The sequence below is a fragment of the Rhinopithecus roxellana genome, chromosome 2, assembly GCF_007565055.1.
Source record: "Rhinopithecus roxellana isolate Shanxi Qingling chromosome 2, ASM756505v1, whole genome shotgun sequence".
Lineage (NCBI taxonomy): Eukaryota > Metazoa > Chordata > Mammalia > Primates > Cercopithecidae > Rhinopithecus > Rhinopithecus roxellana.
This window is the reverse complement of record NC_044550.1, coordinates 41,066,422-41,210,600: the sequence shown is the minus strand read 5'-3', so window position 1 is coordinate 41,210,600 and position 144,179 is coordinate 41,066,422.

Sequence of the window (144,179 nt, the reverse complement as noted above, 5' to 3'; positions counted from 1 at the left end):
GACGCTTACCCCCACCTCCACATCTAAACTTGCATTTGGTGGCGCTCCAATGTGTTCCCATAGCTTCCTGCCCTACTTGTCACAGGTACATTTGTACTCAAATTAATATTAGTTTAAAATTAAGATTTACTTGCCTGACATCCTATATCAGTAAGGTAGTACTAGCTGCAGAGACAAACCAGTCCCAAATTTCAGTATTTTAACACAATTAAAGGATTATTTATCACTCATATAACAATCTTGTCAAAGACAAAACTAAGTCTCGGCTAAACCTAACAAAGCCTGTTTATTCATAAACTTGAGCAAAAGAACCCATTTACTATCACTCTCACTTCAGCTGGGCTTCAAAGGTGTCAGAAAGGAAAGTAAGCTTTAAACAGTATAAAGAAGGAACTTAGAGACCATTTTTGATTGGAAAGAAAGCCAATCTTTGGCTTTCACAGCCAATCACAGCATTAGCTGGGTAACAACCTCCTGGTGACTCATTTTCACTAAACCAGGGGGAACATCAGTTTGGGTGAACAGTTTGTAAACACCATCTCTGCCACACATTCCCACCAGTATTTTATTATTTTGGAAATACAGAAGGCTCACTGGTTTCCAGATACATTTGGTAACCCTTGAATGGTTGCAGGAGAAGAGACAAACAAGCAGTTTGTGGACATTTTAAAAAGGGATTTTTCATTGTTAGTTTAGGAGGGTTTTTTGTTTGGTTGGTTGGTTTTTTGTTTGTGTGTGTGTGTGTATGTGAGTGTGTGTGTCTGGCCATTTATTATAACAAATAGAAGTGCATGGGGTGCTTTTTTGTGGTTAAATTGTCATCATGGTCCTTAAGTTGTAGTTGCCGTGACAGGGAGTTTCTCTGTCCAAGAACAGTTTCTCTAGTGGTTGAATGGCTTTCTTTCCTGTGAGGATGTTGACATGTAAGCTCCTTCTTTGTATGACCCCACTATATGCTTCTAGCATATGAGGAAAGAAATGGTAACCTACCACTTACAAACACCAAACAGGGACTAATAAGCATTACTTTTATTCACATTCTATAGGTAAAATCTGATCCTATGGATATAACTAGATACAAAGGGTGCCAGGAAACACAGCATTAGCTGGGTAACAACCTCCTGGTGACTCATTTTCACTAAGCCAGGAGGAACATCAGATTTGGGTGAACAGTTTGTAAACACCATCTCTGCCACACATTCCCATCAGACTTTTAGGTTTATGAAAGGAAATACTGTATATTTCCATTGACTGGCAAAGGGACAATGCCACGTGTTAGTTGCTCAAAAAATAATGCTTGGATGATTAAATCAATAAATGTTCGAATGGCTCTATCATCTGAAAACTCAGAATCACTAAGATTGCCTCTTTCTATTCTTAAAGGTTTACTCAAGCAAATTATGCTTAATGGTAAAATAAAAGCATACAATTTATAGATATAAAGCATCATTCTGAGAGCTAATACTGAATATCCTTCTATTTGCACAAAACAAAAATGAATCTAAGAATAAATATAATAGATAATAAGTATCAAATAAACTAATAGCATATTTTGAACAACAAAAATCAATATTATACAATAAATTAGAAGAAAAGTTCCTCTAATAAGTGTATTTTCGTTACATACCTGCCAAAGCAATCTTCCTAACATTTTGAAAAGGCTATTCATAAGAGTCATAGATTTAATATTAATAACCAACTAGAGACAGATTTTTCTTGAATTTTGAGCTAATTTTTCAAGGAGGAAGATCATTCTTAATCATTTCTATTTGTCACTTGAAGATATTTCTAAAATAAAATTGTCAAAACTAAAGCATGAAATAAATATCAGCACATCACCTAGTGAAAAATATAATAAACAACTTTCCAATTAGTTTTAGAGGTATTCAGGAATGAATTATCCTCTGCTTTCAGGTTTCATGAATAATTCAAATTCCAGTGTCAGTCGACCTAATTAGTAATTATCCAAACTATTTCTGAATTATCTGGTTTGAAGCTACCTGTGTTACAGTTAAGTTTATTTCTGATATAATTATTAACCCCATCTGTGTTGGTCTTGTCTCTTTTTCTGTTTCTGGTAATGGAACAGGCATCTCCAGAATGCAGAAAAGCCTGCAGATTCAGTTTATTAATGTACCATTACAAATTAGCCCCTCTAGTGCCAAGAACTGACAGCATACACCATACAAGGAGATATTTTAAGCACTTAGAAATATCTGTCTTACATTCTACTGATTTAACTCTACAACCACAGAAAGAGAAAGCTGGCCTTAAAGGGAAAGATGAAACACTGGAGTAGATATGGCAGAAGGATAGTGAAGCAAAAGGACTTACTTAAGGATGGATTGAAACATATTCAGGTGATTGTAGAGGCCCCACATGCTTGGACACTCTTCTCCATGTGAACCACGAAAGCAACTGAACATATTCAGAGCCAATATGGTAGAAAGGACATCCATTATGCTCAAATTTAATTCTGGATTATAATACTCAGAATTATGTTTTCTTTGTATTTTAAATTGCAGTATATCTCAAATTGTATATTTCTTAACAATACTATTTGAACTTACAAATACCTCCTACCTCAAGAAAACAAGGTTTACAAAATATATTGTAACATCCCTACCCCCAACAAAATCTAAAACCTCAAAATTCTTAACAAGCCTTGAGATAAAACAAAACAAAATTATAATTGTGATGCAAAACCTACTTCATTGATGGTTCCAACTGCATCATAAATTCTGGGGTGAAAATTGCAATTAATCATGTGCCTATTCTCCGATTTCATTCTACTTGTTCCTAAAAAGGGGAATTAGCTGAAATTGCATTACCTTTCTCCTCTTAAGTGTTATTTTTTCTACTGGAAGCTTTTAGTGATTATAACACTCTATGCCATTCTTTCAAAACTGTCAGAAGCATTTACTTTTAACGTGCAGGAGCACATCATAAAATTTTATTTCACATTTGCTATTTTCCTACAATAATGGCTTTGCCTATTACTGTCATTAATAGTGTCCCCCATTCCCATACACATTCAACAACAACAACAAAAGAACTCTACTTTTTCTGTTTGTTCTTTTTCCAGATTTTACTGACAACAGGGAAGAATAAAAGATGTGATAGGCTTGTGGTCATTCCTTGAGTCAGCCTGCTCACCATTTTCACTTTACAGTGTTTTTCTCCCCGTTTTGTTCTTTCTCTTGGATATATTTATAGAAACTTTTCTTATTTCCTTTGAGTCCCTTAGCAACATTATTTCATTTTGCTTTCTTGCCTCTCTTATTGTGTGCCTGCACTCCTTGATGACTAGCTTATATCTATTGCTTTCAATCTCCCCTCTTTTCCATTTCCTATACAATTCTATTTTGTATTTCAGCTCTTACAGAGACCCACCCTCAACCACAGATATTTTTTAATCTTCTCTATATTTTTAACCTGTAGTGGAATAGATGTTGAGCTTCCCATGCTGAGCTCCTCTCAAAACTCATTCCTTCCCCTTTCTACCTGCCCCTAGCAAGCCAGCCACTGACATCATTTTAACTGGTTATTTTGCTCAATACATTAATAAAAAAAACTCTTCAAGTTTAGTCACTACTCATTGCATCAAGGACATGGAACAGGTATTTAACAATTAGTAGGGACTTATTGATCTAAAACTAAAGCAGGAATTTTATGCACAATCCTATAGTGTCTAACAAATAAGTGAATGGGTGACGATACAGTATCATTGCATACTAAGACCTACTGAGTCATTGGGATAGGACTGACTTCCCTGAGCTGGGAAAACAGAAAGTCCAGATAATCTCATCATAGATAATTATTTTTGGTCAGCTGATCCAACTAATTGACAAAATTGGGACAGCTGGCACCATTGCTAAGGCCAACCCCAGGTTCACTTAACTTGGAACTACTCTGTATCCAACTGCTCCTGGGACTCAGAAGCCCTTAGTAAATTTGTTAAAGTAACCTTGATAAAGTATGGCTCTGAACCCTCAAATTGTAGATAGTATAAATATAGCCATAGACTCGCAAAAGATGATGCAATAAAAACAGCTTAGCCTAAAAATCCAAGTTTCAAGTAAAAATCTTTTAGTTAAACCTGTAGACACATTTTCAGGTAAAAATCTACCAAATATCTGACTCGTTTTGAAAATCTATACATGACCTGGGAGCCTAGAGAGTTTTGTTAACCAAAATTTACCTGAATACCTCAGACATCATGTTCCAGCCCAGATATTTAATGATGTCTTCCCAGTAGGCCATTGTGCGCTCTTAACTGAAAGAGCTAAACCCACAGAAATTAAACTAACAGCCTTACCCCTCCCAAACCAAAAGAAATGTTGAAAATATATAAAAGACACTCTAGCTACAGATTGCTCTGAATCACTGGGTGTCACGTGGAGGAGCAAGGGCAAATATTATTCAAGTTACCTCATTTCATTTCACTGGCACCACTTGAAAAAGAAAAAATTAAATATTAGTTTCAGGGTGCCTATTTACAAACCTTATATCTATTTGAATCAGTTGACAATTTAGTATCTGTCTTTCAGTTAATATCAGCTCCTCTACATCTGAACATTTTAAACACAGCTGAAGGTTCATTAGTAACTGATGGTTTTATCCAATTATTCTGAATTTTTTTTGACATTGTGGAACCTGTCATATAAAGATCAAAATGAACTTAGGCCCTTCCTTTAAAATGCTTCCAAATTAGTCACAATCTGGATAAAAATATCTGTTTTAGCACTTGCCTTCACACACCATTCTAAATTATGTGTGCGCGCACACACACACACACACACACACACAGCAATAGTATGTAGACTTAATATTCTTTTACACAGATGGCCACAATCATTTGGATGGCTAAAAAGCAAATAATCAAGCATAAATTCAAGCAAGATTTTACAGGAGGTAGAGAAAGAAAAATCAACTTTCAGAACCTAGAAAGAAGACTGCCTGCTAAAGGATCGCCCACCTCAACCCCCACCTGGTGGAAAGCAGGGCATGCTTCATATGCGTTTCTAAATAAATGACATATAAATTTGGTCATGAATAAGAGAAAAAGGACAACTTTTTTGTAACATGAAGAAAGGGTGAAGGTAAAATACCATCAATATTAAGTGGATTTTTCCCTTTTTTATGGATTTTACATTTTAAGCACATATGTCATGACATTTTAATGTAGCAGTTCTGAAATGGAGAAAAATAATATTGATTTTGTGCCCCAGAGAAAAATAAACAATAGCACTTTCCAAAAAGGCTTTGGCCTGAGCTTCCCTTGAACGATATAAAGGACATTAATCCTCAAACTGAATGATGTTGGTAGTGACTGCACTTTCTTGACCACTCTTACCACTGAAATATTCTGATTTAATCCTATAAATGAGGTCATCATGATGTTCAGGATGTAATATGAAGTGCTGATGAAATATTACCATGAATTCAGATTTATTCCATGTCAGAATACCACAAAATTCAGAATAAACTGCATAAATATAAGATTAGTAAAAATGATTGAATGATATCCTTCATGTATTTAGCTATAAAGTTAGCAATTGTTCAAGAAATTTTTATGGAGACTTTAAAATTTAAAGTGTATATTCAACTAGCATATGTTTTAAATACTTTTCCTACTTAAAATTATTTTCCATTCTGTTTTTAGTTTTGATATAGACAAACTGTGTGATGATTTTTTTAGTAGTCCTAAAATGAAATGAAAGAAAATACATTTAATAGGATTAAACTAACTGCTAAAAAGATTTTTAAAAATGCATATTCTACTTTTGATGCAGGTAAAACCTATTAAATGATGATATGAGTTATATTTAACAACAGAGGAATTCTTTAACTTCTAGTTTTAAACATGTCATCTGAAGATTCTTGTTGATATGTGTGTTGTCTGAAGTCTATTGGGAAAAAAAACTATTTCAGTAGACTTCAGATATCTACTTTCAAAGAAAATAAAATAATATGTGTATACTTTCCTGGATATAAAAAGTCTAACTCCACCAAAAATTATATATTGGAATCCTATTAAAATACCCTAATTAGGATCTATGACACAAGACTATTGTTTAGATGAAATGATATTATACTGACATTCTTCTGAAAATTCTTCTTGTAAATCTTCAATGGCTTCCATTGTAGGAGGCCAGATTTACAGAATAGAGTAAAATATAGACCTATAGCATATAAAAATGAATTGATTTATGTAGGAAAATTATTAACTCAGCCATCACTTTGATGACGGGAAACTACCATTTACCATTTAAAAAAATTACAAATTAATAAATTCTTCTTTTCTCATTTCTATATTGTTCTCTGCAATCATACTAAAAACTCTATGTGTCGACAACCTTAAAGAATCTCAAGATAGCATAGCCTTTTCACTTACTCTGCATGGCCAGTTCCTTCCTGAGAGATGGAGAAGAGCCAAATTGAGGGAAGAGAACTCCCTTCAAAGATATGGGGAAGGTGTTTTCTTTCCTCCACATCCAAGCTTTGAATTATTTTGCAAGTGAGAGTTCCAGTGGTATTTATGTGCAGTGTTTTAAAAGATGGAAGAAAGTTTGGTTGGCCTGCCTACAATTACCAGTGTCATCATCTGCTCTGGACTCTACCCATTTTTACTGAGCATGTCTCTATACTAGCAGTCATTTCCTACAGAGTACTTATTATCTGTAATCTGGTGCCACAGAGGCCTCCAGAAACACTGTGTCTTTATTTCCATTTTCAATAAGATGACTTAGGAAAGCTCAAATGTTGATTTGGAATATCTTTTTATAGGATGTTTCATAGTTTAAGAACTGAGACAATGACAACTTAATTTAGCTAGCATTATAGCCATCCAAAATTATTTTTAATCCATAGACTTTTTGCAAACAAGTGAGTTGGCTTAAATATATTTGTCTCACACCCCTGTTGAGGCTCATTTTATATTTCACATTCAAGAATCTGAGCATCTCATAAATGTCGGTATAAATCTTGCATCCTGTCTAGTCAAATTCGTGTTCAGTAGAGTCAAGCCTTCTCAAAAGACAAAGTAATTTAGTATAAATACTTTACCTTTCAAATTGAGAAAATCTAAACTTTGGCATATTTTAGTAAAATATTTGTTTACTTTATTAAAATAGCTTGATACTGTTTTTTTCATGACTCAGATAGTCAAAATGTAAAAACCAGTTGCAAATTAATTTTATTTGTCAACACTTTGTCAGTAGTAAATATTCTATTGGAACTGAACTTATGAAGTTTTCCAGATAAAAACTGAAGGAGAATTGTGGTAAATATTGTATTTTTAAGTGTATGCATTACTCTCTGCTCCCTACTAAAAGCCCACTAAAACGACATTAAAAAAAGAAAAGAAAGGAAGGAACAACACAGGAGGATGAAGGAACAGAAGCAGGTATATGATAGCCAAATTAAGTCAACAAATTTTTGGAAGAGGAAAGCCTGGTGGATGACAGCTTGTAATTATTAAAACAGCAGAAAACTAAAACCCAGAAATGGAAAAACTGAAACCTCCACAGGTGAGGATGTACAAAGCAGACAGCAATATCACAGAAAGACTCAAGAATCAAGTATTTTGAGACTACATATTTCAGAATGCGGGAATCACAGTAAGACTGACAAATAGGAGTATTTTGAAAGTTAACTTAAAGATTAAACCTTACAATTTTTTTCCCAACCCTAACCATCCACAGACTTACTCTTTTTCCACTTTGGTTTAATGTTTCTGGAAGAACTAAACAACTTAGAATCTTAAAACAAGGATATAGATGTCAGGAATAGCTAACAATAGGACCAATTTAGTGGTAAAATCAAAGAACCTTTTACACATTAGAACTTATGCTTTCTACTTTACAGTCAAGCCAGGTTATACTGCCTAGGCCTGTTACTGGAGAATGATTCTTGGAGAAACAGTCCAGCTCAAAACAAAAGATACACAGATAGTAACATTTGGACATCCCCAACAAAACAGCTAAGTCCTGCCTAATTACCCTGCAAGGAAGCCTAAGAGTCAACAAATTCTGCCCAAACACAAGGGTCCCCAGGTCTTAGTGCTTCAATCTAATCATAAATCCAATCATTAATGGGAATAGACAGTCAAGAATTACTAAACATTTGAGGAAAGCCTTCAACATGAATGTTAGAAAATGAAAACACAAAACAGCAATTAATGCAAAGAAATAGATGCAACACAGGAAAGGAGTCAGCTTCAAAATGTGTTTACATAATTAATATTCTCAGAGAGACAGAGGAAGATATTGATCTGTGAAAAAGTACAGATTACCATAAAAAGGACAATTACAGAAAATAAAGAGGCTTTCTGAATACAAATATGATAGTTAAACATTCTCTTGAAGTTTCAGAAGAGTTGAGAAATCTTTTAAACAAGTAGTATAAAAGAAAAAACTTAAAGAAAAACAATTAGACAGTTATTTTATGAAGTTCAACTCCTGACCAACAGATGTTCCAGAAAAAGATACAAAGAAAATGTAGAGGAAAAATATATTTAAATAAAATAAAATGAAATTTCTCTAAAGATGAAATGTCTAATGTCTCTGAAAGACATGTATTCCCAGATTTGTTATCACCATAACCAATTAAAAAATAACCCCTACCAAGGCAGATCTCCACAAAGTTTCAGAGCTTGGGAGGTAAAGATATTACCCTAAGCTCCAGGGATGGTGATGATGTTGATAAATAAGTTTTCAAACAATTACAAAGGAGTAAAGTGGAACAGCTGAGGTCTGCAGGTCCCAGCAAGACCAGTGCAGAAGGCGGGTTTCTGCATTTCCAATTGAAGTAACCGGTTCATTGCATTGGGACTGATAGACAGTGGGTGCAGCCCACAAATGGCAAGCAGAAACAGGGTGAGGCATCACCTCACCCGGGAAATGCAAGAGGTCGGGGAACTCTTTCCCCTAGCCAAGGGAAGCCATGAGGGTCCTTGCGGTGAGGGACAGTGCTATCTGGCCCAGATACTATACTTTTCCCACGGTCTTCCCAACCCACAGACCAGGGGATTCCCTCGGGTGCCTACACCACAAGAGCCCTGGGTTTCAAGCACAAAACTGGGAGGCTGTTTGGGCAGACACTGAGCTAGCTGCAGGAATGTTTTTTTGTACCCCAATGGTGCCTGGAATGCCAGCAAGACAGAACCATTCACTCCCCTGGAAAGGGAACTGAAGCCATGGAGCCTAGTGGTCTAGCTCAGTGGATCTCACTCCAATGGAGCCCAGCATGTTAAGATCCATGATGGATTGAAATTCTTGCTGCCAGCACAGCAGTCTGAAGTCGAACTGGGACACTGAAGCTTGGTGGGGAGAGGGGCATCAGTCATTACTGAGGCTTGAATAGGCAGTTTTCCCTCCATGTAAACAAAACCAACAGGAAGTTCCAACTAGATGGACCTGGCCTCAGTTTGACAAAGCCTCTATGACCAGACTCCCCCTCCAGATTCCTCCTCTCTGGGCAGGGCATCTCTGAAAGAAAGGCAGCAGCCCCAGTTGGGGCTTATAGATAAAAATCCCATTACCATGGGACAGAGTACCTGGGGGAAGGGGCAGCTGTAGGCACAGCTTCAGCAGACTTAAATGTTCCTGCCTGCAGGCTCTGAAGAGAGCAGCAGATCTCCCAGCACAGTGCTCGAGCTCTTCTAAGGGACAGAGTGCCTCCTCAAGTGGGTCCCAGAACCCCATGCCTCCTGACTGGGAGATACCTCATATAGAAGAGCACTCGCTGGTGTCTGGCGGGTCCCCCTCTGGGACAAAGCTTCCAGAGGAAGGGGCAGGCAGCAATCACTGCTGTTCTGCAGCCTCCACTGATGACACCCAGGCAAACAGGGTCTGGAGTGGACCCCCAGCAAACCCCAGCAGACCTGCAACAGAGAGGCCTAACTGTTAGAAGAAAAACAAACAAACAGAAAGGAACAGCATCAACATCAAAAAACGAAACAAAACAAACAAACAAAAAAAAAAAAAACATGCAAAAACTCCCTCCAAAGTTCACCAACAGCAAAGACCAAAGGTCACATGCAGATGAGGAAAAAACAGCACAAAAATGCTGAAAATTCCAAAAACCAGAATGCCTCTTCTCCTCTAAAGGATCACAACTCCTTGCCAGCAAGGGAACAAAACTGAACGAACAATGAGTTTGACAAATTAATAGAAGTAGGCTTCAGAAGGTGGGTAATAACAAACTCCTCCAAGCTAAGGGAGCATGTTCTAACCCAATGCAAGGAAGCTAAGAAGCTTGGTAAAAGGTTACAGGAGCTGCTAACTAGAATAACTGACTTAGAGAAGAACATAAATGACCTGATGGAGCTGAAAAACACAGCACAACAACTTCGTGAAGTATACACAAGTGTCAATAGCCAAATTGATCAAGCAAAATAAAGGATATCAGAGGCTAAAGATCAACTTGATGAAATAAAGCATGAAGACAAGACGAGAGAAAAAAGAATGAAAAGGAACAAAGTCTCCAATAAATAAGGGCCTATGTGAAAAGAACAAACCTACGTTTGATTGCTATATCTGAAAGTGATAGGGAGAATGGAAACAAGTTGGAAAACACACGTCAGGATATTATCCAAAAGAAATTCCCCAACCTAGCAAGACAAACATTCAAATTCAGGAAATACAGAGGACATCACAAATATACTCCTTGAGAAGAGCAACCCCAAGACACATAATCGTCAAATTCACCAAGGTTGAAATGAAGGAAAAAATGTTAAGGGCAGCCAGAGAGAAAGTTCAGGTTATCCACAAAGGGAAGCCCATCAGACTAACAGTGGATCTCTCTGCAGAAACCCTACAAGCCAGAATAGAGTCAGGGCTACTCTTCAACATTCTTAAAGAAAATAATTTTCAACCCAGAATTTCATGTCTAGCCAAACTAAGCTTCATAATCAAAGGAGAAATAAAATCTTTAACAGACAAGCAAATGCTGAGGATTTTGTCACCACCAGGCCTGCCTTACAAGAGCTCCTGAAGGGAGCACTAAATATGGAAAGGAAAAACCTGTATACCAGCCACTGCAGAAACAAACCAAAATATAAAGACCATCGATACTATGAAGAAATTTCATGAACCAGTGGGCAAAATAACCAGTTATCATCATAATGACAGGATCAAATTCACATATAACAATATTAACCTTAAATGTAAACAGGCAAAATGCCCCAATTAAAAGACACAGACTGGCAAATTGGATAACAAGTCAAGACCCATCAGTGTGCTATATTCAGGAGAACATCGATGCAAAAATGCTCAATAAAATACTGGCAAATCAAATCATGTTTCTTTGTTGTATCTCTGCCATGTTTTGGTATCAGGATGATGCTGACCTCACAAAATGAGTTAGAGAAGAATCCCTCCTTTTCAATTGTTTGGAATTGTTTCAGAAGAAATGGTACCAGCCCCCTTTGTACCTCTGGTAGAATTCAGCTATAAATCTACCTGGACCTGGGCTTTTTTTTTTTTTTTTTTGGTTGGTAGGCTATTTATTACCACTTTAATTTCAGAACGTGTTATTGTTCTATTCAGGGATTCAGCTTCTTCCTGGTTCAGTCTTGGGAGGGTGTGTGTGTCTAGGAATTTACCATTTCTTCTAGATTTTCTAGTTTATTTGCATAGAGGTGTTTATAGTATTCTCTGATGGTTGTTTGCATTTCTGTGGAGTCAGTGGTTGTATCCCCTTTATCATTTCTGATTGTGTTTATTTGAATCTTTCCTCTTTTTTTCTTTATTAGAGGTTGATTATATTGATTTTTTTTTCAATAGAACAGCTCCTGGATTTGTTGATTTTTTTGAGTCTTTATCTCCTTCAGTTTCTTTCTGAGCTTGGTCATTTCTATTCTTTTGCTAATGCTGGGATTTATTTGCTCTTGGCTCACTAGTTCTTTTAGTTGTGATGTTATTGTGTTGATTTGAGATCTTTCTAGATATTTGATGTGGCATTTAGTGCTATAAATTTTTCTGTTAACACTGCTTTAGCTGCATCCCAGAGATTCTGATACATTGTCTCTTTATTCTCATTGGTTTCAAAAAACTTCTTTATTTCTACCTTAATTTTATTATTTACCCAGGAGTCATTCAGGAGTAGGCTGTTCAATTTCTATGTAGTTGTGTGGTTTTGAGTGGGCTTTTTAATCTTGAGGGTTTTTTTTTTTTTTTTTTTTTTTTTTTTTGGAGGCAGAGTCTCGCTCTTTTGTCCAGGAGGAACTGCAGTGGCATGATCTCAACTCACTGCAACCTCTGCCTCCCAGGTTCAAGTGATTCTCCTGCCTCAGCCTCCTGAGTAGCTGGGACTAAAGGCATGAGCCACCACACCTGGCTAATTTTTGTATTTTTTTAGTAGAGATGGATTTCACCATGTTGGCCAGGCTGGTCTCGAACTCCTGACCTTAATTGATCCACCTGCCTCGGCCTCCCAATAATCTTGAGCTCTAATTTGATTGCACTGTTGTCTCAGAGACTGTTATGATTTCAGTTCTTTTGCATTTGCTGAGGAGTGCTTTATTTTCAATTGTGTAGTCAATTTTAGAGTAAGTTCTATGTGGCACCAAAAATAAAGTATATTCTGTTGTTTTTGGATAGAGAGTTCTACAGATATTTATCAGATCCACTTTGTCTAGAGCTGAGTTTAAGTCCTGAATATCTTTATTAATCTTCTGTCTCAATGACCTAATACTGACAGTGGGGTATCAAAATCTCCCACTATTACTCTGTGGGGGTCTAAGTCTCTTTGTAGGTATCTAAGAACTTGTTTTATAAATCTGGGTGCTCCTGAATTGGGTGCATACATATGGAGAGTTAGCTCTTCTTGTTGAATTGAACCCTTTAACATTATGGATTGCCCTTCTTTGTCTTTTTTGATCTTTGTTGGTTTAAAGTCTATTTTGTCAGAAACTAGGATTGCAAACTCTGCTTTTTTCTGCTTTCCATTTACTTGATAAATTTTCCTCCATCCCTTTACTTTGAGTCTATGTGTGTTTTTGCACATGAGATGTGTCTCTTGAATACAGCACACCAATGAGATTTGTCTTTGTATCCAGTTTGCCTTTCTGTGTCTTTTAATTGGGATATTTAGCCCATTTACATTTAAGGTTAATATTGTTATGTGTGAATTTGATCCTGTCATCATGATGCTGGCTGGTTAATTTTTCAGACGTGTTAATGTAGTTGCTTCATAGTGTCATTGGTCTGTGTATTTCAGTGTGTTTTTGTGGTGGCTGGTAATGGTTTGTCTATTCCACATTTAGTGCTTCTTTCAGGATCTCTTGCAAGGCAGGCCTGGTGGTGACAAAATTCCTCAGCATTTGCTTGTCTGAAAAAGATTTTATTTCTCTTTCACCTATAAAGCTTAGTTTGGCCAGATATAAAATTCTGGGTTGGAATTTCTTTTTTTTTAAGAATGCTGAATATTAGTCCCTATCTCTTCTGGCTTATAAGGTTTCCACTGAGAGGTCCACTGTTAGTCTGATGGGCTTCCCTTTGTAGGTGACCTAGCATTTTTCTCTGGGTGCCCTTAACATTTCTTCCTTCATTTCAACCCTGGAGAATCTGATGATCATAAGTCTTGGGTAGATGTTTTTATGGAGTATCTTATTGGGGTACTCTGGATTTCCTGAATTTGAATATTGGCCTGTCTTGCTAGGTTAGGGAAGATCTCCTGGATGACATCTGCAGTATGCTTTCCACCTGGTTCCATTCTCCCCATCTCTTTCAGGTACTCCAATTAGTCATAGTTTCAGTATTTTTACACAGTCCCATAGTTCCTGGAGGTTTTGTGTGTTCCTTTTTATTCTTTTTTCTCTAATCTTGTCTGCTTGCCTTATTTCAGCAAGATAGTCTTTAAGCTCTGATATTCTCTCTTCCGCTTGGTCGATTCAGCTATTGATACTTGTATTTCCATGATGAAGTTCTTGTGCTGTGTTTTTCAGCTCCATCAGGTAATTTATGTTCCTCTCTAAACTGGTTATTCTAGTTAACAGCTCCTATAATCTTTTATCATGGTTCTTAGCTTCTTTGCATTGGGTTAGAACATAATCCTTTAGCTCAGCAAAATTCATTATACTCACTTTCTAAAGCCTACTTCTGCCAGTTCATTCATCTCAGCTTTAGCCCCATTCTGTGCCCTTGCTGGAGAAGTGTTGCGATCATTTGGAAGAGAAGAGGCATTCTGGCTTTTGGAATTTTGAGAATTTTTGCGTTGGTTTTTCCTTATCTTCATGGATTTATCTACCTTTAATATTTGAGGCTGATGACCTTTGGATGGGGTTTGTTGGTGGGGGGGTGCCTTTTTTTTGTTGTTATTGTTTTTGTTGCTTTCTGTTTGTTACTTTTTCTTCTAACAGTCAGGTCCCTCTTCTACAGGTCTGCTGCAGTTTGCTTGGGGCCCACTCCAGACCTTCTTTGCCTGGTATCATCAGTGAAGTCTGCAGAACAGCGAAGAGTGCTGCCTGCTTCTTCCTCCAAAAACTTCATCCCAGAGGGGCACCTGCCTGATGCCAGCCAGAGCTGTTTTGTATGAGGTGTCTGTTGACACTTGTTGGGAGATCTTACCTAAACAGGAGGCATGGGGTCAGGAACCCACTTGAGGAGGCAGCCTGTCCCTTAGCAGAGCTGGTGTGCTGTACTGGGAAAATTTCCCTTGTCAGGATCAGCTGCAAAGCTGGTATGCTGTGCTGGCAGAATACCCCTTGTCAGGATCAACCTCTATCTTTGTAGGCGGCAGGGAAGAAAGATTAAGTCTGCTGAACCTGAGACTATAGCCACCCCTACTCCCAGGTGCTCTGTCCCAGGGAGATAAGAGCTCTGTCCGTAAGCCCCTGACTGGAGCTGGTTGATTTCCTTCAGAGATGCCCTGCCTGATGAGGAGTGATCTAGGGAAGCAGTCTGGCCACAGCCACTTTGCTGTGCTGTGGTGAATTCTGTTCAGTCCAAACCTCCCAGTCTCCTTAGCACTGTTAGGGGAAAAGCATGTACTAAAGTCACAGTAATGGTGGTCCCCTCTCTCCCAACCCCAAACTCAGTTGTCCCAAGCAGACTCGACTGCTGTACTGGCAGTGGGAATTTCAAGCCAGTGGTTCTTAGCTTGCTGGGCTCCATGGGAGTGGCACCCGCTGAGCAAGACCACTTGGCTCCCTGGTGTTAGCCCTCTTTCCACAGCAGTGGATGGTTCTCACTGGAGTTCCAGGTGCCACTGGAGTATATAAAAGCTCCTGAAGCTCAGTGCCTGCCCAAAGAGGTGCTCAGATTTGTCCCTGAAAAGGCTCACAAGGGAATCTCCTGATCTGCAGATTGCAACAATCCATGGGAAAAGCCTAGTACCCTTGGCAGGTAGCACAGTCCCTCACCATTTCTCCTGGCTGGGGGAGTAAGCTTCCCCCAATTTGTGCACTTCTCAGGTGAAGGGACACTCCACCCTGCTTCTGCTAGCTCCCCGTAGGTCATGTCCACCACCTAGCCAGTCCCAATTACTGCCTTCTGTATTGGTCTCACTGGGAGCTGAAGACCAGAGCTGTTTCTATTTGGCCATCTTGGCCCAAGACCTGTCCAAAATACTTAAAATCCTGTCCAGAAAATAATTAGTAATCAATACATTGTTATTATTTGTATTTTTATCCCTCTATATTGCTATTATTTAATTCATTACTCCCACTGTTTTCTTAAAGCCACAGAATTAGCATAAATCTTAAATGCAGAGAAGCAAAGGTGCAGTAGGGTACTTAGATTATCCATTATTTAGGCCACAGAAAGATTAAAGAGCAGGTGAGACCCAGATCTTCTAATTGTTGCCTTTATCCACTCTAATCCATACAGCAAGTCACTTGCCCAAATACAGCAGATTCAGAAACACAAATACATGGCAGCTTAAACCTTAAATGAGAGTATACACTGATAAAATCAGAAGTTATTAAAGAACTAGACTCCTTTAAAGAAGTTTTTTAAAAAATAATAATAGCAAGATCTATTTGTCATAATTCAGCTTAGCCAAGCCCAAGGATTTTCTCTTTCCTGTGGCCTACCAATGTTCTGCTTTATCTAAAACCTGAGTATTTAACATTTTACTTTAACTATGGGGAAGGGAAACATACTTTTTAGGAAATGATCATTTTTAGTACTTGACCTGGAACCTTCCCTGTATAGGAAACACATAACTTGACAAACATTTCTTTCCAGACAGCTGAAGTCAGTTAATCTATCAAGTAAATCATTAGCATTAACAATATCTCCAACTGGTTAGATATCAAACTTGTCTTCTAGGGAATCATGATAAAACAAATGTCTTCTGTTAAGAATCAAAGCATTTGTCTCCTTAAACAGCCTTGCACATTGTAATCTCGACATTGAAGCATGATGGATAATGGTTAAGACTCACTTTTGAGTTAAGCTCTGTTTCTGACCTTGAGATGTTGAGTAACCCAATGTACTTCAGCTGCATGTTGCATAGATATAATAAGATTTTTTGATTGTTTGTTTTTGAGATAGAGTCTCGTTCTGTCACCCAGGCAGAGTACAGAGGTGCGATATCGGCTCACTGCTACCTGGGCCTCCTGGGTTCAAGCAATTCTGAGTAGCTGGGACTACAGACGTGCACCACTATGCCCGGCTATTTTTTTTTTTTTTTTTTTTTTTTTTTTTTTTGCATTTTCAGTAGAGATGAGGTTTCACCATGCTGGCCAGGCTGGTCTCAAACTCCTGACCTCATGATCTACCTGCCAAAGTGCTGGAATTACAGGCATCAGCCACCATGCCCAGTCATAAGACGATTTAAAAAATACAACAACAACAAAAAACTTAAGATAGGACCTGCCATAAAGTAAGTGTTCGATAGATTATTGCTTTTATCATTATCATCATCTGTATGATGTCATATACCTACAATAAAGTAATATGTACTTATCTTCCCCATTCTAAAGGTAAAGTATTAAGGCTATTTTGCCCAAAAGCACATAGTTAATAAAAAATACATTAATAAATTATTACATTACATTTTACATTTGTTTGTCTAAGCCTCAAACTGTTGTTTTTCCAACTGACAAAAATTTAAGTGGTAGAACTTTATTTGATTCCAACAATTCCAATTCTTCTCATTCTGTAAAACTTCTAAGTCATAAATTGCTGAAGGATTATTTACTAAGACATAAAGTTCTCCCTTCCTTCCTTATTTCTTTCCTTCATTCCCCAGTTCCCTTTGCCTTGGTTGTCAATAAATAGCACTTACAGAGAAAGGAGGAAAAAGAATAATGTTTATTCAGTTCCACAAACGGTTCAAACATCCAACACAGGCCCACATGAAAAGATTCTTTTTTTCAGTGACTAAAAAGAAAACCACAATAGGAACCTGTGACTGGCTCTAGGGCAACAATATTTTACAATCTGCCAATTGATTGAAGCCCAACAGTTGCCTCAAATTTAAATAGTGAAAAGAGAAATAAAAGAGAATGTCATGACAGGTCAAGAAGAACAGGTTCATGTAGTGGCCTGAAGCTAGGCCGAGGGCATATCCCACAACAGAGTAAAAAAATATCCTAACAATCTCAAAAATGCTGGAATTTATGTAGTTTCAGTTATTTTATACTATACACAATATATGTTACAAAAGGCAAGGGGTCTTTTTATAAGAATCCATGTAAGTGTTTCTTAACATACTAGTTTTTAGAATAGAGGCTGTTGGCATATTAAATTAAAATCTGCACAAAATTAATAGGCTTTCAGAACCAGAAGATATCCACAGTTTTCTAAATTGATTGTTTCAGAGAATTATTTACTGATGAATTTCTCCTGAAGGAGAGATTCCATGACTGACCAAATATGCTTAGGATTCATTTGGTTAAATAAACTTCAGCAACCCATTTTTTCTTTTCTTCTCCTTACTTTTTTAACTCCAGTACTTTTTGTAGCCTTTAATATGCTAAAGTATGCTGTGAATTTCCAAGAGAAAGATACAGACTCCCTTATTTTTCATGCTGTTGTGGAAAGATAATTTTTTTTTCTACTAGTGTACTTATCGAGTGGTTCTGTTAAATAATGATTAGAAAAAATGCTAATGTAATTTAGGAGATTATAGTGTCCTAAATATATATACACTAAGATAGACACTATGTTATATTCATACATTCTGCTAGAATAGCCCAATGTTTAAATATATAATGTATGTATTATATATATAGGATCTTATGTTAATATATTCTGCTAGAACAGCCCAATGTATAAATATATAATATATATACCATCTTATATTTATATATTTATAAATATATATTTATATACAAATAATGTAAATCTATAATATATATTATGAATTCGTAGGTAAAATTCTCTGGTAGAATAACATGACTTCCAGTCTTAGGGCAAGTTTTGATGTATTTACCATAGAAATGTGAAAGGGGACATTGTAGAGATGACCAACTGGAAAAACATTCATAGATAATTCATTCTATTATTTCTTAGAAGGATAATCTTTCCATCAATTCCTTTGTTTATTTAACAAATATCAATCAGGTACTTGGATGTGCCAGAAATTATTTTACCTCTAGGGTATACACTGGTAAACAAAACAAGAAAGGCTCTTGTTTTCATGAAGTTTACATTCAAATGAGTAAAATGAACAATAAGCAAGCAAAAAATAGATCATTGCAACCAAGCACTTTAAAGACAATAAAATGATAATGACATAAAGAAGGGAAGGAAGGGAGACTTTTCCCAGATGAGGAGAAAAAACACTTAGACAGAATGAGCAGAGAAGACTTATCCAAGGAAACAACATGTGCACTGACACCCAAATGACAGAAAAATAACTAGATAACTGTATGAGTTCATTTTCAAGCCACTATAAATACCTGAGATGGGGTAACTTACAAAGAAAAGAGGTTTAACTGACTCAGAGTTTCACCTGGCTGGGGATGCCTCAGGAAACTTGCAATCATGGTGAAAGGGGAAGCAGGTACCTTCTTCACATGGAGGCAGGAGAGAGGAGAGAGTGTGAAGGAGGAACTGTCAAACACTTCTGAAATCATGAGAACTCACTCATTATCATTAAAACAGCATGGGGAAAATTGTCCCTATGATCCAATCACCTCCCTCCCTCAACAATCCAAAAGACAATTCGAGATGAGATTTGTATGGGGACACAGACCCAAACCATATCAATAGCCATGTGAAAATCTGAAGGAAAGAACTATTGCTCAATGTGAGGCATCGTGTCCTAAAGGAATCATAAGAAGAAAATTTAAAACTCTAAAGAGGAGAATAAAGAACATTGCTATGGTTTAAATATGTTCCCTAAAATTTCATGTGTTGGTAACTTGATCCCCAATATAGCAGTGCTGAGAGGTGGGACCTCTAGAAGATGACTGGGTCATGAAGGCTCTATCCTAATGAATTGATTAATAGATTGATAGATGAATGGGCTATTGGGGAAGTGGATTAGTTATCAGGAGGGTGGTTCTGTTATAAAAGTCATTTTGGTCATGTCTCATGAGCCCCCTCTCACCCTGTGATGCCTTCTGACATGTTATGACATAGCATGAGGCCCTCACCAGAAGCTGAGCAGATTCAGCCCCTAGACTTTGAACTTCCAGCCTTCAGAACTCTAAGAAATAAATTTATTTTCTTTATAAATTACCTAGTCCCTGGTATTCTGTTATAGCAATAGAAAACAGATAAAAACAAACGGTCTCAAACAAAACAAGAATGATGCAGGAATATAAAAGTATGATGATCAAAGAGATTCTAATACTAACAGTCAGCAAAATGGTAAGCCTGGCCAAGATGACAGCAATGGTGAGAATCTGTGCTTTTACGAAAACAAGTTGTCTCCCCAAAAGAAGGACCCCTGAGATCTTTCTTTAAAGTACAGTTAAGAGAAGATAACTAAAATATTGAAAAGCAGGTTAAAAAAAGAGCAGCACACAAAACATGGAATGCCAGTCAGTTAGTTCAGCCTAGCTGCTAGAGTGTTGCAGGAAAACAAAGCCCAGGAAGAACAAACACAATCTTCTAAATTTAAAGAACAGCAGCTGTAGGTAGATAAAAATATCTTCTGCTTAGCATCGTGATGCAATGATAAAAGATTGAAATGGATGAAAGAAGATATTTATCTTAGTCTGCTCAGGCTATCATAACAAAATACCATAGACTGCATGGCTTAAATAACAAATTTATTTTCACACAGTTCTGGAAGCTGAAAGTCTGATATCGAGATGCCAGCATGGTCATTTTCTAGGGAGGGTTCTCTTCCTGATTTGCAGACAGCAGGCTTCTCTCTGTGTTCTCATCTGGCAAAGAGAGAAAGTTTTAGTGTCTCTTCTTATAAGGGCACTAATCCTGTCATTAGGGCCCCACCCTTATAACCTCACCTGAACCTAATTATCTTCCATAGGCTTCATTTCCAAATACCATCACACTGGGGTTAGGACTTCAACATATGAATGATGGAAGAGGGGACACAAGTCAGTCCACAGCAACATTAAAGTTCTATCAGTTAAATTTAGAAATTAATGGAAATATTTTCTAAACTGGATTTAGGATTACAACAAAAGAGTCTGAGGCATTTAAGAAATCAGAATGCTGCTGTAGACATTTGGTCAAAGTATTACCTAAAGAAAGAAATATAAGAACCCAAAGAGATGACAATCCAAGAGGCAGGATCCAGGCAAAGACTGAAGTTTTGTCTCTTACCTCTAGTGAAGAACCAGTTCAACTCATGTCTTATATAAGAATGGTGTCCTAAATTAAACTCACATTTAATATGTGCACTTCAGTGAATTATGTATCTTTTTATTCATCTTTTGCCATGGTTGATCTCGAGTTTATATTTAGCACAGTAACCTAAGTTTGTTATAAAATTGGTGCCAAATAAATATTGGCATATTTTTACTGTAGTGTGAAGTGCAAGGACTTCAGAATCTTGTGGATCTGGTACCTCAGTCTCTTAAGCCTATAATAAAGGGATGCTGGTTTCTCTAAAGAAAAAAATTTGAAATAAAATGTATTTCCTACTTTTTACTCACTCATCCCTTTACTCTTTCCTAAGCATACATCAAAATCTAGGAAGAAAGATAGCTTTCTTTCTTTGAATTACACTATAGCTATGGAAGTGGGGAGAGAAAGTTAATGTTTTAAATTAATTTAATCTATTATTGTATATACAACTTTTTACCACATTTAAATGTTGAGACCCAAGACTCTGGTAGACTTTGAGGTAGAAATAGACAAAGCAAGATTGCTTTCTTTCTTTCAAGTTTGAGGACACTGTTCATGCCAAATTTACCAGGGGTAGACATTTTTCAGAAGAGTGTATTAGTTGGCTTGGTCTGCCATAGAAAAATACCATAGAATGAGTGGCAAAACAACATAATTCATTTTCTCACAGTTCTAGAGGGTAGAAGTGTAAAACCAGATGCAGTCAGGGATGGTTTCTGGTAAAGCCTCTCTTCCTGGTGTGTAGATGGCTGCTTTCTCTCTATATTGTCACATGGTCTCTTCTCTGTGTTCATAGAAAGAGGGAATTCTGTGGTGTCTCTTCCTCTTACAAAGACACTACTCCTATCAGATTAGGATCCTACCCTTATGACTTCATTTAACTCCCTAAAGGCCTTATCTCCAAATGCAATCACATTGGAGATGAGGGTTTTAACAAATGATTTTTTGGGGAGACACAATTCAGTCCATAACAAAAAGTTTAAAAGGAGGAATGGGGTACTAGGTAAATAGTTTCTCTACAACTTATATTTTCCTTTGCTTCTTAAGAGTATATGTATACATTAGCTACTGCCACAAAATTGCTCTATTGCAAACCTTCTCTAAATAAAGTGGCTAAAATTTATTCTCACAAATCTGTAAGTAGGCTGATGCTGATGCTGGCTGGGCTCAGAGGTCCTGCTAATTTCACCTGGGTTAACTTTCACACCTGGGGGTGTCCTGTATGATGCTCTAGACTGGGCCATGATGGGTCAGCTCTGTTCCATGGAATCCACCTCCTGGGACCAGCAGGTAAGGCCTGGATTGTTCTTCTCACAGCAAGAAGTTCAAGAGAGTATGTCTAATTATATTCAGGGGCTATGCTTGTGTCAAATCTGCCAACACCCCATTGGCCAAACAAGTTATTTGGCTATACTCAGAATCAAGGTAGGTGAATTACACTATAGCCATGGAAGTAGGGAGATAAAGTGAATAATGTTTTAAATTAATTTAATCTATTATTGTATATACAACTTTTTTACCACATTTAAATGTTGAGACCCAAGATTCTGGTAGACTTTGAGGTAGAAATAGACAGAACCGAAGGTTAAGTATACCAATAAATTTGGTTCTAGAGTTCAGAATGAGATCTCAATAAATTAGGGCTTAACTGATTAAAATTCTACTTTGAGATCTGGTGGTCCCAGCAAGTGCTAACTCATCTTGCTTAATTAATTGTGCATATGTTCCCTCCTAACCTCCCCCAAATCTGTTTTAATCTTTCTTTAAGATGGTCTTATGAAATGGGGAGTTGGCATTCAAAGGGTATAAAGTTTCAGTTATGCAAAATGTATACATTCTAGAGATCTGCTGTTCAACTTTGTGCCTATATTAACAGTACTGTACTATACACTAAAAATGTGTTGAGGGTAGATCTCATTTTAAGTGTTTCTACCACAATAAAATAACACAAAATGATTATTTCTGAGGGAAAAAAAGGATGTAGTGAAATACGTAATGGCGTCAAGCACAATGTCTGGCACAGAGTAGGTGCTCATCAAAGTTTTCTTCTGCCCTTTATACAAATCTAATTCAAATTGGCTCAGGCACAGAATTGTTTCTTGTTCTTCAGGCCTTAATTTCTGACATTTAAAGTTGGAAAACTCCTTTCATATTTCTTTAAAGAGCTACATAAGTATAGTTGAACTGAGTTAACAATCTGATCTTCATTTTTAGTATTTGGGGAGAAAAATAATTCTGAGTTTGCTACAGCACTGGTTTTCCAGAACCTTTTTATAAAACTAGTGCCCTTTGAGATCATCCCCAATATGGGGAACCCAAATCATAGACTGTTTAATCTAACAAATGCCACAGACTTATAACATTCACAAGGGATATGTAAAAAGACCTTTTGCAAATTCCCATATGTGTAAATGTCACTGCATCATATAAGTTTTCACATAAGTCTGTTGAATGTAATGATGCATTTAAATAACCCCCTCAGACCTCTAATAAGAATTTCTGCACACCTGGTAAGAAGTTTAAAAAAAAGAAAAAAGAAAAAAAAAAAAAAAAAACAGAACCACAGTGATACTGAGACATGGACTGATTGAAGAGGCTCACTCAAAGCCTCACATGTTTTTCCCTCTCACACTGGCCTCAAGGACATGTGATTCAAACATAAGACTCAACACACAAGTACTGCAAATTGTGCACTTTTTAGATTTCCTATGAGTTGTCAAAATCACAAATGTTAACTCTGTGAATGGCAAGGCTCCACTCAGCCATGAGATGGAATTCAGTGGAATAGCAGGAGGTGAAAGATACGCATTAGAATAGAAAATGAATTACGCATTCAGGCCTCCTGCAGTAGCATAAATGAGAGATTGCATATGTTCAACTCAGTCTTTATATGATCAGGTAAGATGTGCAACAACTTAGTATAAACAGGAGCTAATAATCTGAGTAACAAGCTCTGCTAAGAAATAAATATCCCCATGCTCCCATTACACAATGGACATTCATTAGCATATAACCTTCCACTTACGAGTACACGTGGGAAACCTGCCAATAGGACACTATACGCCAAAGATGATTAAATCAGCATTACAGAGAGAAAATCATAAAAACAGACTTTCTAAATAATTTAACTAGAAGCACTACATTTGCTGGAAGCCCGAATTTGAAATCTCTTGCTGCCAGTTATTCATAAAATGAAATTTCAGACTAGTATGAGAAAGACATTACCAGATACTCTTTATTGTTAACCAACTTTACTATTCTATTACAAATGCCTTCCCACTTTAATGTTAGGGCACTCATGTAAGTACTAAATTTCATTAAGTAGCATGGATGATGAGGATGACCATAATGACAATGACTATTATAGTGGGTTATGTCTATTGCATGCTTTCTACCTACTAAGCTCTGTCCTATGTGCTGAAACAACCTTTATCTATCATAACAATCCTGTAAGATAAGACTTATTGTATTCCCATTTTATAGCAGAAGAAAAAGATGTACAGAGTGAGAAGAGATAACAGTAGAGACTGAAATCAAAAGGACAGGGTTTGGTTCTAGAGTCTGAGCCCTTTACCAATTTGCTGTAGTGCTAAAGAATAGTTAAAATAATTCAGATATCTCTTTGCCTCACATGTCTGTGAAACTGAGCAACTGACATAACCACTCTAAATGTAAATTTTTCCATCTGTAGAATGTATATGGATAAATATACCTAACTTCTATTTAAACGTATTGTAAGACTTAAGTGAGACTGAGAATGGAAGTCATATTACACAGTATGTGGGAGAAAAATTTCAAAAATATTATCTCTTATTAAGAGCTGTATTAGCTCTTATTTTATTAAAAGGAAATTACTTATCATGTGGCACTCTTGCCTTAAAAATTTATCCATTGATTTTAAAATTTAGCTTAATTAAAATACATCATAAAATGTATCCTCATATAAAAATATAAATTACATATTTATAAAATAATTCTTATCAGAAAATATTATTCTTTGTAACAGAAAAACTTGAAATATTATATGTAGGACAATAGCAGTTATATGGAATATTACCAGACTTTCTATACGCAAACCTAATCCACATTTCAACATTTCTTTTTCATAGAACTTATTTAAAAAATTGAAATTCTAGGTGAACTCACCTAGAGCCTTATAAAATAACAAGGACTTTGGAGAAAAACATTCACTAAGTTTAAGAATTGCCTTTAAGAAAACATAAAAGTATCTCGAGAATTATGACATTATTATATCAATTAGCTATTGATACAAAAAAAAAGCAAGGAAACAATATCAGTGGCATGCCAAAATATGCATTGATTTTCATAGATTTACAGGTTGATCAGCCAAGGTGGCCCTGCTTCAGGCTTTGACAGCTGAGTAAGCTCTTCTTCCTCATACAGGTCTGAAGTCGGCTGGGCGATTCTGTGCCATATATATTCCCTCTGGGGTTCAGTGTAAATGGGCAACACTACCCAGAGGAAGCTCTTCTCATAATCATGGCAAAGCAAGCAGAACACGCAAGGCCTCTTAAAATTTAGACTTGGTACTAATAACATGTTACTTCTGATTGTTCTATTGGCCAAAAAGACAATTGTCTTTTTCATTTGGAAAAAGACAAGCTGTCTTACTTTATTTGTGTTACTATAAAGAAATACCTGAGACTGGGTAACTTATAAGGAAAGAAGGTTTGTTTGGTTCATAATTCTGATATCTAAAAAAGTTCAAGACTGAGAATCTGGTGAAAGTCTCAGGCTATTTCCACTCATGTCAGAAGGTGAAGGGGAGCCAGTATGTGCAGAGATTACATGGTGAGAGAGAAAGCAAGAGAGAGATGGAGGAGGTACCAGGCTCCTAACAAACAGCTCTCACAGGAACTATGTAGAGCAAGTCATGCAGCTTCACACTCAGTGAAAGCATTAATCTATTCATGAGGGATTCACTCCCATGACCCCAACAAACACCTTCCATTAGGCCTGACCTTCAACACGATGGATCATCAACATGAGATGTGAAAGGGACAAACACCCAAACTATAGCATTTCACTTCTGGAACCCCAAATCTCATGTTTTTCTCACATTTCAAAATAAAATCCCTTCCTAAAAGTCCCCAAAAATCTTAACTTGTTTTAGCATCAACTCAAAAGTTCAAAGTTTAAAGTTTCATCTGAGACTCAAAGCAAGTTTCTGCCAGCTATGAGCCTGTAAAATCAAAAACAAGTGATTTACTTCCAAGATACAATGGTTGTACCATTCCAAAGTAAACATTCCCATTCCAAAAGGGAGAAATCAATCAAAAAAGGGGCAGCAGACTCTATGCAAGTCTGAAACCCAGCAAAGCGGACACTAAATGTTTTTTTTTTACTTGTTTTTTATTATTATTTATTAACTTTTATTCCCATAAGTTTTGGGGGAACAGGTGGTATTTGGTTATGTAAGTTCTTTAGTGGTGATTTGTGAGATTTTGGTGACCCCATTTCCCAAGCAGTATATACTGAACCTAGTATGTTGTCTTTAATCCCTCATCCCCTTCCCAACCTTTCCTCCTGAGTCCCCAAAGTCCATTGCATCATTCTTATGCCTTTTCATCCTCATAGCTTAGCTCCTACTTATGAGTGAGAACATACGATGTTTGGTTTTCCATTCCTGAGTTACTTCACTTAGAATAATAGACTCCAATCCCATCCAGGTTGCTGTGAATGCCATTACTTCATTTTTTATGGCTGAGTAGTATTTAATCATATATATATATACCACAGTGTCTTTATCCACTCATTGATTTATGGGCATTTGGGCTGATTCCACATTTTTGCAATTGCGAATTGGCTGCCATAAACATGAGTGTGCAAGTATCTTTTTCGTGTAATGACTTCTTTTCCTCTGGGTAGATACACAGTAGTGGAATTCCTCAATCAAATAGTAGTTCTACTTTTAGTTCTTTAAGGAATTTCCACACTGTTTTCCATAGGTTGTACTTGTTTGCATTCCCACCTTCAGTGTAGAAGTGTTCCCTTTTCACTACATCCACACCAACATCTATTATTTTTTTGATTTTTTGATTATGGCCATTCTTGCAGGAGTAAGGTGGCATTGCTTTGTGGTTATGATTTGCATTTCACTGATCATTATTGATGGTGAGTATTTTTTGGCCATTTGTATATCTTCTTTTGAGAATTGTCTATTCTTGTTCTTAGCCTACTTTTTGATAGGATTATTTATTTTTTTCTTGTTAATTTGTTTGAGTTTGTTAGAGATTCTAGATATTAGTCCTTTCTCAGATGTATAGATTATGAAGATTTTCTCCCACTCTTTGGGTTGTCTGTTTGCTCTGCTGACTGTTCCTTTTGCCATGTGAAAGCATTTTAGTTTAATAAAGTCCTAACTATTTATCTTTGTTTTTATTGAATTTTGTTGGGTTCTTGGACATGAAATCCTTGCCTAAGCCAAAGACTAGAAGGTTTTTTGCTGGTGTTATCTTCTAGAATTTTTATAGTTTCAGGTTATAGATTTAAGTCCTTGATCTGTCTTGAGGTGAATTTTGTATAAGATGAGAGATGAGGATCCAGTTTTATTCTCCTTCATGTGGCTTTCAAATTATCCAAGCAGCATTTGTTGAATAGGGTGTCCTTTCCCCACTTTATGTTTTTGTTTCTTTGTCGAAGATCAGTGGCTGTAAGTATTTGGGTTTATTTCTGGGTTAACTCTTCTGTTCCATTGGTCTATGTACCTAGTTTTATACCAATACCATGCTGATTTGGTGACTCTGGCCTTATAGTATAGTTTGAAGTCAGGTCAAATGATGCCTCCAGATTTGTTCCTTTAGCTTAGTCTTGCTGTGGCTATGCAGGCTCTTTTTTGGTTCCATATGAATTTAAGGATTGTTTTTTCCTAGTTCTGTGAAGAATGGTGGTGGCATTTTGAAGTGACTAGCAGTGAATTTATAGATTGCTTTTGGCACTATGGTCACTTTCACAATATTGATTCTACTCATCTATGAGCATGGGGATGTGTTTCCATTTTTTCGTGTCACCTACAATTTCTTTCAGCAGTGTTTTGTAGTTTTCTTTGTAGAGGTCTTTTACCTCCTTGGTTAGATATGTTCCTAAGTTTTTTTGTTTGTTTGTTTGTCTTTTTGTTTGTTTGTTTGTTTTTGTTTTTTGTTTTTGTTTTTGTTTTTAGCTATTGTAAAAGGAGTTGAGTTCTTGATTTGATTCTCAGCTTGGTTGCTTTTGGTGTGTAGGAGAGCTACTGATTTGTGTACATTAATTTTGTATCCTGAAACATTGCTGAATTATTTGAGCAGTTCTAGGAGCTTTTCTGAGGAGTCTTTAGGGTTTTCTAGGTATAAAATCATATCATCAGCAAACAGTGACAGTTTGACTTCCTCTTTACCAATTTAGATGCCCTTTATTTCTTTCTCTTGTCTGATTGCTCTGGCTAGGACTTCCAGTACTATGCTGAATAGAAGTGGTGAGAGTGGGCATCCTTGTCTTCTTCTGGTTCTTAGAGGAAACACTTTCAACTTTTCCTCATTCAGTTTTACATTGGCTGTGGGTTTGCCATTGATAGCTTTTATTTGATTGAGGTATCTCCCTTGTATGCCAGTTTTGTTGAGAGGTTAATCATAAAGGGATGCTGGATTTTGTTGATTACTTTCTCTGCATCTGTTGAGATAATCATGTGATTTTTGTTTTTAATTCTGTTTATGTGGCATATCACATTTATTGACTTGCATATGTTAAACCATCCCTGTATCCCTTGTATGAAACCCGCTTGATTATGGTAGATTATCTTTTTGATATTTGGTTGAATTTAGTAAGCTAGTATTTTATTAATGATTTTTGCATCTGTGTTAATCAGGGATATTGGTCTGTAGTTTTCTTTTCGGTTATGCCCTTTCCTGGTTTTGGTATTATGGTGATACTGGCTTCATAGAATGATTTAGAAAGGATTCCCTCTATATCTTGTGGAATAGTGTCAATAGAATTGGTACCAATTCTTTGAATGTCTAGTAAATTCAACAGTGAATCTCTCTGGTCCTGGACTTTGTTTTTGTTGCTAACTTTTATTTTAATTACCATTTCAATCTTGCTACTTGTTATTGATCTATTCAGGGTATCTAATTCTTCCTGATTTAAGCTAGGAAGGTTGTATCTTTCCAGGAATTTACCCATCTCCTCTAGGTTTTCTAGTTTATGTGCATAAAGGTGTTCATAGTAGCCTTGAATGATCTCTTGAATTTCTGTGGTGTCAGTAGTAATATCTCCCATTTTGTTTCTAATTGAGCTTATTTGGATTTTTGTCCTTTTTCTCTTGGTTAATCTTGCTAATGGTCTATCCATTTTATTTATCTTTTCAAAGAACCAGCTTTTTGTTTCATTTATCTTTTTTATGTTTTTTTTTTTTTTCCTTTATTTCAGCTTCATTTAATGCAGACACTAAGTCTTAAGTTCCAGAATAATCCCCCATTTACTCCATGTTTCACATCCTGGGCACACTGATGTGAGGCGTGGGCTTTCAAAGCATTGGGCAGCCTTGCCACCATGGCTTAATTAGATGCAGCCCATATATCTGCTCTTACTTGTTGGAGTCCGCTGCCTGTAGCTATTCCCGGTTTTTCCAGGTTTAGTTGGTATACTCCTGTTGGATCTATAACTCTGGGGCTTCTGCAGCAGCTATATTCCCACAGACCCACCAGGAACTACCCTAGTAGATGCTTTCTGTGGAAGCTCTCATCAGTGAAAGATATTTGTTTGGAACCCAGGCCTTCTAATACATCCTTTAAAATCTAGGTGGAAGCTGCCAAGCCTCTGCTGCTCATACATTCTGAGCACCTAGAGATTTATCAACACATGGAAGCTTCCAAGGCTTATAGCTTGCACCCTTTGGAGTGGCAGCTTAAGCAGTACCTGGGACCCTTTGAGTCAAGCCTGGAGTCAGAAAAGCTGGGATGTGGGAAGCATCCCAAGGCAGTGCAGGGGCAGGGTAGTGGTGTTCCAGGCCTGTCCTCCAAGGTATCTGGGGCTGTGATGAGAGAGGCAGCCTTGAAGATTTTTGGAATGCCTTGGGGCCTTTTTCCAATTGTTTTTACTATCAGCACCTGGCTCCCTTTTAGTCACATTAAAAATCTTGGGTTTCTCTCTTGAAAATGCTCTTCCCTTTTCTACCACACGACCATGCTACAACTTTTCCAAAGTTGTATTTCTTTTCTCTATTTCTTTTTAAATTATAAATTCCACTTTTATATCATTCATTTCCTGCCATATCTGAACATAAGCTGTTAAGTGTAGTCATGCCACTTCTTGAATGCTTTGCTTGTTAGAAATTTATTCTACGGGACACTCTAGGTCATCACTCTTAAGTTCATCCTTTCACAGAGCCTTAAGGCATGAACATAATGCAACCAAATTATTTGCTATGGCATAACTAGAGTGACCTTTGCTCCATTTCAATTCAAATTTCAACATGAGATTTGGAGGGGACAAACTTTCAAATTATAGTGTAAGCTGATAAGTGGTGACTTTCTGAGCAACACAATCTTTCTAACAACCTTGTCCTTGGTTCCTTGATTTCCTCACCTCTAGTCATCTTTGTCTTCATATTACCTCAGCCATCAACTGCTATCTTCACATCTTTTATTTCAGGCAACTTTCTTTCAAACTGTGACTTCCTAACCTTCTAACTCATCTCCTCAGGAAAAATTCTGTTATTAATAAAATGTTACCAAATACTTGATATTATAAATAAATAATAAATTACTTATGTATTGAGTAGTTACTATGTGTCAGACATTGAATTCAGCGCTGTACATAAATATTAATTTATGTAACGCTTTTAAGGCAATAAAACAGTAACTATCTTTATCCTGTTAACTATTTTATTCCATTATTTCATATCACAGAAGTGTTAAATTAACTTTTCCAGCACATGCGCATAAGAAGCAGTCTCAATTCAAACCAAGGCAATCTGATTCCAGTACCTGTTCTCAACCACTACAGATAGTATCTTTCCATTTCTACATTTGACAAATTTAGATGACCCCCTACAAATATAGATTCTACTTCTTTTTCAAAGCAATTATCTACCCATGTCCTCTTTATTTCCTAATCCTACTGATATTACGTGGGTCATCATCATAATCATTCCTCTGAAAATCCCCTTAACTAGTGCTCCCTTTCCTCTCTCCACAATATTAATCTTGCATAGCCCCAATCCAAAGGAAGTCCCGCTAACCTCCTAATTTCTGCACTTGCATTTGAATATCTTCATGTTTCCAGAGAAAGATAAACATCATCATTAGGTAATCTCACATTAAATTTAGGACCTCAAATCACAACTGACACACTACACTCCCTGACAGTTCAAAAATATTATTCTAGTACTTTTACTTTCCCACTATCAAAACAATTATTTAAGGTGAAATACTGTCATATTTTGTCAATTTTAGGGCTTAAATTTTTGAAAAATACCTGAAATTTTGCAGTTGCAATCAGCCATATGGTAAATTATGTCGTTCTGTTTCTATACCTGAACCAAAAAATTATTGCTATTAAAATTTGCAAAATGGACTTCAGTATCTTGGAATAAAAGACTATAATCAATAGTAAATCTTTTTTTAACTTCTATAAATCAAACAGTTGTGGAACAGGGTGAGACAAGTGATGAATCAGAGATTATTAACAACTTTCCCAAAATACTAGACAAAAGTAGGCTAACTCGACAAAACATCAAAGTCAATTTAAGAGTGTAGGTTTTAGCTATTCTACTGTTGTACTGTTGTTTGTTTAATTGGTTTTACTTTTGTTCATTTTTTCAATGCTATGTCACCAACACTGTAGACTGCACAGATGACAATATTGTGAGGAAAAAAACACAAATATTAACAATAATGGGTTAGAAGTGATTTAGAATAGAGAGATTCTGAATGCAAAGTTTTAAGAATATCTTAACCTATTTATCTTATTTAATTCTAAAAAGTTTTACTGGAGCAATATATGATTAAAATATATGTCTAAATCTAAAATAAACTTTTGATACATATACAATAAAATATAAAAAGTTATATCACAATTTAATTAGCAGTACTTTTCTGTTCTGTGGTACTATAAATGATGATGTATCCTGCATGTGAACTTTAGAGAGGCAAAAGCTTCAGTAATGAATAAATTCTCATATCTTTCAATAAATTGTTATTGCACAACAAGTATGTGGTAGAAAAACTAATGGCCTCTGATTATGGCTATATCCTAATCTCTTGAATCTGTGAATATATTACCTCACATAGCAAAAGAAACTTTGCAGATATGGTTAAGTTAGGGCATTTGAGATGGCAAGAAATTTATTGTGGATTATTTGGTTATTCCCAGATGTTAAACTGCTGACTTTGAAGATAGAGGAAGAGTCTGGGAAGGATGGAATGCAGGAAGCCTCTAGAAACTAGAAAAAGACAAATAAATAGATTGTTCCCTACAACTGCTGGAATGAATGCAGCCCTGCCCACACCTTGATTTTAGGACTTTTGATCTCCCAAACTGTAAGAAAGTAGATTTGTACTGTCTTAATTCACTAAATTAGTGGCAGTTTGTTATAGCAGCAATAGGAAACTCATACAAAATGTATGTGATCTAAGATAGTTACCAAACTAGTTTAGATGTAGAGGTTTTTTTCACAGTGCCTCATGATATAATGTTTTGAAGAATGACCTCTGGAAAATGCTGTTTTTGCACGTCCCAAATGAAGCAAGGCTAGTGGTTAAGAGCCAGATCAGCTGGCTTCAAAACCTGGCCCTGCCACTTCCTAGCCAATTTCTAACTTACACACTTAGCCTCTCCAGGATGCTTTGGATTCTTGTCTGTAAAATAAGAATGATGATAGTACCTACCTCAACGAATTGTTACAGGATTGAAATATGTATTAAGAGCCTAGAATAATACTTGCTACCTTGTAAAGAGTATGGAAGTGTTTGTTTACCAAAAAATAATGACACCAAGAGAAGTTAAGAGATTAGGTGAAAAGTAAATTACATCTAGCTTTACTCTTAATATTAGATTAGTATATAAGTCAAAGATGGGTTTTGAGAGAATAATAGACTCAGATAGTGGGAGAGTTTTCCATGTAAGCAGTTACATAGTAGATAAAGGAAACAAAAAATGATTTTTAAGACCTTAATCTGAACAAAATTATATACTGACTTTATCAAATTCCCATTGCCCACAGCCCCTAAAAGCAAACTCTCGTTTTAAGAAACCGCTCTTCCTTTGCCTACTGACATTATCAGTTTAAATGTAAACTTAATGTAACTACCTTTTCCCCTGGTCATTTCAATTAATTAGAAATTGCTCTCCGCCAGTCAAAATATCATCACTTTATCTGCTCTGTTATGTTTTCATAATAAGTCATTTTCATATAATGGCAACATATTCATTCAAATTCAATACATATTTAAAAGTTTAATGGACATCAAGCATACAGCTACATACTTGAGATAAAAAATGAATATGTCTGGTCTTTGGCCTCTTTTAGAGATTAAACTAGATTACAAAGTCTTTAGTAAAAAAATAATTAAGAAATATTTGTATTAAATTAACAAATGACTCTAAAAATTAAAAAATATTTTATTTATTAAATATCAGGGACTTAAATCTAGAAAAACTACTCTAAAATAATGATACACTGACTTTAATATATATAGGCTAATTTCTCTTCTCTTTAAATATAAATATGTGTTTATATCTTAAATATATATGTATATCATGAATATGCCTTAAGTAGACACACAAACATTTATATACACACAACACATATATAAATAGCTCTACTAACTTGATAACTCATTTTCAACAAAAATTATGGCTTTAAAAAATAGTATCTACTAGATAGTAGAATTCGAATGCTTTAATATTTCTATTGGAATTGAGATAACTATTTCTAAACCTACAAATAAACTCTACTTGTTTGATTTGAGAATTGCTGGTTACAAAAGAGCAGAAAAAAATCAATAGTTATTTAGTAAGAGGTAAAACACACACACACACACACACATATACACAATTCTGCTGTAAAAATTGAATTTGATGGCAAAGATCAGATTCTTCCCAAATTCTAAAAATAGAACATATACCTACCAGAAAGCCAAGCATTATATCAACCTGATCTATGAAGGTTATAGTTATGAAGGCAACTATAAAATAAGTACACACTGTTTCCACTTTTTCTTTTAAAAGAAGTTATATCTAGCCACAGAGTATGTTCAGCTATAATGGAATACATGGGTAGTCCAGTGTTAGGTCACTGGACAATGGCTATTTACTATCTTCTAGCTATATTTATCCATTCATTACATATTTTACTTCTCAACTCAACATATTTTACTTCTCAGCTTCTCATATGCCAAACACTTTGATAGGCATTAGGACAGTAAATATGAATAAAATGTGCTCCTACTATGAAGGAGCCCACATGCCAACGAGTAAGATAAAGCAATGATAAAGTGTTACAGGCAGAAATTTGTGCTGAAATTGTAGAAACCCAAGGAATAAGAAACCCAGTGGCAAATAGATATACTAGGGGTCAGAAGCACCATGTTAGACAGGTCTTTAAGGATATAACAATTTTATAAATTTACTAAAGTTACCCCTTACTTCCCCCTAGCTTAATGGATGAGACTATGCCTTCCTGTTCATAGGTAATTGGGTGAAAAAGAATATCTGATTCAAGATAGGAAGATTATCTTCTCTCTGCTATTTCTCAATAAGTTAAACTGAGAGATATGAAAGCAATGTTAGCAGCTGAATCAACTAAATAGTGAAGGATGGGAATAAATTTTGAGGAAAACTTGTCCCTGAAATCCACTATTCGTTGCCCTTTTCAAAGTTTTCCTTGTCAATCACGTCAGATTTTTCCTTTATTCCATGAGATCTAAACTCAGAAAATTAACTTTCTTTACTGGAGGGTTTTGATTCTTGCAATGAAATAGAAGGGAAATGGTAATTCAAGCAGCAAGAATTACATATTCTAAAATATAGAGGAGATGAATGAGAAAGAAAAATAAAAGTAAAATTCAAATATTTTAAAATGCAAAATAAGATGTTTTCAGGTATACAGTTGGTTCTAAGACACTTCTCTCTTCCAAACACAAGAATATCCAGGGTCTTGAATTTATTTCCCATTTCCTAGCCTTAAGGGTTCTACAAAATGTGACTATAAAACATGAAAAAATATGAATACATATTTCTCATGAGAGAAGTATATTTCTCCATGATCCCAGCTGCAGAATTTGGATTTTTAATTTGGGTGACCATAGAACGATCATACCAAATTTTTTATTCATAACGTTATGTATACTGGGTGTTTAACATATTTTTCAAAATGTCTCTTATAAAATTAATCTTTAATAACCAAGTCCAGTATATGAAACTTCAGACAGAAAATAGTATAAAGGGTGAAAGGCAAAAATGATAATACAACAGTACCTTGAGTTAGAGAATTACATGAATAAGGTGTTCCACAAGGCATTATTCTAGATTCAGTCATTATTTACAATCACCATTAATAAATTGTGAATAATCTGGTAGTAAAAACATTATATCTATGTAAATATATGCATTATATATTACATCTATAGATTTTAAAACATTATATAATATATATACATTTGTGTGTGTGTATATGTAAGTATATATACTTATATGTAAGTGTGTGTGTGTGTGTGTATATATATGAAAAATATGTAAAACACAATTCCCAGCATTATGGAGTAAATATGAAACAAAATATTTCTGCAATGTAAAGCCAGCTCTACAGTTCCATTTTTTTCTCTTTTTCTCTCTCACTTTCTTGCTCTTCCTTTTCTTTTTTACTTTACTTCTTGGGAAATAAATGCTGTTGAGCTATTCAGCATATCTTTTAAGTACCAATAGTAAATTCAATACTCTGAATTTAAAAAACTTGTGTTTTCTTTATTGATCATATTTATTTTTCATAATACAAACATGTAATAAAACTATTGTCAATATTTCCTAAACATTTTTACAATTTTTGATGGTCATGATACTCAAATTAATTTTTAAAAGATTATTTATTGAAAGTGGGCTTATTAAGTGAAAAGAGAAACAGGAAGTAATCCAGGGTATAGCTATGAGTATAGTTGTAAAGAAAAAGGGTGGGTGGAGACGGGAAAAGCAATGCTAATTTTATGATTTTTTTTTTTTTTTTTTTTTTTTTTTTGAGCCGGTGGCTCGCTCCTGCCTCAGCCTCCTGAGTAGCTAGGACTACAGGCGCCCGCCACCACGCCCGGCTAATTTTTTGTATTCTTAGTAGAGACAGGGTTTCACCGTGTTAGCCAGGATGGTATGGATCTCCTGACCTCGTGATCCGCCCGTCTCAGCCTCCCAGAGTGTTGGGATTACAGGTGTGAGCCGCCGCGCCTGGCTAATTTTGTGATTTTTAAAAATCTGTCTTTATAAGCCATAATAATAGAAGTAAAAAAAAATAAATTTGTTTATTCAAAAGTCTGTTGAGCACTCACAGTTATGAAAATTAGTAGGAGGGATATAATAACAAATTATAACGTGGCAATCTTTTCTATTATACTTTAAGTTCTAGGGTACATGTTCACAACACGCAGGTTTGTTACATAGGTATACAAGTGCCATGTTGGTTTGCTGCACCCATCAACTCTTCATTTTCATTAGTATTTCTCCTAATGCTATCCCTCCCCCAGGCCCCCACACCCTGACAGGTCCTGGTGTGTGATGTTGTTCCCCACCCTGTATCCATGTGTCCTCATTGTTCAACCCCCACTGATGAGTGAGAACATGTGGTGTCTAGTTTTCTGTCCTTGTGATAGCTTGATTAGAATAATGGTTTCCAGCTTCATCCATGTCCCTGCAAAGGACATGAATTCATCATTTTTTATGGTTGCATAGTATTCCATGGTGTATATGTGAATGTGGCAATTTTTAAAAACGTACTATTTAGTAGAGGGAAATATCAGGCATGCTGAGTCTTTTATTAGCTACTTTTAATACAAAGTTAAAAATTATGAGTCATACTAGCTTAAGGACAGACATACAGGCCAACGAAACAGAATACAGAGGCTGATAATAAACCCAGGTATATATAGTCAAATGATCTATGACAAGAGTGTCAAGATTATACAATGGAGAAGGTGCAAAAACTACACAATGGGAAAGTACAGTCTCTACAATAAATGGTTTTGGGAAAGCTGGATATCTACATGCAAAATAATGAAATTGGACGGTATCTAGCACATGCACAATGAGGAACTCAAAATGAATTAGAATCAAATGTAAGACCTGAAATTATAAAACTCCTAGAAAACAAACATGAAAAAGAGCTTCATCATATTAACCTTGGCAAGAATTTCTTAGATATGACACTAAAAGCAAGGAAAGCAAAAGCAAAAATAGACAAGTGGGACTATATCAAATTAAAAAGGTTCTACATAGCATGAGAAATAAACAATATCGTGAAAAGGCAACCTATAGAATGGAAGAAAATTACAAGCTATATATCTATTAAAGAATTAATATCTAATATATAAGGAACTCCCATAACTCAGTAGCCAAAAAAGATCTGATTTTTAAAAATGAGCAAAGGACTTGAATAGACATTTCCCTAAAGAAGACATAGACATGGTTAACAGCCATATGAAAAGATGATCAACATTACTAATCATCAGAGAAAAATAAATCAAAATCACAATGAAATACTTCACACCTGTAAGGATGGTCATTATCCAAAAAACAGAAAATAACAAGGGTCAGCAAGGATGTGGAGAAAAGAAAACAATTGTATACCATTGGTGGGAATAGAAAATGCATCAGCCACTGTGGAAGAGAGTATAAAGTTTCCTCAGTAAACTAAAGATAGAACTATCATTTGATCCAGCAATCCCATATCTAAGTATTTATCCAGAGAAATTAAAATCAGAATCTGGAAGAGATATTTGTACTCCTGTGTTCACTGAAGCAATTTTCACAATAGCCAAAGATAGAAACAATATAAATGTCCATTGGCAGATGAATGAGTAAAGGAAATATGGGATATACATTCAATGGAATATTACTTAGCCTTAAAAATGAAGGAAATCCTGTTATATGCTACAATGTGGATGAACCTCGAGGACATCATGCTAAGTGAAATAACAGTCACAGGAAGACAAATACTGTACAATTCCACTTATGTAAGGTATCTAAAGTAGTCAAACTCAAAGAAGCAGAAAGTAGAATGATGGCTGCCAGAATTTGAAAGGAGAAGGAAATAGGGAGTTGCTACTCAAATGAATATAGAATACCAGTCATGAAAGGTAAAAAAGTTCTAGAGTTGTGCTTTAAAACAATGTGAATATACTTAACAATATGGTACTTCACATTTAAAATTTTGTTGAGGATAAACTTTTGTCCTCAACAAAATTTCATGTGGTTTCATGTTGTGTTTTTTTACCACTACACACATACATATGTGTATATGTGTATATATGCACACACACACTATATATGTACTATATACACAATGTATGTATACTGCATATATAGTATATATAAAGATATATATATACACACACATAAAGTGAAATGACAGAGAAGTAATATCAGAACTCAGAAAAAGGAAAGATTACTATGCGTCAAGGTTATCAGAGAAAGCTTCAAGAAAGAGACTGAATAAGTCACAGGCCTTAAAAGATACATGAAATATGAACATTTAGAGATTATTTGCAGTACTCTTTCAGGCTAATGAAATAGCATGAACAATAGCATAGAGGAAGGAATCTTAGAGCACTCAGGAAATAGTAGTTCATATGAACCTGAGTGAGGTATATAAAAGGAGAAATAGAAAGTAGGAATCGAATGACCAGGCTACGGTTAAAGAATGCCAACCAGGTGCGGTGGCTCACACCTGTAATCCCAGCACTTTGGGAGGCTGAGGCAGGCTGATCACCTGAGGTCAGGAGTTCGAGACCAGCCTGGCTAACATGATGAAACCCTATCTCTACTAAAAATACAAAAATTAGCTGGGTGTGTTGGCATGCTTGTGTAATCCCAGCTACCCAGGAGGCTGAGGCAGGAGAATCGCTGGAACCCGGAAGACAGAGGCTGCAGTGGGCAAAGATTGTGCTACTGCACTCTAGCCTGGGTGACAGAGGAAGACTTCATCTCAAAAAAATAAAAATAATTTAAAAAAAGAATGCCTTGGAAGGTAAACTAAGCAGTACAGATTTTATGTTTCTACATAATACGAAGAATTGAACTTTTGAGGACTTCAATGAATATAAAATGACAAGAATACAATTTAAAACTCGCAGGATAGTATATTTGAAGTTCACAGGCACATTGTCAATAGCTGGCTTATATAAAGCACAAAAATTACATCTATTCACATTTTTAATTTTTCTTACCTTTATAGATTCATTAAAAATAGTAATTACACAGTACTTACGGGTGTGATAAACATTAGAAAAATATGAAGGAGTATAAAATATTGCTTTTCCTTAAAAAATCTCTTTAGTTAAAACAAATCTAAATTATGCAAAGCAATTAGAATATAACCAAGTAATTCATATACTGGTCAAATTAATATGTAGCTTCAACGAAGGGAAAAATTGGGGAGGGCTGGCTTAATCAAGAAAGGTTAGTCAGAGTCAGTGTAGATTAGTGTTTAAGAAAACAGGCTCTGGAATTAGAATGAATTATGTTTAAATCCCTGCTGTGTAATTAAATGTGTGATCTTGGGTAAGTAACTTAACTGCTTGGGATGTTTCTTACTCTATATAATTGGGAGGATTCTATGAAAATTTATGCAGACATAGAATTATACTGCACAGCAGAAACTTAACATAGAATAGTTCTTCTCTCTTCTCTCTTACTATGCCTAAGGATGAATCAGAAAAATCAGAGAAAATATCAGAATATATACTATATATTTTTGGCTAAAAATAATACATGTACTTTTGTGAATTTTTGAAAAGAAGACAAAAAAGGAGATAATGGAAAAAATCATCTGTAATTCTATTCCATGAAATAAATATACTTAAGATTTTATTTCTTCTTTTCTCAGAGGAAGAGAGAGAGAGACAGAGCACTCCTACCTTATCCTTTGATAATATGAGTCTTCTTTTTCAAGATATCAACCATTTTAGGATTGCATTATCTTTAATGACTGACCAGTTGTCCATAATAAAGATTGGACCTGCATTTATTTATCAAGTATTTACTGCACATTTCCTATGTGTTGGTTACTGTTCTAGTACTGAAAGCAGAGCAGTTGACAAAGACAAAATCCTTGATTAATGGTTTTCAACTATTTGAAATCATGATTTCTTCTAATGTTTCACTATCACAAACCACATATCAACAAATGTCTTTGTATATAATTTTGCAAATATCTCTGTTTATTTCCTGTTTTCTCAGAAATAGTTCTTGTAAGGTCCTCTGAGTTGGCTGCACCATGGTCAAGCCATGGTGACATTACCCTGACCTTATGCCAATATACTTTGTAATATTACCCATCCTTGTGAATGTAGTTTGTAACATTCCTCCATGCCCTTGTGACAATACACCCTCCCTGCTCCTGCAAATGTACTTTGTAACATTCCTCTCTGCCCTAGTGACAATACACCCTCCTTACCCTTGTGAATGAACTTTGTAACATCCATCCCCTGCCCCCAAAAAATTGCTCCTAACTCCACCGCCTATCCCAAACCTGTAAGAACCAATGATAATCCCACCACCCTTCGCTGACTTCTTTCTCGGACTCAGCCCACTTGCACCCAAGTGAATAGACAGCCGTGTTGCTCACACTAAACCTGCTCAGGTGGTCTCTTATACGGATACACTTAACAGTTCTGGAAATAGAAATAAAGATATAAATTTAGGAAAGACTCATAAAACATATAACAAATATGAGTTCTAGATGAGCTGAGCCAATTTTACTTTTGTGGACAATACAGGCATACCTCAGAGACATTATGGGTTTGATTTCAGACCACTAAATAAAGTGAATATCTCAGTAAAGCAAACCATACAGTTTTTTTTCTTTCCTAATGCATATATAAAAGTTACATTTACACTATACTGTAGTATATTAAGTGCGCAATAGAATGATGTCTAAAAAGATGTAGTCTATTAAGTGTGCAATAGGATGATGTCTGAATTTAAAAATACTTCGTTGCTTTAAAATGCTAATGACTATCTGAGCCTTCAGTGAGTCACAATCTTTTTGCTGATGCAGGGTCTTGCCTTGATATTGATGGCTGCTGACTGATGAGCATTGTTGTGGCTGACAGTTAGCTGTGGCAATTTCTTAAAAACAGACAACAATATAGTGTACTGGATCAATTGATTGTCTTTTCATGAATGATTTCTCTATAGCATGCAATGTTGATGGCATTTTCCTGGCAGTAGAACTTCTTTTCAAATTGGAGTCAGTTCTCTCAAACCCTACTGCTATTTTATCAAGTAAGTTTATGTAATATTATAAACCCTTTGTTGTCATTTCAACAATGTTCATAACATCTTCACCAAAAGTAGACTCAATCTCAAGAAACCACTTTCTCTGTTAGCCATAAGAAGCGACACTTCATCCTTTCAAGTTTTTTTATGCAATAGCTGAAAATTAGTTGTATCTTCAGGCCCCACTTATAATTCCAGCTATCTTTCTATTTCTACCACATCTGCAGTTATTATTTTTTTATATATACTTTAAGTTCTAGGGTACATGTGCATAATGTGCAGGTTTGTTACATATGTATACTTGTGCCATGTTGGTGTGCTGCACCCATCAACTCGTCAGCACCCATCAATTCATCATTTATATCAGGTATAACTCCCCAATGCAATCCCTCCCCCCTCCTCCCTCCCCATGATAGGCCCCAGTGTGTGATGTTCCCCTTCCCGAGTCCAAGTGATCTCATTGTTCAGTTCCCACCTATGAGTGAGAACATGCGGTGTTTGGTTTTCTCTTCTTGTGATAGTTTGCTAAGAATGATGGTTTCCAGCTGCATCCATGTCCCTACAAAGGATGCAAACTCATCCTTTTTTATGGCTGCATAGTATTCCATGGTGTATCTGTGCCACATTTTCTTAATCCGGTCTGTCACAGATGGGCATTTGGGTTGATTCCAAGTCTTTGCTATTGTGAATAGTGCCGCAATAAACATACGTGTGCATGTGTCTTTGTAGTAGAATAATTTATAATCCTTTGGGTATATACCCAGTAGTGGGATGGCTGGGTCATATGGTACATCTAGTTCTAGATCCTTGAGGAATCGCCATACTGTTTTCCACAATGGTTGAACTAGTTTACAATCCCACCAACAGTGTAAAAGTGTTCCTATTTCTCCACATCCTCTCCAACATCTGTTGTTTCCTGACTTTTTAATGATTGCTGTTCTAACTGGTGTGAGATGGTATCTCATTGTGGTTTTGATTTGCATTATCTGCAGTTATTTCATCCACTGAAGTTTCAAACCTCTCAAAGTCATTCATTAGGGTCGGAATCAACTTCTTCTAAACTCCTGTTAATATTGATATTTTGACCTGCCATGAATCATGAATGTTCTTAATGGCATCTAAAATGATCAGTCTTTTCAGAATATTTTCAATTTACTTTGCTCCGATTAATCAGAGGAATCACCCATCTATGGCAGCTAAATATATCTCTTAGTAAAACTTGAAATTTTTCATTACTCTTTGGTCCATGGGTTGCACAATGGGTATTGTGTTAGCAGACATAAAAACATTAATCTCCTCATACATCTTCATCAGAGCTCTTGGATGACCTGGTGCATTGCCCTTAAGCAGTAATATTTTGAGCAGTAGGTTTCAACAGAAGTCTTAAAATATTCAGTAAAACATGCTGTAAACAGATGTGTTGTCATTCAGGCTTTAATGTTTTATCTGAACCTATAGAAAGAGTAGATAATGCTTAAGGGCCTTAGGATTTTCAGAATGGTAAATGAGCATTGGCTTCAACTTAAAGTCACCAGCCACATAGGTCCCAGCAGAAGTCAGCCTGTCCTTTGAAGCTTTGAAGCCAAGCAATGACTATTCCTTTCTAGTTATGAAAGTCATACATGGTGTCTTCTTCCAATATAATGCTGTTTTGTCTACATTGAAAATCTGTTGGTTAGTGTAGCCATTTTCATCAACCATATTAACCAGATCTTCTCGATAGCTTACTGCCACTCCACATCAGCTCTTGCTGCTTCACCTTGCACTGGTGACAGCTTCTTTGCTTAAGCCTCATGAATCAATCAATCTCTGCTAGCTTCAAACTATTCTTTTGCAGCTTCTTCATATCTCTCAACCTTCATGAAACTGAAGAAAGTTAAAGTCTAACTTTGAATTATACTTTGACTTCAGGGAATGTTGAGGCTGGTTTGATCTATCCAGACCACTAGAACTTTCTCCATACCAGCAATAAGGCTGTTTCACTTTTTATCATTTGTATGTTCACTGGAGTAGCATTTTAAATTTCCTTCAAGAACTTTTCCTTTGCATTCACAACTTGGCCAACCATTTGACACAAGAGGGCTAGATTTCAGCCTATTTCTGCTTTGGACACTGTCTTCTTCACTTAGCTTAATCATTTCTAAGTTATGATTTAAAGTGAGACATGTTCAACTCTTCCTTTTACTTGAAGACTTAGAGGCCACTGTGAGGTTATTAACTGGCCTGATTTTAATATTGTTGTGTCTCAGGGAATAGAGGCCTGAGGAGAGGGAGAGAAATGAGAAACGGCTGGTTGATAGAGCAGTCAGAACATATGTAACATTTATTGATTAAGTTCCCTGTCTTATATAAGTGCAGTTTATGGTGTCCCAAAACAATTATAATAGTAGCATCAAAGATCACTAATTGCAGGTCACCATAACAGATACACTAATAATGAAAAAGGTTGAAATATTGTAAGAATTACCAAAATGTGACACAGAGACAGGTAGTGAACACATACTGTTCGAAAAACAATACCAACAGACTTGCTTAAAGCAGGGTTGTCACAAACTTTCAATCTGTAAAAAATATGTCTGCAAAGCACAATAAAATGAGGTATGTCTGTATATAAGAATACCCAATTAATCACACTTCTGCTAAAGTATTTTTCATCAGTTTAGTAATATATAGCTGTATAGATTCCATCATCATCATTATTCAACAAAAAATTCTAGACTTATAAAATTATACTAAATGTGTCAATCATGTTGTCACCTAGTCAAGCCCTGATATTTAAGGCCATTGTCAACCACCAGGTGACCCAACATTATATCCCAGAAGATATGACCTGGCATGGACATCTTATGGACAAGCTGAGCAGATCAGTGAGGTGATGTAGCATAAAAGAATTTAGTCCAAAGGTTGGTCAATTATTTAGAATCTGAAATTGAAAATATAGAGATAACTAATATTTCTATGATTGTAATTAAAGAAATATATAGAAAAGAGACTACGAGGCTATGAAAAGGTCATGTAGAAAACAAACCTATTTAGGAGATAAACCTTTTAGTTAGCAGAAGCTATTAAGTAGAAAAATAGGTACAAAAGGTATCTGTACAAAGCAAGAATTGTATATGAGAAGGAAATTAAACAGACTTGCTAAGTAAACTAGTGAAAGAATAGGAGTATCAAATGACAGCATCCAAGAGCATAGTCTTTATAGTCATTATACTGATGGCAGGGCTATATAGGGAATTCTCCTCTCTCTAGTCACTGGCCCTAGTTACCAGGTAGTGATAACTAGAGTCCCAGTCATGGACGTAATAGAATCCACAAAAGAAGCATGAGCATGTGACGGTGCTAGAAACACTGTGAAATGCAGAGATAAAGGCTATGTAGACACAGACTGACAAAAAAGGCTTAGCTTAGCCCTGGAGCAGAACTGCAGTTATGCTCTTTCCATAAAACCATTCTTTGAAGTTACCTGCACAGCCTTACTCCTTGTAACCAAAGTGAACTAAAATAATAATTCTTTGTCATTTAAAAAATATTTTATTCTACAATGTCTCATCTGAATTCCCAGAGTCCATATAAATGTTCAGAGCAATTATTACTCTTGCTTTTATCTTTATTTTGTTTTATAGGTGGGCCTGGGAGAGATGAAATAATTCATTCCATCAGGTCTTTTGATTCTAAATCATCTCCATTCAGAAAAAAATGTATTAAGAAATTATAAAGAAGCAGAAATCATACTAGTCAATGAAATGACATACATACATACAAAATACAGAGATACAATTCCTTCCATAAACAAGCTTACAATATAATAGGAGAGGCAAAAAAGGGAATCATGAGTTATGACGCAGTTAATTGCAAAGATACATGTGTGCACAAGATGTTAATTGTAGAGGAGAGAACTGGAACCCAAATTTCAGTGAATAGCAGTGAATATCCAGGACTATTCAGTGGATAGCCCAAAACAATGGGGAGGAAAGCCAAGGGAAAACAGAGCAATTAAACAGGTAAGGCTTTATGGAGGAGAGCAAGAGAATAGTATATGGCACATCGAAGGTGGTCAATCAATTTTGACTGAATAAAGGAATAAGCTAATTATGATCTTACAATTTACTATTGAAGCATGATTGGGTGTTTGAGTAGACAAAGAGGCAGAAGATTATTTTTAAAGAGATACAGAGATTATAGAATAATTGGGGAAGTTTCAGTTATTTGACATGGTTGGAGGGGTGAGAGTATGTATTGGAATTTGAATATTAAGAGGTAGTCAGGTGCCAAATTACACAGGGCTTTCTATGTCATTTTAAGACATCTGATACTTATCTTGAGGTCCCTGAGGAATAAAAAGAGTGCTTATATTATCACATTTGCATTTTAGGAATATAAGTCTGATAGCCATGTGAAGAGTAGATTAGAGAAAGATAAAAATAGAGCAGATAGATAAAAAAGAAGGGTTTCATAGAGGCTGAGGAATAAGGCTTGTGCAGTTAATATAAGTCAGGGAGAGTCAAACTGAATAGGAGGGAACAAATCACAAAGGAATTCAACAATTTACTAGCACAGGACTTAATCACCAATTGGATGTATAGAATGATAGATAAAAAGAGTGATAAATTGACTTTCAGGTCATTTTTGGCACTTTTAGGTGCCATTAGCTAAATACTAAATACAAAAATTGAGCAGATTAAAAAGAAGCAGAGGAATAAAAGGAAAACCAAGAGATAGTAGTGTCAGGGCCTGAGATAATTTAAAGAAGAAAGGAATGACCACAATGTCAAATGGCAAAGTAATGTCAAATAAAGTAAAAACCAACTTATGTGTGAGAGTTGGCAATTAGAGCGTTGGTGGCCTGTACAACAGCTGTTTCAGAGAATAGTGGAGACAGATGGCAGAGAGCAGCTGGTAGAAAGAGTGAGAATGGGAATCAAGGACAGGAAACAAAAAGCCCAAAGACTTCTTCCTTTTACCTTGTTAGTGGTATCTTACAAAAGTTAAGCATATTGGGAAAATATTAGGGAATTCAAGATTCAGCTCAGCTAACCATATAAGTATTATTTAGTTAGAATTACAGTGAAATATGCAGCACATACTTAGAATCCTTCACTAGATAAAGTGCATTACATTTTCAACATGAATCATCCCTGCTAGACGATAAATTCCAAAACGTCAGGAATTCTTCCTGTCTTCTTTCCCATTGTACTAGTACCTGGAAGTCATTAAATATGTGGTAGATAATAATTTCCTTATCTCTTTTTATTTTTCTCATGCCAGTAGAAATTCCATTCATTCATTCAGGTTTAGAGGAGGAAATACCACTCCCTCCACAAAATCTTTTTCAATATCCCCTGGGTCTCTCTCTCCCTCTCTCTCTCTTCCTCCTTCTCTCTCTCTTTGTTCTGTTATTTCAATATGATAGAATATGTTTTATATATATATATATATATATATATATATATTCATACCATCTTATAGTTACTTTTATACACATGTATATTTTTGACTTGAATATTTATTAGTTTTGTTTTATCAGAGTAGCAGAACCTGTATGGGTAATATAAGGGCTTATTTAGAGGTTTATTTACTTCAAGCCCATCTGTTATCCCTGTCTGTAGTGCTGGCCCTGAAACAAACCGGACCAGCAGTCAGGAAGGGAAGATAAATATAAATAAGGGGAAGGCATGAACAACCTGAAGTCCATGAGGACAGACTTAAGTCTACAAGGATAAACAAACCTTCATCTGTCTTTCACCAGAACCTTCCCTGATCTCATATCTCCTCCAAGCCTCTGGCCTCCAACCTCAGTGCTGCAGTTTTCCAGTTTTCCGCAGATCTATGGTGCTTCAACATGATGCCAGTAACAAATGTTTCCCAGGGTTTGAAGAAGATTAAAAAAAAAAAAAAAAGATCCAGCAAAACTTGGAGGTGAACCTGCAGATCTACAACAATGTACAAATAGTAAAATGGTGCCTGATGCTACACCAACCTGCTGAGTGTGAACATGGCTGCTGCTTCTCTTCTACTTCCCAAATCCCATACATATTTCTCTTGTAATCAACCCCAACCCAGGGTAGAGAATTCTGGAAAAGTAGCTCCAGATTAGCTAAGTGAACATACTATAAAATTACCACAGTCCTTCCTTTATTAATTTATCATCATATATATCCCTTTTCGTCATACTTAATTTCCACACAAAAACAATATCAAAATCATGTATTCACTATCCTTTGTACAACCAAAAATATGCTAACCTTCTCCCCAAAAAGGATGCAGTCATACTTTTTGAATAATATTATTTACCATCTAGGACAGTCATGTCCCTCTTTGACGTCCTGTAAGTTAAATGCTAATGTTTGAGGTTAGCTATTATTGTTACTTGCTATGTTTGATCATAGGAGAGTGGTAGAAGGAAAAAATCATTAAAATAGACACAAATATTTCCATCTCAAATCAATAAGGAAAAAAACTTGTGATTATTGTAGTACTCATTTCTGAAAACTGGATGCATAACAGCTAATATTCATAATTTCTTTCTTTCACTGCCAATGTCACATATACTTTGCCCACACCATGCACCTTGGCATGTAAAGTGACCCAAAGTTTCATTTCTCAAGGGTCAGGCCATTAGTCATTTTGTGTGTATGGAATTGTAGTTTATTCATTGACTTTAACTGCAGGAATTGAAACTACTATGAAGTTTCCCAGAAGATTTCCTGCATTCCCATACAGACTCCTCTTTAACCTACTGTGCAGTAGAAAATCAATTTCCTCATGTTAGTTAGGGTTAATCACCATTAGCCAGTACAGTAACCTTATTTGCCTGTTTATCCACATGTGTAAGAACCTGCCAAAGGTTGAGGGGATCTCAACTTGCAGTTAAATAGAACCATTCCTATGTCCCTGGTGGAATAATTTACCTCTTGGTAATGAAGACCTCTCAACCAGCAGAACCTAAAGTTAGGGAGAAAGGAGCAAAAATGTCACTATCAGATCACTAAAAGTAACAGTGAGAGAATTCACTTTCATTTCTACACCTTAATTCCTATATTTATGCATCTTGACTATGGGAAAAACACCGCTGTATATTGAAGGCTAATTTAGAGCATATACCATATTCTGATGGCCCTTACCCCAGCTTCCAAAGTGTCGCCCATACTGGAACCAAAACTGAGTCTTCAGAATGTCACTTCACATATTTATCAAAACCAGATACCTCAGGTTGATGGAAAATGTGGTAAAACCAGTGAATTCCACAACCGTAAGCCTACTGTCACACTTTATCTTATGTAAAATGGGTCACTTCGTCAGAAGAAATGTTTGGGGATTGCCATTACAGTGACTAAGTCATTGGTTAGTCCATGTTTGCTGGTTTTGAAAGAACAATTGAAGAAAGGGAGGTAAATCCATATTCAGAGTCAATGAGAAACAATTCCAGCTCTTTCCATGAGGGAAGCAATCTAATGTAACAGTCTGTCACAGTTGGCTGCTGGCCACAATGAATGGTGTCATATTGGGACCCACATATTGATCTCTGTTCTTGACAGATCAGGCATTCAGCACTACCTGTAGCTAGTCATTGGTGATGATTTCAAATCCATTTGCTGAATCCATGCATAACCTGCATTCCCATTACAGTGGACAATTTGTGAGCTCACTGGGCAAGGAAAAGAATGGCTGAAGTTAGAATGTGTCATTTTGTCCATATTATTATGAAGCTCCTTGACACGGTTAGGCTTTGTGTCCCCACCCAAATCTCATCTTGAATTATAATCCCCATTATCCCCACATGCTGAGGGAGAAACATGGTAGGAGATGATTGGAACATGGGGGCAGTGTCCACCATGCTGTTCTCGTAATAGTGAGTGAGTTGTCATGAAATCTGATGGTTTTATAAGTCTCTGACAGTTCCTCCAAACACTCTTCTTTCTTGTCTGCCACCACATAAAATGTGGCTTTGCTTCTCCTTCACCTTCCACCATGATTCTAAGTTTCCTGAGGCCTCCCTAGCCATGCAAAACTGTGAGTCAATTAAACCTCTTTCCTGACTATCCAATCTAACCAAGAGTCACTGACTAACCAATCTAACCAAGAGTCACTGACTATGAAACAGTATAAAGCTATACCTCTGGCTTTTTCTCCTTTCAGATTTGAAGTTCTGTTCACTGAGGGTATTGTTTGGAGTCATCCATAGATCAGATCCAATTTTTTTCAAAAATTTTTAAGGCAGGTACCACATCATTAAACACGGCATCCTGTATGTGGAAGCTACTCAAATATCTATTAACATGAACTTAAAATACTTCATTTTAACTAGCAATTTTGATTTCCTTTTTGGGAGGAAAAACAGACCAACTAGGGGAGACTAGTGGAACAGAAAATTCTTCCCTTTTGTGCATTTAGATTTAGAATCATTTAAATATATTGCTTATTTTCAATTACTTTAAATTTAGAGTAATAAACTTAGCAACTGCAGTTTTTTAAAAAAGAATTCTATTCTTCACTGTTAAAAAAATTTATACGTATTTATTTGTATTTCCACTGTCTTGTACTAGAAATTTTAAATTCAGTGTTGATAGAATAGAGGCTGACTTTCTCTTTTATTTCTTGGAGAAAATTTGCACAGCTTTAAAGTAAGCCGTGCTTACAAAATACATGCATTAACCTTTTGTAAAAATGTCATTATGCATACATGTTCACATAGTGCCAGTGAATATCGGATGTTACTCAAATCCACTCTACCATTCCTAATCAAGTCAAACAAACTTCTTCCGGCTTCTTTCACTCAACAATTAATTGTTTAAAAGAAACTTTCAATAAGGCTGCGGAGTAGAGCTACATTGTAAGAGTTTGAAATAGTAGTTGTCTTTATTTTTACTGAAGAAAATTCCAGAAAATGTGCTGGTCAATTCTCCCATATATTGTAGGGGTTGGCATTATCTCTACTTATGTTACTTGTTGCCTCATATTTATCTGATGGTGCAGGAACATGCGTCTATTCTGAGATTAATTAGGAGATTCCCATTTATTTCCTGTGCCTTACATTTGGGTTTTTTTTTTTTCCATATTATATTCAGAGTTCCCATACCAGTGCTTCTCAAGTTTCTCAAGGTACTCCTGGAATCAATGAATGGTGAGGTTTTGTTTTAAAATTATGACCAAGTCTGTGTTCTCATAATGACTTGTTATTAGCATATGAAATACTTGATCATTTCCTTCTTTGAACATTTCTTTCTCTTGGTTCTTTTGGTGCTCTATCTACATGACTGCTTACTTCCTCCCAGGCTCTTTGTTGAATTTTCTTAATCTCCATAACCTTTAAATGTTGTAGTCACCAAGGGTTGATTTTTCCTTCCTTATCTACTCTTATTTCTAAATGATCTCTTGCCTCATGGTTTGAAAGACCATGCTATGCTAGTTGTCAAATTTATACTGTCTCAGAACTCTATGCTAAATTTCAGACTCATATTTAATTACTAACTCCATATTTTCATTTGGATATCTGATAGATACCTTAAACTACATGTTGAAACTCAACTCCTGATTCTCCACACTCCTCCAAAACTCATTGATTCCCACTGCCTTTCAGTTTTTAAAGTGACTACTCTATCCATCTGTTTGATCTGACCAAAATCCTTGTCACCATTTATCTTTTTTCATACCCACAGCATTTATTCTTTAGCAAATCCTATCAACAACTTTTCTCCCACTTTTCCCACAACAATTCTGATTTAAATCAACACACATCTTACCTGGATTCTTATAAGATCTGGTCTTTTGTCTTACATCTTAACCTACACACAGCTTCCAGGGTTATCCTTTATAATCATATCACATCCTGTTACTCAGTCCTCAAAACCAACCAGTGGGATTAATTTTATTGTTGTCTATATTATTAGTAATATGACAAGATTCTTGGCCTTCAGGAATTTATAATGCAGCATAAAGTGGGAAATGAGAGAGAGTAAATAAATTAAAAATTACTGTTGTGGTTAAAGAAGGAAAAGAATGATTCTAGGCAGGAGGAAGAGGGAGAGAAGATGTTATAGAAAGATGATACTTACTCTAGGTCTTGACAGTGGATAATAGAAGCCTCATGAAGCATATCTAAAAGGGAAATAGTGTGTGCAGTGGAATGATCATAAGAGGAAAGATAACTTATTTGAAAAACTGAGAGATGTTTATTAGGTTTGGGTCTCTGGGCTCATAATAGAGGAGTAGCAAAGAGAAGACAAAATAAATAAGTGGATATCATAAAATCATATACTTTGTGTGTCACAAAGGTGGCTGGATTATAGCCTGAAAGTTATATAAAGCCACTGAAATATTTTAAACATGGTCATATTAGCAATCAAAAAATAATTCTGGGTAGATGGATTAGGAAATGGGAGTTAGAAAGCTACTGAAATAATGTATGTAAATTTATAAGAAATTTGCACAAGAAAATAAATGAAAAGGGGCAATACAGAGGTAAGAGATGGGAAATAGTTTAAACCAATGCAATATTAAGGTCACTTTAAAACAAGGGAAAACAGGTAAAAAAGTAGAAATATTTTGATAGCTTGTAAACTAGAAGAGGAATAAGTTGAAAATGAAATTGAATGCAAAATTTACATTCTGAACATATTGTGTTTAAGATAAATACATAGAACATAAGACTTAAGCCACTTAAGAAGGCTGTGGAACATCCCAGGGGAACATTCAATAAGAAGAGGCCATTTGGAAGAGATCTGAGCTGCAGGTAGAAATTTGGAGATCATAAGTATATGTGTTTCCATTAAAACCATACATGTAAATGACTTTATAAAATTTGGAGATCTTAAATATATAAGTCCGTAAAAGCATATTGCCCAAGGAGAGTACATAGCACAAGAAATGAATAGCACTAAGACCCAAGCTCTGCAAAACACCCACATTTAAGGGTCACATGGAGGAAGAGCACTCTGAGAAAAAGACTTGAAAACATAGATAGGGATTCAGGAGGAGAATTCTGAAGTCCTAAAGGGTAAGAAAAGAGAGTTAAAAAGTAACTAATCAACAATGTCACTCCCTGTGGAAAAACAGTAAGGTTGAAAACATATGGCAGCTGATAATTTGGTGACTAGCACAGAACTGCTTTATGCAGCCTATTTGTTAGGAATTGATCTTTGTTATATACCAATAGGAAACCAATTTTCTTTTCATTTATTCAATATACTTTTCCATGTCTGTGTAGTTTGTGGCTAATATGGTCTCTTAAAATTAAATAGAAAATTAAATAGATGCTCCAAAACAAAGCCCTTTTCTTTCGTCATTGAAAGTCCTTGTTCCCTAAAACATAGGATCACCTGAATTTGGGCCATTTCCCTTTATCAAAATAGTCATCCTGTAACTCTATAAACATATAAAATTCTCAAACATTAATTTTAATAATTCTTAATTTGATATATATTTATTATCCTTAAAACATTCTTTTATCTCTTCCATAGAAATGGTAGCACCTTTGTGTTTTACTTTGCAACCCTCATCAAAAGTGTTGGACTTCATAGAAGCCTCCATTGGCCACTGTCTGAGATGTGGCCTTTACCCCTCCTTGTTTGCAGCTTACTCATTTTATAAGTCAAATAAATAAATAAATAAATAAAAGGTATAAGATTAAAGTGAGCAAGATAAAAGAGGATAATAAAAGAAGTGAGGCTGAAAAAAGGTAGCTTCCAGAACTCCTTGAACAATAACAGGTTCTCATTCATAATAAGGGGACACTTTGCTGGAAGCCTTCTTTCAAGAATGTAGTACAGTGCATAACCTTGGACAGATAAGGTGAAGTCAAACTGCTACAGGGAACAGTTATTCTCCTCCAATCCCAGTATATAAGACTTAAACTTTTCTTACATTCTTCCAATACTCACTGGAGAAGTGACAACATCTGTTCTGAACCAACGCAAAGTTTGCATCAAAGAAATAGGAAGGGATGCAAGTTGAATAAAAAGAAGTAAACCAAGCAAGAACCATGATCATGAACAAGGTTTATATTAGCAGCATACTCAACTGCTTTCAAAAAGGTAAGAATAACGCAACAGCTTTCAATTACACCTAAACCACATTGTCCTCACACAGAACATCTGGTAATGTTCAGTTGCAAATTCCCAAAGGATTTTACACTTATTAAATTCGTATTAAAATTAATAGCAGGCCTTCAAGGCATGGCAATATTGTAACAGCCCTTTATCAGGAAAGTATTATCATCTGAAATAATAAAGCTGTCTTCAACTATAAGAAAATTAAGTCCAAATATTATATACAGGAAACTAGTTAAATTTATTCGTGAGGAATGTTATTCCTTTCCATACCGTATTGACACACTGATTATTTATTCATAATACAATGTCATGAACTTTAGAGATGAATATCTCTGTATGATGACAATAGATATTCCCACAAGTTCAAAATTCTAGTTATTCCCATTCTTATATTCCTTTATGCTATAATTAAATGGTTTTAGTGACTGGAATATCATTTTACATACTGTGTCATTGTCACAGTCTGATAAATGCCACTGTTTAAAAAGTCACCCTTTATATGGCCTAAATCTCTTCTTGAGACATATCAACACTGCCTAATTAAGAAATTTATGAATAAATTGAAGTTGTTGTTTGCCTACTTTTCTGAATAGCCTTTTGCACCTTGACTTCAACTTTGATGGCCATGCATTCTCTGCCTCTCTTTCTGTTTTTCTGTATATCTGTCTATGAGTGTGTCTCTCTCTGATTCTGTTTGTATCTCTCTGTATACATCTGTGTGGATAAATTTTATTTTTCTTCATGTGTGCTGTGTGTAGCTACTGTACTTATATCTTGCCATGAGGTGTGTGGGTATGGGTGTCTCTTTTTTTATTGGGATAAAATTGATGTGACATAAAATTCACTGCATTAATCAGTTTAAACTGTACAATTTAGTGTTTTTTTCAGTATATTCACAAGGATATGCAACCATCACTTCTAAGTCCAGAATATTTTGATCACCCTAAATAGAAAGATAGTACTCATTAAGCAGTCATTCCCCATTTCTTCCTCTCATCAGCCCCTAGCAACCACTAATCTTTCTGTCTCTATAGATTTGCCTGTTCCAGGCATTTGATATAAATGGAACCATACAGTAAGTGACCTTTTGTGCCTAGCTTCTTTCATTTAGTATAATATTTTCAAGGTTCATCCGTACTGTAGCATGTATCAGTACTTCATTCCTTTTTACTTTTAAATAAGTGCTAGTCTAGGTTCTTTGTATCTTCAAGAGTGAGCATGTGTGTGTCTCTCTGTAGATGTCTTTGTATGCATATTTCTTACTCCCTTTCTCTGCTTCTGGTAATGTATTTTTATTAGAAAAATACTGGCTGTGCTCTTCATCTCTGAGTGTATTTGTGTACCTGTGTATACAGACAGACAGACATAAGTAAACACTACAAGAGACTTAGACAATCGATGTTGTGAGCTTGTTTACAGAAAGACTGTATTTAATGATTATTGGTTCTTTTTCTTAGAATCTTGATGGGCTATCAAAGGTAACTGGAGATCCTCCATAGAGGGCAGTTTTGAAATAAGAGGAATCACACCTTACATACAGACTTTTTCTGGCACCAGCAGTCCCACATAACTAGACATAAAGGGTCTGTTCCATAACAAGTGCATAGTCACTTGGGCAAAGACCTGAAAAATTAAAACAAGAGCTCATGTCAGAAAAGGTGGCATTAAAAAGGCACATCTGCAAATGTCCAAATCAAATTACCTTCTATCTATTATATTAAGGCTCCTTTTCAAGCCGTGTTCCACACTCTCCAAAATCACAATTGTTACAATCACAATTCATAAGTGACAGGACACACTATGTTGTTACCTTCATAATCTCATTTTGTTCCCAACTGACTACAAAAAAATAATTACAAACTCTTTATTATGGCTTTCCAGCAGATCCACAACCTATCCACAGTTCATAGCTTTAAGATTATCGACTGCTTTCTTCCGCTTCACTCCAACAGCTCGTCACTCACCTGGAACACAGCGTGCTTCTTCCTAGTGCTAGTTCCTCACCTTGAGGTATCTGGGTATCTTTCCTTTTCTGGTCTACATGACCTCTTTCAAGTATCAGATCAAATGTATTTACAATTCTCTGGTTTCTCCCTATCTTCTCACTACCCAATTAATCTTGCTCACTTATACGCTCACATTTTAAAAACAATGCTATCGTGGCACTGATCCTAATTTTATTACAGCTATATATTTACTTTTCTAAATTACTTCTAACATATCAGATTCTGGAGTATTTTATTTAGTTGTTCATACTCAATGCTTAACAAAATGCCTGGCACACACTAGATTCTGAATAAATTTTGGTGGAATTGGACAATTTTAAAACTTCATTTAGGTAGTGTGAAATTCACATGGCTTTTTGAATGATGAAACTGAGAAGAAGAAAAAGAGAGGGAAGTGAGCGGAATCTAAATAAGAACATGATTTCTAAGCCCAATCTATAAGGAAGAGTGCCCGGACACTGTCTCCATCGTCTTTGTGGCTGGCGAGCCAGGTGAAGAGTTCCTGTGTGCAGTCGGCGAACAATGTCACATTAGTGATGACAGTTGCCAGGCACTTGGGGAAACTTGCTGAGTACCATGGCCCACTGAAGCAGCAATTTTTCTCAAATCAGTTTCAGTTTCTCAAATGCTGAGTATGCAGTGATATTTCAAAGTAATCTCCGGAGATGCACTCAAGCACCAGCAGGAGTTCCAAGCTATTGTTCCATTATATCAGGTGTTATTTTTATGCTTTTTTTAAAAAAAGAGAAAAAGACACAAAAACTTCAGAGAGAACATAATTCAGTGCTTTTTGGTCAAGTACAATCCCCACTAGTTCCTTTCTAGCGCCCTAGAGGTTATCACCCCGATATTCAAATCTAAGTCTGCAACCAAATTGACCTATTGAATGAGCCTATTTATGAGACATTTTAGAGTTAGTATCCTCATTCTTTCTGTGCATATGGATTAAGTATCTCTAGGTTTCTTTTAAATGAGCAAAAATATCCCTTTTCTCCCAGCTGAGATGAAAGAATCTGATACTAGAAAATAATTTTATATTTTGAGTTATATTTTTATTCTTTTCTAATATCAGAGAACTCAGATATTTGTCTAAGTCGGAGAAAGAGAAACCATGTTTCATGCAGTGAATCAAAACTAAAGATATGCAAACTTCATAAGGAGGCAAAGAGAAGAGAGACTAAAGTAGAAAAGGGGAAATAAGAGGAGTATGAGGAGGAGATAAGTTGAGCCCAGTGAGGAAAACACTTTCCTGAGAGCTAGACAAAGGGAACCCACACTGAAGATACTGTGTCTGATACAGTAGCCACCTTCTGAGCGCTTGAAATGTAGCTAGTCCAAACTAAGATATTCTATAAATGTAAAATTGCACACTGGAATTCAAAATGTAGTATGAGAAAAGGAATATAAAATAGTTAATTAATAATTTTCATATTGACATGTTCAAATAATATTTTGAAAATAGCGGGTTAAATAAATTAAAATTACCCTCACCTGTTTTTATATGACTTTTTCATGTGACTACTAGAAAATTTTAAACTGCATATTTAGCTCACCTTACATTTCTATTGGACATGTCAAATGTTTTTAAATTCAGATTTGAGTAAGTAAACAATTATTTGAAATAAATATTGTAATAAGAGGAAAGGGACTATTGCAATAGAGAATGCTCTAACCACAAGATCTGCAAAAACCTCTAAGTTAGGCAGAAAGGAATATATATATGTAATATATATACATATTATATATGTAATATTATATATATTATTATATATAATATATAAAGGATATTTGTCTCAGATATTTGTCTAAGTTGGAGTAATATTATATATTATATATAATATTACATATATAATATGTATATATACACATATATAATATGTATATATATTACACATATATTCCTTTATATATAATATATATTATATATTATATGTATTAAATATATAATATACATTCCTACATGTTTATATTATATATATTATATATAGATATATATATTATGGATTTCTAGCAGATCCACAACCTATCCACAGTTCATAGCTGTTTGTAACTGAACATATCACAATTCACATATATATAAATATATATATCACACTTCATATATATAAATATATATGTCACAGTTCATATATATAAATCACAGTTCATATGTAATATATAAATATATATTATATGCTATATATAATATATATATATTAATCAGAGGGGCAAACAAGACTAGAAAGAAATGAATGTGGAGAAGTGGGTGGCACGTCTGGATAATTGTTCAAGGAATGTATTTCCTTGCAGTCAGCTGATTCACAAGACGTACAGCTAAGAGAACAAGACACAAGGGTTTGTTTGCTGTATCAGGCTAGGAAGTATTAAAGTTCAGGGACTTAGGGAAGGAGAGAAGTTTAACTAAATTTGTCAACTTAATTAACAGCACATTGTTCCGATTGATCAATGGGGCAAACAAATCAGCTAATATTTTATGGGGCAAAGAAATGGGAATGTGGAGGGTCTGTGTCTGGCCTTAGCATAAGTAAGCAAGGGCGGTGTCCATGAGCCTTATCTGAGTCATATGGAGAAAGGTGGTTCTTCATGATAAGCTATTTTCCTGGGACAGAAAGGGTGAGGAATTTCTTAATTGTCCTTGTTTTCCAGGATCATAGGTTGCAGTAAAATTCAGCATTGTCAGACAGTGTATTTCTAGAATCTAAGTTTAGCACTATTTCCAGAGTGGTGGTTAAAATAAGATGTAGAGTAAGAAAAACTAATTTCAGATCTCAGGCCTGCCATTACCAGCTCTGTGAACTTGGATAGTTTACGTAAGTTCTGTTTGCCTCAGTTTTTTCATTTCTCAAAAGTGTTTACTTCACAGGGCTCTTATGTTTGTGGAAATAAACAAAGAGCACCAAAATGAAAACAGTAAGGCTATTTTTCAGAACTTGCTGTAGCAAGGGAGACAGCCACTATCCCTTACATTTGGCAGAGACTCAACGGTAGACAGGGGAGTAAAAAATGTTTATAGTGGCAAAAAGGGAAGACGTTGGATATGTTCCGATTGCAGATTGTTGGCATAGTGAAGCTGGAAACAGGCTAACTAGAAGCAGAACATCTATCTCATATCATTGGTTTGGAGAACATATTTGGCTTTCTTTGGTTGGTCTGGAGTTGGAAGCAAGGGTGGGGGCAGTGGAATAATGAAGCTCCCTGTTATTGACCAAGTCCTGGCTTTCTGGGTTGATTACTGCAGAGGCTGACATTTAGTTTCCCTGGCTGCTGCAGAGGATATGGGACAAAGTTCTACTGGTTATTTAAGTTCTGGTCACAACAGTTTGCACATTTAGTCTCTCATGACGATAAAGTGAGATAGTACATGTAAAGCGCTTAATAAATGATTTGACCTACAGTGAGAATCAGCTTTAATTTGACACCATCTTCTTTTCTTAGTAGGTAATACATAGCTCCTTACTCTTACTTGGGCCAGTTTTGTTAAGTATAATAGGAAACAATCTATCATATGTCAAAAGCTGGCTCTCCAAACATTAACACAATTTGGGATAAGACAAAGCTGAGTTATTGCTTTTTAAAGACAATGGAGAATATCATCTTTCAAAGCTTTTACAGTATTTCAGAGGGGGAAAATGAGGTTGGAAGTTATTAAAAATTGGAAATTGGATTAAGGCAAGGTTTTCAATGCAGGGACTTCATTAGGGTAGGAATCATGATAAAACCATTCCAGGTTTGGTAGAAATAGTAAGATGATGATTTTGAAGGATTCCAAGAATCTTAGGGCATGAACTCTCTGTTGATATTGTCTGTTAAAGAGTTGGTGAGTCTTTTCAGAAGTTCCTGTAGTCAACAATCACACGACTTGCTGGAGGAAGATGGTCCTGGGAGAATAAAGACATGTTAATTAATATGAAAGTAATATTAATATAGACAGTAAGGTATGATTTCAGTTGTCGGTGCCTAAACTGAATGGGGGAAGAAGAGTTTGGTTCTTACATAGATTACACCTATTTATGTCTATGAATTTTAATTAGGTATTCAGTTACAAAGAGCTTGATCTAATTTAGAAAATTTGTATCTGCCATGATGGTTCTTTTTCTCAATGTTTCCAAAAAGTATTCTCCAAAGAGGCACACTTCCTCGAGATACAAAAGGTAATTGCTGAAAAATGTGCTATGGTTGAATAAGATTGGCAAGTTTTTCTAGATCTTCCTCTTGTTGATATATAGTATACTATAATATAATAAAACGTCTGAGAAGTGGAGCATTCCAGACTCCTCTTTAACTTGTTTAACTCAAAGGCTTTGAGTGTAAGTCATTTATTTGGGAAGTTAGGAGTTGATCCTTGGAAGCACCATTAGAATGGTGGGAAATGAAACAAAGGAAGGAAAGCAACCTAGTATGGGATGTGTTAATGAGCAGACTGCCAGTGCACACACCAGGGGCTCAGTGCTGCTGGGAACATGGGGAGGCAGTGTGAAAGGAACTTCAGAGTTATTCCACCTAAGTTGTTTGTAATCTACAGATTATTTATGCTCAAACTCTCATCATTGGTTGAGTGTTGTTCTTACGGGCGTTAACTTCTCCAGCACTTCTGACTTGCGTTGGGCAAAGGCTAAGAGAGAGCTCTGAGACAGAGAGCCACAGGATTTTAAAAGTCAATAATACGTACCCATACTACAACAGTGAATGCTATTGCAACAATCAATGTTGAAGGGGATAAGCTTTTGGCTCCAGTGGCATCTGCTACAGTCTGCCACTTGCAATTCTCAAATTCACTCATTTCCCAAGATAAATTCAATTTGCCCTATCACTGCTTCTTCAAGTTGATGGTCCATAACAATTTCTAAAAACAAATAAGACTTACAACAAGAAGAATATTGGGAATTTATAACAGAAAATGGGGTAAGCTACAGTCCTCACTATTGCAGTTGATATTGAGGTTAAAATTGACATTGTACATCTCCTGCTATCATTCATTCTATTTCCTTTAAGTACCTTAAGCAGTACTTCAGCTTGTCTCTGAGAAGTATAAGCCCTGCCTATTGTATCTTTATGTTGGCTTTAAGAGCCCACTGGTAGTTACCATCACACATTAAAGCTTCAGGAACTCCAGGAACATAGGGTGAATATGGTAAGCAATAATGTATTTTCTCAAACAGCTAGAAGTGAGACTTTTGCATGTTACTAACACAAAAAAAAAGATAATGTTTTGAGGTGATGGATATGCTAATTACCCTGATTTGATCATTACACATTGTATACATTTATCAAAATATCATGTACCACACAAATATGTACAATTATATGTCAATTAATATGAATAAATAAAAATAAATTTTAAAAGAGAATTCCAGAAAACTTGTGGATTTCAGATGTACTCTTTCCTATCTTCATTACATAGCAGCAACTTCATCTTCTTGTTATAATGCTGGTTAATTACTTATCGGTATAGTAACTTCATGGAAATGGTTATTAGTGGGAACACTACTGTATTAGAGTTCTCTAAAGGGACAGAATTAATAGGATAAATGAATATATTAAGGTGAGTTTATTAGGAGAATTGATTCACATGATCACAAGGTGAAGTCCCACAACAGGCCATCTGCCAGCTGAGGAGCCAGGAAGCCAGTCAAAGATTCCAAACCTCAAAAGTAGGAAAGCCGTCTGGGCGCATTGGCTCATGCCTGTAATCCCTGCACTTTGGGAGGCCAAGGCAGGCAGATCAGGAGGTAAAGAAATCGAGATCATCCTGGCCAACATGGTAAAATCCCATCTCTACTAAAAATACAAAAATTAGCCAGGTGTGGTGGCATGTGCCTGTAGTCCCAGCTACTTGGGAGGCTGAGGGAAGAGAATTGCTTGCACCCAGGAGGTGGAGGTTGCAGTGAGCCAAGACTGCACCACTGCATTCCAGCATGGCAACAGAGCAAGACTCCAACTCAAAAAAAAAAAAAAAAAAAAAAAAAAAAAAAAAAGGTAGGGAAGCTGATAGTGAAGCCTTCAGTCTATGGCCAAAGGCTTGAGAGCCCCTGGCAAACCACTGATGTAAGTCCAAGAGTCCACAAACTAACGAACGTGGAATCTAATGTTTGAGGACAGGAAGTATCCAGCACAGGAGAAAGATGGAAGCCAGAAGACTTAACTACTCTGGTCCTTCCACATTTCTTTGCCTACTTTTATCCTAGCTGCACTGGCTGCTGATTAGATGGTGCCCACCCAGTCCACTGAGTCAAATATTAATTTCTTTTGCTTTGACAACATCCTCACAGACACACCCAGGAACAATACTTTGCATCCTTCAACACAATCAAATTGACACTCAATATTAACCACCACAACTACTGACTCCCCTGATAGAAATGCTCAGTTTCCCTCCTAGGAAATGAGACATTTAATCCAGAACAGGGCATAGAAAGCAAAGTTTCTTAGGTATGTCATTGGAAACAGTGAAAGGGGCTTCCCTGAATTCTACCCCTGTACCTGGACCTATATATTCTGAGTATCATCATATATTGACCACTGGTTCAAAGTTATATCATATCTTGAAGAACAGTATCCCAACTCTGCAGGGCTATGCCTAGCAATACTTTTCAAATGCTACCCTGCTTGAAATTAAGCCAACCATTTCAAGGTTAACAGATGGTAGGATGAGTGAATCTCATGATTATGTGCCTCCTTTGCAAAAAAAGAAAAAAAAAAGAAAAAGAAAAAGGAAAAAAGTGGTTCTTATGTTCTAAGGCAGGATGTGGGATATGATATCTGTGAGTTCTCAGATAATGATGCCAATTAAGAGAATGTGGGAAGTGGAAGAAAACCCACACTCAGAAACATATAAATACCAGTGATGATAAACCACTGTCCCCTTCAGCCTTCAGTGCCACCTGTGTTGTTTGTTTCTTTCAAATTCAATCTTAACATCCCTCTCTGGAGAGTGGCCATAAACTCTAGCCCATCCTTGACAGGGCTCCAGGAGATTTGATCATAGATGCTTACAGTGTGTCTTTCACAGGAAACTTCTTTATCCTGGCAATCAGCCTAAGTGTCTGACTCATGATCAGTTGTCTCTCTCCCAGGAAATTCGTTTATACTGGCAGACACCCTTGTGGCTCTTGTCTGATCTGTGACTAGTTTACTTCTGCAAAGATAACCACTCTCTAGAGAGAACTTGACCCAGAGATAGGTTAGGTTCTGGTGTGTCAGTCAGGTGAGACCCAGAGAACCCACACAACAAAAACACATGATATAAAAGAAGTTTATTACTCATAGGTCCATGAAAGAGAGGGATACTGATGAGGAACAGCAAGAGGGTCACAAAAGCAATGCACTCAACCAGCAGATATGGAGCCAGAGAAAGATAAACCTATAGGCCACAGCCTTTTTGGGGTTCAGGGTGTTAACTCACACAGGCTTCCTGAGGTAAGTTCTAATTGGTGGGGTTAGGGCACGCACATGTTCCATACAGTCACACTGTGACTGAGAGCTAGTCACTGCAGCATATTTGTGCAGTCCATGTGTGTTGTGTGGAGGTCAGTGGGACAAGTCAAATACGTTGTATCTATCTGTCTCAGAGAGAGGTGGCCATCAGGAAATGCTTGTAGAAGATAAAGATCTGAGCCAGACATGCTGGCTCATGTCTGTAACCTCAACACTTTAAGATGCCAAGGCAGGAGAATTGCCTTGAGACTAATAGCTCAAGATCTGCCTGGGCAACATGGTGAGACCCTGTCTCTACAGAAAATATAAAAACTAGCTGGGCATAGTGGCATGAACCTGTGGTCCCAGCTCCTCAAGGGGCTGAGTCAGGAGGATCCCTCGAGTTCAGGAGGTCAGGGCTGCCGTTAAGCATGGTAGCACTACTGCACTCCAGCCTGGGCAACAGACTGAGACCCTATCTCAAAAAAAAAAAAAAGACAAATATCTGGATTTACCACACAAAGGAATTGGAAGGAGACAAATTATTGGAAATTGTCAAAGGCAACTAAAACCTCTTTCTGCTGTGAAAAAGTTAAAACCTGTATTCAAAATGGGTGCCAAAACAACATAAAATTATAGAAATTTGCTATAGCCTGGATTTTACATTACTTGTTTATTTGGGTGACCCCAAGAAGACTGGAAAGGAAGAGTTGATATGACACAAGAAACCAATAAAGGGTGTGTTAAGGAGCAAGATATCACCGTGGACAACAGGAGCTCAATCCTGCTAATGATCTCAGAGACAGCATAGAACATGTCTGAGAGTTGCCCATCCAAAGAACAAAAACACTGGAGTATTCACACTCCAGCTTCCATTCACTATTAACTAGAAGTTTTTCCTGGTGGCATTAATTCTCCTGGTCTGTCTTATGCAAAATCTGAGAGTAAGCACTTAGGCAGAGAGCCCATAGGACACCTGTTCATTTAATGAAATACTGAGTGCTAGGGGAGAGGACACAGGCAGGGCAACTGCAATGTCTCTTACACTCAGCATTTGAGAAGATCATCCTAGAGCAGAATTAATATTCAGCTAGTTTTCTCTGCCTAGCTCTTTCAGTTATTTACAGCTGGTGTCTGTTTTGATTGGTCAATAGCCGTGCTCTGTTGGTTAAAGATTAAAAATATCACCCTCCTTAAGGGTATGGGATTGCTCCCTAATTATTAGCAGGGGAAAGACTCAAAGTATGGAATGAGCTATAGTTCAAAACCCAGAGGTATGAAGAAGAGCTCCAGACACTTGACAACAAAGACAGAGAGTTGTCAACCATCTGACCACTTTGCAAACACCTTCCCACTATATGGTAACCTGGTCTCTATGAGAAAAACTCATTATTTAATGATAATGGCAAGCAGAAAGCTTGAGTTTTTACAAATAGGAAGAGACCTAATTTGGATCTATGCCCTTGAAACAGAGATATTTCTTACACTCTCTGTAATGAGACATCCCTTACAATCTAAACTTGTTTGAAGTCCAACGAAGTAAAGTGAGCTTGTTAGCAATCACTATCTCAGGGTCATATGTTTTATCAATATTGTGTAGAGGAGAGCTCTAGAATGAACAACTATAAAAAGACCAAGTTAGTTCTATCTTCCAGTGAGTAAAATTCTTAAAATGTAAGTAGCATGCCAAATTGTACAATAAACATATAAATAAAACCCATCTCTTTGATTTTAGTCCAGAGTTCTACCCAATAGACCACACCGCCCCTTAAAACTTCTCAATGGTAAGGAATTATTATTAAATCATGTTCCAAAGGGCAAAACTAGCATGAAACTCAAGCCAATACTATACGGAACAGAGAATAAAATGAATTAGCATATTATTAATTGCATACCATTAATTTTCAAGGACAACTGCAAATTAGAACAACTCATTCATTTCTAAAATGTAGCTTATGTATAGGGAATATCTTCATGTCTCAGACAGGTTATTCATTTATTAAGTTTAAAATATTTTCTTTCAATCTTAGTTCCCTGAAGGGTGCCCATAAAAGGGGGACAGATGTTAAATGGGAAAAGTGAGAGTTTGTGAGCCATAAGCCTATCACTATAAATCAAGGAGAAAAATAGCAAGCAATAGAGAAAACTGAGGAAGCTCTTTCTGCTATAGCTCAAGCACCGAGTCCAGACACATGCAGAAAAGGAAAAACAACTTTAATAGTATCACTCAAGAAAAACCATGAACATTATAACAAGAATCTATTTTAGTCCCTTTTCAATTGCCTTCATTATTCAGTTGATGTCAGTAAGGCAAGACTCGCCAAGTTTTACTGCTGAATTGTTTGCAACACACTGACACTGTGCTTAGCTCTGTATTGACTTAGAAGATGACTTGGTCTTTGCCTGGGGCTCTTACAATCTGGTTGAAGTAGTCAAAGCAATTTAAACATAAAAATGCCAACTGAGAAGGGGATTAAATCCCAAGAGGTATAAAGGTGCATGTAACATTATTAGCCATAACACCACATATATGGTAATTAAGCAGAAAGTACTTCTATTTTGCTACCTTCAGCAGCCCATATCAAAAGGCCTCTATTTAAATTAAGTCAACCTGTGACCTTGATGTGACTTATGATTTGCCAAATGTGTAACACTGTAATCAGTAATTCAAATTACTGTGACAGAATTGTAGCAGGCAAAGAGAGTGGTAAAGGAAGGTAAATGCCCAGATTTCTAATTTCTTCTGCCCTCTGATTTCCTGTATGTGCTTCCCATTGACTGAAACCAATCAAAAGACAAGAAAACCAAGATGATGCAAACTATAGTGTCAGTTTCTTGGGGCACAAGCAGGGTAAAAGACAGTAAAGAATGCACAACACAATGATCAGATAGGTATGGTTTGGTATTCTGTTTTGCATATTAATAGTAAATGTTTGTATATTAAACATACAGTCTGTGCCTGCATGTAATAAAACTATGAAGTAGTTTTGAATGGTTTGCATCCCCCAGAAAATTATGTTGAAATTTGATTTCCAACATGGCAGTGTTGGGAGGTGGCGCTTAGTGTTAGGTGTTTGGATCATGAGACTACTAGCTTCATGATTAGAATAATGCCATCTTTGGGGACTGGGTGAGCTGTCAATCTCCTGGAAATGGGTGAGGGTGTGTTGTAATGAAGTTAGCACAGCCTTTTATGTATCTCTCTTTGCACATGCCCACTCACTTTCCTGCTTCTCCACCATGTTGTAATGCAGCATATGATCCTTAACGGAAGCTGAGCTGATGCTGGTGCCATGCTTCTTGGACTTACCAGCCTCCAGAGTCATGAGCCAAATAATTTTCTTTATAAATAATGCAGTCTTAAGTATGCTGTTATAGCAACACAAAATGGACTAAGACATCCACTACTTATTGTTTATATAAGATTTCTGTTTACTCAGTTCTATTAATCACATGTCATTTACAATCCAAGAACCTCTACTCAAGATGACATGGTTGAAATGAATAGTTTAATTCTTATAAGTTAATACCTCCATTATATAACATTGAATGTATGATCCAATATGTGCGTTTTTCCAGAAAATATATTCTCAAATGAAAAATTATCATAATTTAAAATGGAATGTCACCGATGCCAGAAAATAAATAATGATATATTTGCTTAAGCAAAATAATCCAAGCAGGATAATGAGTATGGAGAGAGTGAGTGAGCCCAGTCTGAGGTATATAGATTAATAAGAGGGAAGATAGATAAAGGAAATTGTAGACAGAGAAGAAGGGGCAAATTCTAGATCTTAGAGGTGGGTCTGCCTTATAATGACCAGGTTCATACTGGTGCTGTGTGGACATGGACTAGAAATGAAGGTTAGTGACTCAAGGAAAGAGAAGAACTATTCAATTAAGAGATTTAATGAACCATCAACAAGAATAAAAGTGGGAGTGAGTTATAGAGGGAAAGCATAATACCTGCTTGTAACCTCCTCTGCTATTTTTTTTCGGAACCAATTAATGTTGAAATCTTGACCTCACATATTTATTAGGATACATTTTTCCCTATTTTCAATGTATGCCTCTCAAATATATGTAGGTATATTAATTAGTCCCCTTACGTAACTTTACCAAACAGTAGTTGGATGCAAGTTTTTCTATTTGACCAACTGATCCATCCCAAACACTTAAAAATTATATTCTTTAAAATTATAAAAAATTTAAGTCTACTTAAGAAAGCACAATAAGTATTATTCTGCACAACTGGAAATAAGTAATTCCTACTCTGCATTTCAACATTTTAAAAATAAAATTGGACTCTAACATCTATTCTATTTCTATTATACCATGGTATCTTTCTTTATGAAGGTAAGTCCTATTTCCCAAACTAAATTACCAGCTGCTAGACTTGTAATTCCTGGCAGCATATAGTTCACAGTGCAGAGAGAATTGTTGAAACTTAAGAAATTTTTGTTTAATTAAATATGATTCATTTTCTATTAATCAATTTTCACAACTGAAAGTCTTGTGGCTTTTATTTTTCCTCTAACTTTATAACCTAAAGAAGAGTGGATTCTAAATTCATGCTGACTATTCACTTTTTCATACAATTTCTAGAAGTCAGTCCATTCAAATCTAAGTTGATTTCATCCATCTATAAGCATCTACACAAAGTATAAAGATAAACAGAAATAACCATGAAAATAAAACCTAACAAATGATATCCATACTGTTGTGAATTATTTTAATCACCGTTCTTTGGGTTTTTAAGGGTTTTAACCTTTTAACTACTTTTAAAAGTCATAATTTTGGCCGGGCACGGTGGCTCGCGCCTGTAATCCCAATATTTTGGGAGGCCGAGGCGGGTGGATCACGAGGTCAGGAGACAGAGACCATCCTGACTAACACGGTGAAACTCTGTCTCTACTAAAAATACAAAAAAATTAGCTGGGCATGATGGTGGGCACCTGTAGTCCCACTTTTCGGGAGGCTGAGGCAGGAGAATGGCATGAACTGGAGAGGCGGAGGTTGCAGTGAGCGAGATCGCGCCACTGCACTCCAGCCTGGAAGATAGAGACTCCGTCTCAAAACAAAAACAAAAACAAAAACAAAAGCACAAAAGTCATAATTTTATTTTGTGCAATTTAGAATATAATACAGATTTATCGTCGTTTTTGTTTCTTCACATAAAACATCAATATGATTTTAATCATGCCACAGCTATTCATCATATGCACATTGATCTATAATAAAACATTATCTTATAAGAAACTAAAGATGATAACCTTCTTTACTATAGTTCTAAAAGCTTTTCCCGAACTTAAAATACAAATTTCCTTGATAAGGGTTATATTCTTAAAAATATAGCACAAATTCAAAGAATCAAATTTTAGGACCAGGTAGGACACTAAGAGACTCTCAAAAATGTATTCATTGCTGCTATGCTACTCTCCTGTTCATTTCTGCTATGCTACATAAAATCCTCATCTCTTATCTGTATTTTATTTCTTATCTCTTAGTATTTTAAAATTCTGTCATCTAAGAGATGAGGATTTTATGTTCACAGGTTCCTTGACTTACAATGGCATTATGTCCTGATAAACCCATCATAATTTGAAAATATCATGAGTTGAAAGTGCATTTAATAACCTAACCTACCAGAACATCATAGCTTAGCCTAGCCTACCTTAAATGTGCTCAAACATCTATTTTGAACTATATTTGGGTAAAATCATCTAACACAAAGTGTATTTTATAATAAAGTGTTAAATATCTTATGTAATTTATAGAATAGTGTACTAAAAGTGAAAAACAGAATGGTTGTATGGACATTCAAAATACAGTTTCTACTGAATGCTTCTGTACCATCCCAAAGGTGAAGAATCGTTGACTCCAACCATCTTAAGTTAGGAACTGTCTGTACTTTAAGTTTTCTAGAGAAATAGATTCTACAACCTTATAACATACCATTAGCACTGTTGCTATTATATCTTTATTTATTAAAAATCCATGCTACATTTTCTATATATCTTATATGTTCTATATCTCAGCCCAGAGATATAGACTCTGTAATTCAGACTCCAGAGAAGAGGCTTTCATACAGTGTTAGACTCTAATTCCAATTCTCTGAACTTGGACTAGTAAGAAGTTGTCTACTCATCTAGATAAACCGTCTCCCAAAGTTGAATCTCTTCCAAAACACCCTTGGTGTGTTTGCCCTTCCTTTGCTTGAATACCCCCAGTGACAGGAAGCTTAGTACCATGTGAAGATACTTCTGCAGAGATCTCTTTTCTGCACTGGGTTAACACCTGCTTCCTTCTATTATTTCAGTATCAGCTTTTCAAATAGTTGAAGGCAGTTGAGCTTTTCTTGGGATATTCTTCTCCAAGACAAACATTTAATTTTCTTGTCACCACAATTGGTCCCAATCATCTCTCTCCTCCAGTATTCATTCTAAATTTTCTTTATCATTAGCTATCACTGCTAATGATCACAGTGGCTTACCCAGGGGTATGACCTAAACTCTTTTCTGAGAGATATGAGCACCAATAACTATACCTTTCTTATATAAGGCTTGCTGAACTGTCTATTTATAACTGCAATTAAACAAGGAAGTGACAATATGTACCCAAGTAGGTATGGAGTTCCAGTTATATTATATCTTGCCCCCATAACACAATATCCCTGTGTCCTCTTAGTGATCAGGTAAATTATCCCTGCCAATGTCCTGACTCCTCTTTTTGACTGCTGGTTCCTGGAAATAATGAGTACAGTGTGCTCAGGTGGCAACTATAGCTTATAGTTCAAAAAGACACTTATTGCGTCTCCCAACAAGAGCAGGGTCCCTTTGAGGACCAACACCTTCAACTTGCAAAGCCCAGAGTTATAGGAACAGCAGAAACAACACCCCCCTGCCCCCACCTTAATGATCAGGTCACTGGGAATGATGGTAAGTGGAGGCAGACTTGCTTCTGCCCCTTGGTTTCTGGACCAATTAATTATTTCTGTTGAGTTCACAGCACTATATTGATTCAGTGGGTATACTGCATTCTGGAGCATAGTCCCTCATCCTCACAGGTATTATCTCCAGCCTCTGCTGCAGCTGTAGCTTCAGTAGACCATTCTAGCACTCTATTAGGCTGGCTGCTGCTACATGGTGCAGTATATAATTCAACCAGTGGATCTCACGGTCTGAGCCCATCTCTTCACCTTCCTCAGTGTTAAGTGGATCCTTCTGTCAGGTGCTATGTTGTAGAGATTCAATGACTGAGGACTAAGCACTGCATAAGCTCCTGGATAATAGTATTGATTAAGGAGCTCTAAGAACGAAAGCTACTACCCAGAATAAGTGTCTATTCCTATGAGAAAGAATTGCTAGTGTTTCCAAGACAGAAGGGGCCCAAAATATTTAGCTTGCTACCGAGTAGCTGGTTGATCTTCTGAAAGAATAGTGTCATTCCAAGTACTCATGGTTGAGCTCTATTGTTGTCAGATTTATTTCCCATCATTTGGAAGGCTTATGTCTTATCAAGGCCTGCAGCATTCTTGCCACCTTTTGCTCATCCTACTTGAGCAGCATGGTATCATTTGTATCATATATTAATGTGATGTTTTATATGGCATGATGTTTGTGTTATGTTGAGTCAGTACAGATCTTTTTGAACTGTAATTTGACAGAGAGTAGGAGAGTTTTTATACTCCTGAAACAAAATTGTAAATGCATATTATTGTCTGTTCTATATGAATGCAAACTAAGATATTCTTTTTCTGTTGGAATAGAAAATAATGCATTCACCAAATCAATGGGTAAATACCTTGTGCCTTAGGCCATACTAATCTGCTTTAGTAATATCATGTATGACATCACAGTTACAATTGGGACTATCACTGGTTGAGATTGAAGTAGTAGATAATCATTCTATAGGAGCCATCTGGTTTCTGCAGGGGCCAGATTGGCAAATTGAAAAGATATATGTAGGAATCCCTTAAGTTCTTAAAGTGAAACTAATCTCTACCCTGCCCCCACAGCAAGGGGCAGTTTCAGTGCCTTCAGCTTAACCTTCTTCACAGCAGACCAAGGACCTAATACGAGGGTTTCTCCAACTATCAAGCATGCCATTCCCAATTATACATTCAGAGACCAGTGAAATAAGGACTATTTGAACTCAAAGACCCAGTGGACCCACTCTTTGCTAGACTTTGTTCAAGACTACATGTATTACCTGGTCCCTGTATATTGTCACTTAAATGAGGGTAGAACAATGGTTATGCTTCAGCCCTCTGGGTATCAGTGATAACTGAGGCCTTATGTCCAGGACTCAAAATGTGTAGGTATGTTTTCCAAATATACCTGAGTAAATGGCCATTAGTCCAACTGGGGAAGAACTAGAAAAATCATTGGACAACATTCTTTCTGCACTGTTTTACGTTTCTTTCCCGGTAGAGATTTTTATGTTGGATGTGATATGGGAGGAAGGATTCTAATTGGCTTCCCATCTGAAAACTGACTGAGGTCTGGAAACTGGGCAAAGGATGTGACCTTTTATGAAAGCTATGACCTTCAGTTTTCTGTTTATCATTTTTGCTTTCTTTTGATTATGTACAAAATAGTGTCCTTGTTAGCTGCCCATCTATTTTGTCCCTAGAGATGCTGCTTTCTATTAAGTATCTTCACAATTTACTGCACATAACATCCCCTGAGCTGCCACTCTGATCTTAACAGTTGTTACAATAATTGTGACTGCCCCCATCCCCCACCCCCTGCATCCCTAGTTTCTGAAATTTGAGTGCAACTGCTTAGCCTCTACTGCTTCAGTGCTACATCATCCCCACTGCTATCCAAAAGCAAAGTTTTGTTACAACCTTTTCCCATAATCCATGACTTTCAAAGGAGAACCTCCACTAAACATTTTGGTGATGCTAGAACACTCCTCATCAGTGCATTCCTCATGGGCTTGGTGAATGGTATATCCTGCTTTACTGACAGTCTTTTGATGGGCCTTCTAGGCTCATTTAATATATCCAATTTAGCATGATCATTTTCAATCTTTCTTATCCCTTCTTCTGCCATCTTCCATGGCAATTCAGGCATTTCAACTTGTTCAACAAGGGTCAGTGTTTTCTCCAGACTTCTAGGAGTCACCCTTGCAATGAGTTTGTCCCATCACCTGGGGTCTTTGCTAGAGGGTTAAGACAGCATTTTGAGCATGTGTTCCAAGGCAATATACTCTCTCTTTTAAAATTTTATATTCCGCCTCCTTTGATTTAATTCTGACACCCCCAATGTAGTCCTGAATGTATCCCTGCAGGTCCTGTTGGTTCATGCTAGCTAATTCTTAGAGATTCTTTGATTTAAGGCCTTTTTCTCACATATCATGCCCAGCATATCCCCAGCTTGATTATGCTTCAATTTAACTCTAGTTACTGGCCCGAAAGCCAAGAGAGAACATACGGGCTAATCCTGAGAAGAATCTCTATTGTCTTACAAGGAAGACACCCTGGCAGTACCTTTCTACATAGTACTAGCTCTTAAAAAGGAAACACAGACCACCTTTGGAGGATGGGAAGGACCAAATGAATTATGAGGCCAAAGATTTAGAAACATCCACCCAGATTTGTCAAGATACAGGTTTTCCCAAGAGTCATAAAACTACAGAGATGTTTGATTGCCCAGACAAGACACGGTGCTGACTTGGCATAAAAATCCTGCCTTGACTGAGCATTCAAACGTCTCTGAAGTTTGGTGACTCTAATCTGAGTTTGGTCATCAGCATTTTATGTTCTGCCACCCTGTCTCCTTTCTTGGAAAATTCTCCAGAGACACTGCCAATGAAAGTTTCAGCAATTGAACCACCACCCTGTGCCAGAAATAGAGTCCTTGGGCCAGAGATGCCACCTGGAATACCATCCTCGTTGCCAACCAGATGGTGAGCAACCAAGGCCCCAAATTCCTTCTGAATGGCTCTTTTAGTGGACCACTTACAGTACTACCATGTCAATTGAATTCTCCAGGAAGCAGATCCTGAGACAAAGTTAAAAGTATAAAATGTTCACAAGTAATGTTTGTGAAAGAAAAAGAGGAAAAAAATAGAACTGGTCAGATTTGACAGTCCCTGCCAGCCAACTGATAGCTCTGGTGCAAAAATTACCTGTTAGAGCAGTCCTGTGTTGGGTGGACATAGCTTGTGCTTTACATCACAGTATTGATTATTTATTGGTTAAGGCCACACTGAGAAGAACATGATCTTGACACAAATGCTGAGGTGGAAACGAAAGAGTTAACAGTCAGAGGCTGTCTATTCTCCATACTCCCTGAAGGTGCATACCACTGCCTGTCATAGCTATATTTTATATTTTAGAGGTTTTTTCCCCAAACATCATCAAAAAGCAGAATTTTGAATTATGGACACCCCTAAGACATTGACCAGATGCTTTGGAGTCATGACATTACTAAAATAACCTCTTTTGAAGGTCAAATCCTTAACTAAAATAAAAATGTAATTCATGTCCATCCTGGTCCTTTATACAAGTAAGTGTGACAGGTATTTTTCTTTAGTAAAGTGTGCTGATTGTTTCTCAGGAACTTGATTTTATGAAGGTGTTTGCAAATTGATTTTCTCATAGTTGTTCTTGATGCTTCTTTTGCAGCAACTCTTATCTGAGTTAATCTATTACCTTATATATTACTATGACCATAACTCAGATAAAGCATAACACATTTTCATTTTGTCGCTCCATTATTTTTGCAGTAAGTCAATATAATCTGAGGTGAAGCATGCCTTGCTCAGCATTTATTGATCTGTCGGTTTGCTCATTGTTTACATCAAAATACCACTTGTCAGTTCTGGCCCTATTATAATTATCTTCTCATATGGGAAATGACAGCTTCAAAGCCCAAGTATGAGTCAATTTCTAAGATGAGTTACTCTCCAGATGCTAGTACGAAATGTGGACCCCACTTTCTCTAGGCATGAATGATGGATAACTTTGATTTTCTAGCTAAAGAAGAGAAAAGCATACATCTATCCTAACAAGACACCACTTTCTCCAATATGAGAAAAAACGTATTTTAACTTGTATCAAGTGCATGAGCATGCCGTAAATGTTCAATACATAGTAACTATTATTAAAATTGGTTCAAACAGTTGCAAACATATTATGGTAATTAACAGGAATCAGTTTTGGTGAGGAAAGGGAAATGTTAAAGTAAGGCAGGTTAAAACAGCTTTTCCAGCTCTCACAGAAGTAAAATCTAATTGATCTTTCAAACTTCTCACTATCCAAACCTTTTACTCAATGCTGAGCTCGACTTCTCAGGATTCTAAGCTTCTTTCTGCTTATTTTAAGAGTATCCTGCAACCACATTAATTTTCAAAAGCCATGGAAATATTACTATTCTACTAACATTTTAACTAACTTATTTACTATCTTTTCAAACTTTTATTTTACTACCTACTCACTGCTAGAAAGCAATTTAATCTCAAATTCAGTCAGGACCCTATTTACCCAAGTTTACATTAACCACATTGCTAACTCTAGAGAACTTTGCTTCTGACATCCCTTTCAATAAAAATGTCCTTCACTTTTTCCCTCGCATATAAATTTATACTGAACCATACCCTTGACCCAGCTTAAAATATACTTTCTTCATGGACTTTCACATAAAAGGACTATCTACATACAGTAGGTCTTCTCTCACTGTCATTGAGAGGTTCTTGGAAACCGTGACTTTAAGCAAAATATGACACATACTGAAACCAGTTTTTTTTTTTTTTTCTCATCAACTTTACAACAAAACAATGCTGAACAAAACAACGTTATTCAAGGACCTGTTAGATGTCATTTTAGCTTTCCTTCTTAGCCTAGTATTGTGTTATATGTAATTTTTACTATTCTCTCAGTACCTACCAAAGTAGTTAAGTTAGTACATATACAGGTATAATAAATTCATGCTGAATAAATGAATGCATAAGTTAATTAAAGTAAGTTTTTGCTGACGTAGAAAGTATAATATAGAGAAATTTAGTTATAACTTCTGCTTATTGTTTACGATTTGAAAGCCTTTGTCTCTATTCTACTTAGATTTAAAAGTAAGTCATCAATTTTTTTAAAAATTTTCCAGAAGAGTTTTTCTACACAACATTGTTTCTACAGGATCACTGTTAGATATACATATACAAACTTGAATGACAGTTTTGTTTGATAGGCAATATTTTTTTTAAATAACTTAATCATTTGCATTTTTCTTTTTGGTATTCTTTACTGGTCAAATTGTTGTAAATGCAACTTCTATTAACTGTTCAAAGTCATTATAAAAGCTAAAGTAACTCAAGGTATGCATGCATATGTGCATATAAATTATTGAACATGGATGAAAAGGACAAAAGCAATAGCCTAAATCTATCCAAATTTCTAAATAGTGTCAAAAATTCCCATGCTTTTAACATTTATATATGAAGATAAAAGTGAATTTAGGCTAAAGAAAAGAAACAGACTTTAAGTCTGACTAAAATCTAGCAGCATATGATTGCTCTTATTCTGTGAATATAGAAATGAGCTGTTTCTATTACTTCTCTGTGATGAAATTGACAGCAGTTTGTTAATCACATGTACTCACAGTCCAACAGGGAGGTGGAGGGGAAGGAGGTCATCACATGCCACACAGCACTCAGGAGTAGAGTGACCCAACAGGAGCCGTTGGAGGCAGGATTTGTAGTAACAAGAGCGTTAGGGTTTTCCCTGGTTCCTGGGGTAGGTTGTGATTGGCTTGTTTGAATAATTTTGTGGACTAGCAAAGTGAAACCTATTAGGTTAAGGACCAGGTAGAATGCAGCTGGTATAGCTGATATGGGAACTTGCCAGGTGGGGAGCCTTTCCTGCTGGGTGAAAAGATTATTTGAGAACAAGGAAACTCACAGATAGACCCTTTGAGCCACAGGAGGCTCAAAGATGTCAAGGCAGCACTTGAAATTTTAGGTTTTACAATATACTTGGTCAATATGAGATCACTATCAGTTTATATGGAAGGAGAGATGTTCAGACATATATAATTTTTTAAATATTTACCATGAATTAGTCTTCTGTACAGTATTTTATGTATGTACTTAGTCACTCATATAGACATGCAACAAGAGATAATACCCAAATGGGTATGAGAGACATCTGACATTTACTGAAGGCTCAGAATCAAAAGGTGTATAATACAATAGATGTCTTTAAGTAATTTTATTAATTTATACAGCAATCTAGCCTGTAAGATTATTTATACTGAATATTTAATTCAGCTAATGTGTTAGTTGGAAAAGAATAAGGAGGGGAAGGAGAAAAAATGAAAAGGAAAAAGATTGTGAATAATAGGAAGAGGAGAGATGGTCTCATAATGATTGTGTTTTTAGGGAGTTAAGTTAAAATGAGATAGTGATAAAATGAGGGAAGCAGAAATTGGAAAAAATGTTATCAAGTATAGTAATACATCAAGTACAGCAGTGGTCATCAATCCCAGTTTGGGTCATTATGCAACACTCTCTATGTCTGCGTTTTGAGCATAAAGAAGTTTCTCAGCCAAATGCAGGATTGCCCGTATATTTAGAAAAATGTTTCCAGGTGGCTATGTACAGAAATATGTCAGAGATTATGAGCAACATATAGTATAGGGATTTCAACATAGTGTTCTAGTTTTAGGGTTCCTGTATGTTTTTGACATTTTTTCAATAAAAACTCTGAATTCCTTTTTTTAAACCAGAATGTAGTAGTAATAAAGCTACAGCTTTGTTGTTTATGCAATACTTTAAATACATATTTTTTAATTGTTCTAGGTTTAAAGTACTCTGGACTTAACATAAAACGACAGAAAGCATCTTAATCAGTGAAAAATATTCACAGCTAAAATATCCATAAGAGAGAAGAATATAAATCTCTTCTGTCATCATATTAAGAGCTTGAAAAGGTCACTTTTCCCTGCCACTACCTCCTGAAATGGAAATATAGGGACCTCCTGCCAGAGTCTTTCAATACAGGAATGATTAAAAAATACATTCATTATAAAAGTAATTGAAATTAACAAAAACTCGGGAAATTGCAATTAATATTATGAAAACAGAATTATTAAGAACCCACAAGTTGTAGCTTGAATATATCCACCAAGCTGTCAAAGCTATACAATAAGCTTTTATCCTGATTTCCAGCTGTAAGTACTTCAGAGGCTATGAACATCAAGCTTTCCCCCAGGAATTACATTTGCCATTCAATAAACTCTGAGGAAAATGTTTCAAACAGATGCCAACTGTGTCTCTATCAACATTAGACTGGGCCAGGGACAAATCCTCACAATTACACTACACTTGTAAAACATCCCCATATTCTTTTAGGAAATAAATCATTTTGTGCTCATCCGTTTTTATCATGATGTGAGAATTACTACTTAGTCCCTAGAAAATAAATTGTACCCATACTTTCCCCAAAATGCTTGTGATGTCTCCTCCCACTAGTCCCCAAAGCAAAGAGGGCTGTTGAGCTGTTAAGGAGATTCTGAAATGCTTTTGGATAGGAGGATCAGACACTGTGATGCTTATAGGCATAGAGCAGGGCAGAGCATGAATAAATGAATATAATCAGCAAAGCTTTGCTTAAAAGATCAATCACTTTGTCGATGCACAAAGATGAAAAATGTTTAGCACCTCCTATTTTTGACCCAGGTATTTTAAAGGAAAATTTATAAATTTAAGTCAAATTACCCTCTAAATCTGAATAAAGCAGATGAAAACCTACTAGAATTCTTTTTAACAAAATTTAGTTTTTCGAGCTGAGGATTTACATAAGTAACTGTACCAAATCCCTACATCCTGAAATGGAGCTTTAAAATTGAGTTGAAGATTGGTTCCTAAAATGTGAATATTTTTAAAAGACATTTACCTTTGCTTAGAATTGCAAATTCTGCCAGCACTGGATGGTTGCCCCGTCTGAGCCTCCTTCCCTCGCTATTGTAGCACAGGTCCTATCAGATTCCAGTAACACACTCACTTTTACTTTCCTTTCCCCTTCTTAGAGACTAGACAACTCCAGTCATCCCTTCTGCCTCCCGCATCTTCAGCCCTCTTTTTCTACCAAATCATCCTTTTCAATACTCTAGTGTGCTTTAATTCCATCTGTTAAAATATAAAGATATTTTAATGATTGCCATTCTAACTGGTGTGAGATGGTATCTCATTGTGGTTTTGATTTGCATTTCTCTGATGGCCAGTGATGATGAGCATTTTTTCATGTGTCTGTTGGCTGTATGAATGTCTTCTTTTGAGAAATGTCTGTTCATATCCTTTCCCCACTTTTTGATGGGGTTGTTTGTTTTTTTCTTGTATATTTGTTTGAGTTCTTTGTAGATTCTGGATATTAGCCCTTTGTCAGATGAGTAGGTTGCAAAAATTTTCTCCCATTCTGTAGGTTGCCTGTTCACTCTGATGGTAGTTTCTTTTGCTGTGAGGAAGCTCTTTAGTTTAATGAGATCCCATTTGTCAATTTTGGCTTTTGCTGCCGTTGCTTTTGGTGTTTTAGACATGAAGTCCTTGCCCATGCCTATGTCCTGAATGGTACTACCTAGATTTTCTTCTAGGGTTTTTATGGTATTAGGTCTAACATTTAAGTCTCTAATCCATCTTGAATTAATCTTCGTATAAGGAGTAAGGAAAGGATCCAGTTTCAGCTTTCTACTTATGGCTAGCCAATTTTCCCAGCACCATTTATTAAATAGGGAATCCTTTCCCCATTTCTTGTTTCTCTCCGGTTTGTCAAAGATCAGATGGCTGTAGATGTGTGGTATTATTTCTGAGGACTCTGTTCTGTTCCATTGGTCTATAGCTCTGTTTTGGTACCAGTACCATGCTGTTTTGGTTACTGTAGCCTTGTAGTATAGTTTGAAGTCAGGTAGCGTGACGCCTCCAGCTTTGTCCATTTGACTTAGGATTGTCTTGGCAATGCGGGCTCTTTTTTGGTTCCATATGAACTTTAAAGCAGTTTTTTCCAGTTCTGTGAAGAAACTCATTGGTAGCTTGATGGGGATGGCATTGAATCTATAAATAACCTTGGGCAGTATGGCCATTTTCATGATATTGATTCTTCCTATCCATGAGCATGGTATGTTCTTCCATTTGTTTGTGTCCTCTTTGATTTCACTGAGCAGTGGTTTGTAGTTCTCCTTGAAGAGGTCCTTTACATCCCTTGTAAGTTGGATTCCTAGGTATTTTATTCTCTTTGAAGCAATTGTGAATGGAAGTTCATTCCTGATTGGCTCTCTGCTTGTCTGTTACTGGTGTATAAGAAAGCTTGTGATTTTTGCACATTAATTTTGTATCCTGAGACTTTGCTGAAGTTGCTTATCAGCTTAAGGAAATTTTGGGCTGAGACGATGGGGTTTTCTAAATATACAATCATGTCATCTGCAAACAGGGACAATTTGACTTCTTCTTTTCCTAACTGAATACCCTTGATTTCTTTCTCTTGCCTGATTGCCCTAGCCAGAACTTCCATCAGGAAACAACAGTTGTTGGAGAGGATGTGGAGAAATAGGAACACTTTTACACTGTTGGTGGGATTGTAAACTAGTTCAACCATTATGGAAAACAGTATGGCAATTCCTCAAGGATCTAGAACTAGATGTACCATATGACCCAGCCATCCCACTACTGGGTATATACCCAAAGGATTATAAATTATTCTACTACAAAGACACATGCACATGTATGTTTATTGCGGCACTATTCACAATAGCAAAGACTTGGAATCAACCCAAATGTCCATCTGTGACAGACTGGATTAAGAAAATGTGGCACATATACACCATGGAATACTATGCAGCCATAAAAAAGGATGAGTTTGCGTCCTTTGTAGGGACATGGATGCAGCTGGAAACCATCATTCTTAGCAAACTATCACAAGAAGAGAAAACCAAACACCGCATGTTCTCACTCATAGGTGGGAACTGAACAATGAGATCACTTGGACTCGGGAAGGGGAACATCACACACTGGGGCCTATCATGGGGAGGGGGAGTGGGGAGGGATTGCATTGGGGAGTTATACATGATACAAATGATGAATTGATGGGTGCTGACGAGTTGATGGGTGCAGCACACCAACATGGCACAAATATACATATGTAACAAACCTGCAGGTTATGCACATGTACCCTAGAACTTAAAAAGTATAATAATAAAAAAAAGAAAAAATATATATATAAAGATAAAGATTTTCTTCCTCATACCCTCATCTTCATTTTGTAAACTTACTCATCTGAGCTAGAGGTCATTTCATAAGAGATCATCCTTGGAAATCTAGGCTAATAATATTTTAACTCTTTCATAGCACAATAATCTTTTTTGCATCACATTTTAAAAATTGGGTATTACATCAATTTTCTAGGGCTGCTGTAACAAAGTACCACAAACTGCATGACTTAAAACAATAGAAATTTATTCTCTCACAGATCTGGAGGTTAAGAGTCTAAAATCAAGGTGTCAGCTGGGCCATGGTTTCACTGAAGGCTCTAGGGGAGGGTGCTTTCTTATTTCTTCCTTGCTTCTGGTGGTTGCTGGCAATCTTTCCCTGTCCCTACCTTGTGTATAAATCACTGAGTCTCTGCATTTGTCTTCACACGACTATCTTCCTTGTGTCTCACATTGTCTTGCCTCTGTGCATGTCTCTGTGTCCAAATTTCCTTCTTGTGAGGACACAGTTATGGAATTAGAACCCATCCTAATCCACTATTACCTCATCTTAACTGAATTATACCTGCAAAGACCCCATTTCCCAATAAGGTTACATGTACATGTACATGTTTTGGAGGATATAAATTTAGGCAAGACATTCAATCCAGTATGGATATGTATATGCTTATTTGGCTTGTTTCATGTACACAAGGTCTATGAATATTTTGTGACACATCGTATTTGTTCAAAAAGTATTTGCTGAATGAATCTGAGAATATCTGGATTCATAGAAAAAACTACAGGGGAATGGGCAAAAGCTGGAAGCATTCCTCTAGAAAACTGGCAGAAGACAAAGATGCCTTTCCCCACCACTCCTATTGAACATAGTATTAGAAGTCCTGGCCAGAGCAATCAGGCAAGAGAAAGAAATAAAGGGCATCCAGATAGGAAGAGAAAAAGTTAAACTATTCCTATTTGCAGATGACATGATTCTAAATCTAGAAAACCCCATAGTCTCAGCCCAAAGGATCCTTCAGCTGATAACTTCAGCAAAGTGTCAGGATACAAAACCAGTGTACAAAAATCACTAGCATTCACTGGTGTTGGGAGTGTAAATTAGTTTAACCACTTTGAAAAGCAGTATAGTGATACCTCAGAGAGCTGAAAATAGAACTACCATTCCATCTAGCAATCCCATTACTGGGTATATACCCAGAGGAATATAAATCATTCTACCATAAAGACACATGGAACTGAATTTTCACTACAGCACTGTGCACAATAGTAAAGACCTAGAATCAACCTAAATGTCCATAGATGACAGATTGGATAAAACAAATGTGCTACGTATAAACCATGAGATACTATTCAGCCATAAAAAGAATGAGATTATGTCTTTTGTGGAAACATGGTTATAGCTGGAGGCTATTATCTTTAGTAAACTAACGCAGAAACAGAAAACCAAATACCACATGTTCTCACTTATAGGGAGGAGAGCTAAGCGATAAGAAATCATGAACGCAAAGAAGGGAACAACAGACACTGGGGCTGCTTGAGCATGGAGGGTGGGAAGAGAGAGAGAAACAGAAGAAATAACTATTGGGTAGGAGGATTAATACCGGGCTGATTAAATAATCTGTACAACAAACCTGTGTGACATGAGTTTACCTATAAAACGAACACTTACATGTATTGCAAACCAAAAATAAAAGTTAAAAAAAAAAAACTAGAGGGACATTTTGAAAATATAGGGTAATATTATCAGAAAAGGGAATAATTTATCCTTATTTATTGGGGGTAGATTTACCTTAGATGAGAGGATCTCCAGGCTTCTTTTTGTTTTTTTTCTTTTCCATAAATTTCATTGAAGTATAAATACAAATAATAAAGGGTACCCATTTGATTATTACTTATATTTCAATGAGTGGTGGCAAATATAACCACCACCACAGTTAAGATTATAATGTTTCCTTACTCCAGACTATTCCCATGTGCCCCTTGCAGTTAAGTCCTTCCCTAATCCTGCCCCTATAATAGCCACAAGCAACCACTAATCTCTCTGTCAAAGTCAATTAACTTTGCCTGTTCTAGAACTTCATATACATGAACTCATATAGTATGTTTTTGTATCTTGCTTCATTCCACTCAGCATAATATTTTTGGGATGCATTCATATTATTGCTTATATCAATACCTCATTTCTTTTTATTGATGATTAGTTTTCATTGTATAGATACATCACAATTTGTTCATTCATTCACTTCTTAATGGACATTGAGGTTGTTTCTGGTGTTTTGGGCTGCCAAAAAGAAAGGTGCTATGAACATTCCTCTACTGATCTCTTTTATGGGTATATTTTAAAAATTCTTCTTGGCTAAACACCCATGACTGGAATTTTTGGATCATAAAGAACTTACATAAATAAAACACTATAAGAGACTGTTGAATAGTTCTCCAAAGTGGTTGGAACATTGTACACTCTCCTCAGCAATGTATGAGAGTTCCAATTGCTCCACATCTCCACCAACACTGATTTTTTCAGTCTTTCTAATTTTAGCTATTCAAGTGAGTGTTTCACTGTGGTTTTAATTTATATCCCCCTGACTATTAATGCTGTTGAGCATGCTGCCTGTGATTACCAACCATTTCTATATCTGCCATGTGAACTATTTGTTTAAATCTTTAGCACATTTTATATTGAAATATTTGACTTATTAAGTTGTAGTGATTTGTTATATATTCTACCTGCAAATCCATTTACAGATACATGTAATACAAATATTTTCTCACAATCTGTAGATAGCTTTTTTATTTCTGTAACAATATTCTGAAGAACAGACTTGTTCATTGTGATTAAATTCAATGTATTAATGTTTTCCTTGATGGTTTATGAATTCATGTCCTAAGAACAAGTTAAGATTATTTTATCCTATTTTTCCTTCTAGAAGACTTACTAGCTTTGCTTTTGCTTAAGTCTGTAGTTCACTTCAAGTTCATATTTGTGTAAAGTGTGAAGTCAGATAAATGGTTAGCTTTTTCTACACAAATAGCTAGATTTTCCAGTATCATTTGCCTTAATGACTATCTTTTCCCTATTGAGTTTCCTTGTCACTCTTGTTAAATATCTTTTGACCACATACGAGCCTCTATATGTTTATGAATTCTCTATTCTGGTCATTGATCTATATATTTATTCTTATACTGACACCATACGGCCCTGATTTCTAGGGTTTATAATAAATCTGGAAATCAAGTAGTATACATTCTCCAAATTTCTTCTTCTTTTTCAAAATTTATTTAGCTGTTTAGGCTTTTGTATGTCTTCTAATTTTTAAAAACTTCTCGTTAATTTATACCAAAAGAAGTCCACTGAAATTCTGACTGGGTTTGGGGTCTTTGTATGTGTGTGATTGTTCCCACACTGATGCATGTACAGATAGATGTATAAACTTTGCAGCTTTTTTATAATTAGGGTTTGCACAATAAAACCTTTACTTTTGACTTATCTGTGCCTTTACATATGAATTGCATTTTTTTTGTAAAAGCATGTAGTTGGTTCCCACTTCCTTTGTAATTCAGTCTGAAAATCTCTGACTTTTAATTGGAGTGTTTGGACTATTTATGTATAATGTAATTATCAATATAGTTGCAGTTGTAATTATCAAGATGGTCCACCATCTTGCTCTGTGTTTTCTATTTGTACCATGTGTTCTTTGCTCCCTTTTTGTCTTTGTCTGCCTTCATTGTATTGAGGGTTTTTTTGAAAAAAGATATTTTATTCATATTTATCTCCACTGTTGTAGTTATTTATATGTTTTGTTTTCATATTTTTAGTGGTTCCCACTGACTTTATATCTGTACCTTTAGCTTATCACAGTATACTTTCAAATAACATGACGCCATTTTTAAAAATGTAAGAACTCCATAACAGTGTATGCCTCCATTGCCTCCTCTTCTTGTCCTTTGTGCCATTGAGTTTTTTCATTTTTCTTCTATGACTTTCAGACATCTTCCTCCTTCTGTACTTATGCCTTCTTTATCAAGGGTCATTCATCTTTATCAATGTCCTTTATAAATCATAATTACCCAATAATATCCCCTAAGAAGAACAATTGCCTCAGTTTAGAGATAAGTATTCTAATGCTTGCCATATGCACTTTTGGGGGAGTTGTCAGGATAAAACAAGAGCATGTATTCAAAAACACCTTATAATCTTTAAAACAAATGACACATGAGGTCTTTATGCTTCCACAAGTATTTTCACAAATAATATATGCAATCCTTAACAAAAACATAGCAAGACATCTATATAAGTTCAGTGATCTGAAATGAGTGACACATGAATGAGCATGCATGCAAATCAGACTGTTGAGCTAGAATTTACTTTTGTGCTTTCTGTAAAATAAAATTTGATAAGCAAAGAATACTCTAAACATGGCACATACTTAGCATAGGTAACTATGGGGGCAACAAACTATTTTTGAAGTGCCAGAGAATAAGTACTTTACATTAAAAAAATTAATACAGATAAAATTGTTTGAAAAGCACAAATGGGTGTTTTAAAATAAGTGTTCTGCTCCATCCTCTTCTTTCTATCAGCAGTTACTCATTATAGCCCAAAGTAATAAAGCTATATTTCTTTTGAAATATACCATAAGTCAGATTTTACATCAAGGCATAGTGACCTTCCTTTCAGTTCGTATGAGTTAGTGAGGTTTAAACTGTTTTTTGCCATGTAAGTACTGTAAATAGCAGTTGCCTTGGACCCACAGCCATTCGTTCCTCCAGCTAGGAAATTGGGTGCTGGAGGGGTTGCAAGAAAGAAAAATTACATTAATTGTATCATCTTTGAACACCTGCATTTTTTCCCATGAATATAAATTACTTTTTCAATTAAAAGAAAACATGGTTAGTAAAATCATTAAGTAATATAATTTCATAACTATATTGTGCATGGTTCATTGTGAATTATAAACTGCTGTAAGTACGCACACCTAGCTTTTATTAGCATTGCACCCAAAATGATATTTGTTGTGCACAATTGACTACTGCTTATTACACTTTAATGAAAGCAAAGCATTCATATATTAAATATAAATAATTGGTGATGAATAAAAGCATGTTGACAGTGTTAAATAGCTAATAAAATATCAAAAGTTCATTGATTCTCAATAAAAATAAAATTCAATCAATAAGCTCACACTTAAGGCCACCACACAATTGCTTCAAAAGGTCTTTAGAAATCAGATAATGATGCAGTGAATTCTTCTTTCAAATACCATATGTCCCATACATTTGCTGCAGACTGTTAAAAATGACAAAGAGTAGTGTAATGAAGTGGAACCTCCCATTATTTCAGCATGGTTCATCATTATATCACTGAAACAATGACACTGCCTTGTAAAATCTACTAGCTCCCTCCAATTTACATTTAGAATTACAGAAAATTAAATAAGAGATGTAATTAGGCTGTTCTTGTGGGAAAAGCCAAGAAGCATCATCTTTCCAGTGCCTTTCTTCACAGCATTAATGCTTTATCCTTCAGATGTGTTGTCCCTGTTCAACACTGGATTGGGAGCTGGAGGAATCTGAAAAACTGGCACTAAGGTAGACATTTCAGAAATGAGATCAGCTCTAGGAACCTGGTAAACTACAGAGAAAATTCCATTTTCTTCTCACCTATTTATTTCAGTTTAGTTTTGCAGGCTATTCTACAATACCAATCCTTATAGAACAGCTAAGGAGGAAATTATTCATATCCTATGTAGGTCTTCATCATGTCTACATAGCAGCTCTTTCTTTAGTAAGGATTTCTGTAATTGGAAGATAATTATATGTCTGTTCATTATTGACTGGTCAGTTTAAAACAATTTCTATGAAAATCCTAGCAGGATTTTTCTGTAAGTATACACCAGATTATTCAGAAACGTATATGGGAAGGCAAAGAAACAAATAACTAGAGCAATTTGGGAAAAGAAGAATAAAGTGGGAGGAATTGATCTATCCAATTTCAAGACTTATTATGTAGCTACAGTAATCAAAACTGGTGGTATTGATGGAGGGATAGACACTCAGATCACTTCAAAAAATAAAGAGGTGAGTTATGAGCAGGATCAGCAGTCCAAGGAAGCACACAGAAGAGGCCCCTGGCTCGTGCTGGAGTCTGGCACAGGACACAGAACATGGAGTGGAGGATGCGGATGTAGCGGCCAGCCTGAGGAGGAGTGTGGAAAACTGGATGCTCTTCTTCCCTATGGAGCCTTGACAACCACTCTTGGCTCACACAAAGGCTTTTTTCTCTGGACTTTAGAAAATATTCCTCAAATACTGTAATTTACAGCTTCCACTTTGCAAAGGTGGGTACTGCGACTTGGAGGATTTTTCTGGGGCCATAGCCACAAAGAGAAAAAAGTTCAGCCAAAATGGAGACTCAAGTGTGACTACAAATGGTGGTACCCTCAGCCATGCACAGCTTCCATTTTCAGGGTAGGAAAAGGCTGCTTGCCTTTGGACCTGTGTGTGTATGTGTAAGTGTACTTGGGTGGTGGTGGAGTGAGTTACTTGAATGATGGTTATGCTTTCTATGAACATTATTCATAAACAGAAAAAAGTTATGTGCTCTCTAGATTTTGCTTTTGAACAACTAAATCTTAATTTTCCAAAATGTGTTGGCCCTTAATAAGTGAAACTCGATTAAAAGTTCCAAACAAGAGTCTAAAAGCTATACAATTCATAAAATATTTCTCCATATACTTTATCTTACACCTTAAGTGGTAGAAAAAGTTTTAATTTAGCAAAATAATCAGCTCCCATCTTCCCTTTCAGAAGATTATGCTGTGTTTAGTATAATTGCCTTAGCTTTAGCAGTGTCATAGACTGCTATGGGTGCAATGTTCTCCAAGTAACTTCAAATGTACATTCCTTTATAACCCCTTTTATGCTCTGCTTCTCACACAGCTCAGGTGGCTATATGTTGGCTCTAAAATTCAAACAAAACTCCCAACATCAAGTTTGAAGACTTAGTACAATTGATGTGATTGCCAATTCTCATTTTAGGTACACGTCCCTATTCCATTCTATCAAACCACATCTGTCCTCTTCAACCTTTGAGATAAAATTCATCTATCCACTCCAGGCTGCACACAACCTGTAGCTTATTCTGTTATTTCTCAATATTATCATTTATAACCTTTTAAAGCTTCCCATTAGTCTTGCAGTAAGGAATACAATCCTCGAACGTGGTCTCTAAGACCATAAAGGATCTGGCTTCCACTTTCCTCTGTGGTCTTATTCCTCACTAACTTTTCCTTGCTCCATTCACACCTCCTAGACAGAGTTTCTTTTTGTTTTTGGAGCACACCATGGTCTCTATTGTCTCTAGGCTTCCTGTCAGAAAAGCTCTTCCCTCCCTCCTTTTGTGACTTAAACATCATTTCCGCAGAAAAGCCTTTCCTGATGCCATTATTATAGGACGACCAGATTGGGAAATAATACAGATAGCAATAGTAACAACAGTAGCAGCAACAACCACAATAATAATTCCTAGTGTTTATTGGATATTACTTTTGTGCCAGCCTCTGTTCTCAACATTTTATATGTATTTACTAATTTGTCTTTAAAACAACCCAAAAGAAATATGTAATGTTATTGTCTCTTTTTACAGGTAAGGAAACTGGGGTCAACGAGAAACTCGCCTCGGGTGTTGCTGGTAGGATTTGAGGAGCTGAGCTTCATCCACAGGCAGCCTGCCCCTAGGGCCTATGCTTTTAACTGGACACACCATGATGCTTCATCTATCTTGGGCAGAAAATACAGCAATTCTTTTTATTTTGATGAGATAGATATTTCAAGACACCAAGAGATAAAGATTCATCAGAGGTTTCACGTGCCTTCTACCCTACTAAATACAATACCAAATCCAAGTACTGTTTGCACTGCTTCCAGTCTTCTATCTGAAGGTAAGAATCTCCAATTTCCCAGTTTTATATGTTCCTAGGGTTGGTGTGATTCCTTTGTTACTAGGGTCATCTTAGAGCAGTCCTGAAGGTCCTACAAATTAACAGACAACACTGTAGCAAAGAGGAATGAGGATTGTGACCACATTATTACTTTTTCTGTGGCAGAAATTGTGGTCCAAAGTGGAAACCCTATTTGGGGTACAATGGATAAATTTTGTTCACATTACTACATATCAAAAAAGGCAGGCAAGCAGAATTTTATACAAATTTTGTTCAAATTGGCTTTAAACAGAGTAGAGAATAATACAGATGCTACTTTTCCTCCTTTAGTGTAGATGCTCATAGGTTTTAGCAATGTTCACATGTCTTATTTTAAACCATGGTAATTACATATTGGTCAGATTTAGTCTGCTAAAAAGGAAGAATACTTCCACAGCTGTGCCTGCCATTTCAAACACATTTGGGGAATTAGCCTGAGAATGCAACATTGTGCCTTACATTTCTTTGAGGCTCTGTCCCTCATCCTCTCTTGCTTCATCCCGTACTTCTCTTTTCTTCAATACTCTGCACTCATGTCTTTCTTTACTTTCTTCCCCATTAGCCCATGAAGGCAGAGACCATTTCAGTCTAATTCACACTGCATTCTCTATATGTCGGCCCCAAAAACTTGTTGCTTGATTGGCTACACTGCATATATGTTGATTCATTTATTCTTCAACCAATAGTCTCTAATATGTAGGATGATATAAAAATGTTGACAAGACACAGATCTTGTCAAGACTTATCTAATGAGGGAAACAAATGGGTTCACAGGCTGTTTCAGAAGCTTTATGCTGCAATAGGTATAAGCAGGGGGTGCTGTGAAAGCACATAGAAGGGACACTCACAGTCTTGAGGGGTGGCGAGAGTACCCAGGGAAAAAGATGCTGGATTTGATAACTGAAGGAGGACTTGTGGCAAAGGGAGGAGAAAGCACTCCCATGAAAAGGCCCAGAGTCCATATCAGGATGGTTCATAGACCTGTGAATGGTGGGATCATACAGTGGGGAAGATAAATCTCTAAGTTAAGCAGAGGCCAAGCAATGGAGAAGCTACCCTGGGATACTAAAATTTAGATTTTATTCTGAGGGCAATGGAAACCCAGTTAAGGGTTCTCAGCAAAAAAAAAGAAAGCAAAATGACCAAATCTGTACTTTAGGAAAACCCCTGTAGCTGCAATGTGCCAAAAGATTTGAAGGAAAGGTTGCTAGCTGGCAGGAGTTGGATCATTACAGTCACCCAGGTGATGGATATTGGTGTTCCAACCTCAAGCAATTTTGATGAGATTAGAGAGAACTTGAAATGAACGTAAGCACTGAAGGAATGGAGTCAACAGAACTTCGGGACTGACTAGATGTGGCAAATGAGTGACTCCAAGATTTCTGGCAGAGAGTTCTGTTGGCTACCACTTGTGTAATCATACATACAGGATTTAGATGGCATATGAACACATACATACAAGCACTCCTCATGCTCTATTTCTAATTTCCTTTGACTTCTAAAAAAGTATTTTTTAAAATGTCCCAAGTCATAAAAAATGTGTGTGTGCCTTTTAGAATTCCAAAATTAAGGTCTCTACCCAAGGATTAATTTAATATGCAGTGTACCTGCCTTCCTTCTTCAAGATTGTGTAAGTTCCTATCAGAGTCATGGGCCTCCTGAATGAGTTCTGACCCTCAGGAAACCTTCTATAGGAATTGGTTCAATTTTATACTTTTTCATGATCCAGCATATTAGTTACAGAGCTGAGATTTGGCTCTTCTCTCATGCTTGCCTCCTGTGCCTTTTAGTGACTTCCAATACTTCACCTTCATCTTTATGAGGTTGGAATGAATTGCAGCATCACCGGTCCATATTATCTGAAAATGCAGGTCAAACATAAAAAGAAGTCCTCTGAAGCTGACTTCAGAAAATATTAGCTTTAACTTTACTATCAACATTTAATATTGCTTTCAGCAACGGATTCTACTTGCTTCTCTATTATTTTGGTATCCCACTATTTTTGAAAATAATAGTCAGATGTTCCAAATACTGTATGGCCACAGGGGGAATTTAGCTGGAGTTCAGACTTTCACACATGAGCACCGAAGGAAGCATGTGGGGATTCAGTAGAGTGAAGGCCAGTCCTTTCTATGCTTGGGGCATAAATCAAGATTAGGTAAAGTATGTTTCCACTTGTCCCAGGAATAGTACTGTCATGCCCTATAGGATTCAGAATAGAGTCCTAAATTATTACTGATGAAATAGTTATAAAAAGGAACTGCCTAGTGGGATCTATATTTTTGTTCTTGTCTCTCCATGTTCTGCATGACTTGCTTTACAAGAGCTCTCAAGCTCAAGCACGAAAGCCAAATCTGATGAGGAAACAGCTTCTTCTGATTCCCCACAACACCGTTTCCCCTGATTTCTCTGATAAGCATTTGATTTCCACATAGAGCTTTTTCAAGACATTATATTTACAGAACACTGAATCTCACATTGTGTTTTTAATATGATCGTTTAGTGGAAACCAATGTTCCAGTCATTATTTTTCTAGCAATATTCTAGTTTCAGCCATGCTGATTGGTACAAGGGCCACTTAATCAGTAGTGTTTCTACTTGCAGCTGAGAGAATGCTCTTCCACAGGTCAGAGTGATTCATGATCTAGCATTGCAATATCTCCTTTACAGTCTATAATGAAAGGGCTTTCTGCCTTAGCTGGACTGTGCCATGTTTTAAGGCATATGGTAAAGATATTTATTTGACAAATGATTTTGCCACACTACGTGCCTACATAACTAAACCATGTCTAAATATATTCAGTCTTGTGTTAGAAAACTTCTTTATCTTAAGTAGGATGGGCAGAATCTGCCAAAATATGATATTTAAAAACTGGGTGTAGCTTAGTAGTGCAAGGAAAAATACTATAAAATTAACCTTAGTTTTTAAGAATTTGTGCTAATTTTTAGAATTATTCTCTTAAATATTTTATTGTACAGTTTTGTTGCTGTTGTTGTGGTTAGATATATTTAAGATATCTTATTATATAGAATATAAATTGTAGGAGAAAAGTTGAAGTACAGTCTATACAATATTGAATACAAAATGGTTAACTAGGCATACCATGAATACCTTAAGTCACAAGAATACGTTGAACTGCTACAGCCAAGAGAGTGAAGTAAATGGATTAATTTGGAAATGTTATAAATTCTAAACTCTGGTAGAGGATAGGATACTAAAAGGGTAACAAATTTTTTAATGAAATTCTCAATTAGGAAGTTACTTACTCCCTGTAAAAGGTATTCTAAGCACTCTTTCTTTTGTTGTACTCTAGCAGAGAACAAAGGAACTAAACAAATACACAATCAGACCGGTAGATTAAAAAACAGAGCTGAAGCTTCCATAAATAAATAAATAAATAAACGAATAAGATAAACAAATAAACCCCAAACAAAATAAAATGGTAAAACAGCAGACACTTTGTACAATGCAATCCTCCTTCTTAATACAATTGATAAATACCTTACAACATGGAAACATTAACATACGTAAAAGTAAACAGCAGATTGTAATAATGGCTGTAATCTAAGTAGTTTAAGAAATAAGCACAGGCTAATTTTATATAAGAGCCACTAAAAAGAATCAGTACAACTTGAACAATTTAAGAATAATTTAAAATATCAATAACTGTAGAAATAAAAATTATCATTTATTATTTCTATTTTCCACACACTCTGCTAAACAATTTATATTCACTGCATTATTTAATCCTCACAATAAATCTATTGCGGTGGGTACTTATTTTAATGCCTGTTTTATAAATGAAGAAATTGTTGCTTAGAGTGGCCAAGAAATTTGCCCAAGGATAAATGCTGGTAAAAACAAGATTCTGACCCAGTCAGAATTACTCCTTTATCATACTCTCTTCCCTGACACTCTAGGAGAAGTAGTGTCAACAAATTATTCTCCTGATGGCTTTCACCAGCTCCTTAATAAGGATGAATTAAATAAATGAATTAATAGGAATGAATGACTCTAATTTACATTCAAATCTCAGCAAATATCATTTGTAATTTTTGTATAACCTTATGTTCAACTTTCTAAAAAATGTATGTACTTCTAATTATACAGTGAGGGTTTAGTCATTCTCAAAAATTCTTTTAAAACTTTCTTCGAGTTTCCAATTAAAATCTTAATTTCCAGTACTTCTGTGGAACCAAACCAGATAAGCATCATAATTTACAGAATATTTTTACATGGACTAATCCAGTCTGGAAGTGCTCCATGTTACAGTAGTACTGACCACAGCTACAACTGATGTCATTTTCACTGGTGGCCAACTTGCCTGAGGTTTATTTCTAAGGCAATTTTTACAAATAATTTATATATCTTCTTTCCAGCTATTTGTACTTTCCTTGTGTCTTTTGACAATTTTCCACACCTACGTTTTTATACAAAAGATGTATACATATGCACAAATGCATGGATTCACACTTACATGCTTCACATATATGTAAACAAACACACATAGCTACAGATGTTTTTTTTAATTTCAAGGCTATTGTAATTGAGAGGCTACTTTGATAGCTTAGTAGTCACATTCACGCGGTGTCAGCAACTGCCCAGCTTATGATGATATAAGGGCACTAATGATATTATGTTCACTGAGTTGCCATAATACGTTTCCAGAGAAAGATAACTTAATTGGCAGCCTATTATCTGAGTAGGTATATGGGTGCTCTGGCGTTTGGAATGTGCTCATTGAAGCCAAGGTAATTGAGGTATCAGGTGATTTGAGTAATGGTGATTAGAATCATCTGTGTGCAATGTGCAGTGAGTAAGAACATGTGTAGGAAAGAATCCTTTTTATGAGACATTTGATTGTTGAGACCCCTGAATAACCTTGCTATTCTTTTACTCTCCTCACTGCTAAATCTACTATTAATTCAAGCTGGAAATAATTTACACAAATATTCCTGGGATTTATTTCTGTAACAATTATGAGATCTTAGGGTAAAAACCCAAACTTATTTCTAAGGTAAATGTTACTTGGTACATATTCTCACAAGTGTATATTCATTCAACAATCTGCACCACAGCTAAAGGAATCACAAATGGTTTTTGATATGTTTCAAAATATATCGTGATGACAGTATCTGAAGAAACTTGAACAGATTTCTAGATTTTGTTAATGTTGGAGAAAAATATGTCAGTGTGAAAGTCTGTATAAGTATGTGGAAAATTCATGATAAACTGAATGGATAAATAATAACTTCCTCCTTATTAATACCAACAATACTGACAATAAATATTAAAGAACACATCAATTTATTCTAAATTAGATTGTATAAATTCTAAATTTTGTTCTAAATCCCATTAGGTCTGAGAGGCCTATTGTTGGGGGAAAAAAAACATAATATACAAGGATAGCATTAAACCCTAGCATTCACTACATAAACTACTAGTAAAAAATATTTTAAACAGAAAAAGACAGAGATCAAAAGTCTATTTGACATGTTTTATCCTACAACAGTTGCTTACAGATATTTGTTGAATTTTTGGTAATCTGATTATAGGGTTATAGTAATTTTGTTTAAAATCATTTTCCAATAGCAACTTAACTTTTACCACGTAATAGCAGTGAATTTTAAACACTGTGACAAGTCACAAAAAAACTTTAAAATATGTTACTTGAAATATTGGCTGGTAAATGTTAGTAAATGAGAGTCAGTATGATCATGACTATGTTATCTTTGAGTGATTGTATAATAAGGCATTCCCAAAAATGTTGGGAAACTTAGTGAAAATTAGCATTGGATATGAATGTAACATTAACGAAGGCTTTGAAATAGCCACTACCACTGTATGGAAGCATCAGAACCAACCCTATGAAAGATCAGTTGATCCTGGAAACACCGTCTCTTTCTGGGTTATCGGTGGCAAAGTTGCATGAGCCTTCTAAAGCAAGTTTTACTAATCATTTATATATTTTCTTTGTTCTTTTCTTGTGTTTTTATTTGTGCTTTTCTTATGTATTATGATAATTTCCCACCTATATTCTTATACCAAAGACTTTTTTGCACATGTATGCATAAATGCATACACTCACATGCTTCACATGTATGTGAACAAGCACACAGAGCTACAATTTTTGGTTTTGTTTTTTGTAATTTCAAGGCTATTGGAGTTGAATAGTTACTATAATAGGTGGAATAAACCTGGGTCATAGCCCTTCGTATGGCCTTTCTATATCATTTTTCTCCTTTAAAAAAATTGTGTGAGTAATCTTTAATCCTTTAACAAAATAGGCTTGGTCAAAAGGTAGCATTATCTACTTACCAATGAGGCTTAAACTTAGAGATAACCTTTTTCATTTAAGTCAAGTCTCTAGTTTTCCAATGTCAGGGTTTATCATAATCACTTTATATTTAACAAAAAACTTTCATGCTGCTAGAGTCTAATTAGGTAGTGACATTATGAGTGAACTCTGAAGAACAGATGTTTGGAAAAGTAGAGCAAGAGGTCATGTCTGCTGAGCACATCACAGTACAATAAAACTCCTAATGTGTCTTAATAACTTACATCAGAACAACCTGACTAATAGGTTAGTTAATACTGCCAATTATGAAAGAAAACAAAATTGTTACCTAAAATGACTTCTTTCAACTAATATTTTCTATAGCAGGTCTGATTAAAAAAAGGGGTTGGAAGGTAGAAGCAGCCACAAATTTCACAGAAATATCTTCCTTGTCAATCAATCACATACCTCACTGAAGAAAGGAATCATTAACAAGCTACAAAGTTTTCATTAAATTTTAATGAAGAAGTGTAGTTGATAGAATTTATCAATCTCACAGTTAGCAGAGGGTCCTTTATAATTTTCTCATTGTTCAGATTTATTTTTAATCATATTTCCTGAAAAATCAACTCACATTCCTGATTCCCCTGTTTCTATCAACACTACTCTCACTATTCTAGTCACCTAGGAAGAAAAATCTAGATATAATATCCAGATCCTTTTAAGTATCAAGTCATGTCGTTTCCCTTGGGATATTTCTCAGATCCAACATCTTCCTTTGAATTTCTATTGTAATCAACATTAGCATGGTTTGAACCAGGAGTTTATTATTATTATTATTATACTTTAAGTTCTAGGTCACATGTGCCAAGTGAGCAGTTTTGTTATATAGGTATACATGTGCCATGGTGGTTTGCTGCACCCATCAACCCATCACCTACATTAAATATTTCTCCTAATGTTGTCCCTCCCCAACCCCCCACCTGCCAAAGGCCCTGGTGTGATGTTCCCCTTTCTGTGACCATGTGTTCTCATTGTTCAACTCCCACTTATGAGTGAGAACATCCAGTGTTTGGTTTTCTGATCTTGTGATAGTTTGCTGAGAATGATGTGAATCAGGAATTTCTGAAAGCCAGAGAGTAGACACGTAGGGATGAATAAGACAAAAGATGTGAAAAAAAAAAAAAAAAATCTGTTAATCGTGCCACTGCACTCCAGATGGTGACTGGTGACAAAGGGAGACTCCGTCTCAAAAAAAAAAAAAAAAAAAAAAAAAAAAAAAATCTGTTGTATTTTGACTACTCAATATCCATTTGTCTTCCACAATAGACATAGCCTTGTGGAACTCTGAGAGTGTTGTGAAAATTTACTGGATTTGATCTTGTTCAAGAAGCCAGAAGAGGCTTCCCTAAGCAATTTAATCTGAAATTGAATTGTAATATATGAGTAGGAAAAAACTAAGCAATGAAGGGAAGGAAGGGTAATCCAGGCTGCGCGAATATTATGTAAAAAGATGCTATGATGTTGAAAAAAGAAATGAGAAGAAGGCCTGTGCTGTTCCAGCAAAAAGCAACAGGGAGCATCGTCACATGAATGAGCTTGGAGGGACAAGATCATGCAGTCTTGAGAGCCATGTTAAAAAATTTCATTTTCTTCTGGGGGCGGAGCAAGATGGCCGAATAGGAATAGCTCCAGTCTCCAGCTCCCAGCGTGAGCGACACAGAAGACAGGTGATTTCTGCATTTTCAACTGAGGTACTGGGTTCATCTCACTAAGGAGTGCTGGACAATCGGTGCTGGTCAGCTGCTGCAGCCAGATCAGCAAGAGCTGAAGCAGGGCGAGGCATCGCCTCACCTGGGAAGCGCAAGGGGGAGGGGAATCCCTTTTCCTAGCCAGGGGAACTGAAACACATAGCACCTGAAAAATCGGGTAACTCCTACCCCAATACTGCGCTGTACCAAAGGTCTTAGCAAATGGACACACTAGAAGATTATATCCCACACCTGGCCGGGACGGTCCCATGCCCACGGAGCCTCCCTCATTGCTAACACAGCAGTCTGCGATCTAACCGCAAGGCAGCAGCGAGGCTGGGGGAAGGGCGCCGGCCATTGCTGAGGCTTAAGTAGGTAAACAAAGCCGCTGGGAAGCTCGAACTGGGTGGAGCTCACAGCAGCTCAAGGAAACCTGCCTGTCTCTGTAGACTCCACCTCTGGGGACAGGGCACAGCTGATCAACAACAACAACAACAAAGCAGCAGAAACCTCTGCAGACGCAAACGACTCTGTCTGACAGCTTTAAAGAGAGCAATGGATCTCCCAACACTGAGGTTGAGATCTGAGAACGGACAGATTGCCTGCTCAAGTGTGTCCCTGTCCCCTGAGTAGCCTAAGTGGGAGACATCCCCCACTAGGGGCAGACCGACACCCCACACCTCACATGGTGGAGTACACCCCTGAGAGGAAGCTTCCAAAGCAAGAATCAGACAGGTACACTCACTGTTCAGCAATATTCTATCTTCTGCAGCCTCTGTGGCTGATACCCAGGCAAACAGGGTCTGGAGTGAACCTCAAGCAATCTCCAACAGACCTGCAGCTGAGGGTCCTGACTGTTAGAAGGAAAACTAACAAAGAGGAAGGACACCCACACCAAAATCCCATCAGTACGCCACCATCATCAAAGACCAGAGGCAGATAAAACCACAAAGATGGGGAAAAAGCAGGGCAGAAAAGTTGGAAATTCAAAAAAAAAAAAAGCGCATTTCCCCCTGCAAAGGAACGCAGCTCATCGCCAGCAACGGATCAAAGCTAGACAGAGAATGACTTTGACGAGATGAGAGAAGAAGGCTTCAGTCCATCAAACTTCTCAGAGCTAAAGGAGGAATTACATACCCAGCGCAAAGTAACTAAAAATCTTGAAAAGAGAGTGGAAGAATTGATAACTAGAATAATGAATGCAGAGAAGGCCATAAACGAACTGACAGAGATGAAAACCATGACACAAGAAATACGTGACAAATGCACAAGCTTCAGTAACCAACTCGATCAACTGGAAGAAAGAGTATCAACGATTGAGGATCAAATGAATGAAATGAAGTGAGAAGAGAAACCAAAAGAAAAAAGAAGAAAAAGAAATGAACAAAGCCTGAAAGAGGTATGGGATTATGTAAAAAGACCAAATCTACGTCTGATTGGGGTGCCTGAAAGTGAGGGGGAAAATGGAACCAAGTTGGAAAACACTCTTCAGGATATCATCCAGGAGAACTTCCCCAACCTAGTAGGGCAGGCCAACATTCAAATTCAGGAAATACAGAGAACACCACAAAGATACTCCTTGAGAAGAGCAACTCCAAGACACATAATTGCCAGATTCACCAAAGTTGAAATGAAGAAAAAATCTTAAGCGCAGCCAGAGAGAAAGGTCGGGTTACCCACAAAGGGAAGCCCATCAGACTAACAGCAGACCTCTCGGCAGAAACTCTACAAGCCAGAAGAGAGTGGGGGCCAATATTCAACGTTCTTAAAGAAAAGAATTTTAAACCCAGAATTTCATATCCAGCCAAACTAAGTTTCATAAGTGAAGGAGAAATAAAATCCTTTACAGATAAGCAAATGCTTAGAGATTTTGTCACCACCAGGCCTGCCTTACAAGAGACCCTGAAGGAAGCCCTAAACATGGAAAGGAACAACCGGTACCAGCCATTGCAAAAACATGCCAAAATGTAAAGACCATCGAGGCTAGGAAGAAACTGCATCAACTAACGAGCAAAATAACCAGTTAATATCATAATGGCAGGATCAAGTTCACACATAACAATATTAACCTTAAATGTAAATGGACTAAATGCTCCAATTAAAAGACACAGAATGGCAAACTGGGTTAAGAGTCAGGACTCATCAGTTTGCTGTATTCAGGAGACCCATCTCACATGCAGAGACATACATAGGCTCAAAATAAAGGGATGGAGGAAGATCTACCAAGCAAATGGAGAACAAAAAAAGCAGTGGCTGCAATCCTAGTTTCTGATAAAACAGACTTTAAACCATCAAAGATCAAAAGAGACAAAGAAGGCCATTACATAATGGTAAAGGGATCAATTCAACAGGAAGAGCTAACTATCCTAAATATATATGCACCCAATACAGGAGCACCCAGATTCATAAAGCAAGTCCTTAGAAACTTACAAAGAGACTTAGGTTCCCATACAATAATAATGGGACACTTCAACACCCCACTGTCAATATTAGACAGATCAATGAGACAGAAAGTTAACAAGGATATCCAGGAATTGAACTCATCTCTGCACCAAGCAGACCTAATAGACATCTACAGAACTCTCCACCCCAAATCAACAGAATATACGTTCTTCTCAGCACCACATCACACTTATTCCAAAATTGACCACATAATTGGAAGTAAAGCACTCCTCAGCAAATGTACAAGAACAGAAATTATAACAAACTGTCTCTCAGACCACAGTATAATCAAACAAGAACTCAGGACTAAGAAACTCAATCAAAACTGCTCATGCTACATGGAAACTGAACAACCTGCTCCTGAATGACTACTGGGTACATAACGAAATGAAGGCAGAAATAAAGAAGTTCTTTGAAACCAATGAGAACAAAGATAGAACATACCAGAATCTCTGGGACACATTTAAAGCAGTGTGCAGAGGGAAATTTATAGTACTAAATGCCCACAAGAGAAAGCAGGAAAGATCTAAAATTGACACCCTAACATCACAATTAAAAGAACTAGAGAAGCAAGAGCAAACACATTCAAAAGCTAGCAGAAGGCAAGAAATAACTAAGATCAGAGCAGAACTGAAGGAGATAGAGACACAAAAAACCCTCCAAAAAATCAATGAATCCAGGAGTTGGTTTTTTGAAAAGATCAACAAAATTGATAGACCGCTAGCAAGACTAATAAAGAAGAAAAGAGAGAAGAATCAAATAGACACAATAAAAAATGATAAAGGGGTTATCACCACCGACCCCACAGAAATACAAACTACCATCAGAGAATACTATAAACACTTCTACTGCAAATAAATTAGAAAATCTAGAAGAAATGGATAATTTCTGGACACTTACACTCTTCCAAGACTAAACCAGGAAGAAGCTGAATCCCTGAATACACCAATAGCAGGCTCTGAAATTGAAGCAATAATTAATAGCCTACCAACCAAAAAAAGTCTAGGACCAGATGGATTCACAGCTGAGTTCTACCAGAGGTACAAGGAGGAGCTGGTACCATTCCTTCTGAAACTATTCCAATCAATAGAAAAAGAGGGAATCTTCCCTAACTCATTTTATGAGGCCAACATCATCCTGATACCAAAGCCTGGCAGAGACACAACAAAAAAAGAGATTTTTAGACCAATATCCCTGATGAACATCGATGCAAAAATCCTCAATAAAATACTGGCAAACCGGATCCAGCAGCACATCAAAAAGCTTATCCACCATGATCAAGTGGACTTCATCCCTGGGATGCAAGGATGGTTCAACATATGCAAATCAATAAATGTAATCCAGTATATAAATAGAACCAAAGACAAAAACCACATGATTATCTCAATAGATGCAGAAAAGGCCTTTGACAAAATTCAACAGCCCTTCATGCTAAAAACGCTCAATAAATTCGGTATTGATGTAACATATCTCAAAATAATAAGAGCTACTTATGACAAACCCACAGCTGATATCATACTGAATGGGCAAAAACTGGAAGCATTTCCTTTGAAAACTGGCACAAGACAGGGATGCCCTCTCTCACCACTCCTATTCAACATAGTGTTGGAAGTTCTGGCTAGGGCAATCAGGCAAGAGAAAGAAATCAAGGGTATTCAGTTAGGAAAAGAAGAAGTCAAATTGTCCCATGTTTGCAGATGACATGATTGTATACTTAGAAAACCCCATCGTCTCAGCCCCAAATCTCCTTAAGTTGATAAGCAACTTCAGCAAAGTCTCAGGATACAAAATTAATGTGCAAAAATCACAAGCATTCTTATACACCAGTAACAGACAAACAGAAAGCCAAATCATGAATGAACTACCATTCACAATAGCTTCAAAGAGAATAAAATACCTAGGAATCCAACTTACAAGGGATGTAAAGGACCTTTTCAAGGAGAACTACAAACCACTGCTCAGTGAAATCAAAGAGGACACAAACAAATGGAAGGACATACCATGCTCATGGATGGGAAGAATCAATATTGTGAAAATGGCCATACTGCCCAAGGTAATTTATAGATTCAGTGCCATCCCCATTAAGCTACCAATGACTTTCTTCACAGAATTGGAAAAAACTGCTTTAAAGTTCATATGGAACCTAGAAAGACCCCGCATTGCCAAGACAATCCTAAGCCAAAAGAACAAAGCTGGAGGCATCACGCTACCTGACTTCAAACTATACTATAAGGACAAAACAGAGATATAGACAAATGGAACAGAACAGAGCCCTCAGAAATAATACCACACATCTACAGCCATCTGATCTTTGACGAACTTGAGAAAAACAAGAAATGGGGAAAGAATTCCCTATTTAATAAATGGTGCTGGGAAAACTGGCTAGCCATAAGTAGAAAGCTGAAACTGGATCCTTTCCTAACTCCTTCTATGAAAATTAATTCAAGATGGATTAGAGACTTAAATGTTAGACCTAAAACCATAAAAACTCTAGAAGAAAACATAGGTGATACCATTCAGAACATAGGCATGGGCAAGGACTTCATGTCTAAAACACCAAAAGCAATGGCAACAAAAGCCAAAATTGATAAATGGGATCTCATTAAACTAAAGAGCTTCTGCACAGCAAAAGAAACTGCCATCAGAGTGAACAGGCAACCTACAGAATGGGAGAAAATTTTTGCAATCTACTCATCTGACAAAGGGCTAATATCCAGAACCTACAAAGAACTCAAACAAATTTACAAGAAATAAAAAACAACCCCATCAAAAATGGGCAAAGGATATGAACAGACATTTCTCAAAAGAAGACATTCATGCAGCCAACAGACACATGAAAAAATGCTCATCATCACTCGCCATCAGAGAAATGCAAATCAAAACCACAATGAGATACCATCTCACACCAGCTAGAATGGCAATCATTAAAAAGTCAGGAAACAACAGGTGCTGGAGAGGATGTGGAGAAATAGGGACACTTTTACACTGTTGGTGAGATTGTAAACTAGTTCAACCATTATGGAAAACAGTATGGCAATTCCTCAAGTATCTAGAACTAGAAGTACCATATGACCCAGCCATCCCATTACTGGGTATATACCCAAAGGATTATAAATCATGCTGCTATAAAGACACATGCACACGTATGTTTATTGCGGCACTATTCACAATAGCAAAGACTTGGAATCAACCCAAATGTCCATCAGTGACAGACTGGATTAAGAAAATGTGGCACATATACACCATGGAATACTATGCAGCCATAAAAAAGGATGAGTTTGTGTCCTTTGTAGGGATATGGATGCAGCTGGAAACCATCATTCTCAGCAAACTATCGCAAGAACAGAAAACCAAACACCGCATGTTCTCACTCATAGGTGGGAACTGAACAATGAGATCACCTGGACTCGGGAAGGGGAACATCACACACTATTGTGGGGAGGGGGGAGAGGGGAGGGATTGCATTGGGAGTTATGCCTGATGTAAATGACGAGTTGAAGGGTGCTGACGAGTTGATGGGTGCAGCACACCAACATGGCACAAGTATACATATGTAACAAACCTGCACGTTATGCACATGTACCCTAGAACTTAAAGTATAGTAACAATAATAATTTCATTTTTATCGAAGATCACTGGACCTTTCATGAGATCTCAAATGCAATATGTTGAAAAACAAGACTCTTTCTTCACCCTGGACTCTGATTTCTCCCATTTTAGTTCCTAACGTTTAGTGAGTGGTTTCCTTTACCCAGGGTCTAAAACAAACCTTCATTCAGTCACCATGGTTAGTCTATTCTACCTCCCACATATATCTCACATTGATATCACTTGTGTCACTGCTGTTTAATTCAGATTTCATTTTTTTCTTAATTTACATAATTAGAATTCTCCCTTTTCTCCAGCTTAGCCTCCCTTTCATTCATCCACTTCACTGCTCCCTAAGTGACCTTTCAAAATTATTGATAAAATCCCATTAATTCTCTGCCCCTTCATAGTACACGTAAAATTCAGTTCTGGTTAGCTTACCACACAAATCACTACCTAAATCTTTATTCTCAGTCTTGCAACTTCTTCAAATGCTTTCTTTATTTCGGGACTGAACTTCCTACAACATTAATGAGACATTATTTCATGCTGTGCTTTCTCGATGTTAGTTCGATTTGGATCCTTTATCCAACCTTGTCAAACTATTAATTTGGTGCAAAAGTAATTGCCATTACTTTTAATGGCCAAAACCGCAATTACTTTTGTACAAACCCAATAACACCTTGACTTCAAGACTCAACCAAAGCAGCATCTCTTCAAGGAAGATTCTAATTCACTTATCCCTCCTCTGGCTCTGTCAACTTTTAAAAGAGTATTTTATAAATGTTCAGTAATGGTTCGTTTTAAGGTTTGTCACCTTAACCAGATCATCTATAATTATGTCACTTGATCATGGAGGAACTTAACAACTCTTTGTCAAACTATAGATTTTACATGACAATGTATTTAATTGCTATAATAATTCTGTTCAGTAAACAATCTTAAAGCTATTAAAGTTGAAACTGTGACTCAGAGAGGGTAAATACCTTGTCAAGCAATAGTTCTTCAATTGATAAGGAACTCTGTGCTCCCCATGTAATAGAAAAGTAATATTTATGTTAAAGATGGCTCTTTCATTTTTGAGATATGATAGAGTTTCACTGTTTACTATCTACTATTGGACCATTATTAGCATTAACTATAACTTAGTCAAGAGACCCCATTTTACAGTTTCATTGTAAAAAGCCTATATATACACACATATATAGCATATTATATATATATATATAGCATATTATGTTACAATATTCCAATACTAAAAATAATGACAATAGCAATCCAAGATTCCCACAGTTGCAGGGAGATGGCCAACATCATCTCTGTATAATATGGACACAATCCTCCTAACATCATCACATGATATTATGATGTTAAAACTCTGAGCAGTGATTAATAATGAAAATAAGAAATGGAACTTCACTAATCTCTTTTAATATAGAGAGTTACAGGGAAGAGGGAGTTTGCAATTTTATATTCGTAGTTCTGAAAAAGGCCTCACTGAAAGAGTAATATTGAGCAAACTCCTGAAAAAGAGAAACCCATTTAGTTTCCTTAAAAAAAAAAGAAAAATTATAGCAGTAGAATTTGTCATACCAAGAGAAATTGAGATTCCCCACTGGGGTCAAAGAAGAAGAGAGTTTAAAGAAGGAGGGAGGATGAACCACCAAATACTACAGAGCAGACACACAACATCAAGACAAGAAGCACCTGCTAGTTTTCATAACTTTGTTTTGTTTTTGAAACAGGGTCTCGCTCTGTTGTCCAGGCCAAGTGCAGTAGCACAATCACGGCTCACTGCAGCTTTGCCCTCCTAGACTCAAGCAGTCCTTCTGCCTCAGCCTCCTGAGTATCTGGGAGTACAAGGTGTGCCACCATACCCTTCTAATTTTTTATTTTTTGTAGAGACAGGGTCTTGTTATGTTGCCCAGGCTGATCTCAAACTCTCAGATACAAACAATGCTCCCACCTCAGTCTCCCAAGGTGCTGGGATTACAAGTGTTAGCCACTGTGCCTGGCCATGATTTTCTTTAAAGGAGTTTCAGGAGGAGTGTAGGAGCTAACAGAAATAAAACAACCAAAACCCCAGAGTGCAGCGAATTGAAGAAACGATTAAGAGGTGAAAAGAAAATCCAGCATATGTGAACAATTGTTTTGAATAAAATGATACTTGCATCCCTCCACATTAAATTCATCAAGAAGTTGTGTCACCTCTACCTTGAAAATGTATCAATATCTCACTGCTATTTATCCCCTCCAGTGCCATTCCAATCTAAGCCAGTACCGTCCCTTTTCTGGATAGTTAATAAAATCTTCTAATTAGCCATTCCTCTTACTCTGTTCCCTTCTACAGCATATTAGCCACAGCAGCAAGTACTTTCTAGTTAAAATATTACTTCTCTAATCAAAACTCACCATTAACTTTCCCTTCACTCAAAATATTTGCAATAATCACAAAACCCTATGTAATCTACCCCCACCACCATTTTATTGACCTCAAATTCTACAACTGCCCACTTCCCTCATTCAGTTCCCAGTCACTCTGCCCCCCTTATATTCCTCAAATATGCCAAATATAGTATTACCTCAGGGCCTTTGTGCATGTTGTTCCTGCTGCTTGAATTGCTATTTCCATCTGATATCTCTGTAATCTTTTTCTTCATTTCTTTCAGGTCTTTGCTCAAATAGCACTCTTACACTCAGGTCTTCCTTGAGCAATATAAAATTCCAAATTCCTCTTTCATCCCTCAATCTCTCTCTACGCCCACTCCCTGCTTTTCTCTTTTTCCATAGCACTTATTATCAGGTAATATTCTACCTGTTTTATTAATTTTTGGTTTATCATTTATCTCTACACACAGTAGCTGCTATATCAGAGTAGGGATTTTTATCTGCTTCATTTACTGTTTTATCTACAGCACCTAGAACATGCCAGTCATATAATACATGCTGAGTATTTGTTGAATAAATAAAATGAGTGAATTTTTTTAAAAAATGAAACAATTGGATTAAGGAAGCAAAAGTTGATGGAAGAAATTTATAAATATGAACAATAGCAGAACGCATATATATACTGATGAAAAAAAGACAGAGAAGGTAGAATTGTAAAGATATATGAAAACAAGGAAATTATTGATAGAACAAAAGCCCTGCAGCAACAAGAAAGCATGGGTTTTAGCAGAAATATACACTTAAAAATGCATATTACCACCTCAAACCCATTGACATGGCTCCTATCAGCACACACACACACACACACACACACACACACACACACACAAATAACAATTGTTGATGGGGATGAGGAAAAATTAGAACCCTTGTTCACTGCTGGTGGAAATGTAAGATGGTATAGCCACTGTGAAAAACATTATGGAGATTCCTCAAAAACTTAAAAATAGAATTTCCATATGATCTAGCAATTCCACTTCTGGGCATATACCCAAAAGAATTAAAAGCAAGATCTTAAAGAGATATTTGTACACCCATGTTTATAGTAGCTCTATTCACACTAGCTAAAATGAGGACACAACAAATGTTCATAAGTGGATGGATGAATTAATAAACAGAATGTGTGATATATATATATATATATATATATATATATATATATATATACAATGGAATATTATTCAGCCTTAAATTAGAAGAAAATTCTAACATATGCCACAACATTAGCTGAACCTGGGAGATACTATGCTAAGAGAAATATGTCAGTCACAAAAACAAAAATACTCTGTTGTTTCCCTTGCATGAGGTACTTAGAGTGATCAAAGTCACAAGGACAAAAAGGAGAATAGAGGTTGCCAGGGACTGGGGATAGGAGAGAAGCAAAAAGTATTGTTTAATGGGTATAGCGTTCTAGTTTTACAAATGAAGAGTTCTGGAGATGGATGACCATAATGGTTTCACAATAATATAAATGTTTTTAATATTACCCACCTGTGTACTTAAAATTAATTAAGATGATAAAATTTATGTTATGTGAATTTTACCATAATTTTAAAAATTGGGAAAAAAGTATAGACTGGAACCCAATCTATGTTTACTGGATTTTCATGTACACTGCTCTTAATAGTTCTCAGAAATGGACTTAGATGCAAAAATTAAAGTTAAAACAATTTGCAGTATGTCAAAAATAAGTAAAGATGATATTTTCATGAAAATAAACTTTGTCATACAAATTGACATTATTATACATAGTCTTAAGAATTATGCTAATCATTAGTTGCTATCTTTGTAACTTAATTAAATGTGTAGTATGATTTCTATGAAAATACCATTTTTCTTCATGATTTAATGAGACCTACCATCAAGCCATATCCAAGTCATTCAAACCATTAAGAAAGCCCAACTGTTAGAAATGAATAACACATTTTTAAAGATATTTGAAGGTTAATGTGAGATGAAAGGGAACCCATTGCTATTCCATCTGGATCCAAGCATTGCACAAATTAACATACAAGCTAAATAAAAATGATTTCCCTTTTTTATTATCTAGGAAAGAAAATCAAAGAAGAGCTGGAATATCACATCAAACACAGTGTTCCCAAACCAATTTTACATGCCTCGTGTGCCTGATTGGTTTTGACAGCGTGTTAAGAAGGGAGGACGCGTGGAGGGGTTCAAACACTTGGCATCAGATATGGCTCTTCTGTTTACCTTGTCTATTTCCATTTACCAATCATATTTCACGAACTTTAAATTTCCTCTTTGAAAGTCTATTCATCCTTTTCAATATCACTTCCACTGCTCTAAATCAAGCTCTCATCACCTCTCTCAGAGAGTAGCCTCCTTATCAAACTCCTCACTTTTCTGTACTTAGAACTAAGTGATTGCATACATATGGCTGTGATTGCGCTACAGATCTCACAGGGAGACCTTCAGAATCTTCAATGAAAGTTTTGTTGACAGCAGAGCTCCAAATTGGTCAAAGTTCACAAGTGTCATGCAGAATCACAAATTTACTTTAAGTTGGCTGGAGATGGAATGCCCCATAGAGAAACTCTTAAATTAAAATAAATTTTATAAGTCATGAACAACAGTCATTTGATCATATATTTTCTATGGAAAAAAGTAACATTATGTCACAAGGTTAGTATCATTGTTTCTTGATATATAGACAAATACATATGTATACACACATGTATACATATTTGTGACATCTTATCCCCAGAACTATTTGTCTTCAGTATTCCCATGAAGTATCACCACATACCTGATTGATTAATAAGGAATCTGAATGTCATTATCTCACTTAGATGCTATTGGCTGCAACTAATAGACATCCTGACTAAAACTGGTTTAGACTATAAGCGATTCTTCTCACACAACACCTCTCTTTAGCACTAGCTCCTCTTCTCTGTGCTTTTCTCGGAATTGTCTTTCTATGCTTATTGGCTTTATATCCCGACCAAGAGGAAGGTGGTGGTAGCAAGTTCAGGCATCATATTCAGACATTACAATATCCAAAGGAGAAAAAAAGAACTACATTTTCTCAAATCTCCTACTTAGGAACAAGAAAACTTTCCAGAACACCCCTAAAATGGGCTGCATTGTACCTCCAAAGAAGATATATTTGAGTCGTAACCTCTGATACCTGTGAATGTGACCTTCTTTGAAAACTGGGTCTTTGAAGACGTAATTTCTTAGGATGAGGTTATTCTCCATTAGAGTGAACACAGAGAGACAGAGAAGACACACAGGGGAGATCAGTGAAGACAGAGGCAGAGTTTGGAGATTGCAGTTACAAGTCAAGGAATAAGGATTGCCTCCAAATACCAGAAACTCAGAGGCAGGCAAGGAAAAGATCATTCCTCTGAGTCTCTAGAAGGAACCAAACCTACAGACACGTTGATTGCAGACTTCTGGCCTCCAGAACTATGAGAGAATAAATTTATATTATTTTAAGCAACCCAGTTTGTCATGATTTATTACAGCAGCAACTAATACAACTTCCAGGACTTCCCTGCACATCTTATTGGCCAGGATTGGGTTATATGACTCTTCCTAAACAGATCACTGCCAATGAGAATGGATTATGACCATTGGCTTGGACTAGTCATTAGTGGTGGAATGGATGGTGGGCGCTCAGCCACAAGGACCACTACAGTCACCTTTCACTCCTCCCTCTTCCTCGCCAACTCCTACATTCAGTCACGAAATTCCATAGATTGTGCTTTGTATCACTTTTGACTGTATGCCTTTCTTTTTATATTTTATCTTTATCTAAGCATTCACATAGTTAAAGAATCATAATGATATTTTCAAAAAACACTTAGAAGTCTCCTTCCCACTTGCTATAGTGTGAGTGTTTGTGTATCCCTACAATTCATGTTGAAATGCCCAACATGTGAGGCTATTAGGAGGTGATATTAAGAGGTGAGGCTTTTGAAAGGTGATTAGTTCATAGTGCTCTCCCTTCATGGCTAGGATTAATGTCCTTGTGAAAGAAACACCAGACTAGAAGCGGTGGCTCATGCCTGTAATCCCAGCACTTTGGGAGGCTGAGGCAAGTCAATCACCTGAGGTCAGGAGTTCAAGACCAGTCTGACCAACATGTGAAACCCCATCTCTACTAAAAAACACAAAATTAGCTGAGCCTTGGGGCACATGCCTGTAATCCCAGCTACTTGGGAGGCTGAGGCAGGAGAATGGCTTGAACCCAGGGGGCAGATGTTGCAGTGAGCCAAGATCGCACCATTGCACTCTAGCCTGGACAACAAGAATGAAATCCCCCTCAAAACAAAGAAAAAACAAGAGAGAGAGAAAAAGACACTTAAGAGCTAGTTAGTCCCTCTGCCATGTGAGGACACAGCAAGAACTTGGTAGTCAGCAACCCAGAAGAGGGCCCTTGGCAGAACTTGGCCATGCTGGCCCTCTAATGTAGACTTTTAGCCTCCAGAACTGTGAGAAATGAATTTCTATTGTTTCCATTTTCAAATATCAAAATTCATGCCTAAAATCCATGATGAACAAAATATAAACATTATAATTAAAGACAAACTCCTTACTGTCTATAACTAAAGCCAGTATACTGATTTTTCCTTTTGCCTCAGGCTACAATAGCTCTCTGCACTGGTGACCAGCATTGTGCTAAGCCCTCTTCACACTTCAACTAAATTAATTTTTAAAGCAGTTCTGTTACAAAGAGATAATCATTATCCTCCTTTTATAAATTAAATGTCCTTAGGCTTAAAGCGGTTCAGCAACTACGCTCAGTCCCATGGCTAAGGGTGGTGCAGAGAGTCACACTCTAGTCGGCCTGCCTCCACGGTCACTGCTCTTAATCACTGCTAAATTGTCTCCGGGTAGGTAAATACATGTGATTGGAAATTTTGCCCTATACTTTCTACTTTAAATATATGTTTAGACACGTTATAAATTACTTGACCCAAAAACACTTCTTGTGGGTGAGTGGAGAAATAACATAAGAGAAAAATATTTATAAAAATAAAAACATTAAAACATTTGTTTACGCAAGCTAAAACGTTTCAAAAACTAGCAACTTTAGTCATTTGCTAACTTTCAAATTTCAACTCCCCCTTCCTTCATTCCTACAGCAGCATATTTTTAAAAATCTTCCTTCCAGTAATACTCACTTAGTCAATAAAGACATGTTTATAATAGAAAAATATATCCATTCCAATTAACATATGAGTCAAATCATATCCATATGGTAATTTGCCCTTGAGGGCTAAAAATGTGTCAAATAGGCTTTTTCCCTATACTGGGTGGGTGATCATCCTTCTGTTAGAAACAGTGACATGGTTTAATGAAAAGAGATAATACAAATGAGATGTTGCTACATTAAAGCAAAAACAATCCTAATTTTTATGGAGTTTTTTTTTTCCATCTCAGTCCTTAGGCATAGTGATTGTCAGATGTGTTCTTTATTTCTTCGTGTTTGCTGTTTTTAATGTTGCAAAATAAGTAGAAGAATAACAATAATTTGACTAATGGCATACACTCTCCAAAGTGTTTGAAAAATGGCTTTTTTCATGATTGCCTCATTGTTTTCAAAGATCATTAAACAATAGAGAGAGGTCAAGTGTTCTCATTTACATTTTGTACTTGAGAAAATAAAAACACAAACAGGTTCAGTGACTTAGACCAGATAACTTGGATATCAACATGATATTTGTATATTATAGCCAAATTTCCATATTGTGGTCTAATACTGTAATTGAAGAAGAGGAAAGGGTTTATGATTCAGAGAAAATAGCATAGGTGGCAATCAGGGGGTGAAAGGTGGTGAAGTAAACTTGGTAACTTACAGAAATGTAAACTCTATGAACAAAACTATTTGCATAGAGATTTTGTATATAATGGGATAATAATATGTATTTTTTCTATTATGCCTTGAGATATGCAACATTATAATGCTATTTACATAGGAATTAACCGAAAATCAATGTCAGACAATTAGTAAATGATGGAATTACAATTCATTTCCATGTCCTTGACTCCAAGACTCTTTTCTTGTTATTATACCATAAAACTGAAAAAACAATTACAGTTGACACTTGAACATATCAGAAGTTAGGGGCACCAACCCTCCCATGCAGTTGAAAAGCCATATATAATTTTTGACTCCCCAAAAACTTTATAATAGTCTACTGTTGACCAGAAGCCTTACTGGTAATATAAAAAGGTGACTAACACATATTTTGCATATACATTATGTACTGTATTCTTACAATAAAGTGAGCTAGAGATAAGAAAATGTTACTAAGAAAATCATAATGAAGAGAAAATATATTTACTATTCATTGTGTGTAAGTGGTTCATCATAAAAGTCTTCATCTTGATCATCTTCATGTTGACTAGGCTAAGGAGGAGGAAGAAGAGAAGGGGCTGGTCTTGCTCGTCTGTCTTAGGGATGGCAGAGGTGGAAGATCTGCTTGTAAAGTGGACGCTTATAGTTCAAATCCATGTTGTTCAAAGGTCAACTGTACTTGCAATGTTTCTTAGTAATCAATAAAATCTCTAAGTGCCGCAAATGTATTTATCTGAATTCACTTTATAGTTATTTAGGCATCAATATAAAAAAGAATAAAAATTTAAAAATTTAATGGAAATATGTCTATTAAAATTGAGCTTTAAATTCAGGGAATTTTTCTATATAAGTTAAATGAAATATAAATGACTAAGCAAATGAGTTTATCTAGTAAATTTTTTGTTACTTTTTTGACATTAGAATGCTTACTAGACAATCAAGTACCCCAGGAGACATAATTTTGATGAAAATGGACACCAAACACTTAAAGTTCTTACTATGTCTTAGTTAAAAGCTCTATAGGAAACAGAAGTCAAAGCACGGACTAAGTACCAGAGCTCAATTTGTGTGTGCAATTCCAGGGCAGTGACAGTGAGGGAGAATGGATTTAGGCATCAAGAATGGCAAGCAATTCAAGGTGATGTGTTACTACACTGGCCACTGTTTCAAGAGGAGTCGTGAAGAGTACTCCTCGTCATTCAGCAGGTGCATCTGTACAGCCATGCAGAATATCTCTGGAGAGCTATAAGGAAAAAAAGTGGGCCACAGAACAGCCCAGTGGAAAAAGAAAGAAGGAATGTAGTAATCTTCACAGGTCTTGACCGTCTCCTGTATTCTGCTGTTCAAAGTTGTCCCTCTAGAACATAGCTCCCCACGGTTCTGGGTTGCATACTATCTTTGGCAACCTCTTGAGAAACATAATCCAATGTCCCACATGATGGCTAGTAGGTCCAAAGCAGTTTAAACATGCAAATATGCATGGAGTAAGTCATCCATGACAGTGGCAGAAAGGAACAAGAGTCTGAGGGTCCTGGGGACAGGTGGGGCCAAAAGAATTTGAGGAAACACTTAAGATGTGTCTGATAAATTTGGTGATTCCACTATTCAGTTATTGCATGGGCTTATATAAGCCAACAGATTAAATTCCCTTAATTCATTATTTCTGAAAATTGGTAGCAACAATTTCCCTAAACTCAATTTGGAAATTTCTAAACTATATTTCATTCCAATATCTTTGCCAACCCCCACATGCAATTGGTTGAAAATTCCCACTGATTCTTTTACAATAACTTCTCATAGTCAGTAATTCCTTTCCATTAATATTTAAATCATCATGGGCTCAATCTGTCAAGAGTCTCTACTGTAAAACTCTTCTTACTGTTCATCCTGATATCATTTCTCTTTACCTTCAAAATAGTCTATATACCATGGTTTCTTAAACAAGCTCTATTTAAGGAAAAAAACCAGAAAGTTGTATACATATTTCCAAAGGTCTACAAATTCACTGCCAGATTTTTAAATTACGTTCCTTTAGAAGATAATCTCTGGATTATCTAAAAGAGTCCCAGGATTGAGTACTGCTACCCAGCTTCTGACCTCTCATCAAAGTGTATGTTGGCTCCAGAACTATTAGGATTCTTTCTGGCTAAGAAGCATTCCTTCTAAGACAAACACATTGTATAAACCAAAATGTGTCAATAACTTAAATAAAAGAAATATGATGAGAAAATGGATTGATCACTCTGCATACCAGAATATGGACAGGCTGAATAAAAGAAAATTTGCCCTGTAGTAGTCAGTACCATGTTCACTTTGAGAACAGCCAGGCAATCTAGCACATACAATTTAATATTGCTATTGTGAATTATCTTAGTTTTCCTGTTTCATTAGAAATTAATTTCATATTTATTTTCATTTTATAATTATTATAAGATTTATCATCATAAGAATTTTTACTGAGTTTACAGTTTTACATTTTTATATAGTATTAACAATAATTCACATCCATGCCGGAAATCCAAGAGAATTGTGGCAGTTTCTTTAAAAGTGTGCTGTACATTGTTTGAGCTTGGAGATGTGCTGAAATATATCATTGCTGGGTTAATTTTCCTAAAGCATATCTCTACTTGTGCCATTGTCTGATACAAAATCTTTAGAAGTTTCTTACTAACTATAAAATTAAAATTCATGAATTTTAATTTTAAATTCATGTAGGCCATTCCTACATGTGTGTTCTCCATCAATGTGCTTGTTTCGTTTTCCGGACTACCTCAGCACATGTACACATACAAACAACACGCTCACTTTTCATTTTGCTGCAGTCCAAATGTTTTTGTATCCCCGAAATTCATATGTTGAAACTTAACCTCCAAGGTGATGGCATTAGTAGGTGAGGCTTTTGGAGGTAATTAGGTTATGAGGGTGGATCCTTCATGCATAGGATTTGTGCCTTTGTAAAAGAGACCTCAGAGAACTAGTAGTTCCTCCTACTACGTATGAACACAGCAAAAAGTGCCATCTAGCAGCCAGAAAGTAAGGCCTCACCACATATACAATTTGCCTTGATTTTAGACTTCCCAGACTCCAGAAATAAATTCCTATTATTTATACGCCACTCTTTTTATGATATTCTGTTACAGCAGCCCAAACTAAAACATCTGTTCTTATTTGAATTTCTTTTTGCCACAGTCTCCTCATGACCAGTCTTATCCATGGATTAAAATCCATGACATCTTCCTGATCCTTCAAGTACTTGGGCCCTGACTCGTCATTAGAATCCTGTGAAGTTTTGTGCATATCATTCTTATGGCACTTAGCATATCTGCTTTGTATTATGGATACTTGTATAAATTCCTTAGCAAAGTCATCTTATCTTCATCTGAGAATCCTCTAATTGGCCCAGTTTGGTATTTTGTGTAGGTTATCTGTTCAATAAATACTCGTTAAGCTAATGTAAGACACAAAACACAATTAGCTGCTCACACATTTGAAAGTATCTATATACTGGGAAAGTAATCACAATGAAATTATTGATGGCCAAATATGAGACAAATAAAGGAAGCTCCAAAGGAGTGAATTTATGTGTAATTTGTTGCACACCTAGCAAATAATGACATTCTAAATGAAGCACTTTTAGAAGGTAAAGGCTAGCGTTGGAATCTAAGATTTTGTATCGGTATTGTCTAAGATCACTAATGAAAAAAAAAGTAGCAAATAAGGGCCAAAATAGTTCTTCATAGGATGCCATTTAACTGCTAATCTGTTTGCTCTAATAGGCCACTATTAGAGGAAATGATAAAATTAGCTATGCACATAAGAAACGTTTATTGCCTACATATTACTTTTGCCCTGAGACCAATGCAATTCAGCAAACTTGTACAATAAAATCAGCCCCAAAAGAATTTAACAAACACAAGTTTTTATCTCTACTTGCTTGAAATAAGGGTTTTATTTTAAAAATAAAAATAAAAAACTAAAATCCTAAACAGTCAAAGGAAGTGAGAAAAATATGTTTCTTTAAATGATTTTTGAATACTCTTTTTTTTAAACTTTTAAATTGCTTTCTGCATCTAGAATGCTATCTAAATCCCTGCTGATTTATCCTTATACTTTCAGCAGGATTTCATTGCTCCTGGGCACCAGACAGTCTTGTTAATAATGGCAAATCCTTTCAGTCCCTCTTTGGTGCAGGTTGGGCTTTGATTGACAAGGTAATAAAAGTGTTAATGAGACAGAGTGGCACAGTCAGAGATCAATAGTTGTCAATAAGAAAAACAATACTGATACTCAATTTGTAAAATTCCCTCAAACCAGATAAAAATATTTTGCATTAAAATAGAGACTTTTCATATTATAATTGATGATTTTCTTTTTTGTCTGTGGCAAAGCTGTCATAGACATTGTACGAAACTATAACCATGTCTAGGATGGATACTGTCCACAAAATCATGACGGAATTTCCTGGTTTGCTGTTTGCTTACCTGGTGGTCTTTAGAGAAGGTGTTGTTACAAAAGACTGCAGTTAGAACTAGAATGGACTTTTCTGCCCCTTCACTGAGCAGCTGGGTTGCCCACAGCAAGTTTGTAAACTTGTCTGAGACTCAGATTTAAATCTGTTGAAGGACTTTACAGACACCTCCCGTGCAAAGTATTCATGAAGGATAAATGACATGAAATCGGTAACAAAGTAAACAGTGTCTGGGGCAGAGGAAACATCTTAGAAATGGAAGCTGTTATCTTTAAATATGTATGGCATTTTCTTCTCAGTTACACCTGGTTTCAGCTTAAAGAAAATTTTTTTTTTTTTTTTCTTTTCTTCATCTTGGGCATCCATGATATATTGAATTAGAAAAAAAACACTGGTGAATTCAGGAAGTATAAATGGATATCTACAATTGATTTTGAATGCTTTGTTTTTATTTGATCTGATTCTATTTTGATTTATTTCTCTATTCCTTTGTATCCATTAGCATTTGTTGCATAAGAAACCATATCCAAAATTACTGACTCAAATAATAAACATATATTATTTCTCACCATTTTATGGGTTAGCTGGGTGTACTTCTGGTCTAGGCCAGGCTAGCTAGAACAAGGTAATATAGGATGATCTCTTTCATGTCTAGTGTTTGGTTTGTCGGTGGAGGCCACAGAGATGAACTGGCTTCATGCATCTCATTATCTAGCAAGCTATCGCTAGTATGTATTCATGCCATAGTCACAGCGGTCCCAAGAACAGCAAGAGAGGCAAGGCCCAATGAGGATGCACTTTTCAAGTCTGTTTTTGTCACATCTGCTATTATCTTATTGATCAAAGCAAGTCATGTTGTCAAGCCCAGAGTAAGAGCGTGCATATAGAGAGGTAACTTATTGAGACCATTTCTGTAACAAAATTCCACACCCTCACACTCTGTTTACTCAGATGTCCTCAAGAAATACATAAATTTTCCTATAGAACAAAAATTTTTTCCAGATACAATTTAGTCAGAGTTAAATACAATAAGTGCTTTTAATATGCTTTTATATTTTGTATTCCCATTGAGTGTCTGATTAGCTTTTAATTAGACAGAGTGCTGAGAAGTACATTTGAAACAAATAGACCATTTATACTACATATGTATGATGGTTTTGTTAGAAGCTCTTTGACCTGTAGAAAAATGTTAACTTTATCTCTCCAGTTTAGAAAACATGGCTTTTCCTTTGCTTTGATTCTTTTTTACTTAAAGAAATTACTCTTGGGCTAATAATACCTTTTAGTTTTAGAAGGGAACCAATACATCTCAGAACCTGAGTTGTTCCTATTTCTTTGCTGTGTACCTTTGTTTTATTTGTCAGTTTTATGCTATATAATATGACCCAAAACCAGAATCTTTTCCATCTAAAAAATGATGACAAGGACAAGGAAATTATATTAGTCTGCATGGATTGCCATAACAAAATACCCTAGGCTGGGTGGCTTAAACAACAGAAATTTATTATCTCACAATTCTGGAGCTGAGAAGTCCAAGATCAAGGTGCCGGTCAATTCCATTCTTGGGAGGGCCTCATTCTGGCTTGTAGATAGAAGATTTCTCACTGTGTCTTCACATGGTGGCGAGGAAGAAAGAGAGAGACAAAGAGAGAGGGAGAGAGCTCTCTGGTGTCTCTTCCTATACAAACACTAACTATTCATATCAGGTCCCCATCACTATGATCTCATTTAATCTTAGTTACCTCCTTACAGGCCCTATCTTCAAATACAGTCACACTGAGTGTTAGGACTACAACATATGAATTTAAGGAGAGAGACACAATCAGTCTATAGTAGGAATTCTGAAAAAGTGAAAGCTAAAAGCTGAAATCTTTATACACTTCACCAATTTGAGATAGACTTGATCTATATAGTGTGTGGTGATTATGCAGACTTCTATGTCTCTCTGTGCAGCATTGACTAATCACAATACAGATGAATGAAGCAAACAAGCCTAAAATTGGTCAAGAAATATTCTCCTAAGAATATATAACTGAAGCTAAAATTTGGCAGGTGTGGCCTGATGCAGCACCTAGGAAATCTGTTGAAAATAACTTGAAGAATCATGAAGAATGTACTGTTTCTTCTTCCTTTTAATTAACAAAAATAAATAACTTCATAATGCTGTTTCCTATAAGACTTTTTGAAATATATTCTTGATTGGCCGGGCACGGTGGCTCACACCTGTAATCCCAGCACTTTGGGAGGCCAAGGTGGGCGGATCATGAGGTCAGGAGATCAAGACCATCCTGGCTAACATGGTGAAACTCCATCTCTACTAAAAAATTAGCCAGGCATGGTGGTGGGCATCTATAGTCCCAGCTACTCAGGAGGCTGAGGCAGGAGAATGGTGTGAACCTGGAAGGCAGAGCATGCAGTGAGCCAAGACCGAGCCACTGCACTCCAGCCTGGGCCACAGAGCGAGACTCCGTCTCAAAAAAAAAAAAAAAAGAAAAAGAAAAGAAATATATTCTTGATGTGTCTCTAAGCAAGAATAGGTTTGGAAAAAACTTAGATAATGTGATTGGAATGTAAATGATATAAATTTCCATTCCTAAAATACATTTTTCCCAGAGTAGTAATTGTTTGAAAGTCTTAAAAGTATAAATTTTATTTTATAAGTGCTTTATGACGTTTTCTGAGGAACATAGAGTAGATAAACTTAAAAATATTTAAAGCACTTTAAAAATGCCTTTACACATTCATGGAGAAATGCTTAGTAAAATTTCAGGTACAAAATTCTCTAGGCTATTACATTGTTGAGTGTCTTTAAGAACTATAAAATTTCCTATCCCTATTATTTCTCCTGTTTAATTTCCTGTCACCACAAATGAGTCTGGGCTTTGTTTGTTTTGCCTACTACAGAATTGAAAACTCTGACTTGAAGGATATTGCTAAATTATAAAAGGAGGACTTTTTTGCTTCTTGTTAATGTTCTTTCTGAAAAAACATAGAAAAACTTAGTATTAATACTGCCCAGTATTATGTCAAAACTACAGACTAAAAGTCATTCACTTCTGTATTGAACATGTCATAATAAAACAAATTTTAGTTTAAATTACTTGGAAATACATATTTGACAATATATTCTTACAGTTTTTTGTTTTGTTTTGTTTTGTTTTGTTTTCCCAACAAATCCAGGGGATTAAGACTGGTATCTAGGAGGGTGTGTTAGTCAGCTTTGGCCTGATATAAAATACCACAGACTGGGTGACTTAAACAACAGAATTTTATGTTCTCACATTTCTGGAGCCTGGAAATGCAAGACCCTGGCGTCAGCTGATTCAGTTCTTGGTGAGAGTGTGCTTGCTGGATTGAAGACAGCTGACTTCTCTACGTCACCTCGCTTGGTGGGAAAGTAGTGAGAGAGAAAGAGAGAGTCTGGTGTTTCTTAATATAAGGTCACTAATCCTAACATGAAGAGCTTCAGTGTTTTATGAAGCTCATTTAAACTTTATCACCTCCTCATGGGCCCCATCTCCGAATACAGTCACAATGGGGGTTAAGGCTGAATCATACCAATTTGAGGGGCAGGGGTAGACACAATGCAATCCATAGCATGAGGCAACTGCTGCACCCACAAGTCAGGCTGCAAGGCTAATCTTTTCCTGTTGAAACTTCCTCTTAGGACCCACAAACTAATTGGTCTTGCATCATTAATTGGGTCATAGTTTTCCAAACTGTCAGTTATCATATGCCTGTTGATTTTGATGCTGTCTAGTGTAGATCCTGTTTCAAGGATCATCCCTGAGAAGAGAAATGAGAGAATTCTTTGCTAGTGTGGAGAGACCAAGGGACCTGCCATTCAACCATCTCATCCAGTGGATAGGGAGGAGGCTCATTTCCATCTCCCTCCTTCCCATTTCTTCCTACCACCCTCATCGCCAAAGCATTTTCCAGAATGTGAAGAGAAAATACAGAAATCAAATTTTATATTTGCTTTTTACTTGTTATTTTACTTAATAAAAATGTTGCCAGATGTTGTGCTATAAATTAGGCATACAAATAGCACTCATTTATTCCTTCAGTGAATGTTTATCAAGTGGCTACTATGTGCCAGGCACTACTCCAGAAGCTGTGAATAAAATAGAAAAAGATTCCTTTCCTCCTTAAGTTTCTATTATAACAGAGAAAAATAAACAATAAACAATCAGTTTTAAAAGTTACATGATACGGCAGGTTAGAAGTTCGTAAGTGCCAATAATTACCAGAGCAAAGAAAGAAAGTAGAAAGTGAAGAGAAGTGAGTTGCAGGAATAAATAAGGTGGTCTAGGTAGGCCTCACCGAGACTATAAAATTTGAGTAGGGAACCAAAGATGAGAGAGTTAGCTAAGTAGATACCTGGGGTTAGGATATTCCAAGCAGAGGGAAAAACTAGAGCAAACATTTAGGCTGGCATGTGTCTGATGAGCTCCAGAAACAGCAAAGAGCTTAACGTGGTTGAGCAGAGTAAGCAAGAAATTCAGAGTTGAACAATTAAATTGTGTAAGGCCTTGCAAGCCAAAGGGTTGCCATTAACTCTTCGTGACTTCAGGAGGCATCTCAGGGTTCCCAAAAAAATGCTCTGATATATTTTTAAAGTATTATTTTTTAGAATTAAGTTCTATAAGCCAAATGTAATTGTATTTTGCTTTTTAATTCAATTTGATCCTCTGTCTTTAGGTAAATGATTTACTCTGTTCATCTTGATTAGAAATTTGGACTCATTTCCACCATCTTTGTATTACTTATTTGTCCTCCCCTTCTTTCCTAGTGCGCTTATTTTTTCTCTTTTTTTCTTCTTGAATTGATGTGGTCTCACCAATCCCCATTTGATGTTTTTCGTCTACTCATTTTTAAGTACCTTGTCTAACTTTTTTCATTTTGTTGTTTTTCCAGAAATTTTAGCATGCTTATTTAACCTCATCAGTTCTAAACTGAATGTCTTTATTTTTCCTCTGAAAAATACAATGACCTGACAATGGTTAATTCCAATCATCATACTCCTTCCTCACTTATATATTGTTATTGGGTAAGATTTTTATAAACCAAAAAGTGTCTGAGACACATCTCAATAGATTTAGAGGTTTATTTTGCCAAAGTTAAGGTTGTGCCTATGAAACAGAATCACAAGTTATAATGGAATCAATGGCCCATGCTTCTTTCCAAAGACAGTTTTGAGGACATCAATATTTGAAGGGGACCAAGCAAGCAGGAGGGAGGGGAGCAAAGAAAAATAAAAGAGGAGGTTAGGCAATGAGGCAAGTGGTTACACTCTTGTGAGGCTTTGAGTAGTACTCACTGAGTCCACATTTTACATGCAAAAAGGGAGGGCCAATTATGCATTCCTCTAGCATACAGTAAATCTACATTTTACATAAGATAAAGTGAGCTGTGAAATTACAGCTGTCTGTTTGGAAACAAAAGGAAGTCAGTTTTTGGTTTGTTTTCTTGTGTTTTGGTTTGGTTTGGGTTGAGTTGGGGTTTTTGCGGGGGAAGGGGGGTGTGTGTGTGTGTCTCAGTTTCCAAGCTTAACTTTTCCCTTTGGCATAGTGAGTTTGGGGTCTCGAGATTTTATTTTCTTTTCACTTTTTTTTTTTTTTTTTGAGACAGAATCTCACTCTGTCACCCAGGCTGGAGTGTAATGGTGAGACCTGGACTCGCTGCAACCTCCGTCTCATGGGTTCAAGTGATTCTCCTGCCTCATCCTCTTGAGTAGCTGGGATTACAGGCATGTGCTGCCAAGCCGGCTGATTTTCTTTATTTTCAGTAGAGGCGGAGTTTCTCCATGTTTGCCCAGCTGGTCTTGAACTCTTGACCTCAGGCAATCTGCCCACCTCGGCCTCCCAAAGTGCTGGGATTACAGGCGTCCTTTCACATGTTATTTCTATCTTGTTTTTTTTTTTTTTTTTTTTCCTTTCCCAATTAGACAAGATAGTTACTGTTTTACAGTCAGTGATGGTTTAGATTTTTCCCACAGGCTTGCCATTGCTTTGCTTACCATAAGTTTTTCATATGATCCTTCCGACTTTTCCACTATGATCCTTTTCTCTCTTAAAGGAGAAGTTTTAGACATTCCTTTAGTTAAATTCTATTGTCAATAAAATCTCAGTTCTTGTTTACCTCAAAAAAGCGTTTCTTTCTTTTTCAGAAAAATAAAATTTTGCTCAATACAGAATTATAGGTTAACAGATATTTTCTTTCATATTTTGGCTATGTCATTCTACGGTCACCTGACTTCCACTGCAGTTATTAAAAGTCACCTGTCATTTAAGTTGTCATTCTTTTGTTTATCATCAAATTGTTTTCCCGCTGGGGTTTTTATGTAATTATGATTGTAATTAATTACATTAAAACTTTTCCGAATGAAATCTTTGCATTGCTGGAATAACTCTGCATGCAATGATTCTAATAATATGCCTTTGGATGCTATTTACTAATAACATATCTAGGATATTTACTTCATATCAGGATTTGCACTTCCTTTACCCTTTGCATAGAAGGATCTGCAATCCTCGTGTCTGACTTCTTGTCAGTCAGGTGTCAGCATTAGTGTACCTTTTTCCACTGGGCCTTTCCTTTTCAAGCAATCTAAAAATGTCATCCCTTCAGTCTTCGTAACATCACCCTTTTTACATTTGTTTAACTCTCACAACTACAATCATCCCACCAATATGCTTGCTAATGTGTCTGCTTCTGTACCTTTCCATTCTCCTTCCCAAACCTATGCGAATGCGGGCAGAATGTTCCCACAGGGCCCTCTTTGTTCATTATGGAAAAAGGCACAAAGTTCCTTTGTCCTAGAAGCTTATACAAAATCAGAGGATTTGTGATTAGAGGATTACTAACTTTTATCATTTCTTTTAACTTGGGGTTTGGGGAAGATGTACATAAGTATATGTCACCAAACCGCCTGGGTCACAATTCCTTTAAGTTTATTTTTAAAATGTTATTAAATATGTATATTTTCAGTTAAAACAGCAATAAACAGTATGATCTCATTTTTCATAAAATAAAACTGTATGTTCAGATAAACATTTTATTCATATTTATATGAGTGTGAAGATAGTACTGTAAAGTGGAGAGTGATTCAGTTTTGTTATATCTTTTTCCCCAAAGCTTTAAGCATGTGGGTAATTTTTGCTTCCTTTTTCACATTTTGCAAAATTTATAAAATCATAAAAGTTAGTCAGAAATTCACCAGGGATCCCATCAACCAAATAAATACATATTTATATAGAAAAATTAATTGCCCCCCAAATCTCTGCTTTCTTTCTTACTTAACTCTTAGAAATATAGATTTAGTTTTCTGTCAATTATATGAAACTGAGGTGCCAGCTTTTACTAAACCTTTCCTCAATTATATTGAGGCCTCTAAAACTCAATCTCCTATCTGCCAATGGTGCTTTATATAAAGCAATTGTGTTTTATATAATTTTTTGCCACATCATGAATTGGCAAGTATCGGAATCAAAGGTATCCCTTAATCACACATGCAACTGAGGAAATTGACATAACTTTTTGCCTTGGGGATCTTCAAACCCTCATGCTCAAATATCTGAGAAAGCACTGAAGCACTGTTCCAGTTTTCCATCGGCTTGTATATCAAAACAATGGATGTATAGCACAAGAGAGCTTAACCCTGCAAATTTTCTCTGAACAGGGCCATAAAGAAAGAGTACCCATAAAAGGAGGTCTATATAACTGAATTTCATGGGGAAACAGGAATATATTCATTTTTATGAGAAATTCTTATGCCTTGGAGCCTGATTGTAAGGCACTGTATTTCATTTCAATTCTTATTACTGGAAAAAAATAAAAGATGGATTACTCTCGGAACTAATGAAACTCAAATGGCTAGCAGATTGAAACTCAAATGGCTAGCAGATTGAACTGATACCTTTGCTCCAGTTTTTGAAGTATTTGCAATGCAAATAACTGTTCAAGATTCCTTTGGCTACACTAACATTTATGTGTGTTGTGTCAAATAAAATAGCTATTTATGTGTTTACGGGAGAGTATTTCTTGTTCTGTGTGTGCGCACCTGGGCTCACTTCCCTTGAGAAGATGCCTCAACAGTGCTAGTATAACAAGACAATAGCAGCGAAATAATAGAGATTTATAGTGATTGTCCTGAAGTCAACAGGGGATGGCTCACACAGTGAGTGTAACCATAACAAGTGTCAGTTTTTTCAAGCAGAAAACAAAAGCAGAGCTGTTTGATGCAATCTAAGTTTGAACCAGAAAGCCACGCTGTATCTACAGGCTAGATTCATGGCATGCTATTGATCCTGGGATTAAAAAAAGAGGAAAAAGAATCATAAAATATTAAACTGCAAACCCTACAACCCGAATTGCATGTAAAACTCTTATTTTTAATGAAAAATATCATGATTTTTCATTGCTGATGATGCTTCCTGAAGGTCTAAACCAGTCCACAGATTTTTTTTTCTCTCTGTCCCCCAAGCTGGAGTGCAGTAGTGCGATCTCAGCTTACTGCGACCTCACCTCCCGGGTTCAAGGGATTCTCCTGCCTCAGCCTCCCAAGTAGCTAGGATTACAGGTGCCCTGCACCACGCCCACCTAATTTCTTTTTTTATTCTTATTTTTAGTAGAGATGCAGATGTGTTTTGTTTGACCCATACAGTAATAAGGAAATCAGAACATTTCCACATTTAAAAGTCTAGATTTTCAGCTTCTTTGAATTGAGAGGATTTAGCAAATTCAAAATCATGCATGCATGGTAACCATCAGATGGGGCTGAGTAACAGCTGTCCATATTTCAGCTATTTCTTTTCTAGATGAGCACATTCTCCACTACTCCCTATTGTCTTTCATCTGCTACTCCTTTACTAATTTACATACAGTCATTACTTGTCTGGCCCCTCTTTGCTCTTAAGTCTGCATTCTCAATACAAATAAGTCCTCTATTATTACTACAGAGTCGGTTTTATCATCAAGGACTTTACATCTCAGGAAAAGCTCGGAGATAGATATTATGGTGTGAAATAATTTGCAATGCAAATTACCTTAGACTTAGCGGTTTTGAAATGACTTATCCATGTATATTAAGACATGCCTTTGAAGGGAAACTAGAATAAAGATAAATTAGATTCACTCTTCATATGAGGTAAATTTTCCAATCTTAGAATTTGGAAGAGAATGGTATCATGACATAATGAAATCGTCCAGAGCCCCGTACTAACTCTGGGTTAGCTTTAGGCAGATTATTTTACTTATCTGGGTCTCAGATTCCTCATCCTTAAAGTAGCTGTGTCTGATGTAATGAGGGCCCCTTCCCACTCTTGATTTCTGTATGAATCCCAACTAAGGGGAAAGAAGTATCTCTTTCTTAACCCTTCCTGGCTCCAGAGAGCACATGAAAAAGGAAAGAACATGTTTATGTCCATTTTCTAGTTGTTCAGTAGCCTTTCTAAAGGAAAAAATATATTTAATCAGGATTTTCCAGTAAAATCATTTCTCCTGTCTCTAAGTCATCTTGAATCCTCATCACCTAGCACTAGAAACCATGCTATAAAACATATTGAGGATCTGAAAGACTGCACCAGTGTCCAGATTCCGGGGATATCACCAATAAATTATAGATATATCAACCATGACTTTCTAACAACTATCATGATGATTATTGCTTATTGACATTTTACTAGGGTTTCTGCCAAGCATATCACATGCATCTTCTTATTCAATTCCAGATACCATTTCACAAACACAGGAGCCATTCATGTCTATGCATCTCTATATGTTTCCTCTTAAATGTCATTGTCAATACCACACTATGGAACCGTATCACTGATGCTTAGAAATGGAAATACATAAATCCAGGATGCGACAAAAAGCTTACCTACTGTATAGAACAACCACGAAATCTTAGTGACTGGTTATGAATTTTAAGAGTTTATAACTGTCCATTCCATCTCCATTTTATTTGTACACTGCAGTCAATTGTCTTTCTACCAATATATAATTATTGTGTACTTACACACAAAAAAACCTTGTAAATATTAACTTAAATTTGTTTAAAAAACACTTTTTATCCTATTTCCAATTTGTTTCTCTAAATGCATATATTAATATTTAGTGGAGAATTCACTGCACAATTACTTGGGATATAAAAGAAACTAGTAACAAAGAAATTATTGCTTTGATTATTCTCAGGTCTCTTGAAGAAATCACTTAAAATTAACTGTGAAGCCTTACTCTCATCAGATACAGCAGAATCAGTAAGTGATTTCTGTAAAAGGCCAGATAACACAATAAATATTTTGGGCTTTCCATAGCACAATGTCTCTGTTGTAACTACTCAATTCTGTCATTATAGCATTGAAGCAGCCATAGGTAATATGGAAATGAAAGAGCTGTGTGCCAATAAGACTTTATTTAGGGAAATTTCAATTTTATATGATTTCACATATCATTAAACATTATTCTTCTTTCGATTTTTTTCCCAACAATTTAAAAATTTGAAAACCATTTTAAACTCACTGGGTGTAAAATATGTCCATACAAGCGCTATATTGGCCTGTAAGCCATAGTTTGACAACCTGGAAATACAGAATGAAGGTAAAACAGCTTAGCTTATAGAGTTGCTGTGAATATATGCCTATTAACCTATGTAAACTGCTTTATGGAATATGTAATACAACAGGCCCTCAATACATAGCTTTTATTTGTAATTCTTAATATAGATAAGAATTTTTTTCTTTAGTTTAACCTATACTCTTTTATAATTTAAAAAAACTTAATGGTAGATAGTAAGTATTACATTAAGATAATTCCAATAGAATTAAAAATAAAATTTCAGATGCCTTATTACTGCTCATTTAATAAAGATTGTGCTAGCAAATGGTGTTTTATAGTTCTAGGCTAGACAATCTATTATCATAATTTTTATATTAGGTCTGTAGGATTTATTTTCTAAATATTTTGAATATTCATAATACAACTTAGCCACCACTGTGACGACCTTAAGTCATTATGGGTCGTCACAGTGAGGAGAGAGCCTCAGGGTCTCACAGATAGTTAAAATCTCAAGAGGGGTGTCATCATTCATGGTTATCCAAATACCTGTTTAAAAGGAGGGTTACGGTAAGCCATGTGCCTTTACACTCTATCAATAACATCTATTACTCTACTCAGCAATTCTATTGAAGAATGTCTGTGAGGATTCTGTCCACCAGGGGGAGCTGAGATGCAGTGTTAATGTTCTCAACCTTTTACTAAGCATAATCAGCAACGATTGGTAGAAGCTTCTCTATGAAGAACCATTTCCATCAAAGGTAATTTTATAATAATTAAAATGAAGGAAATCCATTGTTCTTAGACTCAAAAGAATACACCCAACTCTTGTTGTTGTCAAATTTGTAGATGACACAAAGCTGATGATGAAAAGAAATATATTAGATGACACAATCAAGATGACAAAATATAAAGGTTGTCATTTTGAATTTGTATTAGGGTTCTCCAGAGAAACAGAACAAACAGGATGTGTGTGTGTGTGCGCGCGCGCGTGTGTATTATGTATATAGATATACACACATACATTATATATATTATGTGTGTATATATACACATAATACATTATATATACACATATATTATATATTATGTGTATATATATGTGTGTATATACATATAGACATACGTGTATACATATATACATATATTATGTGTATATACATATGTATATACATATATTATGTGTATATACATATGTATATACATATATTATGTGTATATACATATGTATATACATATATATGCGTATGTACATATACATAGGTATATACATGTATGTGTGTATATATACATGTATGTGTGTATATATACACATATACACACACATACATATATGTATATACATAATACATTATGTATACACACATACATTACATATATATGTGTGTATATATATACACATAATACACGCACACACATCCTGTTATGTGTATGTGTGTATTATACACCTCCACACTCTCTCTCTCTCATACATATATGTATGAGAGAGAGAGAGACAGTGACACTTTTTTTAAGGAATTGGCTCACACAATTATAGAGGCTTGCTAAATCCAAAATCTGCAGGGTAGTCCGGCAGGCTGGAGACAGGAAAAAGTTGATGTTGCAGTTCAACTCTGAAGAACATCTGCCTGCAGAATTACTTCTTACTCAGGGGAAATCCATCTGTTCTATTAAGGGCTTCAACTGATTAGATGAAGCCCATCCACTAATAGAGGGTACTCTATTTTACTCAAAGTGTAATGTTAAGTTTAAATGTTAATCTCATCTAAAAACATCCTCATTGAAATGTCCACAATGTTTAACCACATATCTGGGCACTGTGACCCAGTGAGTTGACACATAAAATTAGCCATCAAAGGCCTGAATATAGCAAGAAAAAAAATTTAAGAGATGCAACTTGTAAGGGAAGAAAAAGTTCCCCTGCTCTATTTAAACTTGGTCAAACCTTTCCTGGTGTCGTGTTCAATTCCTGACAAGATGTTCTAAGAAGGACCTAGAGACACTTGGATCATAATTATGTCAGCACAAAGAAAAGCAATTTTGATAATGAAGGTACTTAAAACCATAACATGGGTAAGATGGCTGAGGGGAAGAAGAATGTTTAATTTCTTAAAAAATTAGAGTTTTGGAAGGGATAGAATAACTATCTTCAAACAGTTGGGGAACTTTCATGTGGAGTTTTTCTGCTTAATCTAAATATCTAAAGACAAATGCTGAATCCAGTCCAGAGACTAGATGCTACAAGGAGATTGATTTCTTACCAACATTAACAAAAAGTGTTTAACAGACAGTCATTAAAAGGTAGAATACAGCAGAGATAGATGGGATTTGGAGTCTGCCTTGCTGCACATGTACAAACTTGAAATTGAAGACCATTTGCTGAAAATGTTCTAAAGGAGATTTGATTACCACATTGATGATTTGACCAAAATACTTTAAAAGAATCCCTCTAACTTTGACTTTCATGTTTTTGTTTCTAACAAAATCTTGAGCTGGCTCATTGCCCATGCTGATGGTTTATGAATAATTTGTATTCCACAGAAAATATTCTAACCTAGGAATAGCATGTTTCTAGGCCCTAGGAAAGTTAATTATAAGACATGATGAGCCTGAAAAAATGGGATACAGATGACAGAATTCTTCCTATATCAACATATTCAATGAAAAAAGCACAATGAAATATAGCACAAAATTTTAATCTAGAATCTTCCTTTTCAAAATGTATCTTCCAAGTATTCTAATTAAAATGCTTTTCTTGGCCGGGTGTCGTGGCTCACTCCTGTCATCCTAGCACTTTGGGAGGCCAAGGCGGGTGAATCACCTGAGGTCGGGAGTTTGATACCAGTCTGGCCAACATGGCAAAATCCCGTCTCTACTAAAAACACAAAAATTAGCCAGGCGTGGTGGCAGGCACCTGTAATCTCAACTACTTGGGAGGCTGAGGCAGGAGAATTGCTTGAACCCAGGGAGCAGAGGTCACAGTGAGCCAAAATCATGTCGTTTCACTTCAGCCTGGGTGAAAGAGCGAGACTCTGCTTCAAATAAATAAATAAATAAATAGAATGTTGTTCTTCTATGATACCACCTGCCTCAAATTACTTTTAAATGACTTTTTTTTTTTTTTTCTGAAAAGTATAGTATGCACTTGGCTAGTGGCAGCTGTTCTCAATAATGAGGAGAGGCTCTACAGACTCTTTGCCAGGTTACAGTTTCCTAATTCATGTGATTTTTGCCTCTGTGAGTTGTCTTTTCAGGGCATCTGTAAATACACAGGGAAAGAGACACAAGATTCTAGAGGAAGACAATTGAGTAATGTGTAGCCTATCTACAGTTCAGCCTACAGGAGGACTTTCAAGCAGTCAGCTATTGTTGAAGTGCATAATATGGAGAATAAATGCAGAACTGGGGCCTTGGCACAGGGAAAAGCAAATTGTGCCTGGGTGGAACAACATGCTGACATTCTGGAAACTTTTAAAATTATGATGAAAAAGTTAAAATTACTATTTAATTACTATTACAAAAGTTATAGTTACTAAAATTTAATTACTATTACTAAAAGTTAAAAGTTACTGATTTAAATGACTATTCCTCCATTTAGTAATTAAAGGGAAATGTTTGTATTCAGTGCCTTGTAGAAAAAAGTTATGGCAAAATGCTGAATTTTAAACTGTGAGAAAGGGGTGGAAGAGGTAGATAATCCCTCTCTGCTGTCTATGACTCAAACATTTGACTACATTTGGATGCCATTAAGTATAAAATCTCTGCCATAGCAAGTCTAGGATCTTTACTTTCTTTCCCATCTTTTTGAAACAGTATTCTAGCAATTTTCAAAAGACAAAAATTGTCACTTAAGTGGCCTGATATCTGCAGCCTCTACCCTCCTAGACTGTGATATCACAACTCTCAGTTCTTACCTAGAACATTACAATATTTAATGTCTCAGTACATATGTCTGTCTTCCCTCACTAAACAGTAAATTCCTTCCAAGAAATAACTAGGTCCTATTGATCTTAGACTTGGCCTAACAAATCACTATGCATGGTAAGTGCCCAAACTTATGATTTAGAATGAATAAATCAACGTTTAAACTCATAAATATGAAAATATATAATCTCGGATGACAGAGACCATCTTACTTATCTTTTCACACATTATATCCACATTCAGTGTCTTGAATTGTTGGGATTTTCCCTGCAGTACTATAAGAAAAACCTCCTGTACTGTGCCTAAAGGGAAAATAGCTCTACTGAGTTCTTTCCTTTCCCAAATAAGAAATAAAATTATTTTGAATCTCCGACAACAGCAACAACAACAAAAAAAGAAAAACATTTACATCTGGATTATACAGAGAACTGTTTAGAAGAATGGAGGGAAGATTATTACATTAGGGAAAGGACTTTTTTTCTTATGATGCCTGGAATCCACACTCCAGCAGACAATATTTGCACCCTAGTTGAAATTCAGTGTTAAGCACATGGTGTCTGAACACTTGCTAAGCATCCCTGATTATGCTAAAGCCACAGAACGGTCGAATCCCTAAAGCTCCAGGTATAGATTTCATTCCATGTTGGACTAATGGTAAATACTTTCACTACTTTGCTTCCAAAAAAAAAAATAATGTGATTAACTTTGATGGAAACAATGAATGTTCAACCCTGGAGCAATGTCCACTTTCCATTCTTTCAATGAGAGTTGTTGGAATGAAGGAAACGTAATAGCCCAAGAGCCTTTTCAGCGTCCGTATTTTTCTCTGTTACAACATTAAAGGTTCAATGAATCTCCAATTAAGTCTCCCTGGCTGCTGTCACCAATTTGATTGATAGATGTCCTTGGCTCACCCTCCACAGGACAGGCCGGTACACCAGGCCCCCACCTGCCACCATCAATTATCACTCTCTTGTCATCAGTGCCCTCACTTGTCAATTTATTTGCCACAAATCCAGTGAAGCCTTCTAATCAGGAAGAAAAAAGAAAAGCCATTCTTCTTTACTTTTAATGGTGGAATAGGAAAAAAAAAAAAAAAAAAAAAACCACATACTGTTTAATTTTAGAGGAAAGTTTGATTTAGCCTTTTGCAATTTCTTTCCCCACACCATTCACCAAACTGGCATAGAAACTGGGTGTCGTAGGAACTGACTTGTGCACACATATAGCTAACCAAACCCAAGAGAAAAATGGGAGACTTTAAAAGATATATACTTATAGAAATATAGACTTTTGACTGTATGGATCCATCAAGAATTTGCCAGGGGGAAAAAAATTATTCAATGTCTTTCAAAACAGGTAACAAAGAAGCACAGATTAGAATTGATTAAAAAGGATAAAGCAGTTCTTTGGTTGTTGGCGAAACTAGTAAACATGATAAATTTTACTTGTCTCCTGCCCCACCTGTTAATGTTTAAACATGAACTGATTGTGGTCCTTGATAACTGATTACCTGTCTAGGACACTGCAATCTTCTATCGACAGGAAAATATAGTTTCCCCTGGAGTGCCAATATCCATTCCTGCCTTCGACCATGAACCACTCTGCAAACACCCCGGGAAGGCTCGGGTGCATCTGACAAGATCTTTGAGGGAGAGATTGATTCCATTTGTACGCCTGTTAGATAATGACCTTCGACCTCTGTACCCAAAGTGACAACAAAAAATGCCTTTTCGTATTCATCTCATGTCCCAGGAAATATTATCTGGTTTCCTGTAAACAGGTTAGAAGCTTTGGGTTTTCCAGTTTTTCCGGTTTGGTGGTTTTGTGTTGTTTTGCTTTCTTTTTTGCTTTTCTTTTCTTTTTTTTTTTTTTCATTTTCTTATTTGTGTTTTTGTTTTTCTTGTTGGAAAGAAAGAAAAAATACAAGAGAGGAAAAAGAGAGATTATTTCATGGGATAAGAAAAGGTCTCATCTCATCACAGGTGGAATTATAGGAAGTCATTTTCTGGACCTAAAGCATCTCCCAGGGATGACTGATGCTCTCCGTAGTCCATCTATTTTGCCATTTTGGTAGCACATTACTTATTACATCATTAAATGTATATTCTGAAATAACAAATTTTGTTCATTCAAGAAGGTGTGAAATGAGCAGAGAGAGGTGGGAGATTATCTTTTTTTTTCTGTCTTCTATATTTAAAGTTGTCCTTCCTGCTGTGATCAAATCACAGAATGTGAACAAGCATCTATAGTGTCAAAATAATTGTAGTGCAGTGCTAAATACCTATATGACTAAAAAGATATTGAACCAGTATTCATAGGACTATAGTCCACCACTATTTGATGAATAGTTACTTTGTAAGTTCATTATATAGGTTCTTCCAAGGTCTGTCTATCCTTCCCCCAAAAGAGTGACAATGGTTAGGTAAATGGATTCTAAGTTTTTGCTTTTGTTTTTAATTTACATTTTACCTTTTAATGACCAGGCTAGGGACTTTCCACTGTTTTAAAATATTTCTCGTCTTAATAGCTTCTGTTAAAGTAGTTTACCTTTAAGAAAAGGGATTCACTAAAGACAAAATTACCTGTAAATGAAGTCAAAATATACATATCCTTAAACATATGTTGCTAAATTCTGCACAGGAGCCAATATTCCGACCCTACTTATTAAGTCTTGAAATTAGTTCGAGAATAGATGATCATGAAGTTATTTGGGCTTAGTGATTATGAGTCTGACTTACAAAACCCATATGTCAGTCCTCATATAGGCATTTCTGGCACAAGAAATGAAGCGATGTTTTCATCAAAGTCTAATCCAGGTGATATGCCTGCACAGTCACTAATTATAGCTTTGCCCAGTTCATGCAACCTGAGATGTTTAGAAATTGAATACAATTTCCATACCAGAACACATTTAGTACACTCCCAGTTATACAAAGCAACTGATTTTCCAGTTCATCTTTGAATAATTTGAAGGAATTCTCCTTTCCTTTGGGGACTCTTCGACACTTGATTTCTTCTCAGATCTGAATGTTAATGGTGATATTTGTCTTTGTTGATACAAATATTCTAGATCACATTACTCTTTCTTATTATATATTATATATTAAAACAATATTGATTTACCATCTGTCTCCAAAAGTCCTCTCTTTATTGTATTGAAAAAAAGTTATAAAAATATTTTAACTCTCATTTATTGACATAAATACAATGATTCCATCACATAATTACTCTATCTCCTTTACCAAGTTTCTAAGTATACAGATGCTTTTATCATTTACGATTCTTTTATATTTAATATACATTATCTTTTGTATAGTGCACAGCAGGAAAAAAAGTTCTTTTTAAAAATTAATAACTAATCATTCAAGTGACTATCCCCAGGAGTCTATGGAACCATTGTCAATTCTACCCAGATATTTTTCTAGTTTAGACAGCAATTGCTGCAGTCCTTAAGTATCAACCATCTTAATATTCAAGGGCTCTTGGTTTCTTTGTTAGCTTATTGCAAGGACCACTCTTTTCTCTTAACTGTAGTTTCAAATTTTTTAACCACAAGAGAAATCCACAAGTCCTGTGTAAATAAACAGTTCTGAGCCTATATTTAAGCTATACTTTCTAGGAACAAGTAGTTTCTTAGAGCACTGCATCTCCAGCTTAATGTGCATGTAAATCACCTGGGCATCTTGTTAAAATGTAGATTCTAATTCAGCAAATTAAGGGTGGGACCTGAGATTCTGCATTTCTGCCAAGCTCCTAGGTGATATCTATGCTTTGAGATTCAACTTCCTATAACACAAATAATATACATTCAATTTTGTAAGAGAACCATATCCACTACGCCATGGAATTGGTTTGATGAATTTTCTAGACTAGTCTAATCTAAACATTAAACATTTAGACCTCAGACTTCTTTTTTAATTCTAAACAACAAAGAGTAAATATATTTTAATGGAGGATGAAACCAAGTTGTAAATATCCTTAAATATTTATGGCTGAATTTTGCACAGTAGCTAATATTCCAAATCTATGTGTTAAATCATGAAATTAGGTCAAGAACTGAAGACCATGATGTTGTTTGGGCTTATTAATTACTGGCCACTAAACTAAACTAAACATCCTAACATGCAGGTAGCATAGTAGTTGCTAAATCTAAATTAAACCCTAAGACACAGTGAAAGTAGCATATAGTTGTTAAATCTCTATCTGTTGACAACTTAAGACATTTTATCTCCTCTTTTTTTTTTGTTCTCCATAAGACTACTTCTGAAATATCAGTATGCACAAGTGTCTTCTGAGGAGTTTGTCAAAGGGGCAAATTACAAAGCCCCAATCCCCAATACTGATTCAGTAAGATGGGATAGACCCTGAGAACCTGGATTTTCCAGTCCTCAAATGAACCTTGCACAGGTAATAAGCAAACCACTCTTTGAGATATACTGCCATATGGTGATGAAACACTTTTGGACCATCTGAAAGATATTTTAGTTTTGGATGAAAATAAATTATGTCATTATTAACTTTATCTTTTAATATTTGGAACTGAGACATTGTCTTTCCTGTGATTTGTATGAACATTAAGCCTAATCAGTTGTGATGAATCCTTTTGTTAACATGGATAAAAAAATACCATTTATGTGCATTTTATTGTCATGCATTGGAAAATATAATGTTGTTTCTTAAAGACAGCAGGGCTGCTTGAGGGTAGGACAAATATTTCATTTGGTCTCTTAACTAAATATTAAAATTGTTAGTTATTCAACCTCAGATTTTCTTTTCTTCCTTTTTTTTCCCCCCAAGATGGAGTTTTGCTCTTGTTGCCCAGGCTGGAATGCAATGGTGCGATATCGGCTCACTGCAACCTCCGCCTCCCAGATTCAAGGATTCTCCTGCCTCAGCCTCTTAAGTAGCTAATATTACAGGCATGCGTCACCACACCCTGGCTAATTTTGCATTTTTAGTAGAGACGGGGTTTCTCCATGTTGGTCAGGCTGGTCTTGAACTCCTGACCTCAGGTGATCTGCCCACCTTGGCCTCCCAAAGTGCTGGGATTACAGGCATGATCCACATGGGATCCACCACTCCTGAACTCAGATTTTCTTAAGATATTAAAAAGGAAACTTGAAAGAGCCAAGGTACTGAAGGTTCGAAAAACTTTCTTTTAATTAGAAAATCGCAGTGAAATTTTGTGCTGAAGGATAAATAGCATTTCCAGAAGGAATGTTTTCAACTTGCAATTTCTTTTCATTTGATTTTGGAGGGAAAGTGATATACACAAATAAGAAACCACACAAAGAACATCTCAAACAATGAGAGGCAAAATATAGGACATTCCTCAGTTTGTTAGATGAGACTGGGAATGAAAAGAAATAAAGCCAGTGATTACCTACTATTGATAATAATCTAATAAAAGGGCGAAAGGAATATATTTGGGAACGTGGGCCCTGGAAGAAAAAAACACAAAACTAAAGCCAGAAGAGTGTTGTGAAAATAATTTATATTAATAATTCACATATTTATGGGACATTGAACCTAATGTTTTAAATATCTCAAATATAATCAGAATCCAGAAGGAGTGAAAAGAGACCTCTAAATTCAAAATACATGAAAAAGTCCATTTGGTATAGTTTTCACCTTCTATTTGAGCATGAGGGTCTTACATCTTCACTCAAAGCTTATTTAAGCATGTTATAAACAATGTTAACAAGCTTTCTATCAAGTTTTCTCTAACTTGGAGGTTAGCATTTTCCATTGAATATGGTAATGTATAATAAATTAAACAGCCTAATGTACCTCCCTCACTTACAGTAACAGACCAAGAAGAGAAAAAAATGCTTAATTAATATAGAGATATACATAGATTAATAGATATACACATACATGTTTATATATATACACAATGCTGAACCTGAGATTCTATATCACTTTCATGTTCTGAAAGGGTATCAGTGAGAATTAAATAATCTAATATTTTAAAGAGTTTGGAATACTGTCTGGCTTGTTATTATTATTGTTTTCATTACTATTCTTATTACCTGGTAACAAAGAGTTCAACTTTGGTCATTGTGTGGCTGGGCTCCCTTTCAGGTTCCATGCTTTACTGAATGTCTGACCTTGGACAAGTTGCTTAACACCTTAATTTCCACTTCCCTCCTCTGTAAAATTATAGTATTCACTTCATTGGGTTGTGACAAAGTTTAAGAGTCATAATGAAAAGTTTTTAGACCTGTGCCTGTGCCTGAAATTTAAGCAGTATCCAATAAAAGTTGCTTGCTGTTCTTGTTGGATCTGTGGTTGTGACAAAGGTATTATAATCCCATTTTACAAATGAGAAGACCAAGGTGAAAGATGTTAGATAACTTGCCCAAATTCATACAGGTATTAACTAAATGAATTTGGTCAAATGCAGGTCTGTCGGAGGACAGGATTCATGCTTTTTTCACTCTATCAGGCTGCCTGTCATTCATCTTGACTGAATTTTGAAGATGTGAATTCAGCAATCTCCACAGTTCTTAAAGTGTAGAATGCAATCAGTAAATATTTCTGGATTAGTCTTAATAGTAGAACCATACTTAAAAGTCAACAAGGTATGATTTCCAAAACCCCAAGAAATATCTTTCTCCATAGATGGAATCAAAATTCACTAGTACATTAGTGACTGACACTCTACAATTGATTCTTTCTTCTGTTTCTGTAAAAATGTACGTGCCCTATAATGGATAATTTGTTCTTTAGTGTGTAATGACATTATCATTTTTGGTTTTTGATTTGCTTGTCTCTGTTGTTATTATTATTGTTTTCCAAAAGCAGATTTTGAGTAGGACACGTAGGACCAAATAGTGAGTACACAATGAAAAGGAGTAATGAATTGCACCTAAAGCCTTTAATATATTCTATAAAACTACATAACCTAGCTCCTAGTTATTTCCAAAACCTTTCTCATATCACTCCCCTCCTCTATTCTTACCCGGTTGAATATATTATTGTTCCTAGTTAGTCTCTGCTCTCCCTTTAAGAGAACTATAACATATCTGCCCATTGCTATGTGACTTGTAATGCCCCCTAGGAGAGCAGGATACTTCCTTGCTCTACCCACGATGACCATGGCCACATGTTTGATTAACCAATGGAATTTGAGCCAAAGAGATTCAGCTATTGTGTATGGCTCAGTTACTTCCATCTTTTTCTTCTATCACAAGAATGGCATGTTACATTTAGGAACTGCTCTTCCTGGCCCTGACTTAGTCCTGAAATGGAGACTTGGGGAGCCGCAGCACAGCACAATAGCACATCACCTACAGAGTGAGATGTGAACTTTTATTGTAATAATCTACCGACACGGTGGGGCTGTTACTGCACCACAACAGTGAAAGCTGACTAATTCAACATTCCATTCACACTAAGCTATTTTTAATTCCCCAATTGTGTCACACTCCTCCTCACTCCCAAGCATTTATACTGCCATTTCCTTTAGCTTAGATCATACTCATTCTCCAGTTTTGATTATGTAACTCTTATTCAGCCCTTATGCCTCAGCTTGTAAACCTTCCTGATCCCCCTATATTGTGTTAAGTGCCTTCCTATATATACGCTCCCATAGCAACCAGACCTTTCCTATCATACCATGCTGAATTGCGAATACATGTTTGTTGGTCTGCATCCTTCCTGAGGCTTCTAGCTTCATAAGAAGGACAGGATCTGTTTTGGCTCTATTGTTCCTTCACTGTCAAGTCTAGTGCCTGGTTTATAATCAACTCACAGCACAATTTACTGAATAAGTAAACTGATGAACAAACATGTGAAAGAATGAGGGGCTGTATGGTAAAAAAGGTTAAGTATATCATCTTCAAACTCCCTGGACTCAAATCCTGGCCATTTTGCCTCCTAGCAGGACTAGCTACATATTTGTGGAGCTCAAAACAAAATGAAAATGTGAAACTCTTGTTCAAAACTAATTAATAGTTTCAATATAAGGACAGCAAGATCATTAAACCAAGTACGACACCCTTCTAAACATGGGATCCTGTGCAGCTGCTTAGGTCAAAATGCCCATGAAGCCAACCCTGATTCCTGCTGTATAAATTTGAACAAGTGAACTAACCGTTCTGTGGTTCTGTTTTCCTATGTGTAAAATGTGATTAAAATAGAATTGAAGTTAATGTATATACAGTAGTCTCTCCTTATCCAAATGGGATATGTTCCAAGACCCCCAGTGGATGCCTGAAACTGAGGATAGTACTGAACTTTATAGATACTATATAGAAGTCCTTTTGTTTTTTTCCTCACAATTTCATGGAGAGAAGATTCATTCTTACCATAGATCTTAGTAATCTCAATATATGATTGTTTTTCTTCCCTTATTAAGTGGAGAACTTCCAATTTTTCACTTAAAGGAAGCACTTTATGGATTCTCTTTGGCATATCTGAATTGTAAACATCACTAATCTTGAGCTTTGGGGCCATTATTAAGTAAAATCCAGGTTACTTGGCACCAGCACTGCAATACCATTACAGTTGATCTGACAACAAACACAATGATTAAATGATGAACAAACAGGGGAGCCTAGACAGTGTGGATATCCTGGACAAAGAATAATTCACATCCCAGAAGAGATGAAGTGGGACACTTGAGAATTCATCACACTACTCATGATGACAGGCAATTTAAATCTTATGAATTGTTTATTTCTAGAATTTTCCATTTGTTATTTTCAGACTTTGGTTGACCACCAGTAACTGAAAATGCAGGATGTAAAACCATGAATAATGCAGGACAAGTGTAAAGTCTTTATAATAATGAATCCTACATATGTACTATTATTACAGATAGGAGAAACTGTGGATGTCAAGGACAAATTTTTATTTTTCCAAATTTTGCTCCAAGTTTCCTAAAGGCTACAAGACTGCCCAGGCCCACCAATCTAGATCAATCTTTCTGAACTGGGGGTGATTTTGCCTCCCACGGAACATCTAACAGTGTCTGGAGACATCTTTGGTAGTCACAACTGGGGGCATTACTGGCATCTAGTGGATGCTGCTAATATTCTACAGCACAAAGAGCAACCCCCAGAGCAAAGAATTACCGGTTCAAAAATATCAATGACACCAAGGCTGAGAAACCGATATCTAGATTGATTTCTGGGCTTCCAAGGACAAATCTCTGAATTTTTTAGACTCTCACTTTCTCTATCTATAAAACACGGCCAATAACAACTGTGCCTACTCGCTTTGCAAAGATGTTGTAGAGATAAATTTAGAGGGAAAAAGCCTAACTCTCAGAGGGGAAAGGGTACTATTACAGCCTAAGGTGTTATTATCAAGCTGTGCCAATACTTTCACTCTCAGGAAGCCAAATGTTCTACTTGGAAATGATAATTTCCCTACACTAAATGAGCATTTTACTTCCCAGAGGGAGTAATTTTATTCACCTTTTGCCATCATTGGATTGGGCCCATTACAGCTGTTGTTCTTCCCTTCTTTGAAATTTCATAACACACATAACAACAGAGCCTCTCCTGGAGGAAAGGGCAGCCATGCAATAACAAGCCACACACGCGTGCCCACATGTAAACAATCTGCTAATCCAACCAGCTTGGGTATTTATTATGTAAGCACCATCCTCATATCCAAATCTGTTTCAATGAGACTATTCAGTACAGAAGAAAAAATAATGTTCTTGTGAGCCATTGTTCACATCAGTCACTCTTCCAAATTCCAACGTGTGTTACCAGATAAATAGTAAACCACCATTTTGACTTTCTGTTTATAAAGTGAATGCTTTAGAGACTGATTGGCATGGCAAGAGGTAAGGGGGAGGTGAAGGAACAAGGAAAAGTTCAGGCAGGGAAAATAAAGGAGAAATCCTAGGAAACCACAAATGCACTCAGCCAATATTCTCAAATGCCTTAAATGTGTAATTAATCAGTAGTTTGTGCGTGAAGACTGCACTGCTTGCATGAAATCAGAATGGAACGACATTATAGCAATTAGAAGGAGCTAATGTCGGTGCATGAGCCCCCAGATGTTCAGATCAATTGCTTTCTAACGAAATCTGTGTTCACAAAATAGTCCCAGGACAGAAAGTACTAGCTGGGGAAAGATTTACCTAACGTGAGTATTGCATCACAGTCTTGCTTTGTTCTCCCCTTTTGTCTGACAGGTGAGGAGCAGAGCTGCCACAGGCTTGCTGTGCAGGGCGTTGAAGGTGAAAGCTGAGAGGGAGACAAGCTGCTTGCTGTGAAGAGAACTACAGAGCATGAATCAACTTATCAAGTTTTATCAGTGCCTGCATGGGGGAACTCATGAGTATGAAAACATCTTTTTATGGCTTTCTCTGGGACCAGTAGAGGAGTAGTGGGCAGGCAATAGTAGTAGGGATGACAGCAAGCACTGTGGAAGGTACGGGGTACCTTGGGGTCAGAATGAAGGCCTGGGCCTTCCACCCTCCAGTGTTGGCACTGCTTCTGTTTGTATGTTACCAGGACAGAGCCCTGGGGTGTAACCAAAGTAGAGAGCTGTAAGGACCAACACCTCGGCTCTAATTTTCATCACTTTTAGTTGTTTCAGTCACTGTATATCTGACTTTCAATTTCCTCTTCTGTAAAATGAGGATAATTATCCTTTTATGACACGCAGCAGTCCCCAGTCTTTTTGGCATCAGGGACCAGTCTTGTGGAAGATAATTTTTCTGTGGGCCAGTTGTGGGAAGGTGGTTTTGGGATGAAATTGTTCCACCTCAGGTCATCAGGCATTAGTTAGATTCTCATAAGTAGCACACAACCTAGATCCATCGCATGCATAGCTCACAATAGGATTTGGGCTCCTATGAGAATCTAATGCCACTGATCTGACAGGAGGCAGAGCTCAGGCCATAATCTCCGCTCACTCACTCACCTGCTCACTGCCTGCTGTGCCACCCAGTTCCCCACAGACCACAGACTAGTCCCAGTTCATGGCTTGGGGGTTGGGAGCTACTGTATAACAGAAGAATGAAAAATAAAAAAAGTTTGTGAATAGAAAAACTTACAACACAACATATAGTTGTCACTCCATGCTTATTTATTCACTTTAGGAAAACATTTTTTCCCTACTTAAGATTGCCAATCTTCCTATGAAACCTCATTTAAAATTTACATCTTCCCCCAAATTGTCCTTGACTGGTTGTGCTATATCCACAGATCTCTTTTATGTCACACTCTTTGACCTTATAGGCACTCAGTTGTAGCTACTGCCCTTCACTCTTGATCAGCTATCTGTCTGTGAGCGTCCTGCAGTTCCATCATCTCATGTGTTCCGTCTACACCAAAGCAGTGCTGACTGCCCTTGCTTGTGACTGACCTTTATGCATCTTAAAACTGTAAACAGGGGCACATGAGTGAATAATGTCAATTGCGTAAACTTTTGCATGACTGAATTACTTGGCTTGGTTCTGGAAAAAAACAAAAAAAGACTCAAGTGGTTCCTTCTCATCACAGGCCTCTGTCATGTGATCTGGCAGAAATCTAAAGCCTGAGGCCATGTTGGAATAAGGTCAGAGTGAGGAGAAAGTGAAAAAAATTGGAGGGGTTCACCCGGTTTAGCCTCCGCTCCCCATCTACGTGCAAATATGTTTATGTTCCTAATCCTTTTCTCTTCTTGTCGTAAATTAATGTCTTAAAACTTCATAGGTATATTAAACTGACCACTGATTCAATTACAGTAGAGTCACTAATTAATGGTACTTTATTTAGCATAAGCTTAATTTTTGTGCACTTGATATGCAAAATCACATAAATAAATACACAATCCAAAATAATGGGAACATTTGTTATTTTGCCAAACAAGTAAGACTGTACTGCTCCTGTCAAAGTAAGCTAACTATCACATGGCATTCAAAACCTACATGGCCGAACACCTGATATTGAGTCCCTGATTTGTTAGTGTGGCCTTTTTTTACACTAATAAGGACCAGTAAAGAAGGTCTTTCTCAATCTTGCTTTTCATAACTTTTATTTCATATCTTCAGTAATTTGAGTCACTTTTCTTATTTGCTGTAGGAATCATACTTAAACATTCCACCCAACAGTGATCACATCAACAACTCTCAGATGCTGACAACAGAATGTCATTGCTTTTGATACTGATTATATTCTGTTATTGAACCATAATTTTCAAAAAATGTAAAATAAAAGCAAAAGAAAACAAATTCTCAATTTTGCATGCAGGTTACGATCAGCTGTTTTGTTGGAGCCTTACTTTGGATCCTCCCTACGTCTTCCTTCTTCTGTGTTCAGATGCAGAAGTGGATAGAAATGCACCAACAAGCAGCTGCATAATTAGCAGCAATTAAGTCAGAGTGAGATTCAACAAAGGCAGCAGAATACTCAATTTTGCCCTCTATTCCCAATTATTCAGTCACAATTCTAACTCTAATTCCAAGAGGCTAAAACAGGAACTACCAACAGAATTGACATAAGAGAACAACAATGGAGCAAACATAGATTTGATTCTTGGCTTAGGCCGGTTGTTATTTTGAAAATACTTCATCTACTGCTACTCATAGTGATGCTTCAGTGACTTTCCTAGATCAGTTATCTAATGACAGGATCAAAAGTCAAAGATTGCAGGGTTATAAGGAAGAGTTTGTTTGTTTGTTTGTTTTAATTTGTCCACCCTATCATATTGATCATAAATGACCGTGTCTTCTGTTACCAATGCTAAGAAATAGACAATCAGTGCAACAATCCTGTTGCTATCAGGAAGCACTCAGGGTTCACCTGGCTCCCTAAAAGATAACAGCAGTCTTATGTTGTCCATCTGCCCTCCCAGCTTCTTACTCTCACACTCACCATCAAAAGAGGGTGCTAGAAAAGGTTCCGGTACAATCAGCACAGTCCAAGTCAGTTGGCCAGATGGTGGGTTTTGCTGCAGGGATAGCTAATGGACTCATGTGATAGTGACATCATCCTCCGGTCTTTCAGGAGAGGAGATGGTGCTATTGAATTAGCTTTGCAAACGATTCTCTTTCAGCTTAATCAACATTTGCAGAAGGAGGAATTAGATTGTACAGTCTGTAAATGCAGCTAGCTACTTTCCATGGTGAGACATTGCTGCTTCTGATCACCACGGAGAATGGACTTTATTTGCACAGCCAGGTCAGGTCTGAGTGCATATTTACTAGCAATGATCATGGTTGATTTTAAACTGTTAGCATGTTTGTTTTGAGAAAGGAAAACAGGTCAGAACCCTAAAACTTGAAACATAAAATCGCCTCTGAAGTACAGGCTCAGATTAAACAGCCTCAAGAAAAATATTGTAGGTTCCTAGTTAACCTTGAAATTCTTTGTTTTTTTAATCTTTGGAATATTAAAATTTGTTAAATTTGTTGAGTTTGCTCCTCTTCTAAGCAAAAAACATATTCTTTTCAAAATCTGAGATTGTTTAGCTCAGTTGGTTGGAACACAGTATTTAAAAAGACCTTATGGAGCAACTGTGTTTGTTCAATTCGATGGCGATGAGTTTCACACATGTAGTCTGGGAAATGTACATCCTGGTCCTAAGGGGTCTGAATGAAACAGCTCAAAACTGAGGTTTCCTCTGGGAGAGAGAGAGAGAAAAAAAAGAGACAATGGCAAGTAACTGCTCTGCCATGGGCATCCGCTTTGTGTGTTGTATCTAATGCTGCATTTTACTACACTAAATAGATAAGATCATATCAAATTGAGGACTCCAAAAGTTAGATTTTGAATTTTATGAAGTAAATTATGATTTTTAAGTACAAATACCTGCAAAAGTAAGCATTTAATAAAGGTATGTTGTGTAAATGAGTGAAAGAATTTATCAGCTCTGTCCAAAATCCTGAGCAAAATATAGAGGAGGCATGCTTTATTTAAATGTATCTGTCATATAAATATAGCAAAATTGAAGCATATGGAATTAAATCCAGATATCTAAAACTATTTTAAAGGTACTTAGTCTTGAAGAGAAGTATAATATCTTCTCTACACCTGGATTTTTCTCCACATAAAACAGGGTAATCAACTTTTGTTATCAGACATTTTTAATCTGAAGAAAAATCCCATCCTTATTTCCGTTTTTCCACTAGCTCAGCTCCTGGGAAACAAGAAAGGCAGAATCTCAGACTATCTGTGGTCCCAGCAAGCAGCATTCAGAGCATCATCTCCAGCGCTGTCTTTCCTTCTGCTCTGGCCTACTCTGCTCTCCTATACCTTGGGTAAATGAACGGAGGCAAAGGAACGCTAATCTTTGGGCATCGGTTGAAAAAAACTAACAGAAGTCACTGAAATGAGGATTTCAAAAATTCCAAATCCCAGAAAGCATGAATTATATTAAATAACAATCAAAAGCCATTTTAGCAAAATGGGAAGAATTTCATTCCTGTAAAATTTGGGGTACCTAAGTCCATCCCAATCTCTGCAGTACATGATCATAAATATTAGCATAATATGAGAAAGCCAACTCTGTAAATAAGAAACTAACAAAGAATTCAAAACTAAGAATAAAACATAGCTACTCACATTTTAAATAGATAAAAAGTTATCAAATGAAATTATAATTAAATAATTAAAATCAAGTAAGAATTATTTTTCTCATGTTAGCATTTTTCTTAAATCAAAAGAAAACAAAATTATTGGAAATATATTGCCTTTTACAACAACTAAATTAGTAAAAATTACAAAGTAGTGATTAGTTTAAATTATATAGTTAGGATCAAATTGTTCACTTCAGGCTTTTATTTCAGATAAAATATATGTACTATACCATTTGACTTATTTTATTAAACAGAAATATTTCTGATACTTTATATATATTCACTCTACTTAGTCATATTTACTCATTACCTTTCATTGTAACTGAAGGTAAATGGAAGAGAAGAGTGTAATCTTCCACCATCATCACCATTGTTTTCACAGGTATCATTAATTATTATCACATCACAGAGAGTCAATATTTATTAAGCAATGTCGAAGTGCCAAAAATTATGCTTATAAACTTACTATAAATTAGGAATTCTTACTGTAACTGACCAAAGTCATAGAGCTTTCTAGTATAATTGGAA